The 144,179-nt window shown below is 37.3% G+C and overlaps 5 protein-coding genes, 1 long non-coding RNA gene and 1 pseudogene across 11 annotated transcripts; 3 read left to right on the top strand and 4 right to left on the bottom strand.

Moving 5' to 3' along the window:
• Positions 1–3,476: 3,476 nt before the first annotated feature.
• On the bottom strand, positions 3,477–55,540 carry LOC121325902 (annotated as a pseudogene).
• Positions 55,541–61,924: 6,384 nt separating this feature from the next.
• On the top strand, positions 61,925–76,426 carry LOC121326073 (lysosomal acid lipase/cholesteryl ester hydrolase-like). Its single transcript, XM_041269225.1, has 10 exons — positions 61,925–62,032; positions 62,419–62,527; positions 64,986–65,103; positions 69,129–69,327; positions 69,646–69,755; positions 70,092–70,228; positions 70,799–70,945; positions 71,101–71,172; positions 73,177–73,245; positions 73,858–76,426. Exons 2-10 carry the CDS (start codon positions 62,426–62,428, stop codon positions 74,089–74,091), a joined length of 1,188 nt encoding a protein of 395 aa, XP_041125159.1. The 5' UTR covers positions 61,925–62,032; positions 62,419–62,425; the 3' UTR covers positions 74,092–76,426.
• On the bottom strand, positions 75,486–83,687 carry ankrd22 (ankyrin repeat domain 22). The gene is made up of 6 exons (XM_041269226.1): positions 83,485–83,687; positions 80,785–80,976; positions 79,212–79,319; positions 78,568–78,645; positions 77,790–77,888; positions 75,486–77,188 (listed from the first exon to the last, which is right to left on the bottom strand). Exons 1-6 carry the CDS (start codon positions 83,503–83,505, stop codon positions 77,111–77,113), a joined length of 576 nt encoding a protein of 191 aa, XP_041125160.1. The 5' UTR covers positions 83,506–83,687; the 3' UTR covers positions 75,486–77,110.
• A 1,697-nt stretch (positions 83,688–85,384) lies between these two features.
• On the top strand, positions 85,385–107,556 carry stambpl1 (STAM binding protein-like 1). Of its 6 annotated transcripts, none has more exons than XM_041267704.1 (12): positions 85,389–86,105; positions 97,530–97,588; positions 99,244–99,348; positions 99,524–99,741; positions 100,260–100,335; positions 101,681–101,776; positions 103,396–103,711; positions 104,071–104,195; positions 104,477–104,614; positions 105,192–105,304; positions 105,779–105,878; positions 106,371–107,556. In XM_041267704.1, exons 3-12 carry the CDS (start codon positions 99,265–99,267, stop codon positions 106,425–106,427), a joined length of 1,323 nt encoding a protein of 440 aa, XP_041123638.1. In that variant the 5' UTR covers positions 85,389–86,105; positions 97,530–97,588; positions 99,244–99,264; the 3' UTR covers positions 106,428–107,556. The 6 variants fall into 6 exon arrangements, with proteins under 6 accessions (XP_041123639.1, XP_041123638.1, XP_041123635.1 ...); XM_041267703.1 differs by lacking the exon at positions 85,389–86,105 and adding an exon at positions 94,986–95,075; XM_041267701.1 differs by lacking the exon at positions 97,530–97,588 and having other exon boundaries at positions 85,390–86,105.
• Positions 107,557–107,657: 101 nt separating this feature from the next.
• LOC121325276 (actin, aortic smooth muscle-like) lies at positions 107,658–114,004 on the bottom strand. Its single transcript, XM_041267707.1, has 9 exons — positions 113,911–114,004; positions 111,378–111,550; positions 110,968–111,096; positions 110,745–110,855; positions 110,239–110,323; positions 109,998–110,159; positions 109,291–109,482; positions 108,619–108,800; positions 107,658–107,977 (listed from the first exon to the last, which is right to left on the bottom strand). The coding sequence occupies exons 2-9, from the start codon at positions 111,504–111,506 to the stop codon at positions 107,834–107,836; spliced, it is 1,134 nt and encodes a 377-aa protein (XP_041123641.1). The 5' UTR covers positions 111,507–111,550; positions 113,911–114,004; the 3' UTR covers positions 107,658–107,833.
• A 12,390-nt stretch (positions 114,005–126,394) lies between these two features.
• fas (Fas cell surface death receptor) lies at positions 126,395–132,812 on the top strand. The gene is made up of 9 exons (XM_041267477.1): positions 126,395–126,550; positions 127,831–127,978; positions 129,136–129,270; positions 129,809–129,920; positions 130,014–130,087; positions 130,441–130,536; positions 130,629–130,663; positions 131,075–131,093; positions 131,774–132,812. Exons 1-9 carry the CDS (start codon positions 126,497–126,499, stop codon positions 132,088–132,090), a joined length of 990 nt encoding a protein of 329 aa, XP_041123411.1. The 5' UTR covers positions 126,395–126,496; the 3' UTR covers positions 132,091–132,812.
• Positions 131,100–137,460, bottom strand: LOC121325160. Its single transcript, XR_005951319.1, has 3 exons — positions 137,343–137,460; positions 135,969–136,061; positions 131,100–131,590 (listed from the first exon to the last, which is right to left on the bottom strand). It is a non-coding gene; the product is annotated as an uncharacterized LOC121325160 (long non-coding RNA).
• Between the last annotated feature and the right edge of the window lie 6,719 nt (positions 137,461–144,179).

The raw sequence follows: 144,179 nt of genomic DNA, 5'->3' as shown, positions 1-144,179 counted from the left end.
TGAACCCATCTCCACCACAGACCAACAGGGGTCTGGCATGGATAATCATCTGGGCTCTCTGATACACCTTGGGTCACCTTGTCAGAAAAAAAACAGGAGAAAGTTCAAGTTAAGCTAAAGTAAAGTTTTATATTTGTATATCTGCAAATATTGTTAACAATGGAGTTTATGTTCCCTAATGATGGTTTTAACTACAGACAAACAAGGTTCCACATGTCTCACGATCTGATGGCCTCATTTTCCGATCCAAAAACCCATGTCCCTACTGCTACTTGCAGCTCTTTTACAGTTTAGGGTGGAAACAGAAACTAAAATGTTTTTTTTTTCTGACTATTCTGTACATTTAAGTACTTCTCTATTCTCCAACACTATTCTCCAACATTTTCCAAGCTGTTTAAAAATCATCACTGTACAATGTAAGGGCCCAGGGGTCTGAATTATTTACTATAGAAACTATTTCCTGTAGACTTCAGTAGACATTCATGCTTGTATTTCTACCTGTTAGCATTACTTTAATATTAAGTCCTGGGTTTTATCAACTGTAACTGTTTTGGGTGATTTGTAGATAATTAGCTAGCACACACCAACTCCTCCTAATGTGACCATTAAGATCATATTAAGGCCATTCTGGAGCTCAGACTTTTTATTTATTTATTTATTAATATAAACATATCTGAGAATATGTTTTTTACTCAATGAAGCAACTTGAGGATTGAGTTATATGAATAACTACTGCTTTACAAACACTGGATTTACTTAAACTAAACGGTAATCATTTCAGACCCAAAACATAACTGACTGTCTGTGCTGTTTAGACAAAGAATCGGAAATCTAAATAAGGGGTCCAGTTCATTGGAGCAAACGGCCTTGACTGTTTACATGTTTATAAATGTGGATTCTGTCCAGTTCTTGAAGGCCAAAGAGCTGACAGATTACTGTCGGCATGGGCACTTGGCTGTCTACCACGGACAAACCCCAGAGTCACAGTCAAAGACATGACCCAAATAAAGATACATTTGAAATTAAAATAAAATTACTTTTAATTGGGTTAGGGTTCGGCCTGTGACTGAAGAGGCCAATCTCGGAATCAAACCCAGTATCTCATGGCCCTTTGCCTGCAATCATTAAACTGTCTTAGAGCAGTGCTGATAGGTATTAGCACCCTCATGAATGCTTTGTAAACTGGATGTGGACAAATAGACTTTTTAAATTAGGAACATGTTTTAGAAATGAGAAGTTCTGCACAATGAATAGGGGAACAAAGCAAATGGTATTGAAGCTAATAAATAGAAGGAAAATTAATCTGAAAATCAAAAATAATTCATGACTTCAGAAATGGAAATGGAATGGAAAAAGCCAATTTAGCAAAGTATGAGGTCTCGACACAATATCATGATACAAACAGACTCAGTGGGTGTTGAATTAAAAAGAAGTTTATGAGTATATATGACTGTAAGCACACTTGTGTAACAAAGACATTCAGCTAAATATAGAGTTCTGTTTTATAAATATAAGGATATTTTAACCTTTTGCAAATTAGTTAAACTTACAAGAATCTATAGTAATGTAATAATGCACATTCCACCCACACTGTATGTCATTACTGTAACACAGATGTTCTACATTTTCTGAAAGGAAATAAAGCATCTGTATTTATCAAGAAACAAATAGTTCCTTTCAACAAAAAAAGGGAAAAACATACATCACCATTCTGATGCACTGCAATGTTTGCTTATTCCTGCAAGCTTGTCAAAATAGGGGGAAAAATAGTTTTAGCATTAATACTGTAATATGTATTCAGAATAAACCCTAAAATCCATAAGGCTTGTGGTTGTTTTAGAAGCAGTGCATTGAATGTGGAGAGTAATTTGGCGAGATCAGTGCCCATGTACAGAGCAGGCCAACTTCATGACTTGGTCCTGTTCCATTTGAATATTAATAAGATACGCGGACAACAGTTTACGCTGATGTTTAAAAGACTCCAGTGCTGTAATGACTTATTTGAGTAAACAAATTCCATGTATGTTCATGCCCCATTTCATCAACATTATCTGACTTAAGAGGGTTCAGATAAACATCAAGGTACATTTCAGTGGTGTAAGGAAATAGTATCCATTTCCTGAAGCTTTTAAGACATAATTAAAGATGATCTGTTATCATTATTTCCCAAACTTCCTTTTTTTCTCTCTCTTTTAAAATGGTAAACTCTGTAAATCAATTGAATGTTTGGATTGCTGCAATAGTTTGTTAGTATTAAAGGTAGACTCCCTTTTAAAAGCTTAATTTATCAGTTGTGTTTCCTAATTCTGTGGCTCTGTGTCCTCTTGGCTTTTTTTTTTGGTGTACACTCCAATTTTACCAACCTCATTTTTTGACTTATGACTGTAATTATAAAATAATAAAACAAGCGCAGTCATCACAATCGGAAAAGCTGGTTCTGTCCCCAGATTCTTGCAATATTCTCAATAATTTCTGGTAAAGAATGTTTTGGTAAAGACATTTCCATTAGAACTGTATACCTCTATTGCAATAGCAGCCTTACTGAAATTCCATTTCTCATTCTTTTGTCCTAGTAATAACAATGTAATTACATGGTAACTACTTCACTGTTAACATGCACTAATAATTTGGTACATGTACATATTAAAAGCTCAGAACATGCGTTCATATGTACAGTAACTATTTTCAAAGCACAAAACAACTACATGCCTCACAACTCATATTTGGATTTGGCAACATTAAGGCCTATCTCCTCCACCTAGTGTCTAGGCACCATTACACGGGTGGGGCGCTAAATACTTGCATATCTGGCTCATCCAAGACAGTACTTCTCTTTTATTGTTCATTGAGGCACTGATTGTGGATTTGATTGGGTTGTTTCCTGCTTAACCCTTTGACAACAAAATATTTATTGTCTGCGCTCTTACAGTACATCTGCTTCTCTCCCCATCCTTTATTATGCTCCTCTAGGCCCAAGATTTGGAGACAGTTTTTCTACACCTTTCATCTGGTGCCAAACTGGCAACACGCACCATTGACATTGCTCTGCTCTGAGCAAATCCACCTGCCTTGAAAAAGTGGATCAGGGTTGTATTCATAAAGCACTGGATTGCATGTAAAATGCACAGGACTGGAATGCATTTTGCTGCACGCGATGCATGAAATAAAATGGTCAAGAAGACAAATGTATGGTTCTGAAGCTAATAACTAGTTAGTCACTCATAAACACGAATGAAGGCATTGGCAGAAACGTTCGTTTCTCACAGTATTACGACAGAATTTATGGAACATTTAATTAATTAACATGCTTTTTAAATACAGGCTAAATGGAAATTTAAAACAACACAAAAAGACATTAAAAAGGACAGAGTTGAAATACTTACAAAATGGTTTCCAACCTGTTGACTGCTTAATAACAATTACCACATTTTCTTATATATCATGTTAGCCAGCCCTTAAAGTAATTGTAGCTAACAAAGTAGTTCAATAACATTTCTCCTCCATGCAAATCCATTCATTATATAGGTCTCAATGTGCAGTTCTGAAATAAATACACGGAGAGTGAAATTGTCCCCTCCCCTTCAATGGCTTGAAATATACGAAATGTAATTTTCATTGTGTATTTTTTATTTTTTATTTTTTTTACAGTATTGCATTTTAAAGTGTTGAGGTCTTTTGTACTGGTTTGTGTTATTCATTTGCTGCCCAAGGTTTTGGTAGATACCTACAGTATCTCAAGGGAGCATGTGTTGAAAACAAACAGTGGAGGTATTTGTAAGTTTTGGATGGCATGGTAACCATTTTGTTTGTTAAACAAAGCCTTGTCCTTGATGGCACCTGTCTCACTTAACCTTTGTCCCATAATGCAGACTCTGGTGTGTAATCATTTTGTACTTTATTGGCAGTAAATTCTAAGAATACTTGAAGGGATTGATGAACAACCAAGCTGCATGTTTGTAAGTGGTCTTTATACTGAAGTCCTCTTTATATACGTGGCATTTTAAAAAGAAAAGCATATACATGTGATTCTTCAGACTGGACAGCACAGACAGTGGTCCTTCTGTACAAATAGACAGTTGACTGTCTGCTGTTCTGATGCACATATTCTACGAAGCACCTTGAGGAAATGCAGTAAAAATCTTTTAAAATGATATCAGACTCAAAGCCATTCCTAGATTTTCTTTTTTTTTTTTTTTGTAGGCAGTATTGTAAAAAGAAACGATTTTAGCCATTTTCTCCCAGTAAAAGACACAGTTTGGCTGAAACTGTGCCATTCCAGATGCAGTGTTCCATGTTGGCTTGTTAATTACCTGTGAATATCTCCATTTTTGGCATTCAGTGCTCACAAGTTTGGGCAGCCCAGGCAGAACTCATGCCAACTCCTCCAGTATTAACTGTTCCACTTTTTCTTTACCCTCCTCCAAGTGTTCTAATCTGCAAGGCATGCTTGTATGGATGACCACAGCAGGGCCTGCATCAGCGTACTCTGTTTGGGTCAAAGAATGGAAAGAATATGTTAGAGCTAATTAATGGCTCAGACTATTTCATTAACAATGACAATTTTATCAAAAGTCCTGAAATAATAATTATTAAACCATAATATATTTTTTTAGCTACTTACAACCTTATTTAAATTTGAACTAAATAAAACATACTGGTATCTATTAACTGAACAGTGAACAAATAGTAATATAATAACTAATAATACTACAATTTTCTGTTACTGGTCTGTGACACAGTATAATGAGCTACTTTCAATTTAAATGCTTAAATGCCAAATTTCTAGTGAACACATTCCACACGTGCTGCACTCTCTCCAGTAAACTTACTAAAACTAAGACAAGAGAATGTAAATAAATCCTGAAAATTTGCAAACATATATTTCTATTATGTCATCCTTCACCTCATTAAAATAAACCACAATATATTGATATACTGTTTATCCAAACCAAAACACAATCCAAACCTACACATATAATTATAAACAACTTTTTCCTCACAGAACACTAAATAATTTTACAGCATTACACAAATGTGCAGCATTAAGTAATGTTACACAATTTGATTATGAGGGTGTGGAAGGGGTGTGGGTAATTCACTGACAAGGAGACAGACAGGTGTATTTGGAAAACACCACACAGGTGCCCAGTTTTATTTTAGCCGGCTCTTTTTCTTTCCTTGTAGGTAGAGGGCACTGTTGACCGTGGGCTGCCTATCAACGATGATAGACAGCACCACGGAAATACCACAGCTGGTACACGACCACTCGCAGGTGCTCAAAGAAATAATAATGAAAACAGAAGGCGAAAAGAACAAGGGAAAATAAAACAGTAATAAAACTACAAATAAAAGGTGCTGCACTCGGCAGCGTTATCCCGGTCGCCGCTACCCGCACGACCCGGATCACCGTCCTACTCTCTCGGCTATCTAGCCTGCTCTTTCACAATACGCCGGGGTCTGCCCAAGGGTTCCCCGCTCTCTCTCTCTGTCTCGCTGATTCCCGGTCCTGAATCAAAGGGTCCGCACCCTTAGCGCGTCTAAGTGGGCAGACCTGAGGAAACAACAGAGCGTTATTATAGGACCGACAATCACCCAAGACCCGCCTCTCGGCCATTCAGAGAGGGGGAAAGTCCACACACACACTTTCCCACCTCCCCGTGTCACTGCCATGACTCACAGGCGGTTGTTGGGCGACTGCCGCCCTCTTCCTGCAGCCCGTGAACACGCCAGCAGAGTCAGCACAGATCTCTCCCTGTTACAGGGATGTCCCTCATTCTCTCTTAACTTGAACAGGATTTGTAAAACAGGGTTTTATTAGAAAATAGGATTTCCATCGTACACAAATAGAGCATTTCCAATATTTATTAAAAAAATAATTTCCCTTTCTCAGTAGAGCTACACATATTAAGTATAGAATGGCAGAAGACCCTTGTGCAGTCAATGCATGGATTTAGGACACTGCTGGCTTGATCTGTTAAGTAAATTTGAGTTCATAAGCTCATGTAACAATACAGTATATGCGTCTATTTGAACAATCAAAATGATCTGTTATGAGAGCCATTAAAATGTATTATAGGTTACAAAGTCCCTCGCAGCCAATCAAAATGTATTATCTTCACAGAAAACAATAAACTGGCAAAATTCAAAAAGGGTAGACAACAAAATTGATCAGAATTAAAGATGAACATTATATGTGTGTGTGTGTGTGTGTGTGTGTGTGTGTGTGTGCAGCCAATCTGATCTGTACAGTTAACTGTACAGACTATAGATCATTCTTACAACTGTTTTGCACTCCTAAGATTAAAGGGAAGTCACTTATAAATAGAGGTGGTTTAACAGCTATTTGCATTAACTGCCATTTACCTACTTCATTCCTCCCTATTTTAAAACCAGCCGTTGTTACTGTTGTTACTGGACCGGATGTATTCTGATCTTTTATTTTAAATGACATGTTATAATGTAGATCACAGCAGATTATGTACATGTTACAGCAAATAAGAGACTTTGACCCCATTATTTTATACATAAACAATAGGACTTGTACGTATTTCTGTCTTTGACATGATGTGCATAGAGCCGAGTAATAAGTGAAGAATTCCTTTGCACACATATATTTGGACATTCACATTCAAGATTTTCCCAATCAATCAGCTACTTCATGAATGCAATAAGCATGGTTACACTGTGTGCAGATCAAGTGCCGAGCACGCAGTGGCACTCTGGCATGAACCCAACAATAAGCAGGGGATTCCATGTGGGTGACAATCTGGTGCACTGCCTCCCCTTCATGTCATTAACAGTCACTTTGTAGATGGCTAAAGAGTGTTTGCTGTTAGCTTCTAAATTAAAGTTTTTCGCCTTTAAATAACGGCAGACGTAAGCATCCATAAGATTCATCCATGCAGTTTAAGCTGATTTGGCTATGCTTGTAGGTTTGATATCAAGGGGGTCTGGCACCCCAAGTTAAATGTATACATTTACCTCCTGTGCCAAATGAATAATAAAGTCTATTTCAAATGGGTTAGCATTTTAGCAGGACTTAGTAACTGCTGGCACTCTCAGATGCCCCCCACCCCCCTCTATCTTTCCCATGGAAAAGCAGCAGGATGAAAGAGGTGTTAAATGACAATTTTAATGAAAGTATTGTGTCATTTATTACACAGCAAATCTTCACATCAAATTTTGATCCCATGTGGCTTGCAGCTAAATGCTAATTATGTTTTCGAACAGCAACACTCCGTTAAACAGCATTTTCCATGATCTACACCCTCCATTGTTGCGGACCTAAATTGCGCTTTTTATTGTTGATGGAGATGAAGTGTATGCAGGGATTATTGGTGATGTACTTTGCTGCCCAGTGCCCATCAATCTCTGTGTGAGAGGAGTAGCTCACAGCTTCCAGCTTCTGCCACTGAGTCCTGTCAATTACTGTGGAAACAGCATAAAAAGATCAGTACTTTACCTGGCGCAACCCTGCCTGGAATGTAATGGGTACCGCCAGCAATGCAAGCCCATTCAAACTCAGCATGCAAATGCTGCCTCAGCCCCTTCAGCTGGAGTTCAGGATAAGAAGTGGAATAATCAGACAGATTCTGAAAAATGCACAAACTACTTCTGACCTTGAAAAGGGTCATGAGTTTAAAACTGGCTTTGGGTATTATAGTAACTTACTCCACCTACAATTACAAAACCCCAGATTTGTGTTGATTAATTGCTACAGTCTTAGAAGATCAGTACTTCAGCTGGACTAACCTTGACAGGAAAGTAATGGGTACTCCTATACTGTAGGTGCTATCCTTTTCTTGTGGTGTAAAAAAGTGCCCCTCTCTTATCCACATGCATAGTAAACTATCTATTATGCAGAGTAACAGGAAGTTTTTATTTATTTATTTGTTTTTTTAAATTTAGTCGTCTCCAATTTTTTACCCTAGTTTTCTCCCCAATTTAGTGTGCCCAATTATTATCTGTATCCTTGGCTCACAGCTCACAACCCCCCAGCCAACTCGAGGAACGGCGGTTGGAGCACATGTCCTCCGAAACGTGCTCCTACCAATCAGTCATTTTTCGCAATGCAGATCCACAGTGAGGCCACCAGACCTATAGAGCCGGAAGACAACACAGATCTGGAGGATCCACTGTAGAACCGTGTCACAAAGACGGCCAAGTGGGCGGCGTCAGAACCAGGAAGGAATGAAATATACAAAGACGATGATGTGAAATGAAATGATGAAGACGCCTGTTGGCGCCGGTTTATTACAAAATAAAAGGTTTAAACAAACACGAAAACACAGGACACGGCACTCTACGCCAAAATAAATAGACAAACAAAAACAGACTAAACTTAACAAAACGGTGCACGGACAGACACACTGACAAACACGGCGAGCTTTAAATAAACAAGTATTGTGCTGGTCCTACCAGCACGCAATAGCAATTGATATATTAAGTTACTCCTTCTCTCGCTCCCGTTCTCCACTCCCGAACACCCAACCACCAGTATGTGACAACGTGCATCTATATATACTATTGTGCTGGGATTCAATTACCAATTAATTATTCACTTGAATCCCAGCACGTGAATTAATAAAGTGCAATTCCCCATGCTCACATATTACTACATTTTACTTGCACGTGAAGTGCTGTGCAATCCTCGTGCCTAAATATACATATACATTTTTAAACACTCGTGTTACACAGACCCGTTTATATCCCGTGTACCAATGTCTATACACCAACATTTAAACACACCACATAACAGATAATATACACAGGGGCAGGCACTTTGTTACAAACCACAGACGCCCTATTGGCCACAGGGGTCACGGATACACGGTGAGCCGTGGATTCCCCTGCCAACCTAAGCCCTCCTCTATCCAGGCAGCGCTTGGCCAATTGTGTGCCACCCCCTAGGAACTCCCGGTCATGGTTGGCTGTGACATAGCCTGGACTCGAACCTGTGATCCCCAGGCTATAGGACACATCTGTGTGGAGCGCCTTTGCTGGATGTGCCACTCGGGAGTCCCCAGGAAGTTTTAAATTCCAATTGTGTTTTTAAACCTCCAGTTACTATGCATTACCTGGAGTAAATAATTGAGTACCCTGATACCTTTGAGTCTCAATGGGGCCAGTATAGCTTCCATGCACTTCTAAAAGGCACGAGGAGCTAGTGAGAGGCCAAATGGAAAAACTCGAAACTTGAATGCTGTTCCCTGAAAGGCGAACCACATGTACTTCCTGTATGCTGGTTTTATGGGGATGTGGAAATAGGCACTTTGCCAGCAGAGCTGCCACCTCCTGAGACACTGCTGCAGTGTCTTGAGGGTCCGTGACTGATGTTGGAGTCATGCCCTGAAAGGGAGGGGGTCCATGCCTAAACTGCAGAGTAGCTGGTTTGAATGGTAGTAAGCACCCAGATGACCATTGTGCACCGATGCCAATAATCCAGAAGGCTCCTGAGAAGGGGCCCTGTGGTAGCAAAAGGCCATTGCTCATCTTGTGGCTTGGTTTGAGGTTTTGCCTCTGCGCCGGCAATGCAACCTATTATAGCCTCCGTAGGGAACACCCGCGGGTCGGTTCTGAACACCACCTCTGGCAGCTGGCTGTGCCAGTCCTTGAGGCTACCAGGGTGCCAGTTTGCCGCTGGTTTGTGCACCAGGGGTGGTCGCTTTTTTGGAAGTAGGCGTACCAGCTCCTTCATGGATTCCCGCACGCAGTGAGAGCGCTGCAGCATCTCATCCGCCGCGGATTCAAAGGTATGCCCGGTGTAACAGGGGCATCCAACAGCAGCGCTTTGTCCCCATCAGACTTGCATGTCTGGGAAAGCCAAAGCTGCCTGTGTGAGGCTACCAGCACAGCCAGGTTTATACCCACCGTCTGCCCATTCGCCTGCCCATTCACTTTAGACACAGCAGGTTTTTATTAACCAGGCACAGCTCATCCAGCTGTAGTGGTGACGGCCTGTGGTTGACAAAGAGGGACCGCAGCAAATATGCCTGGTAGGGTACGGGTCAGTAGGCTATGGGTCGGTTCGGTACCCATACACGTGTGCTGCAACACGTAATGGAGACAAGCCTGCACAGTCTCCCGCAAAAACTAAAAAAATATAGTGAGAAAAGAAAAATATTTCTCTCCTACAATAATACAGTAATACAATTACTTAATTACACAAACTGTCTCATAATTTTGTCCGAAGCCAAAACGAGAATAAAATAACTCCAGCCTGAGCTACTGCAGTCTGGGGGGAGAGCACAAAGTCAGTCGACTTATGATGCTTGATCCCTGGGAAGCGAGCTGCTGCCTTCACTTGGGGCACAAGGCCACAGTGGGACCTAACAAACAACAGTGCACAGTAAAAAAAATACAGCTATTATTTTTAATATCACATGTAATTTGTGTAAAAATACAATAAATGCTAAAACCTGTCCCAGAAAAGTAACAAGTACTCTGAATAGACTCTGCTGTCAGGTCAGTTCTTGAAAGAAAAAATGGCACAGAGATCTGTGTGTGCAGTCCTTTATACCCTTGGGGGTGGGCATGACTGTGTCACAGGCTCAGCTAGTAGCTTTGATATATTTTATTCAGGTTTCGTGTCTTTAGGAGGTAAATACCCATTTGGTAATTGGTACATTTCGTACGTGAAAGGGAACAACTAGTTGTCAAAAAATGAAGTGTTGCATTTTTTTGGAGACTGATGTGATTTAAGGGGCTAAAAATCAGAGTAAATTAACCACCAGACCAATTCACATGTGGCCAAATGGAATTCTTCCAAAGACATTTTGTTGCTTTCAATGTTTCTGTGGCCCTAGGTCTTGGTACCAAGCCCACTGTGTTCCAACAGTGGCCCCGGAAGACCACCCTCTAAAAAAGATTTGGTTTGGCTGTGTTGTAAACTTAGACTCACACAGCACCTGGACTTCAATAGTCTTCACTTCATCCTCTTATTTGTCAGATTTTGGAGTGCTTTAAAAAAAAAAAACAGCAACCCTGGTTTCCTGTCAGTAACATCTGCTGTTTATTGGTCTCCACTGTTCCAAGCTGGCCCTGCTTTAGTGATTCTAGGCCCCTGAGTGTAAAGAGGTTGGAGTTCACCACTTTGGATTTAAACACATTTTTCAGCTTAAAGGTAAAGTCCCTTCCTAAAGTAAAATAAAGCTGAAACAAACAAATGCCCTAATAAAATAGTTCTCAAATCTGATCTGGGGACTTCCAACAGGAAAAGTTTTGTTTCAACAAGATCCAGAGAAACAACTTGTAGCCTACTCTCATATACAAGGAATACATTCTATAGAAGTTTCAATGTTTGCCAACTCTGTCACGTTTAATACACATTTAAAAGACGCCATGCCAAATGCTTGCAAAAAAAAGGCACTGCTTAACATCCAAAGCCCCTATCAGCTGGGCTGTTTGGTCAAACGATTTTCCCAAAGTTGCCCACTTTTGGTACAGTTAAGCAAACAGATGGCTAAGATTAAGAATGGCTGCTTCCATATATGCCCCAAATGGCTAAGCTTTATACATTTTATAGGAAAGATGGATAAGTAACAGGACATATTAACTACAATTATATTTAATTGGATGGTGCTCAGTGTTTATGATCCCCTCGTCATTTAAAGTATCATTTTTTTCTCACGGAAATACTTCAGATTTTTACCTTTTTGGTGGTTTTCCACTCCTTACTAACATATTTTAGCAATACTAATAATACAAACCATAATGTAAAATTAGAATGCTAACATAATTTTTTTTTATTTGAGAATTATTTTTGTCAACCTTTTTTTTTTCTTTTTCTGGGAAATATATAATTTACCAGTTATTGCATTCAAAAAACATAAAAAGGAAAATAATTAAAAGAAAATTATGGTCAATTTCTTGAAACGAGTAGCACTTGTGAGGAGGGTCTGTAAACATTAACAACGATATCTGAAAAAATAATTAAAATGATAATGGAATCAAAGCACACACAGAGAAATAAAATCCCCTATCATGCTGACATGAATCTGTATCGTGTTGATAAAACCCCTGTTTCCATTCAACGTTATTCAATACATACTGTCAGTTTTACATTGGAAGGTTTTACACAGTCGGCCCATTGCACTTCCTGCTTTCTGGGTCTTAGATTTTATGTCCTCAGACCAGACTTGTTTACTGGCAAATCGCAGTTCAAACAAATAACCAGAACAACTTGGGTCAGATGCTGTTGGGCACAGACATGAATTCAAAGGAATCTTTTTGCCGAGTTCAGTGTTGGGGAAGTTACTTTTAACAAATAACCCATGCGTTACAAGTTATCGACAAAGTTACTTCTCAGACACAGTTTACATTTTTCAGAGATTTTTTTTTTTTTTTTGCGGTTTGGTCAGGCTGCAGCTCGAAATATTCTTTGAAGATCCAGCTGTTGAACTCCCACGTTCCCTCCTCATGCAATATGTTCTAGCAAAGTTCATGTGATGGGATAAATTTGACTTGGACAGTTGAAGTACTTTCTGAATTCCATGTTATGCATTAGCTGTAGTCTTTTTTTATGTAACCAACAATAATTGTGTTATTTTTTTTCACATAAACTGTAATTCGTTACCACATTTAGTTACCCTTAGTTTTACAAGTTACTGAAACATGTAATCAATTTACAGTAATATGTTACTCTCCATCTGTGAATATATTAAGTTGTCATTCCACAAGTTTCTTATTGTTTTGCTGTTAATCTGTTAGTTTTCAAGACCTTATTTCCACACAGGTGAAACACATTACATCATATAGCTTTATTTTCCCAACAGTATAAGTCCACTTCCTGTATTAGTGGTAATAGGTCTCCAACTGCCTCTTGCACTAGCATTCTATTCTGCGCATAAGAATCAATGTTGGATCAAGTGGGGTGCAATTTCCTGTAGGACAGGAAGTGAACAGGAAGAGGAAACCAAATACTTCATCAGACTTGTGTTGTGGCAGCATAACCTGAGTCAAACAAAAAAAATAGATTTTTTTTCAAGAGCCTTATTCAAAAGGTAGATTTTTAACAGTATTTAGCAGGGTTTGCATAAATGATATTACTTACATGTTGCTATATGAACGTAGTGGTTGCAGCTGACTGTGCTCTTCTCTGAACGTTTCTGCCTAGCCACAGACCACACTTTTCTGTTTTTTGCAAGTCTGCAAGTAGACACTTAGAGTTGTCTTCATGCAACACTATGTTAACAAAATGCAACTGTGTTAAATGTCCATTCATTTACACTTAAAAACATTAAATACACCACACAAAGCACAAAATCAGAGCTGTGGGCTTGTTGCCTGACAGGAAGGGGGCAGTTTCCATATAACACAGGGTACAGTTGTCCATATACAAGTAACCTACCATAACCTTTATATATAGATTTGAATTGGAAACAAATTAGAAACACCTCAGGACTGACTGATTTGTTATTCAAAGAAATCCCTAATTTGTATTCTGACATGAAGCTGCAGCTACACTGTTGCAAGTCAATTTCAGTAGCTGTGTTCACAGACTTTGATAGAGGACTGATAGTGGAGGCTCGGTTGACAGGTGCTTCTGAATCAAAGCATGTAGAAACTGTGGTGTTCCACAATTTAAAAGCAGATTTCCATCCTCAACTTCCTTGTAGGTAGTGCAATTATTGAAGAATGGGCATGTTTCCATCCAGAACAATTTAATCACCTTGCCTTGCATAGACATGATGTATATCTGGCCACAAGTAAATTTAAATGAGTTTGATGGTAAATAGTAGACAACATACTGCAATAAAATCATATGAGCACAACTTTGAGTGGTGGGCATTGTGTTTTAAGCTTGCATAGTGTTTGTGGAAACGGTTGAGAACCAAAATGATGGAAGTAATGTTGCATTTACAGAGTGTTAAATACTATTGCTATTTTACTTATTAGGTCATTTCACCACTACAGCATATTTGTCGCTGGCTGTAAAAGCACGTCATTCAATAGTGTATGCATTGAGCGAGTAGTTAGGTGGGATGCATTTGAGTCTAGTGAATTAATAATAATTGTGCATAACATGTATAATACAACTTCATGTAAAGGGTCTTATGCAGCTGCCACAGAGACATTAAGTCGAAGATCAGTCCACCCTGTTGACTAAATGGCGCTGGAGGAGAACAGGTCTATTGACCTACTATAGGTGCAGTGGCCTTACTTATGCATGTTTATAATTTCAACACTCAAGAGAGAGTGATTCCTCAAAATAGAGCATCTACTACCCTGCTAAATATTGTCAAAACAATCAATGTGCCAAGTCATGCTAAAAGTCTGTACAGTAATCTGTCACATATCCGCCCTAATTGTTTATCCACCATGATCAATCTCTTTAGCAACATTAGTTTATTATTGAACAGAGATTGCAGATCCTACCAACGTTTTTGTACACCGAGTTGTATGTGCTGCCATTGCTGGTAGTGTCACGTGAGCAGTCCAGTGTGTTGATATGTAAATAAATCCTGTTCGCCTGTGGGGTGTGTCGGCTTCTACCTCCACCTGGATCTTACTCAGCAGTGAATACACGCACACACACGGCAGACGGCTACCCTGTCACAAGCATTAATACCCTGTATCTTTCTAAACAAGGGATTTAGGGGTACTCCTTAATAAAATAAAATCTCAAAACAATAATTGTGTGAATATATTAATTGTTACAGCTGTGTATAATGGTATTTAAAACAGGATTCATTTATGTGCCTTTTTATGTATCCACCCTTACTCTGGTCCCACCACAGTCAGATACACGACGAATTACAGTATTATTAAAGGTGCTACATTTTAGGAAGACTAAAGTCATAGTTTTCTCTACTTTCTTTTTCATAACTCATTTTTTTATTTCAAATATTAAACTGTAAGCATTTCATAGATACAAATTGACAAAGGGAATATGTACAGACAATGGTAGGCTATTTTCTCTTATAGGTCCAATATAGATAACTGCCACTATGCTTTTATCACACCTCATATCTCCTACTACAAAGTAAGCACACAGTCACACTGTGGTAAGCAAATTAGTTTTTTTTTATCTCATGACATTTTGGGCCCACATGTAAAATACAGATAAAAAGAATTGACACCTACAAAAAAAGCTTTTGGTTGTGGCACACTTGTAGATGCGAGAAGAGAAGGTTAACATTTTCCAGTCTTGTTTCTGGGGCCTTGCTGCAGCTCCCGCTGCAGTGCAGGCTCCAGAGCTATGAGTCTAGCGTCAGCCAAGTGTTTTGTGAAAAGTTGAAAGCACTGACAGAGATTGCTTTAATCATCAGAGGCAGTAACCTGCTTGATAAAATGTTGGCATTTATGGCCAATTTGCCATATGGTAAGAGCTGCTTAGTAGCAACACCTGCTGGAAGAACAGAAGCACATATGACCCAGTTCTGCCACATTCACCTTTCACCCTATCAAGTTCTGATCTGTCAAGGACTGGCCCATCATTTTAAAACATGTTCTTAAATAATAGTCAGCACTTTTTAGATAGATTAACACAGACAGAGCAATACAAGTAACAGTTCTTGATCAAGCTGTCCTTTTGCCTGTGTTATCCTGTTGAACAATATAACGCTGGTGCATATGGCAGTCAGCCTCATTTTGCTGCAGGCAGTAGCAGTAAAAAGGCTTTGTGAGGGGAGAGTTATTGTGAGTGCAGCTGAAACTACCTGCAGACAATATAAACAATCTGGAAAAACAACAGTCTGTAAGCAGGCTAAACTAAGGAAGAAGGTCTAATATTTTAGAATAAAACTAAACAGAATTATGGAAGTTTTAATACCAGCTCCTTGTGAAATGGAATGCAGTGTTTTAGGAAGCAGCTAAATTCATAGATGCTTCAGACCTGGGGACTGATTGCGCTGTTTAATGTGTCCCAGAGACTATAAATCAAAGAGCACACTAAATGCTGTATGTTGCAGGGTAATTACCAAAGCAACAATAGCTGCTCAGAATGTTATATATAGCAAGCCTGAATCTATGGTTCTTTTCTAAATTGAAATTTGTACGTTTGACGTGAATACATGGTAAGAAAAAATGGAAATGTGAAATCTGTAACACATTGATCACAAGTAAAAATACAGATCTTAATATATTTGGAATATCAACCAACAAAGACTTTCTGTCAAATTATTCCTCTGGAGTAACGTGAAACACAGGTCTTTTAGTAATAATTCACTTTAATTGTTAGTTACGTTTATTCAAATTCAAGCACAGTACAGAAGGAGTTTCACTTCCTAGTAATGCATTTTTAACAGAAAGTCTTTATCTTTTTGGTTGTTTCAATACATCTCCTTAGCTTCTCTTACTCCAGTAAAATTCTCTATAAACCCTTTATAATATTTGCTTCAAAGGCCTTGACAACTGTGTTGGTTGAAGAGGTAGCAGCATTGTTCCCCAAGGTTTGCAATACTACAGGAGAGTTTGAGGAGTAAGAGTGACACTGAATACAGGGTTCAAGACAGACCAAAAAAACAAACTCCCATCATTAAACTGTAAACAGCATTTTGGGCCACCATGAACTTCCAGGACAGTATTGATTCTACTTGATAAGGTGTCTAAATTGTTTTGCATGGTTACATGACCATTCCTCTATGTCTCAATGACTTAAAAGTGAAGACATCAATCATTTCAATGGTGCAATTTTTGATCAGGAAGCACCCGTCAACCAAGTGTATACAGTATTTATCCTACCAAAATTCTTCCCATAATATTATCTGAAGCTTTCCCAGTAAGAACAGTGTTCATACAAAAGAATAATAAAACATGCCAGGATCATTATCCAATATGTTTTATACAATATATAATTAGGGCTGGAATAACTGAGGTATATAGAGGTATCAAGAAGGAGAACTTCCAATTTTACAGCAGATTTCTATTGTCCATGCCTGTAACCCTGTTAATAGTCTACCTTATTAAAATTCTCGAAAGCATGCAGCCAATGTAAAGCCAAACTGGTGCTGTTATACAGCTAATATTCTAATGCCTTAAAAAAAGGGGCGTTCACTTTTATATTTACACAGTTAGTAAATCTCCATATCAAAAGCTCTAAGTCCTATTTACAAGAGCTCTGTATAAAGCGTTTTTCCAATTCAAGAATCCCTACCTGCTTCCCGGTGTAAGCCACACTTTCAAAGTAGCTCACATTTTTTTTGGTAGGAGTGTTAACAGGAAAAACATATTTTAGGTATAATAACAATAGAGAAAAATAACTCCAGTGCAGTATTGTTTTATTTAAATCAATAATGTGGATTATCACGGAGTCTTTTTTTTTTTTTTAACAAATAACTACTGAAACACTGTATATGTTTGTTTATTTTGTCTAAGGCAGTTATTTTCATGACAACATCACTTGATAAATAAGAGGCCAACCTCCTGCACCTGACTATTTTTGCCAACCAAATACCACACCTTGCACCTCATGTTTGGTAGATGGCAGATGTGGCTTTAAAAGTGGTAACAGCCATATAATCAGATAACATGCATTGTTCCTTTTACAGAAATCGCTATACATACCAACCATACATACACACATACTGCTGTGCAAAAGTCTTAGCTTTGTTGCTTTTTTCTACTCTGATCAACACAGCAGCTCTTGAGTGACTATTTAAAAGTTTTAGACAGGAAAAAGTAAACAAACCAGACTATGTGTGTGCACGCATAGAAAACACATTGTGCTGCTTTAGAGCGAGCCAGAATCTAACATCAGACGACAAAAAAGGTTTACACACTACGTTTCTTCTGCAACACACAGGTCTCTACACTGACAGCCTCTTTCCTGCTCTCAGACGGCCTCCAACAAAACTTTGGTTACTATTTTTATACCTGCCTGCTGATTATAGGCAGGTGGCATCAATTAATTAAATAAACTAATTACATCTATGGCTGTGCAAACACAACCACGCACACATTTATCTGGCAGGGACAGAAATTAACCCTATCCCTGCCAACCACCAACACATTTTCTTCAGGCTTGAATTTGCCTTGAATTTGCCCTTGATATAATATATATATATTATATATATATATATATATATATATATATATATATTATATATATATAGTATATAGGTTCATTTTTGACTACTTTATATTTCTGTCTGGGTAGAACCCAACCAAATGGTTATCTTTACCCAGCTAATTCTATGTTAGTCAAAAAGACATGCAGCAAATGGTATCCTGTGGAAGACAAACTCTCCATATTATTAGCTCAGCAGAACACTTAAATGGCTCACAGACACCCCCTTGATACTTCATTATCCTCAGTTTTGCCCTAAACACTGTGGTCTTTTAATTGATTGGGGTTAGCTTTGTGTACACACACACACACACACACACACACACACACACAAGAGGTAGCTTCCGGTTCTTTTTTTCTGAACGTCTGTGCTTGCCTGCTTTACAACACAACGCAGAATATGCAAGTTCTGTCTTAGTCTCTCACTTTTGCCTGCCTGCAGTCTTTAATGCTGAGGTCACTTCCTGCCACAAATTAATGGCTCCCAGGCCTTCCTGATCCAGACGTCAAGCAGGAACAGCTCCAGGGGGACTGTGAGTATTCCACAGAGCCTCCTACTTTTAATTCCTGTCCTTTCTCTTAACTTTAAAAACCTTCCAATCTTTAAGGGGGAGGGAATCTGGATGCTTGCCAGCAGTCCCCGGGTCCACATCTGCACCAAATATACACCTAGACCCAGATCTTACTGTGGATGGATTTGGCCTGCTATCCCAGCACTCATCATTTCCGTGCTCAGACCACAACCTGAAACAATCTTAAACATCCCTGCATACTCCGATGCTGCCAATCATTAATTATCCCCTGCTGGGAATGCTTTTCACCACAAAGGGTAACGTGGGAGGCGGGGGCTCTGTCTGTACGTCATGCATATATCTTGACAAATGATCCAATTGTGAAGAAACTTCAAATATGGAGGCACCTTGTCACACTAACTTTCACGTTACTGATAGCTCTAACAGTGATGTCAGCTACTGGCATGACAGTTACATTACAACAAAAACAAATTTAGCTTTAGTGTCAGCTAATACTTCCAGGATCAAAGGTAGCTTCAAATATTCCGTCTGCATGCAGCTTCATAAGTACAGACACATCTGGCTATTGTTTTAAATGGCCCTGCTCAGCAATTTAATTACTGGCGATTACATGGTATTCCCATAAACCCCTGGTCATCTTCTGGTTTTTTATTTTTTAATAATAAAATATTTATTCTGTTCTAAAACCAGGAATTGAATCATTCACAACACTGTCCTGGCAATAGCAAGCAGTACCCACAGATCATATAATAACGATTCCTACTTTAAAAACAATCATTTAAAAACAGTTACCCCATGATAACTCTCAAAGCATACTCCGTAAAATATATGTAATCCTAGTCTAGATTAAACTGAGGCATCTGTTTTTTTTTTTTCAACAATTTCTGGGATACTCTGTCCTAGACTTGTCCATGCCAAAAGCTGACTGTAACTGATTGCCAGTAACTGGCAATGATGGGTTTTATGGTGACATTTTAATGTGAATCTGGCAGTGCATTTAAGAACTCTGCACCCACTCACTGGTGTTGGACTGATTCACTGGATTCTTAAAGCCAGACTAAACATTTTACCATTGAACCATTTTACCATTGAAGTTCAATAGAACATCTGATTTTTGGAGCAGTTTTCTCCTCTTCAGTTAAGCACTGGTCTATTAGCACTGCTGTGGGGATTTTGCTACCAGTACGTTTAAAAAGCCCACCACATTTTCCCCTCTATATTTCTTCTTGGGCAACCTGCTCCCACCCCAAAACTAGAAGCTATCATTTTAGCAAGATGTTTTCAAGCTGCTTGTGGAATACCACTCCTTCGCCAGCCTGTTGCAGTGCAAAACCACTATGCTGTGGTCCAGAAGTGGTTTTCCACAGCCAGCTGTTCTGAAGGGGATTTCCAATGCTAGTCCTGTATTTTTAGAATGTTTTCTTTTAGCACCATTAATTCCACAAGGACACCATTTTCGGTTCCCACAACTAGATTGTTTTCCAATGTGCTACCAAATCTATTTTGACTGAGATTGTATTCCTGCTACTGTACTATAATGAAATGTCAATGGACAGTTGCCCTTGGAACTCCCTTCCAAGCAATATGAAGAATGCTGGCACAGTCAAACCTTTTAAATTACATTTAAAAACATATTTGTTTGAGTTGTTAGCTTATGGCTTTTTTGTTTTTATTGCAAAGCGCCCTGGGATGTTATGCATAAAAAGTGCTATAGAAAAGCAAATTGTATTGTATTGTATTGTAAAATAATAAAATAATATCACTGCTTATTAAATATTGCACTGGTATTGTTGCTAATGATGCAAACAACATTTTTAAATCAGGGGGGCAAAAAACCGATCTGTACAACATTGTTCCGCATGAGAAAAATGTAAGATTTTGCAGAGCATATAATAGGGCATGGTTTTGGAACAAGTGGAAAGACAAAGACACATTTTCAGAGATTTTAAAAATATTTTTTACAGTATGAAACATAGAAACGACTCAGGCCAACAATTAGGTTGTGTATGCAAGTTTTATACAGTACATTTTTTTGTCCTCCTCACCTTTGCGCTTAACAAATAGGGCTTTCATGTTTCTGGAATTGACAAAAGTTCTCTAAACATATACATCTATGACTATTATGTAGTATTGTTAACTTTTTCTGACAGGAGGGAGCATGAGCCTAATTTTATATACTGGTTGCAACTTTAACTAAAAAGATATGGGCTTCCACAGACCAGGACCAGAGTAAAAGAGCGACTAGAACTTGAACTCCCATTAAAGATGAATATCTCACCCTAATATATAAGTAGCAATAAATCTATGTCCTCTGAAGTGAATTCATTTTAAGAGTTATAATTTATCTAGCTGTGAAGCAAGGACTTTTGTACTATGGAGCTATATGAAGACACTCAATATATACTGTACAGTACCTAAACCGGTAAGTTGAGGATTCTTAACTAAAAAAAGAATCAGGGCATATTTATGATTCTGAAGTTCTAAACATACATAATTTTTAGAAACTCCTGTGTTCCCCTATGGGAACATTTGAAAGTTCATCTCTGTAACAGTGAGATGGGATCGAAACTCAGTAATAGTAATAGTAATTGCTATTACTAAAGTAATAATATGATGACAGCACGTTGATATAACTTTCTTATATTGCCTTCAGATAATTACTAGAAGATACAAACTTCCTGGTTACCAACGGTGTCCAATCCTGGTGATGTATAATAATAATAATAATAATAATAATAATAATAATAATAATAATAATAATAAACTATTTTATATAGTGCCCTTCAAATCAAATAAATTAACAAAAAACAACAACACGTAGAAACAAAAACAGAAACAAGGAAAAGGAATCATAAAAATGCCTTTCTAAAAAAGTAAGTTTTTCAGCTAGATTTAACCCTCTATGGTACACATTATGATATAGCACTTCAAAAAAAATCATTGATTAGAAATTCTGCTTCTATTTAACCCTAGAATCAATTCCATAAGTTAGATTTTTATGTTTGACCTTTGACCTTTTCTTTAGGCTAACGTCATTTATACATGACTTCGTACCATAAGGGGTAATTTTTTTCCCCTTAAAACACAATATTAAAAGGTATGTAAAAATGCATTTTTATAGCCAAGAAAGTGATCACAAAGACATTACATTTTTTTTTCGTTTTTAATTCTTTGTGAACAATTGATTTGATCAGTACAATTTCATTTGAACATTTCTATTTGTATTTTTTCATATTTTTATTCATTTCCACAATGAATCCCCTTTCATAGTCAATTCCATATATTTTTCAAGATTTATTATAATTTCCCATACATTATATTCAGGCATACTTATATATTCCCATATATTATATTCATCACCCACCCTCACCAAAGAACAATTTCAATTTTGGGGTTGGTCAAGGGCCTGGTAGTCTCTCCAGTACAGCGACCAGGCAGTGACAAATAGCATATCCATGAGATGAAAGAAGATGCGCAGGTATCATTTCTTTGATCTGAATTTGATGCGGTACAATGCAATCAAAGAGTCCATCAAGTCAACTCCCCCCACTGACTTGTTGTAAGTCAGGACAGAGGATGGGCATTGCACATTAATGATCTCCTTTTATTTCTTGTCCCCTCTTTGGACAGTGGATGTAGGGTATGCTCCAGAGAATGTGCTCAGCATTGTAACAGAGCGATTGTCTTGCCACTTGCTTGCAATGAGCTGCACACCTTCATATGAGGTCACTTTTTCATCAAATGAGCCTTGCCCCATTCTCTTCAGCTCTGCATCACTTTTCAGTGAACACCCCTGCAATCTGTTAGCTCTCACTGTGCCTAGGTAGTAGACCCCACTCGTTGCCATTTCAATTTCAAGGCCAACACTTGTGAACCAGTTGTCATCGTACAATTTGAAGTTTTGATCCCGAGGTATGATACTTGCCAGTTTCAGGACAATGTTGCTGCTGGCACCGAGGTCAGGCATTCTGTCCAAAGGAGAAATCTTCCCACTGTGAACCTCAAAGTTGTAAACAATGCCCTTCGAATCACAAAGCAGGTACAACTTATATCCTCATTTCTTGGGCTTTCTAGGATTGTACTGCTTCAGGTGACTGGCCCCTTTGAATGGGATGACTTGTTCATCCACGCAAAGGTGTTCATCCATTGGTATTTTTCACACATTATCAAGTGCAAAGTTGAGCAGTGGCCTCAACTTGAACAGTGGATCTCTGCTTGGGTAAGCTGTTTCCAGGGTGTTGTCATTGAAACGGAGGTTGGCTTTTATCTGTTCCCATCTTTTCATTGGCATGGCATCCGCTATCTTGTCAACTCGAGAGTCTGGCCGCCAGTACATGCGAGTTGCTGGAAGTCCACAAATGGACATGTAGAAGGAGGCTCCAATAAAGTGCTCTATTTCTTTCAAGGAGCAGTTCAAAGGTGCATTGATGTTCTTTTGTAGAGAATAGATATTGGACTACTCAACAATGTGCTGAACACACTCTGTGGTGAGCATCTGTCGAAAATAATAGCTGGGGGAATGCACTACTTCCACTGAGGGAAGTTTTGATTGCCGAACAGGGGCTGGGTAGTGAGCACGGACATTAGTCTTCCACAGTAACCTGCGACTTGCCCTCCCTGGCTGAACCTCTGTTTCCTCCTCACTTTCTGACTCACTTCCTTCACTTTCATTGTCACTGCTGTCATTTTGCTCCTGTGTCATGACTACATTTTCATCCTCTCTTCATCTGAACTGCTCTCATAAGCGTCACTCTCTTCACTATCCTCAGGTACTGAAATAGCATCACCTCTCCTACCATAAAACTTACTGACATCCACCTATAATACATAAAAACACACCATTCAACTGTATTTCCATTAGCCATAACAATGCCAACATCTGGTTAAACATTTATCCCCTTGTGGCACTTTGTCATGTATACATGACACACAGTTTTTCAGTCATTTAGAGTCTTTTTTTTTCCAAAATTACTTGTTAAATATATGAAGTCCCAAGAAAACAACTTAAGGAAGCACAACATGTTTTTCCTAACACATTTTGTGTGAATCATGTACTTCAAAATAAGCTTACCATGCTGCCCTTGAACCATGTGGCTCAAAGCAGGTCACAGTCTCTATAACTTCCCCTAGAGTAAAAGTAAAATTCAATTGGTGAGATGTTTCTGACTCCTAGAAAATTCTGTTTTTCTTTGTGTCATTTGTGCATGACAAAGTCCCATAGAGGGGTAAAAATAGTCAAGGTTGCTGAATCCCTGATCTCTAACGGAATAGTGTTCCACAGTTTTGTGGCATAGCAACAGAAGGCCCTGTCGCCCATAGAGCGTAGATGAGCAGAAGAGACACACAGCAGTCTAAGATCAGTGGAGCGGAGGTTGTGAGTGGGTTTGTAAAAGGTTAAAAGATCTGACAAATAAAGCAGAGCCAGCCCATGGAGAGTCTTGTAGGTCAGGAGAAGGATTTTAAAATCCACTCGAAACCTAAAAGGCAGCCAATGCAAGGCCTCCAAGACAGGTGTAATGTGATCCCTAGAGTGTGACCTAGACAAAATTCCAGCCACAGAATTTTGAACATATTGCAGTTTGCTGAAAATGCTGTTAGAGACACCAGCGAGCAGGGCATTACAATAATCAATTCTAGAGAAAACAAAAGCATGAGCCAATTTTTGAGTCACAGATACAGAGAGCATAGGTCAAAGTCCATATTAGCTGTATAGTCCAGTGGTTAAAGAAAAGGGCTTGTAACCAGGAGGTTCCCAGTTCAAATCCTGGCTCTCTGTGTGACCCTGAGCAATTCACTTAACCTCCTTGTACTCTATCTTTTGGGTGAGATGTTGTTGTAAGTGACTTGGCAGCTGATGCATAATTCACACATCGTAGTCTCTATAAGTTGCCTTGGATAAAGGTGCCTGCTAAATAAGCAAATAATAATAATAATATTCTGGAGCAGATCTAATTTACTCCTGTTTAAAGAGCAGATTTCATCAGTTATCAATAATGGAAAAGGCAGACACCTGGCTCCAGAAACCTGAATTTTGACTGCCTCCAGCCTTTCAGGGTCCTTCCAATGCATTCATGAATACTTTATGAGCTGTATAGGTGCTGAACTGCAGCAACCTAATTTGTTTCTTACAAAACAGCAGGCAATGTCATGTCATGGGCATCAGACACAAATGTACAAGAATCATCAACACACTTGGCTGGAAACGTAGAAATGATAGAAAATTATGACTCATTGTCATCTGTGTCCTGTTGAACTAGCACAAACTACGACCAAGGTTACAAAATGATTCGAGAATTTAGGGGAACTAAGCTGGAACCTATCTTCAAAACTCAGTCTTGTTTTTTGGAAGAATAAAAAAATCCTGTTAATTATAGAAAAAAAAAAAAACAATTATAAGAGTGCTTATGAGGCATTGATTTTTACTACTTACATTTAGTTGTTTGGTTCAGTAAAATAAACAGGTATTTTGCTCCTTAAAAAGAAATATGAGTACATGACAGACTGGAGTAAAACAATTTGAGAATATAGGCCTACCCTTAGAATCTGCTGAGAATCAAAATCAAGATGAGCAGGATATCTTCTTTGTGTGGGTAGGGAATAGCAGTAACAGACTCTCAGTGACTTTGGGGTTACCTGTAGCTGACCTTGTTCACTCCTCCAAGGTTTTACTTGTTACTGGGATATAAACTTGAATACTTCTAATATTAAAATTCATTTTATTAGCTCTTTCTTTTCTGCATTTTACCCCAAGAAATGCATTCCTGCAAAACTGTCAAGACATTTAATGCATTTATTAATCTGTATCTATACTTGCTGTCCCACAGTTATCCCCAGAGAACTCATTATAAAATAGCCTATTATCGCTAAGAAAAACTGAAAGGCAACTATTGTATGCTAACTATAAACCTGGGGGTGCAACCTTATGGGAACATGTTTGCTCCTTTTGTATCATTTATACAGTCAAGACAATCCATGAAAATGTTTGTTTAGTTGTGTATTAGGATGTGTATGTGCAAGTTAACTAGAGAATATGGATATACAAAAACTGAACTCACACACATTGGCTGAATTACATCAATGGTTGATTTAAAATGAAGAAGCATCTTTACTAAAAAACGTTTGATTCCAAATGGAGGGGCAGTTGCTACATGAAAATGAAATAAATAGATGAAAATGCAAATCGTAACTTTTTTATTTATGATGTAACCTTATTATGTATGTTAACGAAAGTGGCTTGTAACCTGACTCATTGTGTGACCCCCAAGCAAGTCACTTAACCTCCTTGTGCTCTGTCTTTCGGGTGAGACATTCTTGTAAGTGACTCTGCAGCTGATGCGTCGTTCACACACCCTAGTCTTGTATCTTGAAAAGCGCTTTGTGATGGTGATGAAAGGTACTATATAAAAATAAACATTATTACTATTATTATTATTTTTTTATTATTAGTATTATTATTATTATGGAAAAATGTCAATATTTTACAGTGGTTTCTTAATACACGGTGCATGATTGATCTATTTTAGCTTGAACATATTTATGTACTATGAGTTTTGAATATAATGTCATAGATAAATGTATGTATGACATGATTTCATGCCATCATTAATCTGGCAAGTATATTGCTACTAAAGCCACAGGGACCAATGTTCTTTTAAAAAGTCTCCCTTCAACAATGACAATTAACACAGTTTTACATGCTTGGCCCATGTTCTTGGAAACAGTACACTGATGCACGACAGAGCCTGTAAATGATTAATTCTTCATTGCTTTAAACACATTAGGAAGTTAAGACAACTTAACTCATTGCTGTGCTAATTGTTTGAAACAACTTTCCATCCTGCATTTCAAAAGGTCAGCAGATAACAGGCACTCTTGTGACTTTCTAGACTACCAATTCATAAAAAAAGAGCCAAAGCAGCAGAGCCCTGTGATCTTACTAGAAATCAAATCTGGCTCAGTTTTGTTGCTCTTGTCATTTAATTGTCAACACATACCTCTTTGGAGTATTTCTATAAGATGCATTGCCATGATCGTCATCATACTAACAGTCTTACTAACACAACCTGCTTTACATCAAGGCTTCCATGTTTAGTTCCTCCATGATTCTTTGATTTTAGAAGCCTGTCTCTGTAGTTTAGCAACTGCAATAAAAATGTCACCCTGTCCAGAAATATTTGAGATACTGAGAAAGAGCAGAGCAGAGCCCAAGCTTATACAAATCTAAATCAGGCGATTTCCAGACCATTGCAGTGGACATCCTTTTTTTATTTTCTATTTCCAACTGTTCCTTTCATGCATTATTTTAAGCATTCCACTGATAAGAGGGGATACTTGATGATCATTAACAAACATTAATGCAAAAAAAAAAAGAAAAAACCTGCTTCTGACTTTTCTTTTACAATGCTGGAGCCTGTAATCTTCCTGTGATCAGAAATGGCTATTATACAAATACATTTTCTTAATTGTTCCTGCGATTTTTAGAAGAAAAGAAAAAAAAAATCCATAAGCATGATTCAGACCACTGATGTGTAAGCTTCTTCACATTATTGTTAATATACTTTGCGTCTATCCCGGAAAGGACCACCTACAGGGGAATAAAATAATAATTTACCCATCGTTCATGTGAATTTCTATGGGAGACAGATGACCAACAGAGGTGCATACATTGGGAACAGTGTTTCTTGTAGCTATTCCGATACAGACATCTGTCTATTAGGAACTGGTACACAGGCTCCACCATTTCCCACAATTCACTGCCCTGTAAAGGTCGGAGCAGGTTTGGAGACATTCCCAAAACCTTTCGTTGCTTCCTAACCTTTTACAACTACAGCCAACAATAAGTAAAATATTTATTGGAGACAATAATTGCATCATTGAGTATGGATGGACTGAAGGCTGTGGAAGTCAAATCAGCAAGAGAAAGACAAGACAAGGACGCAAGCTAAGGCTTTCACCTTTTTTTGTTTGTTTGTTTTATCATTGGCAGAGCACAGGAATTTCATGGTGTCCTTTCAACTTCTCTGGCAGTGTGAATGAAATGCAAGGTAATACAGGTAAAGAATGTTAGTCAATTGGCAAATAAAGTCCTAACACCTTGTCCTTTACTCAAACTATTATATTATAACTAAAACATTTTATTTGGGACAAAACCCCCAACAACAAGGTACAGGCACAGAGTGTGGCAGTGGCCTAGAAAGTAGTTTCACTCCGTAAAAGCCATTCATGCATAACTCATCAAATGAAAAGTTGTGGAACATATTCCTACCTTAATAACAGCTGGTGTCCAATATAAACATCCTCTACTGCTGATTGACTTTCAGTATTTCAGAGTTGAAGGTGGAACACTGATAACAACACATACTTTATAGTAACACAAGAGCTTTTCAGATAATGCAAACTCACAAAGTAGGGCAATTTAAACTTTTATTTAACCTTCAGGTGGTTTATTTAAAACTTGGCAGTATTTAGTCATAATATCTAATCAGTACCATGATCATTATGTCCAAAAGTAGAACCCAGCAAGGCTACAAGTAGCTATGATTTTTGACTGTCTGTATAATATTAACCTATCTTTAGATATTACACGGATCACCAAAAAAAAAAAAATCATTTTTTTCTCTTCACCGCAGCAAGTCCCGCCACAGCACATACGTTCTGAGGGCGTGTGAGGATCCTCTGATCTCACAAGCCTAAAGCCAGAATCACTTCTATGCCGAGCCAACCAGAGCAGAGGTGGACGGGCTACCGATCCTGGAGAACAGAGACCAGCCCAGCTTTTTATCCATTCTGAATGTGCTCAGTGTCTGGCCAGTAGGGTTCACTGTTGCGCGATGAGGAGACACAATCCCTGCCGGTTTCCCATCCCTCACCCGAGGGGGGCGTCGCATTAGCTCTGACGCCCCCTTCGGGGTCCCCAGCAAAGTTCGACCTCTTTGCACAGCCTGGACACAAACTGCCGCCGTCCAAGCTGTGCGACTCATCCTGCGCTCCCAGTGGCAGCATTTTAACTTGATGAGCCCCATGGGGACCCCATGGCACGTGTCTATTATATCTGTGAGTCAGCCTCATCATCTACCCCTTCTATTGAGTGCTTCCTGTTTGCGCATATCTTTTTTTGCCACAGCAATGGGATCATTTTAAGTTGAGTGCTGGACACTGTTTTGTGTTGTATCAAAGTGCGTAATATTGGTAATGACTTGCAAAACCCTAAAAATCTATTGGATTCTAGATCATCACACCCCCTACCCACATGCAAAAATATGGCTCAACCTTGACAGACTAAACTTCTCAGTAAGCCCATCACATTTAATTTAACATGGAATGACCACAATTACTATTAAGTTATAGGCCTCTTCCAAATAGAGACTGCCAATTGTGATACATAGAGCCAAGCTGCATGGTGGTCTTGTGGTTAGTGTATTAGGCAACCGAGATAACTTTTCTGGGAATTCTTACAGCAGATGTAACCTGCAGTCCTTGAGCAACCCCAGGTGATCCTGGAAGAAACATCCCTAAGTTAGGTAACTGCATACCCATTCCCACAACACCAAGATGTTAAAACTCTTACACTACATCTTGCGCAGCACTTCTAACAACATCTGAATTGCATGAAAGATTCGGTGAGACAGTGAATTGAAAGGGGGCAGCTCTTTACAGACAACCTATATATATATATATATATATATATATATATATACACACACACACACACACTGCAGCTTCCCCCAAATGGTTAACAACTGTTTGTTTCTATTTTCTACAAATAATTCATAACCTTTTCTGGGCTGTATTCAAGTTTTAACAATGGAAACCACAACAGAAATGACTCCTTGTTAAATGTTTTATGAGTATTTCATTTTAATTGTCTGCACTGATTCTAAACCAGGAGTTTTGTTATGTTTTTTTTTTTTTTTTTTTTTTTTTCACCAGCGCCTCCATTTTTTGACAAGGGAGAGAATTATATAAAACTAGTAAAAATAACAGTAATCACTCATATTTTAATAAGTAACTCTTTGCACACCACTGTTTCACAAGTGACATTATTTATAATGTTCTACCCCTTTTCTTTGATATACTAGTGCTGGTAAAAGAAAAATAAGCTTTTCACAAAACAGTCAGTCAATAATATAAAATGTTGCCTTCAGATCCAAAACTAAACTCTGATTTTATTTAAATTATTTCCACCAATGTGGAGGTATTTGTTTTTTAGTAAGGTTCCCATAAAATGTATATATTCTATCAGAATAATGTTTAACAATATACATTTAGATAGTTGGTGAGACATATTTTCTTGTAAAGAAAAACATAAATTATAATGTCCAAAAATAACCACCATCAAAGTTCCCCTAAATTAGTCCTACTCTTTATACAAATATTTACAATTTAGAACATCCCTGAACACATAATGCATTATAAAATGGTTCCACATGTTTTTACTATTAAAATATGTTTTTTTTTGTTTCACCATTACAAACAGCCTTGTAAAGGATGTGAAAGAAGACACCAAGTGAATTTGAGCATGCTTAACTTTCATTGAAAACAGCAACAGTCTGCCACAAAAGAATCCTACATGGTCCTTCAGCGAAAGAAAATAGTTGCATACTTTACTTATTAAATGTTCAGCCTGTCTATTGTCATTACATCATTGTGAATAAAAAGTCATACTTACAGCAGACCCTGTCTAGACACTCAGAGCTCCTGAGTGGGGGCCCATTTAAAGTGCAGCACCCATGAACATAAAAGAGCAACACCCTCGGAAAGAAAGAAACGAGCAATAAATCTTTGGAAAGGAATCGGATGGTCAACGTAGAGTGAAGAATTACATCATGAATGACTCAATGAGGCTCAAAAACAGTGGTTCGTGGCATGACTTGAACAACATGGGAACACTGTAATCTTAATTTTGTTCTCAGAGGAAACAAAGTTTTCAAGAATGTTTGAAATTGTTCCTTAATAAACCTCAGTGATTATTGAAAAAGCACTAAATCAATGCTCCATTTAGTCTCAAAAGTGTACTTAAAATCCCAGTTATTCCTAATATTTTAGGAAGATTTTACAGATCAACCAGCAGTTCCCTTAGTTCTTCATTTGTAAGGTGGGAGGATGATTTGTTTGTAAACAGGCTACCCACTGTATAATTTCTTCAATTAATAAAAGATGCCGAACAAGGCAATGCACATGCCAAAGTAGACTTTGTAATTCTATTAAAACTGATGAATCACTCCTGGCAAAAACGAGGGAATGGAAAAAATAATTATGTGCAACACTGTTAACCATCACTCAGCTGCTGGAGGTAAGCAAGCCATCTAAAATCAAGGCTGGAGGTCTACAGAATGCAAGGTCCTTTCAAGAGTCCAGCTTTCACCTGACTGTTCTAATTAAGAAGTACGCTGAGGAATGAATACAAAAATTGTATTTCTACAGCTGTAGTTCCAAAACTTTTCCAAGATACTCTCACAAAAACATATGTATTCTCACTATAAAATACAAGCACAATTTGGAATAAAAAAATTATTTCACAGTAAAAAACAAAAAAAAACAAAAACAAAATATAAGCCCAAAAATGGAAGAGGGGGGCTGGGATATAACACAGTGGTACCTAAACATCTCAGATATAACACCTTGTACATGTAAATGTGTTAATTAATACAACAAATGGGTGCTTGTGAATTTAGTACTCAAGCAAAGTAAGGGACAATAATGAGTAAAACTGTCATATTTATGGTACCATTAGAGGTACTTCAAAATGTCAGTCTCATTCACACACTTCAGATTTTCAACCAAAATTCTACTTTTAAGCTTAGATTTACTCATGACCCCACAAACCCCCCCCCCCCCCTCCCCAAAGCATTACAGAAAAAGTGTTCACTCCTTTACCAAATGGGATCATAAACCACATGGCAATACACTGTTAGTTAGGAGAGGAGTTACAACTCTTACATAACAGTAACTGGAAAATCAGTCTTTACTCCATTCTAACCTGCAACTTCATCCCATGTTGCATAGGTTATGTGTCCAATTGCAACTTCTGACAAGTTTCCTGCCATCATAAATGACAGTCAAGTGAATCCCTATTCATGATTCACAGTTCAATGGAAGCTATAATTCCTCAACAGAAATAGTTTAGGGCAAACTACAGTATCTGAAGCTGGCAGGAAGTAAAGAGGATCTTTGATCTCAGGGATCTATCGTTAGTTTGTCTGACAGGCTATAAAATTGTTGAATAAAGAGTGGTGCGCAGCAGCCATTCAGTCAGAACGATAACCTTTAAAGATCTGCACCTATCTGGAAATTGGCTTCTAGTAAAATTACAAACATCTGTGCACTTCTAATGATTTCAATGTGTATTAATCTTCCTACTATATAATTTTCTATGAAATGTATACTCCAGAACTGAATGTGCTAGAAGAATTAAGTCAGATGGCAATTTTCCCTATAAAGTTTCTTGGGATAGCTGGAATATGATCTTTATCCTAGCATTTAACTATTTTAAAATGTTGCACACAATTTCGATTATGAAAACGAGGTTATTTTTCTGCTCAATAAAGAAGAATATAGGTATACTGGCCTTTTTTTGCCACCCACAGAAACAGAAATTGCTACTTCAATACTGTTAAACACATCTATTTTACCTGTAAATAAAGCAATGCAGCATAATTTGTCAATGTAAGCCCATTTGCTAGGCAATTCACTTCATGTGGAATGCTAAACCTACCGTATATCAAGAACTTTATTAAGCTTAATAACCTCTCGTCCTTCATATAAAAAATGCTAAGCTATGTCACCCTTTGCTTTCATATAAATTCCCAAATATGTTCCCTCACAGCTCTATGGGCACTCCTCAGTCCTGACCTGAACACTGCCTGAACTCGTACCAATAGGGGGCTCAGCTCACTTGGGTGGCCTGAGTAGTATAGATTCTAACCATGAAACATGCAAACCACCAGCCCCCTCCCGTCTGTTTTTATTTTTCTCTTTAAGTCATCTGCACCCAAAGCACACCAAGCATAGCACTATATGTTTTGAAGGGACGCTGTCCTCTGCAAGCAGCTGTTGCTTGCGTGCTAACAGGTTCAATAGCGTGCAGCCTGCAGACCTGTGAGACAGTGTTAAAGCCTTCATGGCTGGATCTGGTGCATCATCAGGCAATAACATGTGACCACTAGTTTGTCCATTTACCAATGAGTGGGGCTAATCAAGGGCTATGAAGGTGTGCATATAGTCTCCCCAACAATTCAGGCTCTTTGAACAGCTTAATGCATTGCTTCTTTCCTTGAAACATCCAAATAAGTCACTTCTATTTGTTTTTACTTTGACCTTATTTAAAATATTTATATCCGAAAGCAAACCTTACCTAAAATGTTTGGCCTACTAAACAAAGTAATAACTAAAACTGGGCCTAGTGTAATGTTTGTTTGCGTTTGAAATATTTATAATACGGAATCTGGGACATTGCCGGTCACTATAGTTCAAAGCAAGGCTGTTATTCTGTACTTTTCTAAAAAAACTTATCTTCCCTTTTTAAGCTCAGTAAGACAGCTTTAACAAACATGAACCGCTACAAGGCCCCCCAAAGTTGAAGGCCACTGAGATAGGAAGTGAGGTATAGCCCTGTTCAAGCTAGCCTGCACTTTTATTTGCCTCTTGTATTTAAAATACTTTCATCTGCGCACTTGCAGACGCACTATATCAGTCCCTTTTAATATTTTCATTCATAATCATTCTTGTTTATCATTGTTTTACATAGACAGAGTAAAAACAACTGTTAACTCAGTTCATGTTTGCTTCCAGTTCACAGTAAAGGTTCAGTTCGAATTGAATAAAAATGACCCAAACCCAATTTAAACTGTTAATGGCTCTACTAGTTAACAACATGCATAAGTAACAAAGCCACCAGTACAAAAAAAAATAAAAATAAAAAAAATCTACGATTTACAACGACAAAGCTTCTTGCCAAAATGTTTGTCTTATTCTATTACGCGTACCAAGCTTGTTTTTAGTACGACTGTATGTCTTGTGTCTTAAACGTTGAAAGTTATGAATAAACCGCTGCTGGTAAAGGTTAGGAGGCGTGATTTCACTGAGCCCCAGTCCCAGGACCAGTACTTTAGATCAAGACTGATATGGCATTGGCAGTTTCATTGAGTTTGCTTAACACACTGTTCCTGACCATAGTCAGTGGCATCAGCCCTTACCATTTGTGAATATTTAATTCACACAATTGTATTTAAAAAAATCACAGCTGAAGCCAAGTGCAACCATTAATGGCCTTTGCAAAAAACTAAAAACTAAAATAAACAAAAAAGAACATACTGTGCTGTCGAAAAAGTACTGTTCTATAATATCAGTCCACAGAGCACTAATTTGCCAGATAAACCCCAGTTAATCTGAATTTTGTTTGTAATTAGATGTACCCTGTTAATGTAACATGCATTAGACATTTGCCAGGTTTTTTTTAGCTGCTTCTAATTTGGCCAACACTCAAACAGCTCATTTTTATACAATCGTTTATGGGTCTGAACCACTGAGTTTGATTTAACAAATACACTTGGCAGCAAATGGTAGACAATTGGAACCAAGCGGATTACTGGAAATCATTTTTTTTCTCCTTTCGGACAGAAAGCTATTGGTGGATACTACTAAAATGCAATGCAGTGCCATGTTCCAATTCCATTTAGAAACAACATATAGGTTTTCATCTGTCAAAAAAAAAACTGATCTTCTTCCAGCTGCTTGAACTGCTTAAAACTCATTGGAGAACACCATCCTGACTTTTAGAATTGTTTCTCTACTTACTATTTTGCTACATTCTGTGTGCTTGCTATTGTTGCAAATTTCTCATTTATACATAAATAACTACAAATGTGTTAATTTAGTGACAATGCCACTGGCTACAGGTAGGCACAGTACCAACAAACACCACGAAAGACTGGGATTCTCTCAGGCAGAACTTGCTAACAGTGCCACAGTGGTGCAGAAGTCAAATTCATAGAAAGGACGTATACATGCCAAGTAAATGACTATTCATGGATAGAATAATCAGTTAACTATGGATTGAATAACTTATTTTTTCCCTTGGAGCACAGGTTATATAATCTGGACTTTGCTTCACTAACACAACACAATGTATCATGCGTGGGTGTGCAGCTGGACCTTGTGGACTTTCAGCTAAAACACTAAAAACAGGTATGTCTGCTGTGAACATTAAAAAAAAAAAAAAACGACAGAAGAGGTGATATTGTTGCATGCTGGCACTAATTTGTCAATCACAGAACAGAAAGAAGAGCAGAATTCTGAGAGGGGATCTATCATTGTGTGGCACTGCAATACAAACTGGATCTATAACGATTCAATTGTGATTTAGAGGGGAGGCCTATTACCCACTTTTTGCCATTTTTAGAAACACACACTCTACCCTTAACAACCAATATAAACACCACCACAATATTTATAACCCTATAAAATGTTTTCAAAGACATGCAGAACACGACCGTCAATACAGTTATTATAAGCAAAATGTCAGCTTCCTCTTTTGAATTTTTCTTTTTTTTTTTAAAGCAGAAATGGCTCCTTTTAGCTCTTTCTGTGCCTGCCAAACTGGAAGTGAATTTGTATCAGATTCTAATTTCAAATTGTACTTATTCAGCTCTTCTGCATTGTTGGAAGAACAGTCCAGCCACCTGTTTGCAATTAAGTGCTGTCATGTGGGAATAAAGATAGTGCCATTTCTTTTGGCATACACCCTGAAAACTAAAATGCATATATACTGTAGCTAGATTATTTTCAAAATTTGGCAGACATCCATGCTTCTTTATCTATTGCATTTCTCACATGGGTTAATATGTATAGGGATTCAACATATTGCATTTGCAAAATGACAGAACAATGTAACACCTCTGGAAAGTAAAATTCACTATGTTCAAAGGTGCCAGTGGGGGCCCTTGCTGAATGTTACTGGGTAAGAACAAGTACATGTTAGTATCAGCCAACAGAGTTACAGATATTACATTTTTCATTTTAACAGTAACACAAACACCAAAAGGAACTGGTTTCAGTTCAACAGAACTCATTATGCAAAAACCCATGGAAGCAATTATGTAGAGTTGGGATGCTTTTAGTGTATTAATAGTTAATTTCTATCACAGTAGATTTGTGCTAATCTGAACCAGCTGGGACCAGACCCTTTCAGATTAATGATTTTTACAGATGGCTAATAACCTGTACCATGCTTATTTACTGGTTCTTTTATGTTTTTGCTACTTTAATGCATTACTTGTTTTACATACTTGTCAGACTACAGATCAGTTAGGGGTTCAATTACCTAGTCTATAGTAGCTATTAACCATTACTTCAAAATACTAGTTTTATTATCGTATTAGCTGATAATTCATTATTTATGTAGCGGTATAGAACTGTGACAGATGTAGGATTACGTGAAATGCCCTGATATCCTGATGTGTGAACATAAAACAAAAATTTCCAGTCAATTGTCGCACAACACTGCCATCAGACATTTCAAGTAATAGAGAGCACCTTTCTGTAGTGGTCACTCTGATCAGTTCTTGTATGGTCATACTTCGTCATGACCTGTCTGACACTTTTAGATAGCCCATTGAGCAGGTTTAATTTGGTATAAGATTTTGCTCATGTGGAATTTCACACTTACAGGTCGGATTTCGTTCACTATTGTTCAGCCATTGTCAGCACCATGAACAACGTTTGACTGACATCTGTGTCATAACATAGCCATTTCTCCCAGAAAAACAGTAAACTTCCTGGGTCTCCTGTTGACTTTGGCAGCTAGCTGCAGTTGTCAATGAAAACAGACGTTTGGGCAGAGTTGAAAATGAAATTTTGCAATATGACAGAAAACATGCAAAAAGTCAGTAGACACTACGTTCCAAGTAATAGAAAAAAAGATTGGTCAGGCAATGGACTATTAAAAATGTGCTAATATTTTGGCATCGATGCTGGCAGCAGTGTGGTAAAGGGACACGTTTTCCTTGAACTAGCGCTCCAGGCAACCAATCAGATGATATAAACCCACCTGTATAACAAAGCAATAACAAAGCACTGCAATATGGTTGTGTAACCATAAATATGGGTGAATGGGTTGTTAGATTTGCCTACAGAATAGGATCACAAATAAGATATGGAATAGTATATGGCTCATAGTAAAACTAAAATGAAACTTTAAGAAAATATTAGACAAACATTTAATTTGTCTCTTTGTCAGTGAAGTTACTCAAAACATGGGTTTAATTCTTGTTAAAAAAAAAAAAAAAAGTCTGATTGGATCAAAACCTTTCTTTTTTGTACTACTGAATATTTTATGACTTAAAGTTATATGAGTGTTCGTCCAAAAAGAATACACTTTTGTTGTGTGTTGCTAGTAGTCATTTCTCCTGCATTTTAGTTATAGTTCCTTAACTCAGAAACCAAAATTTATTGTATCTCAGTTTGGAAAAATACACACAAAAATCTCAAATAGTGTACACACAACCGCAAGGTACAATGTACTACACCCATTGCACAGCAGCTTGAGCCATGCCAGTTTTTAGTGTGAGCTTAGACACAGCATTTCTCACAGGTATTCTATCATTAAGACTCAATGGAAAACCTGGAACGACTAGAACTGCTGTGCAATGGGTGTCTTATAACCTGCAACCTCAAAATAAATGTAGTCGTTAAACTCCAGAAGGGAAGGCTAATGGCTTCTTAGTCTTACTAAGAACTACCCCAAAAATGTACTTTAATTTTTGGAATGGCATGCTCAAGTCAGCCTTGGCTAGATATAAGCAATACATCCAAATGCAATTGGAAAAATAGATGATGTAAAGCAATACAATATAGCAGATTAAGAAAATAATAAGCAAATTATGTTTAGACAGGGATAAATGTAGTGTAACTTAGTGGCGTGCAGATGTTATACAAGTATTAAAAGGTGCTAAGATATTATAGTGAATACAACAATAACATTTATCAAGTTTTTTTTTGTGGTTTCTGAGAAATTTGTCTTAGAAACCTGTCTTTTTGTTGACATTGGCTGACACAGACACAAATTGAACTAACGATATATCTTAAAAGCAGATCTCCTTTAAAGCTCAACTTTTTTTTATTACTCTTTGGAATAAACATCCACTAGCTTGGACTAAAACAGCCTGAACTTTCCAATACAATCAAGCAACTGTGCAATCAACCGCAACACAAGGAAGTAAGTTATTCTATGTAATGAGACTTTGTTTCCTCGATTCCAGCGGGTTCCGGTCATGGAGAAAGAATAATTATTATAAATTAATGACGTGAAAACTTTGGATGAAATTTTCTGCAATTATGCTTTTATCATATTTAGCAAGAGGTATTTCACTTCTTCTCACTCAAAATATGTTTGCTGCTTTTAATATGAGTCCTGTTCATGAGGTGAGGAAGTGAAACTTTTAAAATCATAGTTCTAAAAAAAGGGCCTGATGCAATCATCTTATTTATTTATCCTCCTGAAACTGCGTGGCGAACCAACCTTTTTAAAATGGATTCTTATTCAAATGCGAAAGAGAGGGTGGTTTGTGAAACATCTTCAGAGAACAGTGGTCAGTAAGACTTTTTTTAAGGATGATACAGCAATATTTGTGAAGGAAAGTGAATAGGATGAACAGCATAACAAAGAATTTAAGGAAGTCTTGCAATTATAAACAATTAAAGAAGAGTCTTACAATGCAGCATTAGTGGCCGAGATGCAAAAAGCAGGGAAAGAAAATCCACCTGCAGTATGCAGCACGGAGTTTAATGTAAATGAGCTCACATGACACAGATTCCACTTGTGTAACAAATTAATCTGCCACATATTTGTTGTACACAATAGCTACACCTTTCAATGCCATGACCTGAAGAGCAGGAAGTGACAAGGCAAAAGGGATTTAAACTTATACATTTAAAGTGTGGTAACTGAAAAATCTGCAAATTAAAGTAAAAAAAAATACAGAAAGAACAAAAGGAACCTTCAGCACAATAAAGGGATCAGTGGTACTGAAGCTAATCCTAATATGGCTAGATTAGCACTCCTGTTTTACTACTATTGGGATCCAATTGTGTAGCTCTTCCTTCCCAGTCAGCGAGGGAAACTTTTCCCACTAGCCAAACTGAGATCTGAATCATTTCTGTATGCCAAGCATACCCCAGCAGGTGACTGGAACTCTAAGTATAGCACAGATGTTATTTTTTCGGTTACATCACTACAAAAAAAGGCATGCACGGACATTTCTAATGTAAAAGTTGACAGGTATGTATGTCCTCAATGCTACAAAGTTATGAAAACAGGCATGAAACAAAGTATATAAGCCTTATTTTACTACAAAGTGCTCGAAATTTATGATGCTTGTTAAAACATTCAAATCCTTGTGGAGGCTCTTTCAAAGAAGTTCTGAAGGTTTCAACACATGGAGGGGTTAGATACCACCAATTTCAACTTTTTACAGCATTGTCTTTCTTCCAAACTGAAGCATCAAACAGCAAAGGATGAAAAGATCTTCCAAGAGGAAAAGCAAACTGGACCACTTTTAAAACCTTCAGCTGCTGCATCCCTTTAAGCTCTTTACTAATCAAGAATGAGGAGGAAGCACTTAGCAATACAGTATTTTAAAATGGCTTAGGTGGTGCAGTGAAAAAGTACCACAGTATGTTTAATTATAGCCAGCCATTTTGCAACTTTCATTTTAGAAATGCCAGCTAATGTTTCTGCTGATGTTCAAACTGTTGAGAGCAAATGTACTCTAAAGAGCAACAGAAGCTATCCACAGAAAGCTTGTAGATTCCAAATCCTTCACAATCAGCCATTTTTTTGTAAATGGTAAGTCAGCAGTTTGGGGAACCGTTGCATAGCTGCATTTCTCCCCTAAGGCTGTGACCAGTGCCACACTAAGTAATCAACGACTTCCCTCTCTAGAATAACTGATTAGTCGCTATACTCTACGATATAGTGTGTCAGTGCGTGGAGACACCACTGAACATTGCTATATACCCTTTTACTGTAAATGTGAAACAGGCTTCACATTTACAGTAAAAGGGTATATAGCAATGTTCAGTGGTGTCTCCAGTCTAGGAAGAAAATTACTAAACAATCAAATAAATGGATTTCTTGTGACAGTTATTTCTGTGATGTCAGAATGACCTGCAACTGCAGACCACATGTTAAGAGTTATGCAGCCTATAACACAAAAAGCAAGTCATAGGGGACAGGGGAAGCTCATTTAAAGATGAACTGCCCCTTAAATGTTAATTTCCAAGTAACAATTTATACCTTTGTATTCCTTCTGAAATTTAACATGGTTTCCAAAGATTTCTTTTAAATCGTGTGATGAAAAGCTAATTTGTAAGTCAGAGAAACAAGGGGCACATTTTTTAAATGCCCCAGGAAGTCTTTACAACCTAAACAAGTTTTAAGTATGCATAAGCTGCAGGCTATTTTCAAAACTTGTTTAGCCGATTTGGAGTAAACTTTGGTGTTTAAATCTTTATTTCTTTTGAATTTTAACCTATAATCAAGTTCTATTCTGCATTCCTGAATTTTGTTGATTCAGAAACTATGCTCAAATTGTTATCCATCTGTAGTTGCGGATCTTTATCAACAGAGTTTTACTCAAGATAAAAAAAAAATAATAATTTAACTACCACCATTGGACTTTTTTTCAATACTGCATCTAAAAACAGTATCCGAACACCAGAAGCTAAATCATTTTAAGGCAGCAGCTGAAACATACTTAGGTCAATCCATTTGTTTACTCCAGAGTTCTTGGTTTGTATGCAAATAAGTAGTTTATCTGCCTGTCAATGTGGAAGCAAATGTATGCCTGAGGGTCACTGTGTCCTTTCCTGAATTTTTGAAGAACTCTGATCAAAGGGGAAGTAAGAAGCATGCAGTTCTTGCACAGTTTAATTAATTCTGTTTCAATTATTTCCAGACTGCAACCTCTTGCATGGGAAGCTTTCCTGAATAAAACATGAACGCTGCCATCTGCTGCCTCCACACAGTTACTGCAGATCTGCACCCTTCCAAGGGTCAATGTATATTTCACTTCCCTTGGATCCCATGTGCTTCCAGGGTGCCAGACTAATTAACTATTTAAAAGCCATATTTTGTGTAATAATTAAAACCTTTTTATAACAAGATTTTTCACGTTCAAGGCATAATACAGAAGGCAATGCCGTGCCATTTTCTTTACATAAACATTACAGGCCATGTTATACAATAAATTCCTCCTCTGCAAAATGATTAAGTTTAAATCAATACTGTTGGAGTTTACCAGCTTTTTTCGACTATAGTTTTTCTTAGGAGACAGAAGAGTTTGCATTGAGATAGGAGTCTAAAAACAAAAAAAAGAATATCTTACACTTTGTACAACAAAGTGTTCTTTTAAGAAATGAGACATTGCACCAGTAAATCTTTTTCTGAACAGTGAACAAAAAAGGACACAGGTCATCTTTCAAAATCTAGCAAGTAAACACAGGTTTCCTCCTTGCTTTAAATATTTCTTGCACAGAAAAATGCATTATGCTATGTACTTGTCAATATTTTACTAACAGAGCATTGGCAGTAAATTATATTGCATTAACATGGATGGAAATAAGATTCCAATTGCACAGCAGCTTGATCCATTCCTGGTTTTACTATGAGTTTAATAAGACACACATTAACTTGTTACATACATGTTGTGGCTAATTAAGCTTTTTTTAAAAACTTGAATGGGTAAACTGCAATGCAACATGAATCTTATTCCCATCCTGCTTAATCTGCCTCTACCCTATTCTACAAAGATACAGTCTTTGCTGGGGATTTATATGGTATTCATTATCATGTCAATTTAATGATATAGGTCTAGTACTTACATTTCAACTCATTTTAACAACTCTACTTGATTCTTGCTAAATTTTATTTTAAGGTAAAGCATACACCAAAAGCAGAAAATGTTTTTTTTTTTTTAATCACACTTTTGAAGTGACAGAACAAACACACCTGTATTGCTTTTTTAAATTACAAAATTAAAATTTCAATAAAAAAATTAAAAGGTTGACTACTTGCAGGTATTGCAGCAAGCCAACAAATAAGTGGCACTTTACTACAGGCACCAACACATTTTGGAATCTGCTGGAGTTGCCAAGGCATCTACAGTAAGAGGAGCAGTTTGGAATCTGTAAACGTGGTATTATTGTGCATCTGAATCAGACCCCATCCCAGGGGCATCAAGACATATATTCAGTTTCATCAGCTGGGTATTTAAAGCTACATCCGCCACACATTCAAGTTAAGTCTTACAAGGAAGTTTAATTCAGATTCTGTTCAATTCTTCTGTACACTGGCCTGTTTGTAAAGTTTCTTTATATTTAAGTAGATTCAGCTACAATGTAAACATTTCTTCCATTTAAAACAAACCATGAGCAAAACAGCCATGGGCGCAGCAGTGGGAGGTTATATATTTTCAAACTCTGTAACAGACCAGGAAACAGAACAGAAATACAAAAACTGGCAGTTTTCCAAATAATCAAACTTTACACAAAAGACCTTGTTAATTCTCCTTCTACCACAGTTTCAACAGTATCATTTAGTTTTTACCTCAAAATAACTGGATATAAACAAAAATTCCAGGAATAAATTGCACCTTTACAAGGAAAGAGTATATAACTGGAAGAAACTGGTTAATGTGAAGATGTCTGTTGCAAAGAGGCATCAGCAATACTACCATCTGTTAAAGGCAAAATACTCCCCCCCCCCCCCCCCCCCCCCGCCGGTTTTGATTCAGCATTGATATGGTAATTGAATGTGGTACTGATCTTTAAATACCGCCTAGACTTCAGAATAACCATGGTCTCCATGCTAACAGTGTTCCCTTCTTCCCCAAGAGGACTTATTATTTTCAGCTACTAACTCAGGTTTGTATGGCTTTTTTTATTATTCCTCTCTGAGATCTACCCTTTACAATTATATTATTCACAAGCAATAAGACCACAATTCTGTGCAACATTTTTGTACTTGTCAACAATATTTTTTGTCTTGGCACGGTGCCTGAGCCCACAACCTTCCATTCCAAACATTAACAACCAACCAATTTAGAGAGTGACTTTACAATTGCTATATCTGCATCCATAGAAAACATGCCTCCAAGCCCTTCAGTAATCTAAACCTACTGTATGTTAGGTAACGTATTTAGTTGTTAGATACATGCTGTAGTTCCCTTTCAATTTGAAGACAACCAACAACATACTTGTGGGATATGCCTGCCTATTGGTAGGTATTACTGAGCTCTTTATATCAGAGCTGCTGATAGGCCCCTTCCTGGGGTGACTTCCTCAATCCCGCCTACCGAGGGATCAAAACAGTCAACCTACGGAAGTTATTCCTCTTTTTGCTACTCAAGATGTCCCTTGTCCAGTTGCTGTGGTCGAGACGGTGGGAAACAGCTCTCTCTTGAGTTTTCTGGAGTTCCCCTGAAATTTCATTGCTGGAAGTCAGCTTGCCACTTCCCTGGGATCAGAAACTGCTTCTAGAACTCAGCTATAAATGCTGCACAACTGCGCTGTTTACTTTTTCTTTTCAACAGTCTACATTGCTTTGTGATTGTTGTCTGCTTTTCTAACCTTACAGTGCTCGCTGATTTGTGTTTTCCTCTGCTATTGCATCTGCCGGCTTGTTTCAACCCGGTTACGCGGCGGTCTGGTCCAAATTTTTTTTTTAATAAATCAGTTACCTGTGTTGCCGTGGTGATTGCTATTTTATCCTCACAGCTTACTGTTGTGTGTGTGTGTGTTTTTTCTTTACTGCCTTGCAATTAAAAAAAAGCTCTGCTGTGTCCCGCTGTTGAGTTAAATCAGCCTACTTGGCGTGCTTGATAATAACAATAATAATACAAATTTACAGCTCACCTGCTTGGTGTGGTGACTGTGTTTCTTCCATCGCTGAATTGCTGTATGTGCAAGCCTATATTACTATTACTGCCTTTATAGTTAAAAAAACAAAACAAAAGCAGTACACTTTTTCTTCCTGTCTAACACGCTGTAGCCCCTTGAGCTGTGTGCTCTGCTCCATTGTGTGATTGCACACAGTCCAGAACCAGGTTATCGCCATGCTGCACCCTAGTACAGCACCGTGCACTTCCCTGTACTGCTCTCCTGATTGCCTACCGGAGTCACTCGAGCCTGTGTATCCACCCCGATGTATGCTACACGCTTCCACGGGTTGTGTTGACATCACGAGATTAAGGCTAGGCGCTTCTCGGTGCTTCTGCGCCCTCGGTGCTTAGATGCTCCATGACTCGATGCTTAGCACCCCAGCATGTCAATAACACCTGCACTTGGTGCTTCCTATTCTTCGGTGCACCAGTACTGTATTCTATTTCACTTAGTGTCCTTGGTGCTTCTGCACTTTTGGTGCCTGAGTACTTCAATACACAGGTCTACACCCTCCGGAGTTTAAACAATGCCCTTGGGGCCATACAGACATCAGACATGGCTAAATATCACACTTGCACGTCTTGCACTTCCTTCAGAAGCAGCCCTACCTTCCCTGACCATTCTTTGGACCAGCGGTAGAGGAATTGCTGCAGTGCTCTCATCGAGACCGCAAGGCATCTCAGTAGGTAACCTTAATGCTCCTCTCCTGTACTCTGGTACTGGAGGAGATGAGATGCTGGCGTCTGCCATAGTCCTCAGTCTGTCCGGCCGTTCGTGCCTATTTGTCCAGCGCACAGGAAGTATCTCTGCTTCGCCTTTCAGGGGAGCGTCTTTGAGTTTCCTGTGCTGTCATTTGGCCTCTCCTTAGCCCCCTGCCCGTTTTCAAAGTGCATGAATGCCATTCTAGTTCCCTTGCAGCTGCTGATGAGCTACTTGGATAGCTGGTTTATAGAATAAAAAAATGTTCATTTTACCAAAACACATACCTATAAATAGTAAAACCAGAGAAACTGATAATTTTGCAGTGGTCTCTTAATGTTTTCCAGAGCTGTATATGTGTAACTTCAATGTGAGACAGAGACACTATGATAAGCTATTATCCAGGTATATGCAAAGTAAGTGTGACATACAGACAGATAGATGAATGGACGGACAGACACCTCCCTATAGCTCCAGACAAACTTAATAATAAACTACATAATGTTAATACCAAATATGTTCACTACTGTAGAGCTATTTAAACAGCTTCAGAATCATCCTGGCAACCCACAGTAACCTTAGACCCTATTTACAGTGCTATGGCAGGTGCTGCAATATATTTATTTTTTCAACCCTCACATGAATAAAAATAAAAGGCATATATTTTCCTTTTCTCATTCTCTTTCTCCAATTTCAATACCATATATTTGCCTTTAGTGAAAGACTCATCTCACATTCTGTATTATTTAAAACACCCCAGGGGTTTTTACTTTACACAAAAAATTTCCATATCACTCCTTCAGGACTACTAGTTTTCCATTTCAAGTTTTGTAGTTTTGTACAGAGAATACCATTAGGGCGCTCACTACAGAAAGTCAGAATTAACTAGACAGCTAGGGACCAATTTAGCTGGCTGCTGATTTCCTAAAAGGACACTGTATAGAAGGCTACTGCCTCTGTTCCTGGCCACATCAACAGTCCCCAGTAAGAGGTATGAGAGATAGCAGCTTAGGTTGTTTCCAATATCAATACTTTTTCAAACCCATTATGATTTATTTGTTTCAGACAAGTGCTTGCCTAACCAGAGAACTCATTTTAGATGTATTGACCATTGTTATAAAATAAAATATCCCTTGTTTAAAATTTGAAGTCAAGTTCTGAAAGCATTTTAAATCTCTTATGATCTCAGGATCAAAGAAGTCACATGACTGCAATATACAAAAACAGGTCAGAGGTTTAATGTAAAAGAGAATGTTACTAATGTCTACTTATTTTATTACAATTTGTTTATTTAATAACCATGTGTGGCAAAGTGCTCACCCCTTGCGTATTTATTGATGTTTGTTTTAATTTGTTGTTATTATTATTATTATTATTATTATTATTATTATTATTATTATTATTATTATTATAGTATTTTTATGTAGGCAGACAAATCCGTCCGTCTTATTGCTTACTGTGGGGGTGGGGTTAAAATCCCTTCCCTGGAACCCTCGTGGCAATCTGGCTGGAGCCTTAAGGTAATTATTGTATTAAATTAGGTAATTAAAGCTCCAGGCTTATTAGGGAGGAGAGTGGCAGAGGTGAGACGTGAGTCTAAATGAATAGAAAAACAATTGCTATATCGAAAATATACTTGTTTGAAAGTGTTTTACTTTGGCCAGAGTGCCCTTTGCTTTGTTCTGTGTGCTCTTTTTGTTTAAACTGTTTATTTTGTTAATTATAAATATGAGCGCAGCAGCACCGTTTTAACATACAAAATTTGTTGTTGTTTAATTTGCTGGTCCATGACGTTACCACACCTACGCACTGAATCCAGTCTGTCACACCATGTAATGGAATTATTTACTTTGCCGTAATATTTAAAAAGTGTATTATTACATATTTCAAAGAATGCAAGAAATTCTGGTTTTAATCTGATTCTCTGGTTACCATCAGCTGCTAAAAATTGGAACACACTGTAGATTTGCTTTATTTAGAGGTTATTGAACTGGACTTTATAAAAGGGTAATAGCAAACATTTTCCTTGCTCTCATTAGCTCGGTAACAAGGTAGGGTAGTTATCAGCACTGTATACTGTGAGTGTGCTTTGAGAAGTGTTTGCAACTCTTAAAGTAGTTGCTTCTTTTCAGTGCTGGCCATGTGTTTTCCATGCTGCTAGTTGGGAAGACATTTGTGTAACCTGCACATTGTGTTTCAGCCTTGTACCAGGGTTTTAGTGTACTGTTATGCTAACAAATATCACTGTGGCCTACTCACCCTTGTCAAGGTCCCCTTGCAGCTGGAGGATTTGTGGGCTGGGAATGGTAAGGACAACTGCATCAAACTGCTCTGGAGCTGCAGACTTCCCATTTCTTATACCTGAGGAGGAAATGGGTCACGTGGTAGTTGAAGGACACCTCTGCCCCTGCTTGAATAGGGGAAACATGGTTGGATATTTAGCATTGAAAAGAAGAGAGAGAAGAGAGACAGAGTGCGGCCAAGGTCATACAGAGGTCATAAATGTTATGCCTTGTGCCACACAGCTGCAGTTCTAGATAGGGCTGAATGATAACCTTAGTCTAACTGGCAACACCCATTTCCTCTGCGGCAGAGGAGATGTTTTTATTTATAACCATACAGATAGAGGACGATAGCCTGCATATAACTACATATATAATACAATTTGGCATCTACTTCATATAGCCCATTCGTAGTTAGCCAATTAATTTTATTTTATTTTTTTTGTTTGTTTACTTATTAACGACCTTTATACGTTTTCTAAATTCCAATTATTTAAGAAAAAAATATTTTGCACAGCAATAAGAGCACTAGTGATAATTAGATTGAAGGTTTTGAGAACCACATATTCCTTTTGTGTTTTTGATTCAAGTTCATTTGATACCATAGGCTCTAAGAGTATCAGACTCTCCTTTTTTTGTCAGTAAATCTGTTATTGTTAGCCTAACTAAAACATTTTAGGTATCATTAATATGAATCCTCAACAGTCTGGTGCTTTCATTAGACCAGCATGTATGTCAAACAAAAAGGATTCATATCACACATGTTCCTGGTTATCTGAAAGCATTTAAAAAAAACTATTTTCAGCTTTCTTTTAATAAAGAGACTTGAGTGGTCTTCAGCCCAGCATACAGCAGGGGCCACATTTCCTCATATTTTTGTGGTACCACATCAACCCATACAGTCTGAAAATTGCAGGAACTGGTAACACGTTAGACATACATAGTACATCCTGTATCAATAAAACGGATACTTTTAGCAACTGTCAAAAGCACCTGTAATGCTAACTTGCATAGTCCAAAGAACCCCATGCCCACATGACTTCCATTATATGAGAGTAGATGTTAAAACTTCATGCTGATTTGAACTCGGCTCTTGCCAAGGTAAGCACCAACTAACACGTAGCTTTACAGTAAACTAATGTGATCCATCTGTGTCTCCATCCATTTGCGTTTCTTTCCATCTGATGATGTAGATATCCTTCTGCCTGGTTTTGATGGCTGAAATGTAATGCTGGCTCCAGAGATTAGTTTATTTTGCCTCCCCAGTGCATCAGCACACACAATGGCTGCGATGTTGGCTCCAGGGCATGACAACTGTCTAGATTGAGCTAAGTAGAGTACATCTCTGGGGTCTTCAAGTGCTCACCTTCTGTCTTCTGTGATTCGTCGACTAGCCCATGACACCTCAAGAGGGCTCGACAGTGATTCTGGTGTCCCAGCATCACCCCCTCCATTTCACACTCAACTCAGCCCAGCTTACTGACCCATACATTAGCGTTGCTTTCTTTCTACTGTGCTTGAGATCCCCAGCCAGAATCTTTCCGTCTCAACCACAGCCAGTTGCTTTTTTGTGTAATGCCAGTCTTTTTTGTGTAATGCTTTGATGGAACTAGTGGCGACTTATTTGTCATGTTATACTTGTCTTCCAATGCTAAGGCCAAACATCGCAGCACCTGGGGAAGTAAACCATCCATGGCTAAGACCCAACTTACATCTTGTCAAAATGTTCCTTAATGTTGCAGGTGATGAACACAAGGGGCATGAGGGATCCTCACCTACCCCAAGGTTTAGGTTCTGTGGTGATGGGAGAACATCATATGTTGATCTGATGAGAAAGCTGATCCTGCTCTGTTCCATTGTCCATAGGTCTTGCCAGCCGATCTTGTGTTGTTCCACACTCTCCCATCTCATCCACTCTCCCTGCTTGACCTGGGAAACGGCCTTTACACACCTCATCCTCTCCTCCTGCTTTTTCACCTCGTTGACTACCAGCTTCCTCCATTGAGCTGGGGTTGCCTTGTGCCATGTAGGAGGAGGTGAACTGAGACCAAGACCCCCTCTTATGCTGAACTTGCCCCATAATATGACCAATTCAAAGGGCAGCCTTTGCATCTTCCACGGCTTTCTTTGCCGCCCACTTTCTTCCAGTTTTTCACACAGGTGCTCTGGTTTTTCACCAGAGTTTCAGTTTGCCCAGTAAAGCGCTGCTGTCTATGCTCTTCAACCCTTCCACTGCTTGTTGTCTAATTTCTCCCACTCAAACTGTGTCCTTTAGATCCCCATCGTACCATCTCCCAAGACTTCACTGGCTTCTCGGACACTGTTGGTATTGCTTCAACATTAATGTAGAGCCTTTTATCTACTACTTTAAATTTTAGTTATAGAGATGCTCTATTAGTGGGCTTGAATTGCATTTGTGCCCATTCAATATTATTGGTTAATTTGTCCAAAATAAATGATTAATGCAGGCTACTGTTGTAGTCATGGTTGTCAAGTCATTCTTGTATGCTTGAATTGGTGGCATTCCAGAAGCCAAACGCTCTCTTCCCACTACCCATTTTGCTGCCCTAATAATTACATCCATTGCCATAGTAAAAGCCAGTGGAGAAATGGTGCTGAATTCTGAAACAAATCTGCAAATCTCCAAAGTAGGCTTACACTAATGATACACTGAAGAAATCAAATGCTGACCAAAGAAGTTAATGTGGCACTGAATCATATGCATTAGCCAAATCCAGGAATGTCACATGGAGTTCCTTCTCCTTTTTAGCTGATTGAATTTGTCAGATCACGCTAATGTGCTCTAAGCATCCTGGGAAACTTGGAATGTCCGCTTTTTGTACTGAAGTGCCAATGAAGCAGTTCTTTAATAGGTAAGTTGACAATCTCTGAACAATAATGCTGAAGAAAACTTTGCCTTCTACGTTTAATAGAGAAATAGGGCAAAACTGACTGATGCTTGTAGAATCTTTTTCTTTTGGTATAAAGATTCCACCTGCTTGGTGTCATGCTCTTGGTACAACCTGTTTTTCCCATGTCACTTTCATCAATTTCCACAGGATTAGTAGAACTCCAAAAGCGCTCTTGTACACTCTGTACGGAACTCCATTAGGCCTTAGAGATGATGATGCCCTTGCTTTTTTCACAGCTTACTCTACTTCTTTCCACTTTGGTGCACAGTCCTCCATTTGGTATTCTGGTGGATTAATAGGTGAAATGTCTGAATGAATTGATATAGGCTCCTGCCTTTTTGAGTCTGTATGTGTTTCCTGCATATAGCTCTCCAGCTCAAACCTAGATGATTTTAGTGTGCCATTTTTCTCACTGGTGAATAACTTCTTTACAAATTTGAATGAATCTTAATAAAAGTTAGTTCTCACACGCTCCTTTTTGTAGCATTTCCTTAGACGCTCAGCTCTGTGCAATGTTGCAAGCTTATCTTTTATGACCCTTTGTAACAGATTGAGTCCCTCCTTCTGACTTTGTTCTGCTCTTCTCTATTGATTCCTTAGCTGCCTCCTGTCTCTAACTAAGCATTCAATCGCTTGCTGCCGTCTAGACTTTCCAGCAATAGTTTGTACTTTTTTCAACTCCATACCTCTCGCTTCCATATGCATAGATGATGTTCCCAAATTTATCCAGCTTCTTTTCAACTGTCCCACTTAACCTTTCCAATGCAAAACAGAGATCTGTGTTTACTGTGTCCCACACAGTTTTCTCACAAGCTCTTGGCCATTTAACTCCAGGCTTGTGCCCATTGAGGTTCTTTTCTCTCTTACGCTGGTTCCTCTGACCAGGTTCTCAAGGATCATTAGGTTTATCATTAGTTGTATCCATGCAAGTCCTCCTCAAGTCTATAACAGGGGTACTGATATTCTGTGAACTGTAGTTTGCTTCCTGTCACTGGATTTCATTCGACTGACTTGACTGACTTCGTAAGAAGTATTGATCAATGCGAGGCCCTTGTCTCTTCTCCCTCAAGCATTTCATTCTCCTTTGATGAATCTTCAAATCCCCTGACTGTTGTTGCCTGGTTCCAGCCAAAGACACAAACCTGGAGTTTCATGTCTTTGCTAACTTCAGATCTTGATCTAGTCATTTGTGAAGTACTCTCCATTCTCATATCCATTTCCGTTCCTAAGTTGTTAACTGTGTTGTCCAATGTTGAGTCATCTTCTGCCCCCACTCTTGCAGACTCTAAGGGTATTTTTCTCTTTAATTTAATCACAGAATTTCTCCTGATTGGTTCTGGAAACATTTCCCAAAGCATAAGCCAGGCTTACTCTGGGAAATACATCAACAACCAGCATGCACTCATAATAATTATGCAAATATCTGACAATCTGTCACAGGTGTAGTGCATCCCAATTTTAAAAAGAAATAAAACCTGAAACACAAGACAATTAAATTTGTCGTAGTAATTTAGTGGCAGGATATGGGCTAATTAAATAAAATCAATACACTGCTAAAACGGGATGCAATAGTAAATTGCCTAATTTGATTGGTGGCCTTTCACGTCAGATGACAATACATTTAAAAACACAGCAAACAGAACAAATGTGGTGTTCTAACTATTCCATAGTAAATTGGCTTAGATTCAATTTACAGTAGATATCCCTTGTAATGCAATGGAGTACAATGTTCTGTTGAGGGCAATCACAAAAGTTATGTCACATGCTTTCTTTTATTTAAAAGGACTCAACCTTCCCAAAAGCCTTTTGAATTCTAATTACAATTTATAAATTGGGTTCATTAAAGTCGCCTTATGATTTTAATAAAGGCTCAGTTATCAGCCCTAATCATTATCAGCCAAATTTATCTGATGCCAATGAAAACCAGTTATAGTTTCCCTGCTACATACTGCTCTTCTTAACAAGTATCAAGGGACATTGGGTTGTTTTTGTTTAGGCTATTGCTTTTTGAATCACTCTTACTGTTTGGGTCCAAAATCCAACCACTGTCTCTTTATAAAATGTTGAAAATAGACCTCTTTAGAGCAGTTTGTGTTAACAGCAGACCAGAAGATGTCATCGCCAGCTATGAATTTTAAGCTGGATTCGTAGAATTTGAAAGCCATTCTTGGCAAGTTCTATGCAAAAATGCCTGAAACTGAGAAAAGTACAGAAGGGGCTGGCACCGTAGCTCAACCCACTTAAGCCACTAAAGTTGCAACCCCAGGCACAACTAGTGCTGGAATGACCGATGTAAACAACTAGAAAGCTTAACCCAGGGAGTTTCTGGATCTCAACTGAACTGGCATAGGGCTTGTTTTTGTAGTTAATGAGCCAGATAGTTGTCTACTGGGAAAATAAATTTAAAAAAAAGAATTAGGGGAATTCCCACAACTAGTGCGCAGAGCAGAACATGAAAAGTATATGTAATGGACCACAGGAGGCCAGTGGAGTCATTAGTACATGATAGTAGGGTCAAAAAGCCCGATCCACCCGTGTTGCAGATGCTACTGTGCCTTTAATAATTAGGATTGATTGCGCGAAGAGCAGACTAGATCAGTTGTGCGTTGCTGGTTGAAAAAAAAAAAATCTTGGAACCACATGACAGCTGTGTTATATCTTAACACAACATTTAACCAATCAGAGAATTGAAAGGGTTTTCTGTGTTAATCACTTTGAGTTGCTAAAACGATTAAAATGACTGAATTGTCCTTCACTTTCCTTATTGGCCAGAAAGTTCCTGTACAACTTTGAGGTGTGTTTCGGGTCATTATCTTGCTGAAGAATGAAGGACTGCCCAACTAGCCGTAATCCTGATGGAATGGCATGCCTCTGAAGTATGCTATGTTAGCCATGCTGGTTGAGCTTGCCATGGACCTGGTAAAGATCACCAACTCTGTCACCAACAAAGCAACCCAGACCATGACACTGCCTCCTCCATGCTTGACAGTGGGAACCACACATGCAGAACTCATGTGCTCACCCTCTCTGTGTCTTACAAATACTCGGCGGTTGGACCAAAATATTTCAAATTTTGACTCAACCGCCCATATGACTGACTTCCACTCCTCAAATGTCCGGTTTCTGTGTTTTTTAGCCCAGGCAAGTCTCTTCCTCTTATTCTGCACTCTTAACAATGGTTTGTTTGCAGCAATTCTTCCAGTTAGGCCAACTTCACGCAATCTCCTCTGAACAGTTGATGTTGAAACATTTGTACTTCTAGTAGCATTTAGCCATACTTGTATTTCAGGGGCAGTTAATGGCCGGTTTCGCAGACTTGTGACTCGAATGAACTTGTTCTCTGATTCTGAGGTCACCGTTGGCCAGTTTCTTCAAATCATTTGATGGTCTTGGCCACAGCAGTTACAGACACTTGCAAAGTTCTTACGATTTGTCTTAAAGATTGACCTTCATTTCTTAAAGTAATTAGTCCTTTTTCTTTGCTTAACTGAGCGTATTTTGTCATTTTCTGCTCCCTTACATTCAGGAATGACAAACCTGTGCCTATGCTACCTATATTTATAGTAATCATGGACCCTCACCTGTTAACAATAATTGGCGACAAAAAGTTAATTAGGTAACATGCTAGTTAACTCAGAGAATGTCTAACAAAGAAACTTTTACACTTAGGCCAGTGTTCTAACACCCTGTTATACACATTTCAGACTTTTAACTGACTTGGGCTTCAGACTGAAATCTTCTTGCTTTGGGTGACCATTTCATAGAAATTGATTAATAGATTTACATTTTCATTTAAAAATAAGTTTTTGAATGCAATTCACTTATGATTATTAGCTTATATAAGTACATGTATCATATAATGAAATATTAAATGTTTATAGACAAGTTTATACAGTTAAAAACATAAATAATCATGAAAAACCTGAAAAAAAAAAACAAAAACTAAAACAAACAAAAAAAAAAAAACAAAAAAAAAAAAAAAAAAAAAAAAAAAAAAAAAAAACAAAATCAAACAGGTGTACTCAAACCTGTACTCAAACTTTTGACTGGTACTGTATATATATATTTTTGGGTATTATCATTCAGTCCATTTTTGTTGTATTATTGTATTGTAATGTGAGATATAGTACATAATTGCTATACATATGCACATATCATAACAATATGTACCCAGGTGCTTGTGAGAGATATTGGGGGTTCATTTATAGAGGCTGTACACCTTTTAAGGTGCTGGATTATTACACTCCGATTTCACGCAACTGTTATGATTGTGACCAAACATGTGAGAGTACTGTTGTGTCAGAAAAAAAAAAAAGTTAAAATTAACAGTTGTATTAAAAAAAAAATGTAGACTAGCGAAAAACAAAAATAGACGTGCATTAACAAAATGCCCTGAAAACTTAACATAAAGAAAACCATTTAAATGAAGCAATAAACTCAATAATTAAGCTAAAAAGTAAGTGAAAAACATACCTTTTTTTGTTAACTACAACAATCTTTCCCAGTCAAATCACAGCGTGCTTAATGTAGGGCAATTTACCATAATAAAAAACAGTAATGAAAAAGAAAATGTAGAACATAAAAAAGCGCAACCAGGTATAGGCAACGAAAGACAACACATTATTCAAATTATTTGTCTTATTATATATTTAAGGTAAGGCAAGTTTATTTTTCCGTTAAAAGTGCTCCCGGATATAATGTTCTGCCGCCTCACTACAGTTGTCCTGTGGAGAACCCTAAGTCAAATGATGCTGGTTCTAATAAACATAGATCTTTAGATTGAAAATGACATACACAATATTTTCTCTGGCACCCTTATGTTATTGTTCTTCAAAAGATCATTTCTTTATTAATTGTATCAGTTTTTCAACACAATTTGAATGCTGATTCTTCACTGCTTCAATGATGCAACCTACTGGACTGAAGATAAAGGAGCAACCTGCAAAATTGAGCCAACTATCGCTTTCCACTAGCCAAACCTACTAACAGTTCTCACTGGAAAGTCTGTATGTGGGCTGGACAGGTAGCCGGCCAGTAGGGGTCACTGAAGAGTGATGAGGTGAACTATACCTGGGGCTTCTTGTTTTTGGTTTTTATTTTCCATCTCTCTCCATCCCTTTAAACTTTAATTAATAGTTGTTGAGCCTTAACTGAATACCAGATTGTTTCAATTAGCGTGGCACTACTACTGAAAACTAACGTAGTAGAAATGAATAAGCTCAATTTGGCGATTTGAGCTAGATCGAAATGCAGGTTCAAATAGGATCAGGTGAGATCAATACACGTTGTTTGTTAACTCAGTCAAGATATGAGGGTAAAAAGAAACAACTTCCTTTGGTAATTAGAGTTTGATTAAGAAACACATCAGGACATCATGTGATCAAAAACATAACCCCAAAACTAGAAGCCCTAACTATACCTAACCATTTTTCATCTTGAACCTTACAGGAGTGGAAAGACCAATGCAGAACACCCTGCTGGGTCCCCAGCCAAGATTGGTAATTTGACAAGAGCAGTATTCTAGCCTTAAAGTGGACCATTTCAGATTGTTTTGTTTTACTTAAATTTCTAACCAAACTGTAATTTTAGAAAGTTTAAACTCGTGTTTCCTGTTACCCAATCACCTCCTGTACTGAAGTTCAGCTCCATGGTCTGGCCTCACTCAATAATTAAAGTAGTCCTAGCCCCAATCTGGCTGGTAATGTTGCTAACACTAATAGAAGTTAAGAGAATAGATTTTAAAGCTTAGACTGTTAATTACAAGTTTTTGGATCAAAGCAGATTCTGATGACATTACAGACCACAAGAGACAAAGGCTAACCTTATACTCTAGATGATATATCACTAATAGAGCAAGGTGCCCAAACATAAGAAAAGGGGACAACAGTAAACTGCCTTTTTTCACACTTTAACAGCCAATGGCGCTGGCAACCAGTTTTCACAACTGCTTTAAATATTAATAAGGAAGTCTGCATGTTGATTAGTGACATAATAGGAAGCATGTAGCACATTAAAAATCACTCTTCTCATGATTCCTGCATTATGGAACAAGCAGCTGAGAAAAAACAAGATTAAAGTATGCCCTGTCGCTAACACCACATCAAAGTGAACTGCTTGCAGACTACCTGACACTCCGAGGAAATGCTTGACAATATTCCTATAAAATATCATCGTACAATGTGAAGATAAATTTGCAATTTCTTGCTTAATGCTAAAACTAGCATGAACACTATAATGTATTTGTATTTGACTTGCACAATGACAAGTGTAGCAAGCAGCAGATTTCAAGGAGGGGAGGCAGCTACAGTTAAGTCCAAACACAGGTATACAAACTACTAAAGGAAATCCCTTTTTGTTGTTGTGTAAAACTGAATATGATTGTGTAACAGTTTCGTTTAAAACCTATTGTATAATAGGGTTAAATGCTTCACAAATTTAAAATGCATATGTTAAAATCTCAAACCCATTCCCATGTTACAGCAGATTTTTATTTTTGGAAACTATGGAGCATGTTTACTTACTTAACAGTTGTGTAATTACTCAGTTTCAATTGGGGGAAAAAGGTTGCCTATCAAATTAAACCATAAAATTTAAACCATTTTTCGGTAGTGTTGTAAAGTGATATGCTTATCAACCCAACTATACGTCATCAGTTTAAAACAAAAACAGTTAAACCAATTCTGCAAAACTAGCCTGCACCTCTGGCTTTATCCCACACTACATGTGTACTGGGCATTTCTCTTCGCAGGAGAGAAGCACACAGGCTGCCTGTGAGCCCTGCACCGACTAACAACACTCGGGACATCACAAAAATATTGGTTCAGTAAATAAAAAAAAAAAAAAAAAAAAAAAACAGACACCGGTGCAAATGACTTTCAGCCAACACTACAGTTCTTTCATAATGCTAAACTCAATTTTGACCTTTCTTTCCGACACTGCATGTTCTCTGTTGGCCAACCGAAATTGTTCCCTGTTGTTCAGCATGCAAATCATTGAAATCGATGTAGGCTTACTCGGTTTAAACCCAATGTGAGGTATTTGTGTGAGTAATTATTAATCAATTGTGAAAAAACTTGGTCTGGAAATTTAACATAGTAAAATTGTTAGACGGTAGGCCTACCTATCATTTTTGTCGTGTGATGCTTGTCACACATTTGGTTGGACAACCAACTGAGGTAGAGCTTCCAACACGTTCGTCAGAGTTTGTCTATTGGTTAAAACGATAATGTATGTTTCCCATTTTCCCATGAGAGTTACTATATTCATAATCACCTCTATACTGTCAGTGACACAACACTCCTGTTACAGCTGTACATTCAAAATGAGAGCTATCAATTACCTCAGTTACAAAGTCAATCTAAATGACCTACTGTAAAAATGTGAATTTAACACAAATATGGACAGATTTCTACCCAAATATTCGGATACCCTCGATTTATCTGTCGTTGAGTCAGAAAGGGGTGTGTGAGAAAGAGACCCTCATTTTATGAAAAATTTAAACACGTGACCTTGTCTACTTTCCCATGGAAATGAAAAGGGAACCGTTGTTTAGAATGGTTATTGACCAGTTAGCCAATGTGTGCTATTAATTGCATGTGTATCTATTCCAGTGTCTACAGGTTTGACATATTCTTTTAATGTCTGAAATGTCCAGGCTTCGGTGGCTAATACTTTGAAATAAAGCTATCTATACAGCACAACAATGTAGATTAATGCTACCATAAACTATATGGCACTAAACAGCACATCTCTGAAGAACTCATATGTTCCTATTATGATCCACCTTAGTGTAAAACAGAGTTTTATAATTAGGGGTCCATAATATGGTATGTATTGTTCTATTAAAACATTGGGGCCTCAGGGCAATATGAATCACATTTATTCAACATTAAACTTTGCACAGTTTCTTGTCAAAAAGGTCGCTGTATCCTGACTCACGCAAATACTTCAGCCAATTTATATAATTTCTACACCACGGGTTCACAAACAATGCAGTATATTAGCTTGTCATACGAATGTACATATTTCCCTGTAAACCTATTGTATCCTAATCTGGAATTACTGTATAAGCAGTAGGACTATAGACGCTTTATGTGTTATGAATGTACCTACAACCTCCATATTTTCAATGTAACACGTTACAGAATGATTTTCTTTATCATTTCCAAAACCAAAGTTTACTTACAGTGACTGTTTTATTAATGATACGATATGAATACAACCCTTTAATAGAGTATGCCCATCATTTTTCTCATCTACTTTATAATTGCTCAGTTGCTCTATCTGACATATGCAGTGGAAAGTAAATGCACTGCATGTTTTTAGGATAAACCTGGTGTTACCTTTACCTCAACACCCAAACTTATCCGTGTTGCTTCAGCAAAATTATTATTATTATTATTATTATTATTATTATTATTATTATTATTATTATTTGTACATTGTTGATCTAAATTAGTTGATTTTCACCTGAATCACAATTGTGCAAAACCGCTCTTTTCACACAGACATGAAGGGGCGTAACCGTGGCCACCTTCGACTTCCCTAATTTTTGAGTATCTCGTGACAATAAAAAATAATTTAGACTCGCTATAGCAGCACTATATAAATAATATAAACAAAGTATATAGGCTATAATATACAATACCATTTGAATTGTTATGTTTCCACCAATAAGGACAGAACTTGTGCATACACCACCTGTTTCGTGTTATTACGTAAATCTTCCGATTTCTTGAAGACAACTCGCCTTCGGACTTTATCTTTTGAAGTGTGTTTTTATTTTTTTTGCTATGAGTGAATTAAAGTAACATACCGTTTTTCAATATGAACGGCGTTCGGCAGTTTAAATGTCAGTTTAATAAATTATACAATATTGTGCTTAAAATACCTAAATGTATTGCAATGTCAGTGATCTCGTGACTTGATGTGCTCTTAGCAAGTAGGTTAACTAAAGTGTATCTAATTTGCAAATGATACAAATGTTACAGGATAATCAGCGAAAAGGTTCAGTTGTCATTGGCGACTGATATTTTCTATTGATCATTTATCTTAGTAATCAAACTGATAGGTCAGGTGGAAAGGTTGAAAGGTTGAAAGGTTGACAGTTGGCACGTATTGTCCAATATTGCAGGAAACGGTCACTGTTGTAAATACATACAGTGCGTGTATATTGTATGTCAGTGTTTTGTAAAAAGTATCGACACGTTACGGTTTATACAAGAACAAAATGTGACCCGTCACTTCCACATGTTGTCAGATACATTTTACAAAAACAATAACGAAACTGCTGCAATTTATGTTTCCGACAACCAGCAAAAACGGAGTTTAATAGCGTGTTCATTGCTATAATAAGCTTATTTCGCCATCGACAATGGGGGGGAGGATGAGGGGGTGTAGACTACAGGCATGTATATATTTGTAAAGCCCTGCCTTGTGAAGCGGAGTAATTGTTATCAGCTGACAGACTGCTGTACAAACAACTACGTGTTTCTTCTGTAAACTATTATTCATGCTAGATGTTGTTATAATTTGTCATTAAAAATATATTCTAGTCTTTAATCCAACTACCAGTGTTTAAAATAAATACAGTATCCTTTGGTTTGTAGGATACTATTATGTCTACTAATTCATAAGGCTATATAGTAAAACAGTACTGTAAAGCCTTCTGCTGGGAAGAAGATTTATTTTTTATTTTTTTTATTTTAAACCGTTCCAGCATTTTAAAGATTGTATAATATGTAGTTTTGCTATAGTCTCTAAAGTTTCTGCATAGCGTCATTATCTGTGCCCACGTATGAGGTACTGTTAGTACAAGTGTTTGCCATTATCGTTACAAACACCGTTTATAAACATTGATGTTTACCGTTAGGACCGGCCTGTTTGCATTTGATAAGCAGCTTCTGGATGTTGACGTTTTCTGGGAACCCTTCATTACTCCCAAGAAATATTTTCATAGCGAAATAATGGTTCTGACCAACACATAAGGGAGGTGGGCACTATTTAAACACTGGGTCATTTATCTGAGACGTCTTGTTGACGTTTTTTGCTTTCAGGTAGCAGTCCAGCATAGTACCAAAAGCATATTTAGACCATTCCCTACTTTTAAAGGGTAAAAGTTTATTGTAAACACTGCAGCAGTCAGCTCAGTAAGCAGTCAGCGGTTCATTTGAGCATGTGAAATATTTAACCATTATTGGGGGAAAAAAAAGAATAAATATAAAGATGTTGAGATGCTGTGTTACAGCAGATTGCCTTTTTGGTGTTGTGGGAAGGGATAGATGCAGTAGCCTCTAATTCTAGCAATTTTGTTTTGGAGAGTGGATTTTAAAGAGTGTTACTGGTTGTGCTGTAATTACAAACAGGTGTACACACTCCATAAAGAAAACTAGATCTACTGCCAAAATATATATTTTTTAATGCTTTGATATTTCTTTCTTTGAAGACCAAAGATGGCATGGCTACTCCTTGGTGTGGTGTTGTTAATTCTTGACAATGTTAGTAATGCTTGACAATATTCCTTTGAAATATCATGGTATAGTGTGAAGATAAATTTGCAATTTCTTGCTTAATGCTAAAACTAGCATGAACACTATAATGTATTTGTATTTGACTTGCACAATGACAAGTGTAGCAAGCAGCAGATTTCAAGGAGGGGAGGCAGCTACAGCTAAGTCCAAACACAGGTATACAAACTACTGAAGGAAATCCCTTTTTGTTGTTGTGTAAAACTGAATACGATTGTGTAACAGTTCCGTTTAAAACCTAAAACCTATTGTATAATAGGGTTAAATGCTTCACAAATTTAAAATGCATATGTTAAAATCTCAAACCCATTCCCATGTTACAGTAGATTTTTATTTTTGGAAACTATGGAGCATGTTTATTTACTTAACAGTAGTGTAATTACTCAGTTTCAATTGGGGGAAAAAGGTTGCCTATCAAATTAAACCATAAAGCACCATTTTTCGGTAGTGTTGTAAAGTGATATGCTTATCATCAGTTTAAAACAAAAACAGCTAAACCAATTCTGCAAAACTAGCCTGCACCTCTGGCTTTATCCCACACTATGTGTGTACTGGGCATTTCTCTTCGCAGGAGAGAAGCACACAGGCTGCCTGTGAGCCCTGCACCGACTAACAACACTCGGGACATCACAAAAATATTGGTTCAGTAAAAAGAAAAAAAAAAAAAAAAAAAAAAAAACAGATACCAGTGTAAATGACTTTCAGCCAACACTACAGTTCTTTCATAATGCTAAACTCAATTTTGACCTTTCTTTCCGACACTGCATGTTCTCTGTTGGCCAACCGAAATTGTTCCCTGTTGTTGAGCATGCAAATCATTGAAATCGATGTAGGCTTACTCGGTTTAAACCCAATGTGAGGTATTTGTGTTTCCCATTTTCCCATGAGAGTTACTATATTCATAATCACCTCTATACTGTCAGTGACACGACACCCCTGTTACAGCTGTACATTCAAAATGAGAGCTATCAGTTACCTCAGTTACAAAGTCAATCTCAATGACCTACTGTATACACATGTAAAAATGTGAATTTAACACAAATATGGACAGATTTCTACCCAAATATTCGGATACCCTCGATTTATCTGTCGTTGAGTCAGAAAGCGGTGTGTGAGAAAGAGACCCTCATTTTATGAAAAATTTAAACACGTGACCTTGTCTACTTTCCCATGGAAATGAAAAGGGAACCATTGTTTAGAATGGTTATTGACCAATTAGCCAATGTGTGCTATTAATTGCATGTGTATCTATTCCAGTGTCTAAAAGTTTGACATATTCTTTTAATGTCTGAAATGTCCAGGCTTCGGTGGCTAATACTTTGAAATAAAGCTATCTATACAGCACAACAATGTAGATTAATGCTACCATAAACTATATGGCACTAAACAGCACATCTCTCAAGAACTCATATGTTCCTATTACGATCCACCTTAGTGTAAAACAGAGTTTTATAATTAGGGGTCCATAATATAGTATGTATTGTTCTATTAAAACATTGGGGCCTCAGGGCAATATGAATCACATTTATTCAACATTAAACTGCACAGTTTCTTGTCAAAAAGGTCGCTGTATCCTGACTCACGCAAATACTTCAGCCAATTTATATAATTTTTAATCCAACTACCAGTGTTTAAAATAAATACAGTATCCTTTGGTTTGTAGGATACTATTATGTCTACTAATTCATAAGGCTATATAGTAAAACAGTACTGTAAAGCCTTCTGCTGGGAAGAAGATTTTTTCTTTTTTTTTCTTTTAAACCGTTCCAGCGTTTTAAAGATTGTGTAATAAGTAGTTTTGCTATAGTCTCTAAAGTTTCTGCATAGCGTCATTATCTGTGCCCACGTATGAGGTACTGTTAGTACAAGTGTTTGCCATTATCGTTACAAACACCGTTTATAAACATTGATGTTTACCGTTAGGAACCGGTCTGTTTGCATTTGATAAGCAGCTTCTGGATGTTGACGTTTTCTGGGAACCCTTCATTACTCCCAAGAAATATTTTCATAGCAAGATAATGGTTCTGACCAACACGTAAGGGAGGTGGGCACTATTTAAACACTGGGTCATTTATCTGAGCCGGAGAAGCAGCACACCCTTGGAGCTGGGACTCTTGTTGACGCTTGTTACTTTCAGGTAGCAGTCCAGCATAGTACCAAAAGCATATTTAGACCATTCTCTGCTTTTAAAGGGTAAAAGTGTATTGTAAACACTGCAGCAGCTAGCTCAGTAAGCAGTCAGCGGTTCATTTGAGCATGTGAAATATTTAACCATTATTGGGAAAAAAAGGAATAAATATAAAGATGTTGAGATGCTGTGTTACAGCAGATTGCTTTTTTGGTGTTGTGGGAAGGGGTAGATGCAGTAGCCTCTAATTCTAGCAATTTTGTTTTGGAGAGGGGATTTTAAAGAGTGTTACTGGTTGTGCTGTAATTACAAACAGGTGTACACACTCCATAAAGAAAATAGACCTACTGCCAAAATATATATTTTTTAATGCTTTGATATTTCTTTCTTTGAAGACCAAAGATGGCGTGGCTACTCCTTGGTGTGGTGTTGTTAATTCACGGGGCTGTGCAGTGTGAAGAAGCCTTCGATAAACATCTGGATCCAGAAGTTAACATGAACATTGTAAGTCACATCATGCTTTGTTCACTGACATACATTTTCTGTAGCCTGTAGGAAGCATTGTGTTGTCAGAGTTAAAACCCAAGGTTGATTATAACACATATAATGCAATGAGCTGGAAAATCTTTCTTACAACGAAAAACTATTGGCATTGAAACACTACACAAACATTTCAATTCGTATTTTAGCTGAATACTACAAAAAGGAGTATACAGGGTGAATATAAAGTTAGTTGCCCAGTGTGCAATGCTGCTGTGGAAAACAAAATATTAGAGACTGTATGGAATACAAATGATGCAAACATATATAATAAACAAATAGAGCCCATATATGCTTTTATAGGATTCAGCCACTGGGCTTTTTATGACCCATGATTATATTCTTGGGAAAGTAAGTAGAGTGGCCAACTGATTTTACATCTGTTTAATACTAGTATTTAATATTTAATAAATGTTGAAATCTCTATTGAGGCCATGACCTTTATCCCTGTCAAAAGAAGAGGAAGTCCGATATATTTTGGGTGTGTGAATAAAGAATGTTGATTCTCACGACTGCAATCATCATTGCCGCAAGACCAGATCCATAACATAGACTGTTGCAATAAAAGGAACTTAAATGTTCATTTTGGACTTGAACGTGCTGTGACATAATGTAGCCCTATAAGTTTATGTTTGTTTATTTTTTGAAGTCCACTGTTCTGAAATGCAATTTCAACTGTCAGCAATTGGTGAGGTATTTTCTGGCATGTTTATACTTTTTTTCAATCATGTTTAATCATGTTAAAACTGGTGTTTTGATTGAATAATTTCAGTTTTCTGTTAATCACATGGCACATTGATATGTGCAGAAAATATGATTTGTATTATCTGCACAGTGCATTTCCTATTGTGCAGGCTTCCTGCGTTCAATCCAGATCGATCACAACAACATATAATAACTCTTTGGCAACATCCCGGAATAGATGGTGAGAAAGTTTTTAGAACGGTGGTCATCTTTCTTCTGGGATTCAAACCATCACTTCTTGTCTGTGTTTGTATGAATTGTTTCTCAATATCCTCTTTTTTAAATAAGAACATTTTGATCTGGCTCTGACCTCCAGAACCTATTTTAGACCTGCTACTCTTTTTCCTTGGGAGTTATTTGTTGACCCCTTTATTAAAAGTGGAAAGAGGTATTAACATAGAAACTAGATATGTGTCATACTATTCGTATTTGTCTGCATTACAGTGTATATTTATAGATTACATTTTTTTTTAAACCAGATGCTTAATGGCACATTTTACAGGCTTAATGCATCAAATGTGTTTGTATTGTCAGGAGCTGCAGTAATTTCTTGTTACATTTTTTATAACCCTTCCTTTACTAACAATCTGTATAGGCTCGCTTTTTTTTTTCTTCAGTTAAGTCTGTTTGGCCAGTTACTGTAACACATTTTCACAAGATTTTCAAAGCAGTCAGCTTTTTAAGTTGTAAAGTGCATATTTAGTAAGTAGTAAGTAAATCCAAGCACATTTTATCACACAACCGTTCACTGTGATGTAGCCTGTCAAAGGAGGTACTTCAGCAACTGATTGAAATTACAGTAGAACCGGATTTTTCCCTAAGTGGAACAGCCACACTGATGCCCCAAAGGGACTGAGAAATTGCAATGAATTTAATAATTTACGGACAAACTGCACACCACTTGTCTATCTTGTGGGATTTATAGTTTTGGGATTGGATACTTTACAACAAGAACATTTTTACCTCTGGGGTTAAGAAAGCCAGGATTTGAAGTGACTGTTAATGCATTTGGGACTATGGTGATGTAAAAAGTCATGTAGAATATAATCTAGACTTCATTATTTCACTTGGGCTCCAGTATTGTACAAGTACAGTAACAGTATGAGTTTTTTTATTGTAAATTGTATATCCTTGGAGGGATATTCAAAATCTAGGGGTATTTGTTGACAAAGTACTAGCGTACAATTAATATTTTCAGACAAATATCACAATGCAGTAGGGTCATTACACAAGTTTAAGGGAGCTATCTTGACCCTCAAACATCAATAATTTATTTTTTTTTTGTTGGAAAGTATTGAAACAGGCTTTAAAATTACACTTATTTGTCTAGACCCGACACAAAGGAAAATTAGATCAAAGTTCATCAAAGCAGGCATTTTTACCACGATCACAAATGTACAGCATGTGAGGTATAAGTTACACACCATGTCTCTTGCAAGCACACTCCAACACTGGAACCCTTTTTCCAGCATACATTGTTTACAGTATGTATCCTCAACCACAAATGTAGAAAATGCCTGCCCTGAATTTGGTCCACCAGAGCTGGAATGACCCAGTATCTGTGGTCTAAAGATAATAGAATTTAATGGCTAAGAATATTCCATTCTGAATCAGCCTGTTAAATTTTTGTCCTTTCCTCTTCAAATGGTAATGAATTATTTCTCTTTGCGTCCTGCAGAGTCAGATTATTTCCTACTGGGGGTATCCGGCTGAGGAACATGAAGTAGTCACTAAGGATGGCTATATCCTGAGCGTTAACAGAATCCCATATGGAATAAAAAACAAGGGATCCAAAGGTACGAGTAAGACACTCAGCCTGTATTGCAGCTGGTTTCACAGGTAAGGTAAAGTAGGTAGTCTGAGATTAGTGCTAGTCGGGATCTGTGAAACCAGCTGTTAATATATATTGTCCGGTTCAGTGAATGGGGAATCGGTGTTTGTGATTTACTGTATTGTATTTTTATGACAAATGACAATGGAATACAGTTCGTAATTTATACACTAGCAGGTCATGTTACATACTACCAAAAATGTATTGCTAATGATGGGCTACTTTGTATAAAGTGCAATAAGATCACATGATCGTTAATAGATTAAAAGGCAAAACAATAAGATAGGGGGAGCATGTCTTCATACAACTATATATCATTATTGAAGAACCATTTAGTGGATTTCATGTAGGCACTATATGTAGTGTGTGTATATAGATTGCAAGAAAAATGAACTGTAAAGACATAAATAGGGGGAAAAAAAACTGCTGTGTATTTTACTGAATTCAATTACATTATCATGTATGCCCTGAGACTGTGTGCTGTAGCAAGGGATATCTCAATACCCTGTCAACGAATATGACCCTGTGTCAATGAGAGCCAGCAACTCTGATCATTCTCATTGTGATTTGAAATCGCTGTAGGGAATTGAAATTACATTGTTAGACTTCTGAAGGCCATCTTGATTCCTTGAGCCTCATTCCTTGAAACACCAAACTGACATTGACCTTGTGCCTGTTTAAAATGTACAGTTGGAGCAGGGAGCTGACACACCAGGTATTGCCTCTGAAAAATTACACTATCACTCAGTTTATAATCAATTTATAATCACTGAAAATATATCACTGAAAATCTATAGCAGAGTACAGTAACAAATCCAACTTTATTGCAGGTCTAGCTTACAAACCTGATCTTGGTAAAATACTAAAAATAGTGTATGTACATTTAAGTGTACTACAGTTTATGTACTGTTTACTGTTCTTTTCCCATGTCTATACTATGAATTTCCTGTGCTTTAGTATGGACACTTTTGTTGACACACTATGTTGCCGTATAAGACAATCTTTAGAAAGTCCAAATCAGTCACAGTGTGTGTATTTAGTTTACCCTTGCATTGAAGCCTTAAGTGTACTCCTACACTTTGATTAAGCAAAGCTGTTGATTTATGTAATTCTTATCTCGGCCCCCTCACAAATATCACCAATGACATTAGTCAGCTCCTGCTGTGATAAAATGAATCACTGTAGAGCTGTAACACCGTGAGGCTGGAGTAGATAGTATGCAGATAATCAGGTAGTTGACCCGGGTAGAGCTTTGCATTGAATTAATTAGGACATTTACAGTCAACTTGTACCTAGGTTTGGGAACCTAGTTAAAAGCAGACACAGAGACGTTGAAGTCTGTTGAGCTTTATGTTACTGATTTACTGTCTGTTTCAGTTCTAACACAGGTGAAACTCGTGTTTGGGGGTTGTCAGTGTGTACTCTCCTGGGCCCCCTTCTATTTGCATAGGCATGACAACCACCAGAACTAGTGTGATTGAGATTTGGAACCAAGTCACTTTCTTATCGTCAGATTAGGTCACCTGCCAGCCCTCAAAAGCAGACCCCTATGGGCTATGATGGCAAATGGAACTGAGTGATTTTGACCTCTGTAGGGTGATGACAAATTGCTTTAGCAAAGAGGAAGTAGCTTCAAAATTCATTCTAATTCTTTTTTTACATAGCCCTTACTATTTTATTGTGTTGGACTCTTGCTTCAGTGCTGAGTTGTTATGTGTATATATATATATATATATATATATATATATATATATATATATATATATATATATAGCTCAAAGAGCCAGCTGCCCAACGTTTTGATATGTTCTACATATCTTTCTCAAGGGAGCCTGTGTTTGAATCAAAACATTGGTGGTATTTCTAGGTGTTTGACAGCATGACAATGCTATATATTTATTGTAATGAATTAGTTCATTATTTTCGGTTGAGTCCCGCTGGCATAATTGTGTTCGGTCTATTTATCCATTTACTTTCTTTTATTCTTCTATATGTTGCATTGTCTAATTTTAGCTGTTCTAATACTACAAACTTTACATCATTTATGTCATGTCCTTGACTGGTGAAGTGCTGTACTATTGGTTCATTCATTTTTTTTATTTCTAATTAATGAAAGGTGGTTCTGAATTCTTATATATATAAAGATAGATAGATAGATATATTTTCTGTATCTGACTTTACCTTTCGAATTTGATTTGAGATTGTTTGGATAATCCTAAGTGTTGGGTCTAAACAGCTTTCCTCATTCAATTCAAATCATGTTACAATGTAACCTTTCGTGTCTGCCAGCCCAACCTGTTCTGTAATTTTAAATAGAGCCAGGTAAAGGCAGATTTTGAGAAATGGTAATGATGCTGTATTGGAGCAATATAACCCATAACCACAATAAAATCGCAAAAGAACTATAACATAAGAAATGAGCATTAACATGCACTGGTATGTTTTATAATTACTGATCCATATTACTCTGTGTAATCTGATCCACACTGGGCTGCCTTGTTTTGCTTCTGTTACTGATGTAATGAAAAAAACACATTTCTAATCTTACTTGGGAAACAGATCAAATAAAAACTAATTCCAGGGCAGATTACCAGCTTCCGTCGCCCATTCTACTCAATTACAATGAACTCTAGTAAATCTGAATATGAATAACTGCACTGTGCTTAAATCCTGGAGGTGTATCCCTGTACCGCTGGGTAATGTTAGCTTTATCATTTCATTTTGCTCTCCTCCTTTAACACAATAATAATAATAATAATAATAATAATAATAATAATAATAAAAACTCTTTAAATCTTTCCATGCACTTTAGCTGAACCTTCCTAGTAAAATCTAATCAGGATAATTTGCTGTGTTTATCTTCACCATTAAAAATGTAGGCAGACGATGTGTTTTTGTTTGTTTATCAGGCTTCCTAGGGCTAACTTGAGTTTGGTAATCTCCAGTTATTTGTGGTTCATTCAGTTTCTTTAATTCAGTTCAGAGGGTGAGAACGGGTACAGTTTGCTCAGGCAATATACATTTGAACATAAACTGCACAAACTGCTCCCTGCATTCCTCTCCTATCCAGTCTTTACCAAACTCCCTTTTTTAAAACTGGATTTTTTGAAGGCATATGTGATACAAGGATATATAGTATACTGGAGGTGCCAATGCGTGTAAGTAACTAGGTCAAACAATTGTACTATATATATATTATATATATATATATTATATATCTATATATATATATATATATATATATATATATATATATATATATATATATATATATATATATATATATATATATATATATATATATATACAGTCATGCTGATTTACTTTATCATGGTACCTCATTATATTGCAAAACATGTGTCATACAATGTTTGCAGGTTTGTTTTTTTTTCATTTTATTTTATTTTTAGTAAAATCTTAGTGTTATTTCAAATTCCAACACATGTAGAGGTACAATACACACATTAGGTTTCTGATTGTAATGATGAAGGCTTCAAAAAAAAAAAAAAAAAAATGAAATATTAAGCTCCCTTGAGAACTGTCTTGTGTGTGTGTGTGTGTGTGTGTGTGTGTGTGGTTCTGAAGCAGATGTTTTCATCCCTGCTTCAGACGGATTTAAGATTGAAACTAGATGGTCAGTTAGCTCCCTCTACTGGTAGGAAGTAGACATTTGTATTGTTTGATGTTCTGAATTTTAAAGGTGTTCCATGTGTTTGTAAATGGTTTAACAAGGTTCATTTTTTAAATTGATTTATTAAATGTGTACTTCAGAATGAATGCATCCATAATTGACCTGCTATCAAGCCCTTGATGAAAATATTAGCTCTCTAGGTGTTTCTGATAAAATGTTCTCAATTTAACAAAATTAAAAAATTAAAAAAAACACTGGCTTTTTAAACCTGTTTTGTTTCCCGAGCAAAAACAGAGAACATTATAACACAAATTGTAGCAAATGTGTTTAGTATTTTATTTTCTATGTTTTGTTTGTAGAGCTGAGGCCTGTGGCATTTCTCCAGCATGGTCTTCTGGCAGATGGGAGCAACTGGATCACCAACCTGCCCACCTCCAGCCTGGCTTTCATTCTGGCCGACGCCGGCTATGATGTGTGGCTTGGCAACAGCCGGGGAAACACCTGGTCCAGGAAACATGTGACGCTGAGCCCCGACGAGGATGCATACTGGGCTTTCAGGTAATGAGGCAAGCACACTGCTATCCAGGACCCCTGCAGCTGCAATTACCTCTGCAGATTCTTTTGGGTTTTTTTTTAGTAAGCAACTCTGTGTAAAAGTGGACTATCCAACACAAAGGCATCAATAATGACAGTGGTGTAAGTTTAAAGCATTGAAGGTCTAGTACAAATAACTACCACAGAAGCCTGATATTTAACAGTAAGTAATGTGTAATGAATGTGAGTAAGCTATACATAGACTGGGCAATTATTAGTGTATATTTCCAAATTTTGGACTAAAAATAAATTAATGGCCATACCTTTCTTTTTTGTATGTAGCTTTGATGAAATGGCTAAGAAGGACCTCCCTGCAGTGATAAACTTCATTACCAAGAGTACAGGGCAGGAGCAGATCTATTATGTGGGGCACTCCCAAGGCACTACCATAGGTAAATGGAACCGTGGAACTGGTGTTGAACAAAACATTCTGAAGATACCATGCTTGTCATCTGATAGTGACTTTCACAGGTAGATAAGTTACAACCTTGACATATGTTACAATGAAACATGAATTAACTGAGGATAACAGTGAAGAACAGCACATTAGTAACTTTAAATGATCTAGAAAGCAATTTGTAAATTTGTCACATGACCAATATATTACTATATATTATTGGGAAAAATCAAATGGGGTTTTTGTAAAGTAGAAAAAAGTGTGAAAATAATAATAATAATAAATGATGCTTTACTTGTGTACAAACTTTTTTTTTTTAAACACATCATAGCTTTTATAGCCTTCTCTACCATGCCAGAGCTGGCAAGCAAGATCAAGATGTTTTTTGCCCTGGCTCCTGTGGCTACAATTTCCTTTTCTACAAGCCCCATGAAAAAACTGTCCACTGTTCAAGAGTTCCTGGTCTGGGTAAGTCTTCACCCATCATGGATACAAATTACTAGCAAGACTTTGTGGGCCATATTTTCAAAACATTTCCTCCAATTTAATTTACTCCTATTTTTTGGAAAGGAAAAATCACGTTTTAATGTTCCAATTTGAAAAACAAAACACCTTAAGAACACTTAAAATAATGACTTGGTTGTTTTGGTTCTGGTGTTTTACCACTTTGAAAAAGTTAATGAAATTCTTGAGCTTTACTGGTGTTAATAATTTATCTTTGAGACCATATTGTTGCAGGTGTTTCTAATTTTGTTCAACCTGTCTGTCAGTAAGGTGAAGGGCATTGTTTGAGGCAGTTCTTAAAAGATCAGTAATGCCAACCAAACCTATGCTGCTAAGTTTTATTTAAATCTGCTGTCTTGCATGTCCTGAAAATGACTTGTAACATAACTGCATTATGAATTAAGCAATCATGTGAATGTCAGCCCATTTACAATTCGTTTTTTGTCTATTACTCTTGCTATGCAAGCTCTGTAGATGTTAAATGCGCTACCCTCAAGGCAGTTTTGCATGCGTTCTGTTCTTCTCAATCCATAGGAGCTTTTTGGAAGGAAGGACTTTTTCCCCCAGAGTGCCTTGATAAAGTGGTTTGCTACTGAAATCTGTAGTCATGAGCCACTAGATGTCCTGTGTGGGAACGTTTTCTTTGTCCTGTGTGGTTTTGACAAGAACAATCTAAACATGGTAAGTGCAGACTTGTGAGGTTACAGCTGAACTTTGCTTTTCCAAAAATATTAGTTAGATCATGCATACTGTTTTAGGTCCACTAACTAGTGTCTCATAGATGTGGGTCATGCATTTCTAATGTTAGGGTCATGCATTTCTTTTTTGTTTTCTAGTCTCGTACCCCAGTGTACATAACACACTGTCCTGCTGGTACGTCTGTACAGAACATACTTCACTGGAGACAGGTACACCTTCCTTTAAATTCGTAGGATTCTTACAGCACTTGCAGTCTAAGTTTCTGTTGAATGCATTTCCAGTGTACTGTGAATTTACTTCTTTAAATATTTGTATGGCTAATCTTAAAGGAGTAGTTTTATATTATAAACAATTTAGTAAAATATAATTTCTAACCTGTTTTATATCCTGGTTGTGTTTGTTTCTGCTTCGATAATTATTTTTGATGCATTATATTCTATTCTAGCATAAAATTGCCTTGGAAAGATTCTTCAAGACTGAGGAAGGGAAGCATATTAGTGTTGCACTGTGTACCTAAGCCCACAGGAGAAGTATTGTGTATTGAAGCTTGTGCCCCACTGCAGCGCAATTTTTGGTCTCAGTCAATGGTCTCTAATGGTCGGAATGACATCATCCGTACTGCCGCGAGTTGAGTCTTTTCTTGTGTGTCTGCAATCGCAAAATGCACAGGATTGGATGATATTGAAAAAATCCAACATTTGTCACATGGTCGCAAGCCAGTAAAGCATGATAGAGCAAGTTTTTGAGGAACTCTCAATAGAAGAAGTTCATAAACATGAACAACAGAACAGGATTTTAAACTTGCACCTAAACTGAATGAAATTAAAGCATAAATGACCCTTTGCTAAAATTAATATTGGTGCTTATATACCATGCGCAGCAAACACTTGTATAATAATAACAATAATAATGAATGTAGTGTATTTTTATTTTGAATATATACAGTGCCTTGCAAAAGTATTCAGACCCCAGACCAATTCTCTCATATTACTAAATTACAAATGGTACATTGAAATTTCATTCCATTCGATATTTTATTTTAAAACACTTAAACTCAAAATCAATTATTGTAAGTTGACACTGGTTTTATGTTGGTTTTATATATTTTTTAAGAAAAATAAAAAAACTGAAGTATCTTGCTTGCATAAGTATTCAACCCCCACACATTAATATTTGGTAGAGCCACCTTTCGCTGCAATAACAGCTTTAAGGCTTTTGGGGTAAGTATGTACCAGCTTTGCACACAGTGTCAGAGTGATTTTGACCCATTCTTCTTGGCAGATTTGCTCCAGGTTGTTCAGGTTGGTTGGACTACGCTTGTGGACCACAATTTTCAAATAGTGCCACAGATTCTCAATGGGATTGAGATCAAAACTTTGAGTGGGCCACTGTAGGACATTCACCTTTTTCTTGAGCCACTCCAATGTTGCTTTGGCCTTGTGCTTGGGATCATTGTCTTGCTGAAAGGTGAATTTCCTCCCAAGCTTCAGTTTTTTAGCAGACTGAAGCAGATTCTCTCGCACTATTTTCCTGTATTTTGCTCATCCCCACAGCATGATGCTGCCGCCACCATACTTCACTGTAGGGATGGTGTGTTGAGGCATGGGCAGTGTTAGGTTTGTGCCACACATAGCGCTTTGAGTTTTGGCCAAAAAGCTCTATCTTGGCCTCATCTGACCACAAAACCCTTTCCCACATCACAGCTAGGTCACTCTCATGCTTTCTGGCAAACTCCAGATGCGCTTTCAGATGGTACATTTTGAGTAATGGCTTCTTTCTTGCCACCCTCCCATACAGGCCAGTGTTATGCAGAGCTCTTGGTGTGGTTGACTGGTGCACCATTACTCTACTCCTAGCCACTGAACTCTGTAGCTCCTTCAAAGTGATTGTTGGCCTCTCTGTGGCTTCTCTCACAAGTCTCCTTCTTGTTTGAGCGTTGAAGAAAAAAGTTTGTGAACTCAGGGGTGCTTCAATCCTTCTGGTGCACCCGTAGATGTGTCTGTAGCTTACATACGGTGTACTGCGAGAGAAGTATAAACCAGTCTTTTAGTTAGTAGAATTATTTGGAACTAGCCATTATTTTCAGTAATGCCATAATACTAAAAAAAAAAAAATCACAAAAACTTCATAATTGTGGGGTGGTCGTTCAATCCTCCAGACTCGCCCTGACTATGTCATGACAGCATATGTGATTTATTTATTTTATTTTTAAGGTGGCCAATTCTAAGAAACTTCGTGCTTTTGACTATGGCTGTACCGGAAACATGGCACATTATAATCAGGTAAACCAAATTAAAGCTACATCTTAGGGTGGAGTTGTATTCTCTGCTGAAGAGGTTGAATAGTATAAGATTACCACATTGTAAATTAAAGAGGGATGTTTAGTCCCTTAATTCCTTTGGTTCAGATGTGTGAAGTCTAAAGTGTACAATTTATTTAACTGCTACTAAACGTTTAGCCATTCATTAAATGTTTAAACTAAACTGAATAGGTAGCTTTCTTCTAAAAAAAATAATTTTGGTACACTCTATATTGCTTATTAAATTGGGAACTCTGTTTTGGCAACTTAGTGCCTAAACTTCTTTGAGACTTGGAGTAAATGTTAAACTTTAGTTGACTGCATTCATCAAAATATTTACATATATTTGTATATGTGGAATTCTACTCCTTGGTCTTTCTGGGAGATGGACAACAAAGCTCTTAGGATGATGGAAACACCCTAATTACCTCATAAGTGCATGATAAAAAAAAGGCTGCATTATTGTTAGTTTGAATTTGCAGGTGCAGTAGAGAATACATTATTTTTCAATTGTTTGTACCAAACTGATGGAACAGAACTCATCATAGGCTTCATAGATCATGAATTGCCTTTTATCTCATCTTTTGCTTTCCAGTTGACTCCCCCGCTGTACTATGTAAGGGACATGAAGGTCCCGACAGCCCTGTGGTCTGGTGGGCATGACACGCTGGCAGACCCCAAAGATGTGACTGTGCTCCTCACCCAGATCCCCAACCTGGTCTACCATGAGGACATCCCTCAATGGAATCACCTGGACTTCATCTGGGGCATGGACGCGCCAGAGCGCATGTACAACCAAATTGTTAAACTCATGAATCAGCATGCTTAGAGGCCTCTGGGAGCAGAAACTAGGCCTTTTTGAAATGTTTCATGGGGTACATTTTTATCAGTCAAATGTTTCCAAATACGTTGAGCCAAATCTAACAAAAAGGAGAGATCTTTCTGATGTTCAAATTGAGGTGAAATTGAAGGGTAAAAAAATGTGGTTGCATAAAACTGTTGAGAAAAGGCTTTTGCCGATGACTTTCTATGCAGTGATGTAATTTTGTTAATTATTACAGAATCAACATACATTTAATAATATAATGCGGATCAGTAACATTTAAAATATTAAGAAAAGTTTGCCTTATGCTTAAACTACTTTTTTAAAGACATCCATACCATACCTGTTCAAGCAGAGATAAATGGAAAATATATTTTTAACTAATTTCAGACAAGGTACAGATTTATCTCATCATATTTTTTTAATAGAATAAAATAATAGTAATGGTATAACACCATCAAGAAACAAAGTAGTTGAAGGTAGGCGCATTAAACTTTTGTTTTCAGTAGTTTCTTGCTAGCTTTTAATCCAGTGAAATTATGTTCATTTTCTAAAATGTGTATTACACCATGCACTTGTTACTGCAAATTTTCTATTTTTTAATTTTAAAAAGAGTAATGCAGTCTTATCTATGTTAGTTTAAGCTATGCAAAATTTCCGTTTTACCAGGCTGCAATTTGCGCTATTTTTTGTGAGTGGAAAATAGTAATGTCACAGAACTAGTATAAAAACAACTTCAGTAGATTTCTGAGACACTTACCTTTCTAAACTGTCTTGTTAGAACTATAACATTGCTTTATACTTCCTCCTAGGCCGTCCTACACTTGGTCTTCCATATGCCCCCTTATATAGACTAGAAGATATATATGTATGGTATAAACCACAACCATGATATATACTGGGCCTGCGCGTTAGAGGACTGAGTCTTAGACTTTTAACTTTTTGGGAGAGAGAGCTAATAAAAAAGTGGATTTCATAAACATGCCAGGTGTCAGTGTTTGGTATTTGAGTTGAGTTAGAATTGCCAAAATGAATTGATTAAGAATCTTTAACTAGCCATTCAAAAAGACATGATTTTAATTAATGCAGGAACAACAAAAGATAATGAAGCTTGAGTAATGAAGATCGCCTGGTTGTTGTGGCATGATTGAAGGCGACCTGTCTGTGAGAGATGTTACCCAGAGAATAAATTAGGGGTTTTAGGGCCGTGGTGAGTGGTTGCTGGAGGTTGGGAGTCAAAATGGAGGCCAGTTTCCAAACAATTGAACACAAATGCAGTTGATATCACATGGTATAAAGGAAGGAAATGTTTGTGTGGGGTTATTGGGTGGGTTTAGATTTAGGTTTACAGAGAATATGTGTGTTAGCCTGGGGCTCTTTCACCTCTTTTGTGTGGGTGAGCCAAGAAAGTCTGAGAGTCCATATTTATATTTTAGCACAGATTGCACACTTTTATTATCTACAGATATTTTTTCCCCACTGGAACAAAATCAGAACAAACAAACAAAATCCTGGCTCCCTTGGAGCACTAACTAACACATTTTCTTTGTAAATCTAAACCAGGGAAGGATAACTCCTTTTACCCTGTAAAATCAAACCCTATATCTTAAAGAATACATTTCTTTGCTTAAGTTTCTCTTTCTCCAGGAACCACACCAGACCTCCTTTACCCAACAACCCCAAACATGTGGTATCATCTTAATCAGCTGCACCTGTGTTGAATCATTTGGAAACTGGCCTCCATTTTGACTCCCAACCTCCCATGTGGGTCCCAAAATGACTGTCAGCAACCACTCACCAAGGTCCTAAAACCCCATAGGGGCACCTGAGAGGAAGTGACATCCAACACACCAGCAAATGCCAACCATAAGAAAAATAGTTTTCCAAAGCTGTACAATTGCTTTCTTCCAGTAAGCCCATGTATTTTTGGGAAAGACTTTTTGATTAGTTTTTTTAAATGTATTTATTTATCCATCCCCATGAGGTCACATGAAAAGGTTAATAAAATATAGAAAATTGCATACTTACGCATTGTTACTAGAAGACAAACTGCTCATCAAATTAATAAATCTTCTTTTAAAAACACTCCAAAACAGCAGCCTCTGTACTTCCCAATGATTCTATTAAATGTAGTGGTGTTTGTTTGCTGTGTGTAAAATTAATCTGTAATTTGAAAGCTTGACTTAATTTTTTTCAAATTACAGGTTCAATTCAATTCAAAGTTCAGGTTGTGTACAATACATGCTGTATGTTTTTAATTGAACTACTGTATGCTGTTGTAATTGGACAAACCTTAATTCTGATGTACAATACTGGACTTGAATAAAAACCCTTGAATTAATAGGCATTTGTAATTATGTTTGATGTTTGTAAACACTGTGACACACTGTACAATAACTGGAGTACAGTAGTTGCAGTGCAGTACATACATAGTGTTTTTTGGTATCCTCTACACAATATATATATATATATATATATATATATATATATATATATATATATATATATATATATATATATATATACACAGACAGCTGTTCACCTGGACATCACTAAAAACAATACTACTGACACGACACTTGCAGTACTGAAACCTTTACCCCTAGTACTGAATCATTTGCTCAGGTTATATTTCTATGATATGCAATTGTAACAATGCTGTCCAGTGGTGTGCTGTACAATATTTATTTTTACAACCGCATCATGGTACAGTCCATGCAAGCCTCATTATATTTCAGCCTCTTACAGTGCTTGTATTATTAAATAAACACCTTGGCACTTAAAGTACATTTTACTTGTATATTTTATTATTATCTTTTAACAGTAAAAACATCCCTGAAGATATAAACATTTTGAAATGTAATATACTGTAAAGGCTACTGTTTTCATGTCAACAATTTAGATGCAGTACTGCATAATGTAACGAATTCAGGAAGACTGCACGGTTTGTATTTAATTTATTTAAAATGTGATTATATTTACAATAGACTAAGTGTTCAGTGTTGGTAACCATTATAGATCCAAATCAAGATGATTTCTTCAACATTTGGACAATCTTTGTAAATTTTAACCGCTCTGCAATTTCCAGTGGAGTCTCCCCATCCTGCAAGAAAAAGAATAAGATATAACCAGAGTCAAGAACCTGTCTATCCTGCTGAGATTATCTGTAACCCCAGCATACACATGGGAACATGTTTCCAGAAACTTGTTTCTACAAAAAGTCAGAAAACATTGTTGGGAAACTTTAAGCAGCATGTTATCATTCCTGCTGCATGCTCCAAAAAAGGAGGAAAGCCTTACTGCACTAAGTGGTGCTGCACTTATAATTCCACTAAAACTTTGTGAAGTTGTGTGGACAAGGGAGTGCAACTTACATTGGCTGATTGGCTAAAGGCTAAATATTTCTTGAACCCTGGTCTACTCCAGGAAACATGTGTCCTCGTGTATGCAGAGCTTCATGGCAAGGAAAAGGCTGTACCGCCCAGTTTAAAAATAAATAAATAAATCCCCAGATAGACAACTTTCAAACAAATTAAGAAAGCCTTTTGCTATTTTGTTTGATAGGCAATATTTTAATTGATAAAATTAGCCCAAAGTATATTGTGAAGTGTCCTATAAACCATGTAATATACCAGTATTGTCAAGTTCAAAGTTTATAATTACAGTCAGTCGTTAATAAAATAACATTGCATGCAAAACATTACCTGGTTCTTTATTGTAAGATCTGCATTTTTTTCCATGAGAAGAGGTACAATTTGTGTACTTTTCATTTTGCAGGCATAGTGAAGGGCTGTGTTTCCTTTCTGCAAAGACATTTGTTTCTGTTCAGTAGAAGGTCATATTTCAATTTATAGCAGCTGACTTTTATGCATCCATTAATTCCACTGTTGCATTCAGTATTAGCTTCCCCATTTTGAATTAACTAATGGATTAAATACAACATACTGTATACAGAGTATAATAATATAAAATATATACAGCCATAAAGCCCCAGACTCCAGACAGAGACACTTTGAACATTTCTTTCGGAGACTTCGCTCGAGATTAAAACGCTGTGTGTTTTACAGCAATAAGGAATTCCCCTGGATTGCATCAACTATATCTTACTGCTTGATCTGTGCTTATTCAAATAGAGTATAGTGACCAAATCCACCCTTTGGTTTCTTATAATGGAATAACCATAATTCAATAAATACATGACAACTTTCAGTGTATAGCTTGCAGCATCAAGACCAGCTGTTCAAGCCTACCTATCGGAAGCTTTGATTGTCTGCATGTTACATACAGTGATATTTAGATGTCCCAGGCAGACGGGTTGAGCCAGTATTCAGACTCATTTTCCTGTAATTCAGTATTCTAAACATGCAGGGCCTAGAGCCACATATTATGTTTTAAATAGGACAAAGCTTATTTCATTACAAAAGATTTGCCTTGGGTGTCGAGTAAAACATATAATAAATGAACAATAGTGGTTCTGCTTACATAGTCCACAGCATCGACATCCACTCCTGTGTTCAGGATCAATGACACCAGCGTTGCAGTCCTTCTCTTCTTCTGTTCCTGTTACAGAAAATGAGAGGTTCTAATATTGATGTTCTGTTTTAGTTTGGAATATAACTGTACAACAGACAGTGCCACAGTAGGGACAACAGTTCATTACAAAATTTACCACCAAGTAATAAGGACGATATATAATTATTTGGTACATTATATTTGCTGGTGAGTGTCTTGAATAATTATTTTCTTCTAGAACAATATGTTTTATCCTAAAATAAGCCTTTTCAGTGCATCTTATCTGTAATGGTACACTCAGGACTGATATTCAACAAATAAACATACAGTTATGCCTTTTTTTTTTAAGAGGTTATGCAGAATATGTAATATTGTTATCCAATTTAAATTAATTGGTTAGTTTCCAACCATACGTAGTTTTGAGTGAATGTTATTCCAGCTATGACATTCTTTCGAGAATCACAGAAATTAGAATGTATTTACCACGTTAATAACATGAGATGCCTAAAACGCACAGCAACATAAATGGTTGTGGGACCAGCTTTGGTTGTTTAGTAATGGCTTCATCTGGGTTTACAGCAGTTAAAATATTTACAGGAATAAATCAGACGTACCATTATAAAGAAGCCTATTAATAAAACAGGCATGAGGATGATTATTATCAGATAGTCCACATAAGAATATGTGTTCCGGATGACGTAATGCAAACAAGTCCTCTTTTTCTGTCAACAGAGAAATGAACAGTTAGTACAACATACACATTTTAGAAATTAGCCACCCTGTACTGCAGACATAAGGTACAGTACGGTACGTATAACATGACAATGAAACTTCAGCACAAGCACCAAACAATGGGCTGCAAGGGAGGTGTTACAGATGGTGCTGCAACTGACATTTAGAAGTGTTTATGAATTAATTGGTTTGAGGAGCGCGTCCATTGACAAGTTCACAGTTTAAAAGAGCAGAATGCTGCTTTCTCACCAAGACAGACCAAACTTTGACAGATGACAGCCTTCTGTTCAGTTAGAAATGGGTTTGCACCGCCCTGGTGCAAAGTTGTCAAGTGACTTTATAATCACAGATTGGAATGCAGGATAAATAAATCTGTGTTACAAAGATTGAAGGAGCAATATAATGTGCAGTACTACAACTAAATCAACTAGAAGGAGGTCTGTATTATACCTGCATTGTTTGAAGTTGTTAACATTCTGTAGGCATGCACCTGTGCTGGTGTTAATGAACAAATAATACAACTTCATCATTAAATGGAAACTGCATGGTCCATAAATAATTTAATCAAATTTGTCAAAGAACAGGGGCTTCATAAAATAAGCTTTTTGTGGCTGCAAGAAGCAACACTCTTGCATTTTCTTTTGTGACTGAAATCACATCTAAGTACATCTAATTGACACATTGATCTAAGTAGCAGTGCATCAATCTACTGACAATAGGGTCCTTTGCTTACAAATCAGTAAGAAAAAAATTAAATGCCAGTAGTCCTACTTTTAATTATTTAAAACAACAGCCTTTTCACTAAAGATGCACAGTGAGGTGTTTGATTTGTCCAACCTCTGTACACAAATTCTAATTATCCCTGTGGCTGTACAGTATTTAGAACTGACACTTTAGTGGCAATGCCAATGTAAAAGTTCTGTACAAAGTGGTTCTGGTAGCACAAGAGCAGCTACAATGGTATCAGCCATCAGAAAAAATACTGTATATCAGAGGCAACCTGTTTCATAGTTTGACATTCTATCACACAGTATGAACTAATACACACTGGTAATTCCAGTACCATGATACCACATCAGTAGCCAATATTTGTTTTAAATTCATTTCTGGTTAATGCTGTGGTCTGCTGATGGTTTACATTGGTTTCCCTAAAGTTAATGTGCTGCTATTATAATTGCACAACAATGGTACAGTGCTCTCCCTTCATAAGGCCGCCCTTCATACTGCAGAACAGGTTATAAGGCAGTACGGCCAAGGCTCCCGTTTGCCCCATAATGGCACGACACTAACACTGGTATTCTCATTGTAAGGCAGAACACGAACAGCATGGCCTCTTAACTCCTGACTACGATTTTATAAAGGGGGAGCACTGTGTTCTGCTGTCTAATGTAATTTTCAACCAGAACAGGGAACAACACATCCCCAGAAAAAAAATAAAAATCTTTTATGTATTACCTCATTTTTGATATTTGTATCTGCTTTTTGGTGCAAAAGGTACTTGACAGTCCTGAGGTGGCCCTGTCTGCAAGCAGCTATAAGGGCTGTATCTCCGTAGCTGCTGTCCTGGATGTTTAAATTCTTGCTGCTTTCCTGCAGCAGATTGTGCACTTCATGTACATTATTTTCATAAGCTGCTTGGCAGATGGGCTAAAAAAACAAACAAAACACGAGAAATGTGATCCATTAAAGACGTGAAGGTAATTGTCTTCTATTTTTTCGACCCATCCCAACGTACATTCAAGGAATGTGGGTGTTGTTTCAAATTTCCTGGAATCACAAATGGTGACTACCTTATTTAAAACTGTTTTTAAAAGGATTATTAAAATGGTGCACCTTTTGCTTTCGCCTGACACAATAAGAACTGTTAACTTACCGGTATTCAACCTGCACAACATTTAAAGCCACTCGGCAAACACTATTGGCATTACTTCAAAATGGACAGAAAAGAGGAATTTGAAAGCAATTGGACCAGTGTCACGCTGAAGTGTGCAATGCTGGCAGTAAAACATTGCTACATCTTCCTTAACAGGAATCAATTGGGAAGCTTGGTAATTTTATTCTCGATCACTGCCTGTAAATTTTTTCATCATGTGCTAAAGTGTTAGTTTTGAAAGTACATCAGTTACAAAACTCCCTTAAAGTTGTTCAAAAAGAAGTGTTTTTTTTGTTTGTTTTTTTAAGGGAAGTTCCACAAACTCTCAATAATTATGTCATCCCACTTGTTTGTGAAATGTCCAAATTCTGCATTACTTTGTATATTTAAAGTGTCATACTTAATTTGTGTCGGTGATAGAATGTTCTCCAGTGTCTCACCGCTACACACAGACAGTGTGACCACGGCAAAACATATTCCTACAGTTGCCCCAATTTGTAATTTCCACACTATCAGCTGATCCTACTAATAATCAGTTAACATGTAGTTTTCTTTAAGCTAACATGGTATGCTGTACATTTGTTAAACTGTTCATTTCAGACCTGTATACAGTATACAAATGTAAGTGGACAACAGCTGCGATTTTTTTAAATGATGTAATTTTCCATTAAAAAGATATACTTTTATATAAATTATTTTTAAAACTTTATTTTTATTTTATTTTTTTTAACCATTGAATGTGTCACCTTTGAATGAACTATAGATCCTGACATGTGTTGCCAGGAATGGCCATGTTTTCATTCTCTTGAAATCTGGCTGAACCAGAGTATCAAGAACAAGTGTGCAACTGTGCTATAGGAACATTTTGACATTGTTAACACGCTTCTCTCAGTTTATAACTTCAAGCCACTGTTTTGCTCTGTTTTCCAAACCTCTGTATTCACTGTGGAACGTATGTTATTGAGGTATAGTATGAATCTGGTAAGACTGCTTAGTTTTTAAATAAATTTTCTGAATCAGACACCCTAACACTAACACTGTCATTCACTTAAATTATATTCTCCAAATAATTAGAACATTACTACAATCACCACAAATTAATAATTTTTTTTAACCTACAAAAATTAAATAGACCTTTGTATCTCAAATTGTAATCAAGGTGCTGAAAGTGCGGTGGATTTAAACTATAAAAGTTGCTGATATTGTAAGTTATGCAATATACTAAGACCAAGATGGTTTATATAAAATATCATACATTTGTACATTCATAAGCTTTTTTTTATCCCCTCTGGAGTTTCTGCTTAAGCAGCAGTTACCTTTCAACTAAACCTCAGCCAAACAGCGTCTGGTACGGTAGGGGTTTGCTAAAAACAAAAGCATTTTTGCGGACAAAGGTTCCTTGTAAAACTGACCCTAGGTTTTCTCCATAGTTCAAACTGATGTATCAAATGCAAATTTTCGGGTTGGGGTTAAGATTGTTGTAGTCCTGTCTGGCATTAACATAAATACTTATATAAACACATCGACACAGTTAATATTAAATAGAGTAATAGGAATTGCACGTGTGTGTGTGTGTGTGTGTGTGTGTGTGTGTGTGTGTGTGTGTGTTTGTGTGTGTGTTTTAAAGCATTGAAGACTTATGTTTACTGATTATTTTTTTACCCCCCCCCCCCCCCCCCCCCCCCCCAAAAAAAAAAAAAAAAAAAAAAAAAATCCTAACAAAAAAAAAAAGTGTTGTTGGCGATCGAGCTGTAAATACCTGGATATTAATGTGCGTTGGGCAACAGAATCCAGAATCAACTGCTGTACTTCTTACCTGAAAAATGTTATGCTAAATTCATAGGTGGTCTGTTACAGTACTATTACCGAATATAAGAAAATCAATTATTGTCAACTGAATGCCATGACACTTGTGCAAAGAGCTATAGCATGTTAAAAACTCTTATTAAAAATGTTTGACATTTGAGCAAAGCTTTGCATCAATAGTGCACATGGTCACAGTTTTCATACAGTTTGCCCTGGTCGCTATATGAATGCATCTTATTATTTTTCTACATCGTTATTTTACACCAAAAGCACATCACCGTTGTCAATGAGGGAGTTCAGACAGGGTGTGATGGCTTCACTTTAGGAATGTGGCTAAACCGGAGGATCCAAAATCTGTGTGTAACTGACTGTTCCGTCAGAAATCTTTAACTTGATTATATTTAAAAAACAATAAAGAAGCAACTTATCATTCGGCAGCTTTATGTTTCAATAAATGTAATGTCCAAGTACTGTACCTCTGAATATAATATCCCCATGGCTCTTCTTATATCACGTGGCAAATCTGCAAGCTCCACTTGGTATTGTGCGGCAGGTCAATCCGTTGTTAGTAAATTATATTCCTCGCCCTTTATGACTGAAGAACTTTGAAACTTCCAAGTTACGGGGGACGGCGTTTATTAAACAACTGCTGTTACAATTTGTCATCGCAGTGATGCAAGCCCAGCCTCGCCTGGAGGGTGTGGTTTTGTTTCAAGGTATATAGCGTCAGGAAGTGAGCAAAGAGTTTCCCGTCACGTCCTAACTAGAGCTGGTTCTACCGAGGTCAAACTTAGGTTTCAGGTTATAGCTGGCAGAATTAATGTGACTGCTTAGTAGTTACTATTCGACTTCCAAATCTTATGTTACACGGCAAACCGACAGAGAAAATTAAGGAGTCTTGTACTTAACCAGAATTTATACATGAGCATCGATGATGCAAACCCCCCCGCCACCAGAAACAAAACAAAAAAAAAACGAGGACAGAATCGAGATGTCCTCATATCTAGTTACAGCCATGCCTGCTTTTAGTTTTGGTAAGACAGGTGTCTTCCCACCCGCGGAAGCATCCTGATAGGTCTGTATCTAGGGGCTGAGTTAGAACGGAACTTCAGTTTAATATTACCGCAAGGGGGCTGTCATGGTGTCATGACCCGTATGACCTTAACATATTTCTTGCGAGTAAGTAGAAAATGTAGATTGTGCTGATACATTTATACCTCACTACTGGAATCCTCATATGACAGACAATAACGTAGACTAACATAAAACACAATTAAAATGTAGCACTTTTTTTCTTTTAATGCTTCGTTGAGTTATGACAAATCCAATGAGAAATTGCACTTTAATACATAGACGTGACTCACTTACTGACGCAAAAGTTGCACACATTTTTTGTTTTAAATGCTTCATTGATTTATGACAAATTTAATGGGGGGGGGGAGCACTTTCGTTCTGCGATCAGCTTTAGAACACCAGGTGTGAAAGGCAGGTCGGTGATACGTGGGCAGTCCTCCAAAGATTCTTGTGTCAGACTGTTTCGTGCGTCTGTTTTTAATATTGTATTATATGTTGCAATAAGCCGTTTTGCATCTCTACGTAGATCCAAGCATGGTGTTGCAAGTCGCCAGCTCTGCGGTTGCCCGCCGTAAAATGTAATTGCCGGTCACCAGCTGCGCCATCTGCCGATAACCTGGTATTCCCAGGAATCAAGTCCGTGTGAAACATACCCGACTCTGCTGAGAATGTGCACCACCCAGCGTACATATCCTTCTCACTAGGGTAATGTTTCCGACTGACAAAGGACTGCTAACTGCATAGCATGAATGCCTCTATCTGCTCGACAGTGTGCCACACAAGCGTAATATCGCTTACCCCATGTGGTACTCGTTGTATTTAAACTATAGTTCCTCATAAAGGAAACGCAAAGCACTAGTATAATAACGTGCCATTGAAGGTGCAGAAATTAAATACGAATTAATTCAAATTTGCTTCCGGTGGCAAAAAAAGACCAAAACATCTGCAAACTACACTAATCTCATTATCTTGAGCAGATGCTAGTGTGTAACTAAAAAAAAAAAAAAGATTAAGACCCTTTCCGTGAATTACGTACACCAATCTGATATAGAAAACAGTGGGTTTGTAACAGACGATACAGTGCTAAACATAAAAGGAAGTTACAGTACATTAACTAATACAAACATAAAACATGAAGATGTTACAATTAAAATAATATAAAATATATACGTTTACCTACGTATTTTTAAACAATTGTGTTACCATGTTACAATAAATAATACGCAACACATTATTCATATTTAATTTAACGTATGCACGGTACACATAGTGTAGTTTGCACACCTTTTGCACAGGATGACGAATTGTATCCTACCTCCATTCAAGATGATGGATAGCAGATACAGCGCATGCGTTTCTATATTACAAATCATCTGAGCGCCGTCGGGGTTTTCTTAATTATCATTTTATGCATTCATTTACTACCGCATAAGTTAACGTATAATCAAAATTGTCCATACGTACAGTAGTTGCCATTGTATATGCTTCAAAATGTTGAAGTCACAGTTCCGTGTCATGCATAACTAAAACTCGGGTTTGTTGTGCGTGGGCACTCCACGCTGTTACAGTACTCGAATAATTGACACTTATTACATTGTCATCTAGCACGCCGCACGCAGCAAGAAAGACAAATCAGATCTGGTACTGTATTACACTGTAACCTTCTTTTGTCGCTGACACATCAGTGCATTGAAACCGCTGCGCTGTTCCTATGGGGATTTGAGTAGGAGGCTGGGAAAGCACGGCTCGCTTCCTTATGCAGTGCGGGATAGTCGGCGTGAGAGCCAGCTTTCAGCCATTTTACAAACGAGAAAGTGTGACTGTCTGCATGTGCTGTTCATTATAAACAATGCTTATAAAAGACAAAAGCTAAAAACACGAGGTTTGGGATTTGAAAACAGTCATTGTCGCTGCCCTTAAAATCAATGACGCGGGCAGCTGTATTTGTAGCAAATTCTAGCATGTGCTCAATGTAATCCAAAGGGATACGCACCAGGGGAAGAAGAGGCACAGATTATAACCGGTAAGCCTTTTTTTATTTTATTTTTGACATATTATGATACTATTTATTTATTTCAAGGGTTTATTTTTTATTTTTGCATGTACACTAGCAACAGCTATACACGGACAAAATGCGACACCGTTTTCTTTACTGCCAACTGTATTGGTTGTGTTCAAAATTGTGAATTGGGTTTTTAAGAAGTATCTCTTTAGCTTGCTTTACCTATTTTATTGTTATGCTTCTTTTAAAACAATAGCTTAACGTATTTAGTTAACTATCTACTTTAAACAATTATATTTTGCTTAATAAAAAAATATATAAGTCTACAATTCTACATATGTTCCTTGATAAATGCTCATAGGTCACGGTTGTAGTCCACGGGGGTTAAATCGGCGATGTACATTTATGTATATATAATATATATATATATATATATATATATATATATATATATATATATATATATATATATTATATGTGTGTGTGTGTGTATACACACACACACACACACACATACATACACACACACATTTTTTCAAAGGCACGTGCAAGATCAGTTTGTAAAACATTTTGTTTAAATACGTTATTTTTCATGACGTGCATGTACAATACTGTAAAATTTTTAATGTTGAACTTGATTCTATAAATTAATAATATAACACAACAACCATTTATTTACTATATATTAATTATTATTATATTATATACTTTAATAATAATAATGAATTCGGTGTTACAGATTTATTTACAGTACTGTCAAGATTATTGTACTCACGACGATGGTTCTAGTTACATGCAAGAACAATCTAGATGTTTAGACAGGAATAGAAAAAAAAAAAAAAAAAAAAAAAAAACAGTCATTGTGAGCGGTTACTAGTGCTCCCTCGGTAGGTGCCTCTTTTTTCTGAATATAGACCGCTGTTCATGCTTCATTTGCCTAGCAAGTAGGAAGTGAAACGCACTTTTACCCACAATGCTGTAAACAGGTATGTGGTGCATATCACAGGTGTTTACAATGTTCTGTCCACCTCCTGAATATGTTCAGCTCAGTCTTAAATTCACAACAACATACTTGCCAATTATACACCGTCTGTAATTTACCATTCCTTCCTTAATTTTGTAAAAGCAGTGTTTTTCAATTACATATATTTTACTATTGGATTGTATGTATTTATATTAATTGAATAACAAAATGCACTCCAGAATCCAGAACAAACAGTTAAAAACAAATGTTCTCAAAACTAATCCAAACACTATGGAATGCCTCTGCTGCCGTCTGCATTCGGCTGTGTTTTTTTTACATGTTTCTTACACCACCTCAGCACAAACCATTCGTTCCATATAAAAAAAAAGTTATACTGTATGAGCAACTAAACCAAGGACGAGGAAATAATTGGCAAATGTATGTAAAAAAATGTATGAGATATGGCGTCAAACAAAATGAAGAGTATAATATATAGTATTAATGGCATTACCTGTTCAGGCTTCCTAAAAAATGCTGCAGTGTTCCATATTGATTTTGTGTTTACCACATTCTTTGACAGTCTAGCTCATTTTATTACATTATTTAGATATTCCAGAAGAAAATTTTAGCTGTAAAGATAGAAAGCTTCCCCCTCTCTGGTTTAAGGTCTCCTTTTTGTCCTTTTATTACATTAAGATGGAAAACAGACTTTGAGATAAGGCATTACTGCACAGTTTGGATTATTAAAATATAATGCATGCAGCATAGCTTGAATTAGTTTATTTTCTATCTCGAAATACAGTTTATTATTTTTCAGTGATACCGTGATAGTACAGAGGGAAGGAAATGAATGCCTCCGTTACAACACAGCTTATCTCAGAATCTATGGTGGAGCATTAGAAACCCATATTGATTTGTAATGTGGACTCAAGTATGGCAACAGGACTCCTTGGTGGTGGTGGGGGGGGGGGGGGGGGGGGGGGGGGGGGGGAGAAGGTGGAGCCTTGTGAAAGTACAATATGACCACTGCTTTCCACTGTGGTTGGAGGCATTTTGTTAAAAGATGTGTCTCACAAGGAAACCTAGATACAAGTTAGTAGTGAGACCAACAACATGTCTTTTTTATTGGTGGTATCAGGGGTGAATTTTGCCAGTACTCACTGGTACTCTTTACCGGGACTTATTTTGATGCTGGTACTGTGCACTGGGACTTATTTAATCTGATTTTCATGAACGCAGACGCATTCCATCCACTCACACAGTCCACTAGCGCAACGTTTCTCAAATGCGCTTTCATTCAGCACAGTTCATGCTGCTTACATTCTGTTTCCTCATACTGCTGCTGTTTCTGTTAGCTGCTGTCAGAGATGGGGTTAAATTTTTTCAATTCCAATTCCTATTCTATTTTACGGCAGTCTTTACTGATGTTTATACCGTTCGTTTTATCAGTATACAGTATTTGTTTGCGCAATAAAGCCTTTGTTGTAAAATGATTGGAGTAGGAATTTGAATTGAATTGAATTAGAAGGGAATTGCCATTAGAAATGGAACTGGAATTGAAAAAAATGGAATTGACCCCAACCCTGGTTGCTATTGGCCACCATTAACATCAGTATAATCACTGAATGTTGATTGGCCGAACTTTCATTCTGATCAGATTTCATTTTGGCATGAGTCACAAATCTCTGCTGATTTTGCTTTGTGTCAGTGCTCCTTTAGTGATCAACTGGAGAAGACTTTAGCAGTGCAATGTGAAACAGCGGTATGGAGTATCATTATTATGAAGTAATAATTATTTTCTTTCATGTGGCAAATGTTCAAAACGAACATTTCTGCTCATGAATTTGAAGGCAAAAATCCATGTTTGCCATAAATTACATAGTTGATAAATATTAGAAATAGTTATCATATTGCATTTTGCCTTGCACCCACAGATTTACCAGAATTTGCACAAAATTGTCTAAAATGGCAAGTGATACGTGGGACAGTAAGGATTAGCAATAACATAAAAAAACAGCATCAAAGTGCAGCTTCAGAATTGAGAGTAAGAATTGGGATACAGACAGAGGTGTGCTTCATGCTTTGCAAACACTGGCCCAACTTGCAAGAGGCATGTTAAGCATAGTGATCAACATTGTGTTTTGTTGTGATCCTAGTATGTTCTGTTAATAGGACTGTTATAAAAGAAAAACAAAACAGTGAGGTGTTTTTTTTTCTTTGTACAATGCCCCCTTTTCTAAAACATTCGACAAGTTTAAGTTAAATGTGAATTTTCACTTGCATGCACAGCTAAAAAAAAAAAAAAAAGTAAAAAGTCAGAAGTAAACCACAGTAATGATATTACTTTATAAAGTGTGTCTTTTGACACTTTGTTTCTTGTGCAGAAACCACAATATCAGTGAAAATCTACTTTTATACTGTTTCTGCGTGAAAGTAGTAGATCATGGTAGTTAATCTATACAGAGACACAACAGAGAAGCACACAGAACATATTATTGTAAGAGAACTAATAAGTACAAAATAAATAAAAGAAACAGGGATATATATCATAGTCCAAGGCTAATCCAATATCTTGAAACAAAACTCCCTCTCTACAGCAGTTACTGCATTGTATAATATTTATTAATGCTTGTCATTTAAGGTTTAACTTAAGTGTTCTGTTACAGTGCATGACTGAGTGATACAAGCAGAGAGTACAAAGCTTTCGGTATTTTCAGCTTCTGTTTATAGTGAGTTGGTTATAATTGAGCAGTTATTTTTTAATGCTTATTTTGTATTTATAAATATACTGTGTACCAATATGTATACATTTTTAAGTATTTATTCATTGGCACTCAGATTGTCTCCATTTTTAAAATGTTTATACCCGGCTATGCATATGAGTACCTGCACTTTTGTGTTGAGAATTTCACCCCTGTTTGGGATTGTTCAAAAACTATGGTGACCCTTACATACTTTTGCAATTTAGAAGTTACACATATATGACACCACCTGCAAAGATTCATTCAGCATATTTATTTTGACACTGGTGTCAGTGCAGAGAATATTTATAGAATTGACTGCCTTAAGAAGTAATGCAACTTTTACTTGATACAAGACACCAGGAAAGACAAAAAATCTCTCCTTTGGCAGTTTGAAAAGACCCTGTTGCATAAAAATCCCCCAAAACCATTATTTTCATTAATGCTTGGCATTGCGGGTCATTCAGATAAGTAAATGCAGTAAATCTTCTTCTTCTTCTTCTTCTTTTTCACAGCCTTAGTCCCAGACTGTCCTGGGGTCAGCTGCTTTGGTTGCTGTTCTCCACTTGTCTCTGTCGAGCACATCTTCCTCACTCACTTCACATACCTCCATATCTTTTCTCACACAATCTATCCATCTCTTTCTAGGCCTGCCTCTTCCCCTGTTACCTTCCACCTCAAATTCCATTACCCTCTTTGTTACTTCCTCAACGTCCCTCCTCATGATATGTCCATACCACCGTAACCTCGCCTCTCGCATCTTCTCAACCACATCCACCACCCTACATCGTCTACGGATTTCTTCATTTCTGATCTTATCCTTCATTGAAATCTGCAGAATCCATCTCAACATCCTCATTTCAGTTCTTCTCATCAGGTTCTCTTCCCTCTTTCCAACTGCCCAGCATTCAGCTCCATATAGTAGTACAGGTCTAATCACAGTCTTGTACATTTTGCACTTTAACTTTCTGGGAATTTTCCTGTCACAGATTATTCCAGTTATTTCTCTCCACTTGTTCCATCCAGCTTTCACTCTTTGTTTTACTGCCTCCAGTGTTTCTCCTCCCTTTACCACTTTTGATCCAAGGTATTTAAAGCCATCAACCTGTTTCAGTTTTCCTCCATTTGTCTCCTCAACAGTGGTCATAGTATCTCCTCTTCTCTCCATTACCATTATTTCAGATTTTTCTGCATTCTTTTTCAGTCCACCCTTTTTCAGACTCCTCTGCCATTTGAACACTTTCTCCTGTAGTTCTACTTCTGAATCTGCCATCAGTGCCACATCATCAGCAAAGATGAGTTCCTAAGGCACTTCTGTTCTTGCCTCCTCTGTCAGTGTGTCAATAATGTTTATAAAAAGGAAAGGACTTAGTGCTGATCCTTGGTGTACTCCAACTGTGATTTCAAACTCTTTTGTCTCTCCCCGTTGTGTGATCACCTTTGTAGTTGCATCTCTATAGGTTGCTTGAACTAACTTCACCATGCTTTCTGGTACTCCTTTCTTTCTCAAGCACCAATACACCACCCCTCTGGGCACACAGTCATATGCCTTCTCCAAGTCCAGAAAGGCCACATACATCTTTTTCCCCTTTCTCTAGTGTCTTCTCCTGTAACTGTCTCATCACAAAAATGGCATCTGTTGTGCTTTTCCCTGCTGAGAATCCAAATTGTGAGTTGTGGATCCTGACTATCTTCCTGAGTCTCTTGTCCAGAATTTTTTCCAGGATTTTCAGTCCATGTTCCAGAAGTTTTATTCCTCTATAGTTTTTACACTCCATTGGGTCTCCTTTCTCCTTGTAGATGGTAACCATACTGCTTTTTGTCCATTCTTCTGGAATTCTCTCTTCCTTTGCAATATTGTTTAGCAATCTCGTCAGCCACTGAATCCCCTCTTCATTGAGGTTTTTAAAGTGTTCTGCTGCTATTCCTGATGGTCCAGTTGCTTTTCTGCTGCTATTCCCGATGGTCCAGTTGCCCACTTTCATCTCTTTGATAGCTTCTGTCACTTCCTTTACTGAGATTTCTTGGATTGGTCCACACACTACTTCTGCCTCCATTAGGTTCTCCCTCTCATTTTCTACATTTAACAGGTTTTTGAAGTACTCCAGCCATCTTTGCTTGGTCTGCTCTTCTTTAATCAAGACTCTGCCTTCTCCATCCTTGAGTACTGCCACCCGGATAATATCTTTTTTCTGTCTCGCTCTATGTTTAGCAATCTTGTAGATTTGGTCCTTTCCTTCCTTTGTTTCAAGTTTCTCATACCATTCTTTCCTTTGCTCTTGCTACACTTCTTTTTGCTACCTTCTTTAGTCTCTTATTCTTGTAGTTCTCCAGTGCCATCTTTCAGTGCTTTGTATGCTTTTTTCTCCTTCAGTGTTTCCTGAACTTCCAAATCCCACCACCACTCTTCATTTTCCCTCGGTCTGCCTCCTCTTGTCTTTCCACAAACCCTGGTAGCAGCCTCTTCTAGGATGTGGCTCATCTCAGTCCACTCTTCTTCAACTGAAGGCTCCTCTGTTTCCTCTGTGTTGTTTTTCATTTCTCTCACCAGCCTGTTGAAATCTACTTTGTTTTCTCTCAGTTTCCACACTTTTGTTCGTGCTGGGCATTTTCTCTGCTTTATTCTTCGCTCCTTCAATATTGTGATGTCCATCACTAGTAGCCTGTGTTGTCTGGTAACAGCCTCATAGGGCAGGACTTTAGCATCTTGGACTTTCGCCTTTCAGTTCTTCTCACTAATATGTAGTCTATTTGGGTATCATGGCCTCCACTCCTGTATGTCACCTTTTGCTCATAATTCTTCGTGAACCCTGTATTCACTGCAAACAATTCAAGAGCTTGGAGTGTTTCAAGTAGCCTTCCGCCTTCTTCATTTCTCTCTCCTAGCCCCCTCTGACCATGTTCATCTGGATAATCTGGGCATTTCTCTCCTAAATGTGCATTGAAGTCTCCTCCAATTACCACCATTTCATTTCCTGGGATTCTGCTAACCACTTCTTTGAGATCTTCCAAGAAGCTATCCTTTTCCTCCTGTGGTCTTCCTACCTGTGGTGCATATACAGAGATGATATTCCACAACCCGCTCTCAAAGGCCACCTGTACAATGATAATCCTGTCTGAGTGTCTAACCACCCTCACTATCTTGTCTGCTAGGTCTTTGCATACTATCACACCCACTCCATTCATTTTTGTACTCTTTCCAGCATATAGAATCTTGTATCCCTCTCCTAGGTGTCTTAAGCTGTTTCCTTTCCACTTGGTTTCTTGCACACACAAGATCTCCACTTTTCTCCTTGCCATAGTTTCAACCAATTCTCTCCCTCTCCCTGTCATGGTACCAACATTCCAACTCCCCACTCTTATTGACTTAACATTCCTTTCAGGCCCCTTCACCTTGTTTCTTTTCTGCAGACCTCACTCTACAGTTATCCCCACAGTAGCATAATTTCCATTAGTACCCTGTTGGGACACAGCACTAATGGCAGCCGTTGTTAACCCGGGCCCCGACTGATCCGGTATGTGATTTGTGTTCTTTGCAGCCATGGTTTTGGCGAGATGGTTTTACGTCGGATGCCCTTCCTGACACAACCCTTTTAATCGCCTCTTACGACAGGCAGGGATACCCAGGAGGTATTCTGATCCCCCTCCCGAGGGACTAAATGCAGTAAATAAGTACAAATAAAAATGCCGTGTACGTTGCTTGGCCCTTTGATAACAGCAAAAGTGGCAGCATTACCCATATACCTACAACTCGAGCGCACAAGGGCACCGATACTTTTTTACAGGGACAAAATACTATTTGCTATGGAAATACCAGTTGCTATGGAGAACGCTTGGGTAATATGCTTTTAGGGCACCCCGAACCTGTATACTTAAACAGCAGGCCTACTAAAACTTTTGTGTATCACTTTGAACTCACACATGACCAGCACATGAGGAGATTAAAAAAAAAAAACTGTCAATTTTCTCAATCGTCGGTATTGTGAAAACCTGCGGTATTTTTTCCCTTAATGGGAATGTGGGAAGGAGTGTTTTGAGTAACGCAAATATTCTTTAAACTTGCCTTAAACGTTCCTTATTAAGGCATTTTTGTACCCACACTTGAGCATAGAGCCCACGTTTGATCCGGAATTCACTGACTAAATTACTATGAGCTGTCTGACTTTAATTATTGGTGCTGCTATGAATAAATAAATAAAATAGTACGCAGACTACACACTACAGTTTTATATGTAATTTAAATGTAGTTGATGCTTGTCGGGTTTTCAAACCATCAGGCAAGGAATTCACTTTTCTTTCGGCGAGACATAAATCCTTCCCCAGGATCGATTTCATGTTTGGATCGAAATCGCACTTTTCCAAAGTGCATAACGTTGCTATTGTGGCATGCACGGGGGGAGGCAGCAGTAGGGTTGTAGGTGACCTAATCGGACACGAAGACATAAGCCCGATTTACACGCCTTGCAAAGGATCCGACTCTCGTACACTGATATCGGCGCTATGCTTCGGTGCGAGAGATCCCGGGTTCTCACCAGCCCCCCGCCCCGCCTGTATGTGGATTGCCTTGCCCTGTGTGTTGCGCCTGCCTGCGTTAACAGAGAATGCTACACTATTCCACCAGTGATTTCTGATCACAGCGCAATGTACTGTAACCGAGTACACCATGGCGCTTCAGTACGACTTTATTAAAGAACGAATCCTTACGTATTTCATACCAATCTAAACTTGATTCTTCCTGATTTTGAATCGTGATTCAGTGAATGAAACTGGGACGCAGTTAAAGGGCTTCAATAGATACTCTGCTTCATGTTTGCCTGTAATCTCAATACATACAGTTTGAGCAAAATTAAAGAGCTGGAAACCAAATTATCTCGTTTGGAACATACTCTACAGAGCTCTTTTTCTGAAAGAACTTGAATTGGACATTACTAGGAAAGATCTCAATCTGTTACTCAGACGGCGTCCCGAGTTTCTCTTTCATAGAGCTAGGCAGAATTATCATTATTTTCATGGTAGCATTGCGAGTAACCCTTCGGCGCCGAGCCATTCTAATTTCGGTGCTTAAACAACATTGAATGTTTCTGCGCCTTGCCATTGAATAAGCCGAGGTACTAGGGATAAAAAAAACTGCATCAGTGCATGCCAATTTGCATGAAATACGTCACTGAAGTGACGCACGGGAAACGCGTCTGTCAGCGTATTATTTTGAAGTTATTCTTAAGTCACACGAGTCGCACAACTCCGGTCACAACAGAACAGATGCCTTATCTACGGCTATTGTTGAAGGTAATTCTCTCTGAAATTAAAATTCAATATCTGTTTAGATTCAATATCTAAAATAAGAACTTGAGTAGTATTTAATTTTTTTTTCTTCAGATGCTTGAAAAGGACAAATGGCTTGTGCTGTTGACAGTACGAACACATCTTTATTAGTTTTTTTTTTATTTGCATTTGCTAAGTAAAAGTAGCTGCCACATTCATTGGATTTTTAGGTTTGCTGCTTTATCACCATATATTTTTTTCTGCTGCTGTTGACTTCTATAACTTTTCCATACAAATGTCGTTTTCTTCATGATACCAAATTACTGAAAATCCTGTAGTATAGTACATATATTTGTCAAATTGAATTATTGCCTTATTTTTCCTTTTTTGTTTGTTTGTTTCTTTTGACTTGCTATACGTGGTTGAATTCTATAACTCTTGTATATAAATATTATTTTCTCCATGATACCAAATTATTGAAAAAAAAAAAAAAAAAAAATATATATATATATATATATATATATATATATATATATATATATATATATAATATAATATATATATATATATATATATATATATATACATATATTATATTACAATTTTAATGTTTTTAAAAACGGTAATGGTTTTGGACCCATTACCAAGATGTAAAACAATTATCAGCATATGACAGATGCAAAATTATATGAGGATTTCAAGGCAGATTTCAAATATCTTCTATTTTCTGCATCTTTCAAAACCGTCTGTTCTCTCATTTTGATATTTGGAACAGGGACCTAACTTCTGCAAATGTAGACATTTGTTGGGATACTGTCTTGAGCTAGTCTATGCTGTGCTTCCAAAAGCCCTAATCACCAGCTGATCCATTTCAATTTTATTCACAGAATATATCTAACCCCTCGGAAACAAATGGCAATGTTCTGTTTTGAATTGCTGAATTGTATTTCTCATTTTTAAAAAAAAGAAAAAAAAAAAAAGAAAAAAGTCACATTACACTTTGAACTTCTGTTGTGGGGGGAAAAATAATTCCTGACCAATCTGAAAATTCTGTGCTATGTGGCTACTGTGTTGATACTGACTTGATAATTTAACCCTTCAATATTTTATGTGTATTAACTAGAGGGTGCGTGTACTGTACAAGGAGACAGAGTCTTGAAGTGAGTCAAATCTAAGAAAAAGCTGTCTTCAAGTTCTCTAGTTTTTACCTAGTTTTTGCTGTGCTGTCAATATGTTCTTGGATGTTTGTTCCTCCAAACTGTGAAGTAGTATTGTTTTATCACAGAATAACAGGGTCTGGAGGCCCAAAGTGAATAGCACTTATCATATAATATAATCAGTATTTGGAAAGTTCAAGAATGATTATGAAATAGACTTAATGTTTATCGCTTTTGGAAAGTTCTAGTAATAAATAGTCTTTAGGCTATGAAGGAATTGATTCTACCCAATAGAGTCGGTAGAGCTGCAGTCGAATCTAGGTAAGGAAATCGGGCTGCTGAAGAAGAGTATTTCTCTGTGAAGATTATAAAATACAAGGTCTCTCATTTAAAGATACAGAGGCCTTTTTTTAAATTCAATTAGTAAACAAAGCTTTTTTTAATTTTACTTTCAATGCTTGTCTGTCTATAATATCCTAAAAATAAATTACCCTGGTTGTCTCAGTCCTTGTGAATAGGTTGAAAGAAATCTAGTCAGTCTACATAAATGCATTACCTAATTCTCAAAGGGTTGAAGTGACCTCCAGATTAATGTATATATCACTGAGCCAGATGTCAATAAAGAGAGCATATTCTTTTGCAGACAGATGATGTACTAATCTAAATCCTGTCTGCACTATCGTCCACACAAGTGTTGTTTTTAAGCCATGGCAGTACTCTGAATGTTTTTTTTTTTGGGTGCATGATAAAGCCACTGTTTCATTGTCTTTGTGTATGTGTTTTAGGTTTGGCAATTAAATTATACATTAAAAGTGACCTTTTTTTCTTCAGTGCTAAAAATGCTTTCTGTGTGATTTGCAGATGGAAAACTCATGCTTTTAGCTCTTTTTTTGGCAGTTCATGAACAACTCTGTGTACCATTTGCATTGAAACAAGTGCAGCGATTTTAGATTAATTAGATGCATTATCTTGCTGATTCATCTTGTTACATTACGCCAGTTACATGTTTGCATACACCTATATCCAGAGACCGTCTTTTCAGTTGTAAAAAAACTTGGTTAGGACACTCTTTAGTACAAATTTGGGATTCACGGAATCTGGCGATATAAGGAGATGTCTGTATATCTTTACGTCTGTACATAAGTTACACATTTTTACATTTCTTATGGAGGACCACTTATCTAGTTGTGATGTACATTTTTTTTCCGTCTTTGAGAGTACTAGAATGTGGGTAAATAGAACACTTGCATTGTTACACATGGTGCTGTAGGCCAGTTCCACCTGTTATTTCATGATGTTGACAGTGTTTTTGTATTTACAGTGATGCACATTACAAGCATACCTGTTAGGCCTATGGCAGCACAATGTAGCATATCCGTGGTGAGTCCCATTACTGTCATTCTGTCATTACAAGCAGTACAATTACAAATAAGAAACCAATACAGTAGTTTTAAAAAATGAATTGTTTTTTGCTATGATATGGGATGGCACATCACAAATCTTTTTTTTTATATTTCGCTAATATTTATCCCACTAAATTTAACATTATAGGTGTTTGCCAGTGCTGTGTAGTATTTGTATAACATAGCTAATTGAATAGTTTACAATGAGCAAGGAAAATGAATGGCTTTGTTCTTTGTGTGCTGTTGGAGGGAAGGCAGCTGATTTCTGCAATTATAGAAAGTATCCATAAATAAACTCCTTGAGATTTTATACACAAAAAGATGCAGAAGGTTAGATGACCCACCAGGGACCAGCAGATACATATTTAAAACCTTATGATGCAGTTGCAGTTCAGATTCATGTTCAACTACAAATAGCCTTGGGTTTCTGCCTACTGTATGTCATCAGTGTTTCTAGAATGGGGAAATGGTTCAGAAATAACAGGTAACATGATAGCTCACTAGGCAGCTTATCTCACTCTAAGCCAAAATGTCAGATCTCAGGAGAATACTGGATCAGTCATTTCAGCTCCCAGCTGTGTTCACGAAAACGAGCCTGCTTTACCATAAAGTGAAATAAATGCACACTCAGATGGAGATTAACTATAATCAGTGGTCAAGATAACCTGCCATTTTTACACGTTAAAATACACAGCTGCACAGCTTGTCTGCCTCCCCTAAAACTTCCACTAACAACTACGTCTCCCAAAATACAATGTCTTCAGTTACTAGGAAACTGTACACAAGAAAAAACAACCCAACAAACATTATTCAATCTCTGGCTAGACCTGTTGTCTTTGCAGTTAATCACAGTAAGAATAAGAAATTTGAAGCTGCATAGGTTGAAGCGTAAACACTCCAGTCCAGCTACAAATCCAACTGGAACCATCGTCTGAGGCAATTCCAGTGCCTATTAAAGGTGCCTATAATATTAAACAAGCTGTTTTATAATGTATTAATGCATTTCCTTATTTTATTTATCTGTATGGCTGTATATTTAAGTTTTAACATGTTCACGGAGCTTATGAATGTAATGTTAAATATAAGTAACGTAATTAATTTGTAGTCAGCGTGATACCTTGAAAAAATGCGCTGAGCCAATAAAGAACCTTGTAGAACACATGCGTGGTTGTACACAAAGTAACATTGCAGTTAAAATAGAAGGCTCTTTTTAAATGGATGGCAATCACATCAACACCACTTGGACAGCAGATCCCAGAGCTTGCTATATATCTTATATTTTTATGTGTGTATGTGTTCACTTTCAAGGCCTAAGTGCCACTATGCAAGGCAGATTTAATGGCGTAGGCTTCTTGCTTCCAGGAAATGGAGTGATGGCATAAGCCTGGGGTTCTACTGTAGTTAAAGATACACAAGATCTGTTAAGAAGTAAAGACCATCATTATTAATGTACATTTATATAATATTGAGCTGGCTACTTAAGTTGCTGTAGTAGTTGAAGGAATGAATTGAAACCCAAGGAAAGATTATCAGGCAAATACCATAAAAAACAGTGTGCTAATTGCTCTTGCATTAGTGGAATTGTCTGGATTGATTTCTCTTTTCTCTTGCATACCCCCCCCCCCTTGGCAGTATTGGCACTGTAAATGACAGATGGATGCATTAGGCAAAAACAGAGGCCCTCCTACTTTGCAGTGTGCCGGCAGCATGGACCACACCTTCAGCTTCAGTACACTAGTGAGTATTAAGGGTTAACATTTTGGGTTGCGCCGAAACTGGGAAGATCCATTACTGATCAAAAGATGAACATTTCCCCAGTGTACATTAACAACATAATACTTTTCACACAGTGCCACTTGATTCACACAGCAGCATAGTTAGATAGTGATAGATTCTGTGATTCCACTGGCAGAAGAAGCTGGCCGCGGAGCCCGATCACACTGATGTGAGCCTGTCTGCAGAGGAGAGAGTGAGAGCTCTGAGTAAGATGGGCTGCAACATCGAAATCAACGAAGACATCACCCCCCGGCGCTACTTCCGCTCTGGGCTGGAGATGGAGCGCATGGCTGCTGTTTACCTGGAGGAAGGGAACCTGGAGAACGCCTTTGTCCTGTACAATAAATTCATCACGTAAGAGAAACATCCTTTTTAATCTTTATATTCCATTCAGATTGGCTTCGGGCAGGAGCAAACCAATCAAGGTACAACTGGAACAGTTATTAACTATACAAACTTTGATGCTGTCTCCATCTTGCTTTTTGAATGGCATGCACGAACAGTTCTTGCTGCAGGCTTATTTTGATTTAGCTGTATAGTAGCACCAGTTGAGAGTGTTGACATAATAATTTTAATAAAGTAAATTGTGTAAAAAAAAAAAAAAAAAAAAAAAAAATAATTTCCAGCTTAAAAAATAAATACGTCGAAGATTAAATGGTGTTAAAAGCACATTTATTAAAAGTAAAATTAAAATGTAAAAATTACAAAAATAGTATCACATTAAGGATTTATTTGCTTGTTACTTTTTGTAACAATAATAGTTATATTTTTCTTTCACAAAAAATGCAAAGAGTATTGTGGTGTTAAATCTGACCCATTGTGCTTATGTGAAATTGAGAGGTTATAATATTTATTATATACTTGCTTTTCAGATTATTTGTTGAAAAGCTGCCCAGCCATCGGGACTACCAACAGTGTGCAGTACCTGAAAAACAGGACATCATGAAGGTAAGTCTGGATGTAGAATTGATCTTCTTCTCACTCAGCAGTGATTTAGAAACTCGGTAGTATTTAAAAATAAACTTGATGATTTAAAAGGACATATAGCTACAAGTAATACCTTCTTAAGTTACCTTTTTACAATGTTTGCAGCCATTCTGAAAGGTTCCAATTTCTAACTGGTTGCCATATATTGCTTGCAGGCCTCTGGTGTTTTGCTTCCTCCTGCTTCAGAAATCATGTGATATTGTGACCTTTCAACCTGTATTGACTCCACCTGCTTCTACAGTATATTATACCATGAAGCAGGTGGAATTAAGAGTGAACGATTGCAAACAGCATACAAAGGTAAGGGAATGATAAAAACATTGTAGCCATATGTCCTTTAAGTTTTTAAAGTTCTGGATATATGTTGGTCGTGTGTTCTTGCTGGCTGCTTTTGTGTAAGAATGCTCCTAAGATGCATAACGATGGCTAAAGCCATGATTAGCATACTCAAAATACAATGTAAATGTCAGCAAGCGGCATTTGTAATTATATAGCAAGGGATTAACAATTCCTATCAACTTGGGCAAGATTGTTCAATTGACAGTTTCATTGGGTCCCCTGCAGGCTTCAAGGCTGCATTAAAAAGAAGTAATTCATCTCGAACTTCAAGTATATCATTTATTTAGAATAGTCTGTTCAGCAGAACTACAGTGACCTAATACAGGTTTTATTGCACAGTACCTGCTGTTTTTCTTTTTATCATTTCCAAAACCAAAGTTTACTTAGTGACTGTTTTATTAATGATACGATATGAATACAACCCTTTAATAGAGTATGCCCATCATTTTTCTTATCTACTTTATAATTGCTCAGTTGCTCTATCTGACATATGCAGTGGAAAGTAAATGCACTGCATGTTTTTAGGATAAACCTGGTGTCACCTTTACCTCAACACCCAAATTTATCTGTGTTGCTTCAGCAAAATTATTATTATTATTATTATTATTATTATTATTATTATTATTATTATTACTACATACATGTGTCTACAATTCATTTGAGGGTTTTTGGTGACCAGTGTTAAATACAGCCTTATACAGTTTTAGTTTCTCCAGTTGCTTTTTATTCATATTATATTCAGTTTTTGCAACATTTTCTTGCAATCCAATGTTTTTTTTCTTCATCCTCATATATCAAAATCATTTGAAATCTGGATCATTTTGATCTCATTTTGTTTGTACAGCTGTAGATGTTTGTATTAACTACAGGTGGCAGGCAGTCTTAGATCTCACTGCAGTCATGTAACAGCTGTAAACTCATGTTCATTATACACGTTGACTATTACTATTATTGTTGTTATTTTCAGAAATTACAAGATGTTGCTTTTCCAAGAATGGATCAGTTGAAGAAGTTACTTGTTGAGAAGTACAGCAAAGAACACATGGAGTATATGAAAAACCAAGTAAGGGTTTTCTGGGGATTACCTGGAGCTTCACATTGTTTTAGTCCTTTTAAACATAAATCCAAGAGTTAACATTTTAAGCAACAGTTTATACTGGAATGTAATCCATCTTAAAGATGCTAAACACTGTTGATGCAGGGGTAATAATCAGGCATCTGCAATAATAGTTTACTGTAGGTTAATAATCAATGTTACATGTTATATAAATAAACCCTGTGCCAAATTCAGTACAGAATTGGTTGTGTAATACAGAAAATGCAGTGCATAGTTGGCCAAATATAATATTGAATATAGTCATTTTCTCTGGTATCACATAGTATGGATACATAAAATGTGTTAATTTAAAAAAAAAAAAAAAAAAAAAACATGATTCTATAGAAATGAAAGCTTCAAATTCTTCAAAAACTTTAATCAAAAATGTGTTGCAGAATTGTCAGAATATTTAAATCTTTTTGCTTGTAGATTTAAAAAACTTTGTTGCAGATTTTAACAATAATATGCGTGACAGGTAACACAGCAATAACAGCCTGTGACAAAGTGGTAATTAGTGCACAGGTGTAGAGCAGGTGCACTAATCCAATAGTGAAAGACAGACAGCAAAGTATGGGTGAAATGGTTTCTGTTTTATTTTGTAATCCAAAAGAGTCTGATGATCAAACAGTAAACAAAAGGAGGGCTGGCACCGATGTGTACTACGGAGGAAATAACTATGGGTTGCAGTCCCGTAAATAATAAATAATAATCCAGTACACAAACACGGTCACAATCCAAAGTGAGTGCTGTAGCGCTCGTGGTGAAGTACAAGTTATCCGTGATACAAAGTGCAGTGTTGTCCGGGTTTTGTGCTAGCTTTAAGTGACAGCTCCGGATCGTGTTAGCCTTTTAATCTAATAACAAACACACAGTTATATTAAAGACAAGATAGACAAAACAAACAAAACACTAAGTCATTTCACAATGAGTCCTTCTGGTTTCAGCGTAACAATAATAAGGACCAGGTCACCTTGTTTTGTTCCCTTCTGTACCGTCAACCGGGACCCCTTGGTTAACGTGTGCAACTGCTCCTCCAATCCGCGGCTGCCACATCATTTCCCTTCCAGGTTGATGATTTAGTGTACCGTAGCTCCACCCCTTTCTAGATGGCTGACTTCTGTCTAACCTTGTGAATGAATTGTCGTGCCACCCAGTCCAGGGCACTCTTACACAATGCCCTCACAGGTCGGGAGGGAGATCTAACCCCAAGAGTCATCTCTGTCACTGCCACAGGAATTATTGCTCTTAGGACTGCACAAAATTAGTGCAAGTAGTATCAAGCCATAGAATTGATGATACTGAGTAAATCACATATAGCACAGTGTGCTGTAAAAGTCTAGAAACAATAGTTCTCAGAATGGCCATATGCCCTTTGTTATTGTATTGTATTTTTCACTTGATTTCCAAGTCAAATGTCATAACTGCCAGTCTTTCAAAACCTTCGGTGTCAACTTTATTTTCTTTGGCACATATTCCTACTCTAAATTCAGAGAAAAGGCAGAAAGGCAGAGGCTGTAGGGTATAATCTGTGTAAATTCTGAGTGTCTGCTCTCTGTAACCTGGGGGCTGTGTGTTTGAATGTGTAGAGTAAAGCTGTGGAGGAGTGCTATCAGAGCCTGAAGCAGATGCAGCTGATTGAGGAGGAGAAGCAGCGTGTGACCCAGCTAAGGAAGCTGCAGATCGAATCGGAGCAGTTCCGCTTCTTTGAGGACCAGCTTCGCCGACAGGATCTCGCCAACAGGAAAGAAGAGGCCGGGCCCAAGGTTTCAGAGCAGACTGATGGCAGAGCACTGTCCTGCTTATCCTGTCCTTCTAAAAACAACGCCACAGGCTCCTCCCGCCCAAATCTCGGAGGCTCCAGCCAGTCCCCTGCTGTAAATAGAGCTCTCGGTGTCATTCAAAGTGAGTACCTCTCAAGTCTATAAATACAGATAACCTGGGCAAGGGCAGCTAGCTTTGCATTTGGTTTCCCGTTTCACACAGCTTCTATGGAGGCATTGTTTTTTAATACAAAGATCGCACCGTGGCACTCAACTTCTACATTTACATACAAAATCGTGTCATATTATCACAAAGTGACAGTGTTCTTTATTTTCTGTTAATGTGATCTATGATCTGTTATTTTTCAGTTACATGTCAATTGTTGTCATCTTATAAATAAAAAAAAAGCATTACAAATACTGAAAATAAACATCTGAGATGAAGGTCAGAAGCTGAGTGTCTGTGACAGCATCTATTCCAGAGTGTCTCTTCTGTTGCAGATCAGAAGGTAGAGGGGCTGAGGAGCATTGTGGTCCCCAAGGAACTCTCCTACAAGTTTTTGGTTCTTGCTGACAGCAATACAGCAAGAGGAATAGAAACCTGCGGGATTCTTTGTGGAAAACTGGTAGGTTATGTGATTGTCAATAGCACTTTAAAACTATGTTCTTACCTAGATTTTATTAGATCTAGCAACATTATCTCCTGTCCACCATTTTTTGTGTTGCAGATCTTTGCTTGTTTTTATACTATAATTTGTGATGTGCAGGTCTGCTCCTCTAGCTTCCTATAGACTATATAAGCTGCAGCACAGGAAGTTTGCAGATCACAGTTATGGCATGAATAAAGAAGTCTGTTATGCTGCATTGTGCTGTATCTCGCTTACGTGCCATGCTAATTCTGTTTCAGACCCATAATGAGTTTACAATAACTCACGTGATAGTGCCCAAGCAGTCTGCTGGCCCAGACTCCTGCGACGTGGAGAATGTGGAGGAGCTATTCAGCTTTCAGGACCAGCACAATCTCCTCACTCTCGGGTGGATCCACGTGAGTTCACTTTGCCTCGATAATGGGTTAACACAGAAAGCTGGCCCTTGACATTTATCTTTTGCATTTTTGAGGGGAAATTATTCTTTTACTAAATCTTCATAAAAATAAAATAAAAATGACTTCTGGTTGAAATGTTTGCCCAATAATTTCACTGGCTTATTTTAGTATTGCTACATACATGTAAATTGTTCATTTACACATGCCTGTTTTCTAGTTTTATGTTCTAACGGATAAACACAGGTAAAACTGCCATGAAAAAATAAAGTAAACCACTGTTTAACATAACCACAGAAGGAACACCAACTGTAAAAGCTAGAACATTTCTAAAAATAAAAACTGTCAACATTGAAAAATCTTAAAAAAAAAAAAAAATCTAAACATCTGACTTTCTTATCATTAATTTCCTTTACACTTTGGTTCACCATCCCAAAAAACAATCGCTGCTTCATGTTTTCAGTGTCTGTGTTCTTTCATGCAACCTCTAGAATGAGAATGCAGAGTTGCGTGCAGTATTGTGTCAGTGTAATAAAGCTTACATCACTTGTGTGTCTTTAATGACGTTCACTGTTCACAGACGCACCCAACTCAAACAGCATTCCTATCCAGTGTGGATCTCCACACCCACTGTTCGTACCAACTGATGCTGCCGGAGGCAATTGCGATTGTATGTTCACCAAAACACAACGAGTGAGTATAAAGGTGTCTGTGCAAAGTGCATTTCCCAATGTGCCGATAAGCTCAATGTAAATAGCTATTGTGTTGTAAGAGGGAAGGGAAGGGCAGACTCATGTGGAAGTGGCTTGAATATCAAATGAGAACGGGGTCACTAATTTAATTGTAGTGATCTTTGTTTAAAAATGCTTGACTAGAAAACAACAACTGAAAGAAAAAAAATTGCTTTAGTGTTTTTTTTGGTGCACTGTGATCAAAATAAAATAAGGTGGACTAATTGATTCAGCAAAATTTGTTTTTTAATCATACTTTGCTTAAATGCAAAATCGCTGCAAGGTAAGCACGGGACATGCTTATAGAAAATAACCAGGTTTAAAAAAAAAAAAAAAAAGAAAAAGAAAAAAGAAACAAAAAAACAATACTTAGGAAAATGGATGGAAGAAGAAACTTCTGTTGCTCATTTTAAACCATGTTTCCAATGACTTTTAGCACTGGAGTTTTCAGGCTCACCAGTGCAGGGATGTTGGAGGTATCTGCCTGTAGAGCAAAGGGCTTCCATCCACACTCCAAGAACACAGCATTGTTTAGTGTAAGTATTAGTTATGCCTTTGCCATGAAGTCCCTAGAATACAATATATAGCAGCCCCTGATATAGATGTGATATTGCAATGTGAAATTTCTTTGTATCAGATAGTTTGTATTAGTTGAATATGGCACAGTAAGAATACTGTAGCTCTACTGTTTAATTCATTTTGAAAAAGACAAGTTGAAATTCACCCCTCTTGAAAGGCAGACATAGGTATTGCACATCACCTATCAACCTTCATTTCTGATTGTACTATCTAGAAATTAAGCTTTCTGGCATCCTAGATTCCATCAGTAGATGCCATCAGTAACCAGGACAGTATTCTTGGATTAACTCAAGTAACTGTCCTATTGGTGTGCTTTGAGGCTTATTGATTGTTTTTGGGGGTATAATGTCACACAGTGTACTGACATCATTGAATGTAGGTATGCTATGTATACATGGAATGTGTTCCCATAGCATGACACTGTCTTTTTATTGATCTTGTTTTTGCAGATATGTAAACATGTTGTTGTGAAAGACATGATAACGACAGTGCTGGACTTGAGGTGACGTACAAAGACGACGACTGGCTAGTGAAGACATTTTTAATGTAAAAGAAGGGGTCCCAAAAAGATTCTCACACTCAAGGGTCATAAGTTTTATATTTATATTTTTCTGTTTTTAAAAAAAATATTTATTTGTTCTTTTTTAATTTTATTTTACTGTGAACTGATGAGATAACCTTGCACTAGAAACATTGAAATTGTCTGCCTAAGAATGAAGTGAAGTTCGTGTGAAGCTTTTAAAATATACAGTATGCTACTTTTTGTTTATTTTGGTTTGTTTTTAGTGGATTGTGCTCCAAGGCCATAGTGTGAGACTGTGGTGGATTTAATACTAGACTTGCCTAAGATGTCTCTTTCTTCTAACCACTGTACAGCTTTGCCAAGAACCTTTGAACTAGCAACTAGTCAATATCCAGCTGTGTAATGTTTCCATTTAAAGGCAGAGATGCTGGTGAAGGGGTGGGCTTTTGTTCTGTGTCTCAGGGCTATATTACAAATGAGGCATCTTTTTTTTTTTTTTTTTTTTTCCCTAGCACTGTTGAAATTGCGATTTTCAAGCAATTGTTACTTTAACTTTGCATATTATATGAGGAATGTTGCCTACAAATGCTTGCTTAAACAGATGCCAGTCTGTTGGCTCGTATTTCCATTTAGTGTGAACTATGGACTCAAAAGTGTGGAGGACTGGAACAGCCAATACAAAGTTGGTTATGATTCTTTTCACACATTTTTTTTTTTTTTTTTTTTAACACATGCAAGTGTCATTGCTTAAGGAAAATAAACTCTGATGAAGGTATTTACTGAAGCAGTGGTCTACTTGATTTACTTACATATACTGGTAATTTATAATTTGTTTCCTTCTTTTTTTTTCATAAAACTGAAATATATCCTCTTTAGTGGTATTTATTTTATTTATTGCATGCTGCCATCCGATGGCAATATGTGATAACTGTCCCCGACTTTGATTAAAAGAGAATTTCATTGAAGTAGAAAGTCAAACCTGATGTTTTACACACCCTGACACACACCCATTGATTTTCACCTTGGTTTCTGTTTTTCTTTCTTTAAGAAATGGTTAGCATTTTTAGACTGAGCAACAAAGCTGCCGAGATACCCAAAGTGGACACAAGATGGAGCTTGTGAGCTGTTTCTCACAGTGTAGAAGCACGTGCGGTTGAATTTTTTTTTCCAAATGAAATGTGTTTGTTTTTTTGACAACAAGGGACTAGCTTTATAATGCCGACACATTCAAGCTTTATTCTTCAAATAAAATAAATTTTCACATTCATTCAGTAGAAGCTGTAGCAAAGACAAGTTGCTGGAATGAAAATGTAAGGAAAGAGTATTCACAGTTCACACAGTACGCAGAAGAAAGACGCACAAAAAGGAAGAAATGGGCTAAGAATGAGTTTAGAAACATTTGCGGTGGACGATGGATGGGCCGGCCTCGTCGTACTCCTGCTTGCTGATCCACATCTGCTGGAAGGTGGAGAGAGAGGCCAGGATGGAGCCACCGATCCAGACGGAGTACTTGCGTTCAGGGGGAGCAATGATCTGGTAACATAGGTCAAAATACATACATTACTTCAGAAGAAAATACTAATGACTGGCTTATATTATTCTGATTAATAAACTCATCCATGCTATTTTGAATTTCAGTAAGACATGAACTAACTCCATAAATAATGGCTAATTCTTTTTTTTTCATATTTGTCTTTCATTGTCTTGCCCACCCTGCTTCAGTATTTATATCCCAGGACTGCACTCAACACACATTAGCAGTTGCACAGACTGGCTCAATGAATGAATCCTTTCAAACACATCCGTATTAGTAATTAAATATCATGTTTTGTAGGGAAGGCAGTGCTTTGAAATCAAAGCAGTTTCTTTCAATTTAAATTATTACCAGTGTGTTGAAAACAATTTAAAGTGAATAAAAGCAAAGTGCTGGCACAACCTTAGTTGGTACCTTAAGGTAGCAGCCTACTGCTGAATGAGATGGATATAAAAGGGGCACACTGAATCGTGTGTCTACTTACTTTCTTATTAGTTTACGTTCCACATCTTTTGATCTCTAGTGGTCATTCAAATGTTTTTTCAGCTCAACCCATGACCCAAAAGGTCCGAAGGGAAATGGGTTGAAATTTATTGTTTTACACAGTGCCATTGTTGTGGCATGTTCTTTCAGTTCTCACCTTGATCTTCATGGTGCTGGGGGCCAGAGCAGTGATTTCCTTCTGCATACGGTCTGCAATACCGGGGTACATGGTGGTACCCCCAGACAGGACATTATTGGCGTACAAGTCTTTACGGATGTCAATGTCACACTTCATGATGCTGTTGTAGGTGGTTTCGTGAATACCGGCAGACTCCATACCTATTGATCACAACAGAGAAACACAACTTGAGTAAAATGAGATTAAAAGTAGGGAAACTTACATTAAAGGCAGTAGAATGCAATCTGGCAATAGATAATATAACTGGTCTTCACCCTCCCGTAACCTGGCTCACATCCAGATGGGAGATTAATTGAATTGAGCTCTAATAATTTAGGCCCAGAGTGGACAGCAGTCAGTGTGCAACTGCTTAGCATTATATTACTACTGCAGTGATAGTAGATGATTCATATTGTGTAAAGATTATTATAATTACACATACAAAAATGCAACTGAAAAATGATTTATTAGACTTGCAGATGCTGTAATAAGACTGCAAACATTCAGGTGTCTGAAGAAGGGTAAATAGAAAAAAAAAAACTTACAATGTATCTTTTTTAAAAAACTTTTACCCTACATTGAACAAGTAAAAAGCTGCATTGCCATCTAACTTGTCCCATATGGACAGGTGTTTTGAATGGTTTGACATACCAATGAAGGAAGGCTGGAAGACGGTCTCGGGGCAGCGGAATCGCTCGTTGCCAATGGTGATGACCTGCCCGTCGGGAAGCTCGTAGCTCTTCTCCAGCGAGGAGGAAGTGGCAGCGGTGGCCATTTCATTTTCAAAGTCCAGAGCAACGTAGCACAGCTTCTCCTTAATGTCGCGGACGATTTCTCGTTCAGCTGTGGACAAGAGCGAAACTCAGGTGAGAACGATTCCTTACTGGGTTCTGGCTCTCCTGAGGGTATGCTGGCAATATGCCATCCACAGTATGAACAATGTACTTTTTGGGCACCATGAACTGAAGTCAACATTCTACCTGAAAGTCTTTACTGGTTGTTTAAAAGATTACTGATTAATTACTGTAAACAGAACAGGTATGTCTTTTAAATGTATTACATAACTCGCAATTTATATGTTTTTTTTTGTTCCTGTTTGGAATATTTGTTTATTTTTTGGTGACAAATACATATCTAATGGTATCCTGTTCTCCGGAATACCTAAAATTTACATGATTAATTATTTTATATGCAATAAATACAGCTTATTATGTGAGTCTCTATCAGAGGTTGTGTGTGAAATCATCAGTAAAAATGTGAGTCCCAGCTTGAAAGTAATTGTCTGAACCGACTCTAGAGAGGACCACCCTGTTTTTCTAGCACTGCTGGTCGCTTTATCTCCTTCAGCAGATACCTACCAGTAGTCACAAAAGAGTAGCCACGTTCAGTCAGGATCTTCATGAGGTAGTCAGTGAGGTCCCGGCCAGCCAGATCCAGACGCATGATGGCATGGGGCAGGGCATAACCTTCATAAATGGGCACGTTGTGGGTGACACCATCCCCGGAATCCAGCACGATACCTATGGAACAGGCACAGAGGGAGTCACTGAGACACAGGCTCTCAATCAACAGACATGTCTACCTGTGGTTACTGCCTACCTGTGGTACGACCTGAAGCGTAAAGGGACAGCACGGCTTGGATGGCTACGTACATAGCCGGCACATTGAAGGTCTCAAACATAATCTGGAAAAGGAACAAAACGTTTTTCAATTTTACACTAAAGTATTACTCCTTGGGTGTATAAATATGACCATCCACATTTCAATCCTACCATAAATAAAAGATGCTTTTATAAGTGAATGATATGCAAAGTACACACGAATAGCCACTAAACAGATGCTAAAACTGATAATAGTTTCTCACAAATAGTATTATAAAGACATTGGCCACCTAATATTCTAGTATGAGAGTTAGAATATAAACTCAAGTTTTGCAAATAAAAAACAAAAAACAAATATGCATTTACATTTTCTGGTGTGTCAGTCTCTTAGAACATTTCGATACAGTATCTCACAGAATTTCGTCCAGGTTTATAAGGCGCTAGTGTTTTTAGTTGTATGTTCTGACCCATTTTCTTGCTGAGAGGCTGCTGCAGTGAACTCACCTGGGTCATCTTCTCACGGTTCGCCTTGGGGTTTAGGGGAGCCTCTGTCAGCAGTGTTGGGTGCTCTTCTGGGGCAACACGGAGCTCATTGTAGAAAGAGTGATGCCAGATCTGGAAAGATTAATAGAGACATATTATACTACATCTAGAGCACTTGGAATCTTATCTGAAGATCAGTAGACACAACTGAAGTTTGGACACCTTTGGTGAATAAAGTTCTTACCTTCTCCATGTCATCCCAGTTAGTGATGATGCCGTGTTCGATGGGGTATTTCAAGGTGAGGATACCTCTCTTGCTCTGTGCTTCATCACCTACATAGCTGTCTTTCTGACCCATACCCACCATCACACCCTAAAAGATGAAGGAAGAGGGGAAGCTGTTAGTGACCACATGGGATTCAATTGAGGTATTAGTCATGTATGTAAATAATTGCCGTTATCTAAATACTGGTTAAGTAACTGCCATTACAAGAAAGATTTAAAAGTATTGTTAGGATGTTGTTTGTCATAACCATTAGATTTGCCAGGTTTAATGCCAGGGGTTTCATTAGGCCAGTTAAATTACATTTAATGAATTAATGAATTAGGCAATCCAGAGTCTTGTTCTAACCAGATTCATTGCTGGTTGCTCACCTGGTGTCTGGGGCGGCCCACGATGGAGGGGAACACAGCTCTGGGGGCGTCATCCCCGGCGAAGCCTGCCTTGCAGAGGCCAGATCCATTGTCACAAACCAGGGCGGTGGTCTCTTCCTCGTCACACATAGTCACTTAGTTTAGCTTCCTTAACTCACTCAGGAAAACAATCACTGCAAGCAAAATACAAATGGGAATTAAAAAAAAAAAAAAGAATTGGATTCTACAGGCATGTCATTGGGTAATGTTAGCCTTGATTTCTGTTTCACTCTGACCTTGTGTTCAGTAATGATCAGGCTAGAGCCCTTTGGTTAATTGAGTTCCCTTAGGGTTTTTATCAGCCATATTTTATCTTGAAGAAACACAAGCAGAACTGTCCTTACCTTGGTGATAGTATTGGTGTGTGGAAATATGAAGATAATAAGACTGTGTATAATGATGTGGCTTAAACTCTAACATTAGCTGTGACTACTATTGAATTGTATCCAAGCTGGAGCTGATGTCACAAGGTGTGGTGTCCTGTTGGATTGGATTGCTTCCAGATAGCATCGTATTCTGGGCTGGCAAATCCATCCTCCTCTTTTAAATTGCCTTTAAATGGTAACAGTCTGAAGGAAGACTGCACATAGCAGTGCACGCAGACAGTCTAGTAGAAAACAACGGTAAAGCCACAAAGTACTACTGAAAAAACATAGTGCATAATATAGGGATTAAAACTGATTATACATTTTATTTTGTTATACTGCCATACATTCCAGTAATAACATAAAATGAGCTTTTCTGCCATAAACCAGTTTGTAATCCAGTTTAATACTGGGGAGTGATGCATTGTTTTAAAGTCCAAAACAACAATAATGTTACCCTTCCGATGTTGAAATGTGTGCTGTTAGAGAGCTTAATCTTAAAAAGGCAAATTAATGCAAAATAAGTGAAAGTCAATGGAATGGAAAATAATAATCTATTTTCCATTCTAAATAAAATATGAAAGCTGTGGTTACTTTTAGAAATGCAGACCATATCAATGCTTGCAAGAAAATGCTGCGCACTTTATCTGTCAAAAATATCTATCCACCAGGGAAACGACTCCAGGAATCTTAAAACAAAAAAAAGTCCTTCCCCTTACAAAACAGCTAACCACCCCCCTAAGAAAGATCCAAGTTTGTTTATAGAGATTGCAGGCATTCCCATAATGAATGAACTCTGCTGTATGGGAAACATGTCCTAATAAGGAAATGGTTTGGGAATTGTCTGTTTTTGGTATAGCATGACTGGCCAGAGTGTTGCTCACACTCTCTAACTTGGTCTTGCCTCAAAAAGCCAAAACATGAAGCTGTATGAGAAGAGAGAGAGATAGTTCTATGTAGCACCTGTAAGGAACCCCAAAGAAAACCATATTTAGTAATAAACTAATAAAAGTCCTAGCCAAAGCATGCGTGTGTTTTGCAGTCAGATCTGAAACTTTAAGCAACAGCTGCCAAAAAACAATTAGCATTCAAATCTGCAACCTTTTATTATTTGTTTATTTAGCAGATGCCTTTATCCAAAGCAGCTTACAGAGACTAGGGTGAGTGAACTATGCATCAGCTGGAGAGTCACTTATAACAATACATCACCCGAAAGACAGAGCACAAGGAGGTTAAGCGGCTTGCTCAGGGTCACACAGTGAGTCAATGAGTAAGCTGGGATTTGAATTGGGGACTTCCTGGTTACAAGTCCCTTTTATTTAACAACTGGACCACACAGCCTCCTCAAACGTTCAGTTTGCTTCAGTGCTGGATAACTCTATTACAACGCCATGACAAACATAATTAGAAAACATTTCACATGCAATATTCCTAGTGGAGCTCACCCTTTCTTAGTGTGAAGAGGTGCTATTTTACATGGTGTAGTTATTATTTAGTTATTCACATAAACTAAGGACACATGTATATAGCTACCTGGCATTTGTATTTTAAACTAACAGCATTGCTGGATTGTATTGTTGAATAGCCATTAACTATTAACTAGCACAAATGCATCATCACTAAATAAGGTATATCCAATAATCTATGCATAACACCCTTATTGTCTATCCATAATTTAAATACTGTCCCATTTGTCCTGCAATCAACAGCATGACACACTACTGATTCTTGAGCAGCCTATGATAAACCAGAAAAGGATGCAAAAACCAAATAAACCCAAAATCTAGATTGTAAGAGTGACCACTTTTCCTAAACCATTCCACCAGAAATGACCAACAAGCATATAAAACTACATTAAATAATACAGGATAAAATAGAAATGCCTTTTACAACAACAACTGAGCTTATTTTCATTCACTAAAAAAATATGTTTGTGTCAGACATGCTTAGGTATACATGACAGGTTTATTTGAATATATTTAACTTGACTATATATTACATTATTAAAACCCCAGCTTTGTAAGCTAACAAGTCCTATGCTGTGTGCTAAACTAATAGGACACAGTATACAATGGCTAAGCATCTATATCAGTGATGCATGCAACTGATTTATCTTGAAAGACACTTACCCTGACAGTGCTTAGCCGGGGTTAGCTGCTCTGGGATGGTGTACTGTCCATCTGTGAGAGGGGAGTCTATATAGTTCACTGTCCTACAACTCCCCCCCCCACTTTCCAAACAAGGAGCCCTGGCAGAAGCCAGCTCCATCCCTCACTCTAACACAGCCTTATAGGGACCACAGCATAAAAACCTCAAATCTGTGTGGCCAAGCAGGGCCTGAGTCCTGTGCACTGCATTCCACTCCACTGCTTCTGAGAGAGGCTTTACCATTCAGAAATATAAACACAAGATATTGAGGACTGCTGCTAAATTATACTTACATCCTATTGACAGATAGCAATTGGCAGTGGAATAGGCAGCATTCCAACAGCCAGGTCTTAATTGTAGCTTTCTCTTTATTGTACTTAATATAGTCAGTGAGAAACTGATACAATGGTTCTAGGAACACAAATGACTTATTTTCCATTACAACACTTATTACACAGTACATGCACAGTATATGTACTGTTTTTTAAAAAATCTATCTATCTATCTATCTATCTATCTATCTATCTATCTATCTATCTATCTATCTATCTATCTATCTATCTATCTATCTATATCTGTTAAGATAAATATTTTTAATTCAATGTTTTGCTAAAATATAAGTCTTTGGTGTCCATTTGCATAATTCCTCTAAAGTTTGGCCCTCTGTTCATACACTTTTGTTCAAATGCCCGCATTGTATATAAAGTTTCATTTATTGAAAATATGATACAATTTGTGGATTTAAATAAAAGCATACACTGGTATTTTTGAATTTACTGAAACATGAAATCAAATTCCACTTTAGTTGTCTGACCTTTATTCAATGAATCCCAACACTACTGCAAAGCCAAGTATCCTATTGTTGGCCAACTAGTATCTTGTTTCCAGTGGGAATCCAACAAGCGTAATTCAGAGTACAACCCAAGCATCTCATGTGGAGTATTTTCCAAGTTATGTTTAACGTGAGGCCCCTTGGTCCAATTTTTTTAATTGTAACCAGCTAATGTCAGCTGGAACAAAACGCACCGGACACACCTGCTGTAACCCGTTTCTTTCTCCATAAATAAATGGCCCCAGGGGTGTAGTCAAGAACAGATCCCAGTTTATCTGAATTAATTTCTGATAGATATTGCAAATTATAAGCATTCTATCACCCCTTTAAATGGAGATTCCCAATGCTAAGGCTAAAACTGTTTCCAATTTAAAAACGAAATGCTGTGAGATTAGCTTGGAACCTGTTCTATTTATTAGTTTTGTGTGCTTTGGCTCAGAATTCAAAGTTACAGTTTGTGCTGCCAGATAAAAACAAGTCAGGAATCACTAGTGAAAATAAAAAGTCATGGAAACCAGCAATGGAACTCAGACATCACAGACTGAAAATTAAACAAAGACCATCAAAAAAGTCAAACATCTTGAAGAGAAAAAGAAAAAGAAACATTCTTACATTCAGTACCATTTAGAAACTAGGCAGTTAAAGCTGTTTATGTATGACATGAGGCCCCACGTTCTTGAAAAATATGTTTTTCAAAAATATTTTACACTCATGGTGGAGTGTCTTTGTACAATGAGTTAACCTCATAATGTCTTTGCTTAGTGATGCTAGGAAGTAAAAAAAAAAAAAAAACTCACAAAGCTGCAGAGATGTACACATACATTGCAACACATTTTTGCATTAACAGGAACTGCAATATAAAAACAGAGATTGATTACACTAGGATGGTGTTACTATACACAGGGCTGCTAGGCCATTGTAACATTGTTTTACCCAAAAATTAAAAACCTGTTCTGGTTTATGATGGGTTACTGGGTTTGTTGGCTGCCAAGGTGACTGCAATGGAGACTGCTATGACTGGTACAACATTACATTTGATAATAATATTGGCAGGCATTATGGCAGAAGACGATTTTTTGGGGGTAATTTGCACTAACATTGGCCACAGATGGGTCTTGCTTGATATTAGACGTTTATCAGAACTACATCTTCTCTGAAACTTGTGGTTTATTTATGCAAATACTGACCAGTACAAGCGAGGCCTTGAACATTTAGAAAAAGGAAACCATCTTATTAAATGTATTTTACAAACATGGGAAAAGCATGATAAACTGCAACTTTAGAGATAACTTTCTGGCTGGCAGATGTACAAACAGGTTCTTATATAACAGTTAAATTCCAGTACTTGAAGGTGCTAATTCAATGCAGCTCCAGTATGACCTAATTCGGCTGGATAATTACTTAGGAGAGATAAAGATGAAGCATCCTATCACATACTAAATAGCTTACATTAAAGCTGTTATCCAAAATACTGAGGGCTAATTTAAGCAAAGCAAGGATGATAGTGCATCTAAAATAACAGTCATTTTAGTTGGCCATGTTGTGTATGAATAAAGATCAGTAGGACCCTCTACCAAAAGGTATTCAGTGGCAATACTGATTACAATGACAATGCAATTGCTTTGTCTTAAAAGGCATTAGTACAAAAAGGGCATCTACAATCATATGTCATTGGTAAACCATATTTTGACATACTTGTTATACAGTATAACTATTGTATGAACTAATAAACACTGGTATTTATTGCAATATCACTGTGCAATGTTTGTTTGAGATCCATTGTGTTGCCCTTGCTGAAAATACTACGTTCTGTTGCTCTGCTGGTGTTTCTACAGGGTAATACACAGGTATCCCACCTAATTGTATTCCTTCTGTAAAAGACAGGCCTTTTAGGACAGAGGAGGGCTTAATGGCCAAATGATCAAAATACAGTAACTAAACATAAACATTTCTCCAACCTCAAAATTCAATGATATGTTGTTTTCTAAATGTATTACACCAGCATTGTATTAAATAATATATGCAGTAAAACACATCTTATAGTAATACATTTTTCTCATGAATTTAAATGAAACATTGTGAAACAGAGTTGGTTGTAGTATAGAAATATGCTTGGAATGGAGTATGTTTTCAAAATCATAGTGTGGACACTTCCCTTCACTCTCAATCAACAGTTTGGGTAGAACAGAAATAATGTACAATAAATGTGCTTTAAACAGAATGGCGCACATACAAGTTATTTATCTCTGTAGCACAGAGGAAAGTGTCTGTACCAGGGGGTTAATGTGACCTGAAAGCCTTGCTGAGCAGTAGCTCTAGGAAGCAATTGGCTATTAATAACTTTTTACAGGAAACAACACATGGCCTTATATTGTAAGGACCTTATGAAATATTTAAAAACTATTATCTGGTACACCTTTTATTCAGCTTTCACCATAGGTGTCAGCGACATTCTGCCAAGTAAAGAACTTTGGTTCTACCTCATTGACAGGTGGCCTAGGGTATTCCTGACTGAGTGACAACTGGGCTGAATCAACTCTGGAAAGAGGGGCATTGAAGCTTTATTTAGGTGCAAATAGAGGGCACTATTATTATCTCAACGCACAAGGGAGAATACAAGATTCAGGTCTGTCTATGAAAAGAATAATGAGACTTTTAATCTTTCCAAATTTACTTCAAGGCTAATTTGAGGTCACATGGTGTAATATCTTTACAAAGAGATTACATTTTAAACCAGTGCAAAGTTTGCACACATATTTTGTAAAATGAAAAAAAAAAAAAAAAAAAAAAAAACACAATATTATTACTAGGAAAAACTAGTTTGAAATAACATAGAAGTCACAAGATTGACATAAAGTGGTCTAGTAAAAGTGGTCCCAAAGTGTTTGTATCAGTTGTGATAATGCTAAAACTAAAAGGATGATTCCATGTACTGTACAGTTGTAGTTCCCATTCAATTAGAAGATGACCAGCAGCCAAGATTTTTGGGATAAGCCTGCCACAGGTCAAGTATTTGTTGAGCATTTTGTGTCAGGCCCCTCCGGGGAGTGACGTCCTTAGTTCCGCCTATCGAGTGAATAAGCAGTCACTTCCTCTTTTGCGTCTCACATCAGGAAAGTGAAGGTATATATAACTAACCTGTCCAGTTGCTGTGATTGAGTCTGTTAAAAGAGCTCTCAAAAGAGTTTTTCTGGTTCTTGTAGAATTTATTGCCTGCAATTATTGCTGGAAGTCGGCTTGCCACATCCCCAGAATCAGAAACTCAGCTTCTGAAGACGGCGCTAAATGTCAATAACTGCACCACGTTTTATTTCTTTTTTCAACAGCTGCTTCACTTGCGATTGTAGTCTGCTTTTCTAATCTCACAGCACTTGCTATTTGTGTTTTTTCCTCTGCTATTTGCAGCTAAAAAAAATTAAAAAATTAAAAAAAAGAGACGTATGATTCCTCCACCGGGCCCTGGCACAGCCGCGCCCGCTGTTGAGTCACCAATTGTACTACTGTGTGTGATTTTCTTATTACTGCTTAAAATCTACGAGCTGCACTAGTTGATTGGTCCAGGCTAGACGTCCCTGACCTGTCAGGGACCTCGGTGACCTTTACGTCTCAGAGCCTTGACACCTCAGTGCTTTGGCTCCCTGGTGCTTAATGCTCCGTGCATTGGAGCCCTCGGTGCCCTCGTTGCCCGCGGTGCCCTCGTTGCCCGCAGTGCCTTTGTGCTGTTGATGCCTCAGGGCCTTAGGGTTTCAGCCCTCTGTGCTTAGACATGCTCTAGATCGGTGCCCTCGGTGCCTCAGAGCCTCTGTGCCTCGGTGCTTCAGCCAGTTGGTCTTGCAGCCGCTTAAAGTCTCCTTCAAGGAGCACTAAGAGGGTGAGACTCTCGAGGCAGACAAGGGACATTTCCGACCTGAAGAGTCAGAGGGCTCAGGTTCTGGAGTACCTAGTCAAACAGCAGGCGCTTCTCCCTTCTCTGACTGCAGCTCTGCCCCTGGCATCTCAGAGCAAGATGTGTTGATGAACGAGGAGGAACAGGATGTGATTTAAATTGCAGCATCTCGGGATGGTGACTCCTTCACACAGGAAGAGAGAGGTCCAAGAACGTACTCAGGAGATAGGCCCCAGCTCCGAGTTTACCTCAGAGGCTGATGTTAAACCTCTCTCAAGCTCAGTTCAGGCAATTACGAAGCGAGCCTCCAAATTCCTCCAAATTCCCTGAACGGCAGCGACCAAAAAGTGCTGCTCCATTTTTAGGCCACCCCCCAGCCCTTCCCAGGTTTCCCAGACTTTCTGCAAGAAGTACAATCCTCTTGGCACCGACAGGAGTGTCTAAAGACACGCAGCCCTTCTGGCTTCCTTGGAAGACGTGGAGGTGTTGGGCTTAGCTGGATTCTCACCAGTGGATTCTACCATTGCAGCCCTGGTGCAAGCTCCTCCTGTAGGAGGTCTTACTAAGGACCCTGCATGCACTAATAGCCAATGCAGGATAACAGAGACCCACGTTAAAAGGGAATATGCGGCTGATGAGCAGTTCACATGTCTGGTCAGCACAGAAGGTCTCCTCAGGCAAGAAGTAGATACCTTGCTTCTCAAACAAGCCATCCACCTCATATAACCCAACTCTCAAGAAGAGCGGTTCTACTCAAGGTATTTTCTAGTGCCAAAAAAGCATGTCCCATCCTAGACCTGAGACATCTCAACAGGTTCTTGAGGGAGAGGAAGTTTCAAATGCTCACGCACCATCACGTTCTCCAGTCTGTCCAGCCGGGCGACTGGTTTACCACCATGGATTTAAAGGAAGTGTATTTTCACGTCCCCATTCGACTTTTCCTCTCCTTAGTCCCACGCATGTTTTCAAAGGGCATGGATGCCATCCTACCCACTCTGCGGCTGCAGGGGATCAGGGTGTTGAATTACCTGGATGACTGGTTGATCTGTTCCCAGTCGCAGGAAGGAGCAGTGGCCAACATGGTAATAGTGGCAGAGCATCTGTCGAGGCTGGGTCTCACCCTCAATGATGCAAAAAGCCAATTAATAGTGGTCTACTTAGGTCTGAGCAGGCAGAGGAGTTCACGGGTCCTGGTGAGGTCGCTGGAATTCCCTGCACATTAATGCACTGGAACTGTGAGTGGTTCACCTTGCTCTCCAGCATTTCCTTCCAGTGCACCAGCGGAGACATGTCCTTGACCGCACGGACCTGAGCAAAGAGGAACTTGCTATCACTCTGACTGTTCATCTTCCTGGAGTGGTGAATTGGGCGGTGGACCGCTAAAGGGAGGGTGATCACCCATCAGAATGGCGACTCCACCCTAGAGCGCATTGGGGACATTTTGGAAGGGCCAGAGTCAATCAATTTACCACAGCAGAGGCCACTCGTTGCCCCTTATGGTTCTCCCTCCACCACTTCAGCAGTCCACTAAGCATTGACGCCTTATCCCACGAGTGGCCCAGGATGCTTCCAGCTTGCCTAGCAAAAGTCCGGAGAGAACAAGCGACAGTTATACTGGTGACCCCCAGAGAATCTCGTTTTCGAATCTTTGCCAGCTGCTGCAAGGGGCATCCTCTCACATCTCAGAACTGGGCAGACTCCAACTATGGTCTGTACCCTGAACAGGACCATCTGTCCGCCTGCCCAAGTCATAGAAACTATTTTACAGTTTCTGCAAGATCTGCTGGAGGGAGGCAGGTCCCCCTCTACGCTGAAAGTGTACCTAGAAACTATATCTGCATGCCATGTTCCCACTGACTCAGTTTCTCCGAGCGCTCATATTCTATCGACCCCTTGTCTATAGGGTGCTTGGTGGCTACGTCCTCCTAGAATGGACGCCCTCCCCGAGTGGTGTCTGCAAGTGGTATTGGAGGCTCTCACTAAGCCCCGTTTGAGCCTATACATTCCATAGAGTTAAAATACCTCTCTATAAAGACAGCCCTTTTATTAGCCATCACCTCCGCTAAGCGGGTCAGTGAGCTACAGGCTCTGTCAGTGCACAGTGCCTGCATGCATATTTGGAATGATGGAAACAGGGTATCATTACACCTTACTTCCCCCCGGCTTTCCACTTAAACCAGTCAGTGGAACTAAAGGCTTTTCATTCCCCTCCTTTTTCTTCAGAGGAAGATCTGAGAATAAATTCCCTCTGCTCGGTTTGGGCATTGAGAAGTTATGTGGATAGGACGAGAGTGCTGCATCATTCTGACCAGCTTTTTGTTTTTCATGGTGAAAGGACCTTGGGCCAAGCCCTCTCAAAGCAGTGCCTCAACTCGACTGCGTATACTAATGCCGGCTTACTCCCACCTGGACAGTGGCCGCGCACTCTACCAGAGGTGTGGCTACGTCATGGGCTCTCTTTAGAGCTGCCTCATTGACTGATATTTGTACTGCACTAGCTGGGCTGCTCCGCATACATTCAGCAGGTTCTACCGGCTTAATGTGGCAGATCCCTCTATACCTTCACAAGGCACAAGGGTCCTTCAGGTTGCACAATCGCACCACTAACTGTGGGTTGGCATTTATGAGTCGTCCCTCATCAGCTCTCGCTCCCTCATGAAGGCTTTGGTATACTTTCCCCAAAAGTATTGTTGTTGGTTGTCTTTGAATTGAAAGGGAACGTTAGGTTACAGATGTAACCCCGGTTCCCTAAAAGAGAAGATGACCAACAAACCTAGCGAGGTTGCATTACCCGCATTTGTGGGTTTGATGCAAAGGAGGAAGTGAGCTCTGTGGAGTGACTACTTATTCCCTTGGTATTCCTATCTGCAGTTCTGACATAAAATGCTCAGTAAATACCTGACCTGTGGCATGCATATTCTAAAAGTATTGGTTGGTGGTTATCTTCTTCTCTTTTTAGGGAACCAGAGTTACATCCATAACTTAACATTTCTTTGTTATGCGTGTGTGGTGAAGTGATCTGCCTAAATAGAGACTGTTAGTTAAAAGTTAATTAGTTAAAAAGTTTCTTTTGTGATTATTCTTTTAGCACTGGAGCCTCAATTCAAGTCTATTTTTATTACTCAGAGTAATAAAGAACGTGATTTTCCATTTTTTCACTCTTCTAGTGCTCTGACTCCAACACCAAAAAAGGAACTGTTCAGTAAACAGGGCGAGACTTGGCAGACACTCCTTTTTCAAGCAATTTGGTATGGCTATAAAATAACAAAGATATCAGAACTAATGTATCCTACTCGTTCTTTAGATTCACAAAGTACAATATAAGAATATATCAGTATAATATAATTATAATTTTCTGTTTCAGTCATCTCATCCTGGTAACTTTTTCATTCTTTAAAAATAAATAAAAGATTATCTATCTATTTATGTATCATCATCTTCATCATCATCATCATTATCATAATCTTCCACATTTTAATCCACTGCTGGATGAAGGCCTCCCCAAGATTCTTTCGCAAAAGCCTGTCTGCTGTGTCTCTCATCCACATTGCTCCGGCGCGTTTCGTAATTTTATCTTCCTGGAGGTCTTCTTCTTGGTCGCTTTCTATCTCTTGGGATCCAGTCTTCTTATCTTTATATCCTTGGGATCCAGTCTACTAGCCTTGGTCTAGTGATGTTCTTTCTTGCTACATGTCCGGCCCACTGCCATTTAAGTTTTGTCACTCTTATAATAACATCACATGCGCTCTTATCCATGCCTTCATTTTCCTGTCTCTTCTTGTTATTCCCAGCATTTATTCCATACTCCATTGAGTCGTTTGTAATTTTTGAGTCATTTTTGCAATGAGGGTCCAGGTTTCGCAACCCCCCCCCCCCCCCCCCCCCCCCCCCCCCCTTGCTACTTGGGAATTTTTAACTTTTGTTTTTTTCAGTTTATAGGTAGCCCAGACGTAAGGTGCAAGGGTGGGGAATTTCCTTTGATTAAGGGAAAGTTAATCTATTTATAATGCCTTCAGATGGTATTAGTTTTAAGATGGTACTGTATTTGCTCTTGCGTTCATTGTGGGGTTTCACTGATTTCATGTAATGATTGTAGTCTTTTGTAAGCTGGGAGACAAACTGATTTGAAATTGCTTTTACTGTTTCTATTCATTCAATGCTCTCAAAATATCAATCGTGTTGTTGCAATCCTGTTTTGTTTTTTTGTCTTTTTTAGTTAATTTCGTTTTCAGTTCTTTATCATGCAACTTAAGTTGTAACTACAAAGCAGATTCTTTTTCGATTTCCTTTTCAATAAGCAGAAGGTCCTTCTTCATTTTAGTCACAGTAGTGTATATAGTTTCCTGTTGTTCTTTCCTGTAACAGAATATTGCTTAAACAGTCAAAGGGGCTTGAATAAAAGTACACTAAATATGTACAGAACAGTTCCTATATTAAATCACAAGAATATAAAGACCACACACGTCCACTTTTAAACACGGTTGTAATAGGTTATAAACTGCATCTCATTTTCTTAAAGAGCAATAACAACATTATATGTGCATAGACAGTAACACAATTTAAGTCTGTCACTTCTTAACCAGTAATCTCTGTTTGCAAGAAATTATATTTTATTACCAAAAATTCATTATTGCCCTTGACAAGAGTGGTTCTGTTATTCACTGTACATTGGTTGGTGTGGCAGGCAGTGTGGTTCAGTACAGTACTTCATTAACAAATATAGAATCTCCCGTCACAGCTGAAATACAACATTTGTAAAATCTGTGTCATGACAGTAGATATACTGTAAGTGTACAAATATTTCCATATTCTGATAGTCTCCATACTTGCCAAATTTCCATCACAAGTGGATAGGCACTTCTCTTTATATATATATGCATGCCCCAAATGGAAAAAAGAAGACTTAATATGAACAGTAAATGATTAAATAAGCTAGCTATTGCAGTTAATTTTTTGATTTCCAAGTAGCTATTTTCAGGATACAGGGGGGGGGGGGGGTGATAGAAAGAGCTTGGCATCAAGCTGAGAACCCAAACATGAACGTCTTCGAGTTTTGTGGACGTTAGAGTCAAAACATTAAACATGTGCCATGACCTTAAATGGAAAAGCAGCTAGTCTCTCACGGGGCTCTTCCTGGTTCACTCTCATTGGTTTTCCTGGATAAACGTCATCTACTTAACATGTATCTGGATCTCTTTGGCTGTGGAATTTCTCTGTTGAGAACAGCAATGTGTTTTCACCCACCATCACCACCTCACACCCCCCCCCCCCCCCCATGGGGGGAGGTGGGTTGTGGATTGTTGTCACCAGAGGTTAAGCCTTTGAATTCATAGGCAGGGGGAGTTATCTGTAAATTCTGTTGTGTACAAATATTTCACTTCCTTCACATATTTCGGACACACTCTTACAGTACACTACGTGTTTTTATTTTTACAAATAATCTATTTTTAGGGTAAATATGATGGTATTTAAATTATACAAAACTGAAATTCCTGTTAAAAAAAACAATAGCATAAAAGTAAACAAGAACACCTTCACAGTTTCAATCTTTCTTTTTTTAATAGGTGAACAGTGTACAATACCATCATTATAGAGTATGAAAACCACTATGTAAATACATATTTAAGTACAGTACAGCATGGTAGATTACATATACTGTACATATTGTGAAACACAGTAAAACAATATCGAAATTACTGGCTAAATTAACTGTAGTAATCTTATATTAGGCAGTCATCATAGCAAACTGAAAGAGCTTACTGAATGGGAATTCTCCAGCCCAAGTCAGACATGGTACACATACATTTATGGTAATGTCACAGAAATTAGCTTTAAAGGTCATCAGGCTAGCTGCCAGCATCTCCAGAATTCTCTCCTTTTACATTACTATGAAATATTAAACAACCCTCTGTATTGGGCGTGTTCACAGTGTGGGAACAGGCAGCTGTATGCCACAGTATAAACACTGATGAACTGGACAAGTAAACTACAGCAAAGTAATAGGTGCTGGTTGAATAATGAAATGCTACAAATACATTTTTAGGAGTAGCAATTTTTAGGAGTAGTCACTTTTGTAGTTTCTAGACAGGCTGTGGCCTTGTACTACGCATTGGTATTTGCCATTAGCTAATAATAATTTTGGGGAAGGTACCTGCTGTGACCTCAAAAGTGTTTCCATCTGTACAAAAAATAACAACCCATTGATTGTACTGGTACTGAGCAGCTGGCTGTACTCTTCCATGAGACCAATAATATTTATTTTGGTAAATGCTGCATAAACCAATTTAAGGGCACCCCTCCCCTTTAAGAGACCAAGGACTACAATGACCAGAATGCTTTGTGAATAATAATAAAAAAAATGTCAGTGTATCAGCAGCCATAGGCCAACATACTCTTCTCCTTGAAGCCTAGTTGCAAGTGGAATACCATCACTATATTATGTGTGTGGGATTTATTTCGGTGTGAATTTTGTCATAGGTAGCATCACTGTTCATTTATATACCATGTGGAGCAATGAAAAGAAAAACAAAATAAGTTTAATTTACTCCATCCTGCAGAGATGTTAAATCAATGTGCTATTGTAAGTTCACAGCCTACCTCTGTAAAGATCTTTGTGGTGGTGGTCCACTGTAAAAAGGCGCTATATAAAAATAAATAAATACATTATTATTATGAATTTGAATGTTGCATTCTTTGTGGTATGGCGTACACCAATCAACTCCCCTACGGGAATTAAGGGAGATGATTAGTGAACAAGCTTATTGTTCAATAAACTTTTGTTACTTTCATACATTTGATTGTTCCTGGGATTTGTATACTGACTGATCCCGGGAAGCGTGTTTCTGCTACAGTTGGCTGTCATTCAATTGGACCCAATTCAGTGGAGGTGTTTTCTCCATTTGTGTTTGTACTGTCCAAAAAAACAAATGTGATGGAAAAAATGGTTCCAGCTGGTGTGTGCACTCAAAGTAAGAGCTGTGTAACTCAAGCCCCACATTGAGAGAATGTGTCTGAAGCTTTCAAAACTTCCCATTATGATAACCTTTGTCCTTCTCTTCTCCACGATGACGCAGACAGATCATGTTAGTATTAATTTAAAGCAAGTTTCAAGAGGATTCCACCACAAAACAACGAATAGAGGTAACATATAAATACAAGGGGCTGAAAAAACTCATGTTCAACTTGAGCTGGATTGACCCTCATAAATATTTTGTATCTTTTTTGTTTGCTTTTTTTATTTTTTAATGTTATTTTAATGAAAATAACCAATAACCCTTCCATTGTTAACGACGTGTTAAAATAAACAATACAATAGTTAATATCTAAAAATAGTTAATTAGGAGTATGCAAATAAATAAATAATACAGGACCCATGCGTTTTTAAGGGGTGGAATGGGTGGGGCTGGCCTTCTTTTACATCACGTGCAAACAATCCTTAACAACAACACATATGTTCACTATATGGATTACTATCACTTTACTGTACCTTGTAAGGTTATTTATTTAATTATTTTTTTTTGAAATGTACTTTAAGAGTTCCCCTTTTTATGCAGCATCTCTTCCTAACTTCAAGCTACCAGCAAAAACACTAATTTAAAACTCACATGGACACCTACAATAATATGTAGGGATGTAGACAGAATACAGACAGGCTAGGCTGTACCCAGAAAACACCGGGTAATCACTGTTTCTCTAGCTGTGTTATGTATGCCATACCATAATTTCTCTTATACAATTGTGACGGTGTGAGGGTGTATACGATATGAAGAAAACCGAAACCAGGAAATGTTCTTCCTTCAAATTGATAAACAAGTCAGGACATGACCTAGCTAGATAGAAAGAGTTGAAAATGCAGGTCTCAATCACCGATTCCAAGATTATATTAATATTTAGTTTTCTACAGGTAAGCACATTGCACGTTTCTATTTGTATTGGTGGGTTGAGCTGTGCTTTACACTGCGTCCCTGGTGTGAATTGCCATAAAATGATGTAAGTCACCGCGGTAGAAAATTTAGCTTGACGTTCTATATTCCAGGGTAACATACGCACTGCATAGCGCATACAAAAAAATGGCTTGTTTACCTTATTTACAGCTGCTAATAAGACTAATTGTTAATTATTTCACAACTATTGTTTTACCTCTGAACCCCAGGAATAATTTGTGAAAACCGATGGCATATCGCATAACTTTGCATATAGTACATGGCATGCTGAAAAAGATATGTTTACCTTCCAGCTGCTTCACAGCTTTAAATATAGTCTTCGGGAAAGTGGAATTGCAACTTCGAAAAGTATTCTTCCTCCTTAAAAGGTGACAAAATGCGTTTTTTTTAAAGTGTCGGTTACATGTTCCCATGTTTTGCTACCACTGTTTAAGTAAGTTGTAGTGTATAATCAACATCGCTGGTATGGTACAGAAATAAGACTCAGGTGTATGGGCAATATAACATTCTACTGTAGTTACAAACATGTTCAGGAACTATTCGATTTATTGACAGAAACATTTAAATCGTGCTTTATTTTGAAGATGATTTTCTTAAATATTTGTTTTTCCAAATACATACATACATACTTAAATCCTCTTTACAAACTGATAAATAAGGTTTAATGAACAGTGCACAAAGCATTAAAACAGTTACATTTTGTGAGCGGTCCTTATGAGCCCAGGGAAAAAAAATATAATTAACAGTAAGCAGATATAAGACCTAACAAGAAGTGAGCATTTTGCAGGTAGTAATTTGCCAACCCAATTCAATAGTATGTTTTTAGCTCAGTGTGATTTTGTGCTGCAGTTGATTCTTGTTTTGGTGAGCAGTTCCCTGAGACAAGGGTACCATATTTGAAAAACTCTCAAAACCAGTATTCAACACACTTTTCATGACAATTACATGATACAATGATGCAGGTTGTGTTTATGGAGGTACTAGCACATAGACAACTAAAATGATCATTTGTGGACTAGTGTGGTAACAGATTTTGGTTTGGTATCATTTTAGTACCAGTGCGCTACCGCTGTAACCCCAAGGTTCTTCAGTGTAATATGTGGGTGTTATAAAATTGCATCTCCATAGTATTTTTCAAACATTTCTGTGTGGACAGACATGTCTTCCATCACTGGATATGTCAAAGGCCTATTCTTTTCTAAATAACTGATGTCACAATCTCTGTGTGTCTGCTCTGCAGGTGGCTGTCTTATCTACTCCAGTAGCAAATACAACAAAAGACAGTTTTGCAAGTAGTTTTGATCACCATAACCTTGTGAAAAGAAGTACATGTCCTCAAGATGAACATGTTGGAAAGAATGAATTGTGCTGCAAGATGTGTGTAGCAGGTATATGAATATCTTTAGTTACACCTTTGGATAATAATAATAATAATAATAATAATAATAATAATAATAATAATATAATAATAATAATAATAATAATAAGTTAGACTCTGTTGATAATAGAGAAAGTCAAGGGACTTTTTGCTGAAGTTTATGCTTTTTGGGGGGAATTTACCAAAAGATAGATACAGTGAGTGAAGAAAGGAGGCGTTGTGGAGTTTAGTGGTTTGTTTTATGTGGGTCTGAAATGTTATTGGCGCACCGTTAATTTTTTTATATAATTTAAGTACTTTCTGTTTTATTGTTATTTTCTAATAGATTTTGTAGTTACATACAGATAACTTAAAACCATCAACCCAGATTCAAAATGTATTCAGTAAGAACACTATTGGAATGACAGCTGTTATAAAGTCAGATGAGTCGCTGGCATGCTGTGCATTTAGCAGTTTTTTCTGGTGGGTAATTCCAGTTTTCTGCAACTATGTGAGTCATATATTTCATGATTGCTCATACAGGAAAGTCGTTTTACCATCCTTTTCAGATACAAAGGTATCTCAAGTAAACAGTGTAGTGTTCTTGGTGCCTTTTTCGCCATCAAAACAGGGGAAGAACAACAAATTAGAATCACCTGCTGTGTCAAAGGGCGCCAAGATGATGGAGCATGCTCAGTGTGCAGTGTGGCTCCAGATACTGAAATATTCATTAAGATAACTTCTGAGTTATGTAAATACTGGGCTGCTTTCATAAAGCATGTGTGTCTCTAAATACATGTAAGTGTAATTGAAAATGTAGGCGAAGATGACAAAATACAGGATTGCGTAAATTTTGGTATGTTTTTTAAAGTTTGCGGTAAGAATCATGCTGTAGAGAGGGTGTAGGAAGTGATATTGTGGTTTTTACATCCTTCACCAACTGTAAATAATGCAGACATTTTGTTTTAACTGCTTGTTTGAAGTCATTCTGTTAACATATCTATCTTGACATTTTGCATTTATAAAATAAATTGGTAGCCAATGTAACGTTTTGTTATTTATCACATGAATGGGGAAAAGATTACAGATGTACTGTTAGTTGTGTTGTACTTAACAATTTTCACAACACTGAATGTTTCCCGTAATGTAAAAGATGTGCAATAATATATATTTTTTGTATTTTCATAGGCCAGAAATTGAATGAGGATTGTACAACTGAACATGGATATCCAACATGTGAGCAGTGTCCATTAGGAACATATACTTCCCACCCAAACTACTTAACGGCTTGTGAAGCTTGTAAAATATGTGACATTAATGATGGTGCGTATACAGTATTTCTGGGCAGATCTGTAGAATACTTTTATTTTAATAATAAAACAATAATAAAACTGTGAGCAACAATTTATCTGATCCCTACTTCAGAGTACAGATGTTGGCCACAATGCTGATTCAATCAAAAACTATTTCCCTGTTTTAAGGTGACATTATATATATATATATATATATATATATATATATATATATATATATATATATATATATATATATATATATAATGTATGTTAGTATACATATACGTTTTTTAAACTTGCACTGATGCTTTGTTGTGGTTGGGGGGGTTCTCCTGATGTCTACAGCTTTGGTTTTAACAGCCCCCACAGAACAGAAATAATACAACTGTAATGCATTACTGAACAGTACAGTATAACACCGTAAACAGGACCACAGCATAGCTGGAAATTAAGCAGAGATAGAATTAGGACAGAGGGCAGGAGTCTTGGTGGGCTGATTGGCTTCCTGATGTTCTTATGATATAACTTTTCCAAGCCCCTGACAGCTTTCATTTGTTTTCTTACAGGGCTTGTGGAAGAGTTACCATGCAGTAATATTAGTAACACAGAGTGCAGATGTGTGAAGGGCTTCTACTGTGGTGTCAAGACAGACTGTTCCCACTGTACACCCTGCCAAAAGTGGGTCTAAAGTTTTGAAATGCTCTTTCTTATTTGAAAGGAAAAAGGTGTTGCACATTTTGTTATCAATCAATTAACATTTTTATTATTTAGGTGCAGTAATTCTGAGATTGAAGAAAAGGAATGCACACCAACCAGCAACACGGTCTGCAAGCCCAGAGCAGAAAGTAAGATTATTATTATTATTATTATTATTATTATTATTATTATTATTATTATTATTATTATTATTATTATAATAGGCATTCCGATATATTTTATTCCCAGTTTATCACTGGGAAAATCAATATACAGCTATGGCCAAAAGTTTTGCATCACCCTATAGCAGGGATACGCAACCCGCGGCCCATGGGCTGCATGCAGCCAGTTTATTGTCTGACTGCGGCCCAGTGTATTAATTCCCCCTCCACTTAATATTTTTTGAATGCTAGAACCATTCTTTTTGTGTCCAGTCTTTCTGAATAAGCTTTGCCTTTAGGATATTAAAGCAAATCATAATAATGCAATATTTTTGTTACAGGTGACAGCAAATGGTGGATATATCTTATTGTTTTAGCTATATTGGCAATACTAATAGGATCAGTTTATTGTTGGCGCACCAAAAAACTCTGCTTTGGTAAGCTCAGTCAGACATTCACAATATTGAAGATACGTTGAAAGCTAAATAATCAAATAACTAATTTTCTTTTTTTTTTTTTTACCGAAAAGATAAACCTGCAATCAATGAAAACATAACTACTGAGGTATGCATGTTTTTTTTTTAATTATTATTTTGAATGTTTTTGCTCATCTCATTATAAATGTTTAATAAATAAGGATTAGTTTATTTTGTTCTTTTCCTTCTCGTGACTGCTTGTCCACGTTATTTTAATGAATGGGAATGTTCATCAGTGAGTGGATATCTTGTGCAAGGTTGTCTCATTTACCTTGTGTATGTACACAGGGTGCACCCAAAATAATAGAATACGTTGAATAAAACATGAATGCACTTGAATATAAAAAATACTGTAAATGCCTTTATATCTGCCAAGAATATTCAGAAAACCATAGCTGGAAAGAAAACAATGGCCTGAAGTCAATTGATATGCAGTCCAAGAGAAATATATCAAAAATAAACCTTTAAGTTTACATTTGAATTTTTTCTTTTTTAACAGACCAACCCTCTTCTTCCAGGTATGTACGCCTATGCTTTTTAACCGTTGATACTAAATGTTACACAGTGTTTTTACTTTATTGCATACATGTAACTAATTTGAATCCTGGGCATTTAGAATGATTTGTAACATTTCAGGAAACAAAGTCCCAGTCTTGACTGTTTACCACATTCTTCAATGATTTATTTTTTTTCCTTTTGTGAAATGTACGCTAACAGACCTTGTTTATATGCCCCAAATATATTTCAAATATAGTACTCCTCTAATACTTTCAGCAGTTGGAAGACAGTATTATAGCTCTTACGTAGTTTAGTATACAAAACAGATTATTATTTTTTTTTTACATTTTACCTCATAGCAACAACTGTAAAAATGACTGGTAATACATATCATGTAAAATGTACACTGCATGTTTGACATCAGCAGACCAAGGTGGTTTTGTAATGGAGGTAAGGGCAGACATCATCTCCTCCACATTGCATGATGCTCTTTCTGTTCATGGTGCTGTAACTCCCCCTAATGGATTATTGAGAAACTGTTCAGTATTTTACATAAACATTTTACACAAACAAGACACAGTTGGCTTACACTTTGTCCCTGAAAATTTATTTTGTTTCTTTATTTCCAGCAATATTATCAAAATAGTTTTCCCAATAATTGACCATTTAATGTAAATTCTTCTTATTTTTTTTGTTTCAGATATTGACCTTCAACCGCATCTGTACTTTATTGCGGACACAGTAGGCTTCAGTGAGACAAGGAAGTTTCTTTTAACAAACGGATTTTTCAAGGGAGAAGTTGAAAATATTATAGGGAATCATCCAAACAACGTTAGGGATCAGACTGTTGAATTGTGGACGGCATGGTACCAACGGCATGGAATTCCCAATGCCTACTCCACTTTGATCAAGAAGCTTCAGGAAATGAAACTAAATCGAAATGCTGAAGCAATTATCAGGAATGTCAAAAATAGTGTTCAAAATTCAAATAGAGATAGGGATTGTAAAGATGCATAGCCATTTCCAATGTGTTACAGCAACAAGAAGTGCCAAGGGTGCAGTGAGCATTTTGTCATCTAAAGAGCAATGAAGAGGCATCTAGCTGTCAGAGCGTCCTCGTTACAAATTATGTAACTATGTGAAGCTAAAGCCTTCCTTTCACAATTTAAAACATGTCTAATTCACAGAAAAGTGCAGTTTACACTACACAATGAAAAATTCTGAAATTGACCTCAAACTTTCAGTCAAATAGTGTAAATCTAGATCTGTGTATATTTTCCTAATTTTGAATTATGAATACAGAATCTTGGTCTGCTTAACCTTCTATAGATCAAATCAGTTCATTGCTGTTTGGCTCGCTCTTGTTGGTCACCCTGAGAAATTAAATAAATACAAAAAAATGTAGGATTCATTTTCCGTTACATAGCTGAATGGAGACCATCACAGTGGCTTGGCATGTAGCACGTTTTAGTTTTTCCGATGAGCCTGTGAAATCCTGGCCAGTGTTGAGTGTTAGTCCACACCACTGAAGTACAGGTCAGAACATGTCAGGTAAACCAAGAAATGTCAGATTGTTTACAGCTATTTTGAAGCCTGCATTTTCATAAAAATGATGTATAGTTTTTTTTTTTTTTTATTGTAACACTATTGTGTTCTAACAGTGCGTGAGGGTAATGCATATCTGAAATGTATTAATGTTTAATAAAATTTACAAGATTGCCAAAACCCACATGGGAATACTTTATGTGGTTTCATTGTTTAATCATAAATAAATTAATACAAAAATAAAAATGCATAAACACAGATTCATTTTACACTATTTTGCATAGCTTCCCATTGTATGGCTACATGTCTGTACAATGGCAACCTCAGAGAAGCTTTATCCAGGGGATTTGAGTAATCATTTCTATTGCTTTTTATTCATGAGAAGGTCCATCTAAAAATGAGTTCAAGCTTTTTGTTAATATAGGAACCGAATAGAAAAAAGTATCAATGTGATTCAGCAGTTTAGCTTTCTCACACTAGATGGCGGTATTTTTCTAAATATAAAAGTGTTATTGCTAGGTCCAGTGCAAGTGGTGGTCATGATATCAACTCTACCTAAACACAAGCCTGCCGAGAGCTGTCATGGACTGAGGGGAAGGATTGGTATGTGCCATAATGGGTTTGAAGGAAACCCAACAACTAAACTGTATAAATGATATATAGATTAGGCATCTTTATAACTTATACCTTGGCTCAGATTTATACAGTGTTTACTCTAATCATTTTATTTATTAATTTGTTGATTGATTTAATTTTATATTATACATTATTTAATTATATTTCTTTTGATTCGTAATTGTAAAAAAAACTCTCTCCATAAAAAATAGGCACACTTTATTTTTGTTGTTGCCAAAACTGCAACAATGTATAAGTTATAAATAATTAAGGAAAGCTGTTCTCACTTTTGAACAGGTCTTCTACCTTCTACCACTGTAAATATAATTAGCACTGTTTATTCTGACATTAACACATGTTAATGTTGCAAAACTAGATACAAACAACTTAAAGATAATGAAATATAACAATTATTTTATATGATGTGTTACTGTTGTTTACAATCACTTTGGTTATTATCATTAATGTTTTCAGTCATCACATCCTGGTGACTTTTTCAAACTCACAAATTAAAAGAACCCCTGTAGCCTCTACAGAGTGATCTGGTTTTCACTCCAAGTACAGCTGGTAGTGTAACCATTAACCTGCCCTCTGCAACACTGCACCCTGTGAGTGATCTATCCAAAAATACTTTTTTTCTGATGTATTTCTCACGGATGTATTTCTTACATCCACTAGGGGGGGCAGGAGGTTAATAGTTATGCTCTGATGTACCAGTTGTAACCTGTCTGAGAGCTCTATAGAGTATGAGGCACCGTTCAGGAAATACTAAATTGATTAATTTATAAACAGTATGGTTAATTTACAAACAGTATAGTTAATTTATGAACAGTATGGTTAATTTACGAACAGTATGGTTGGGACATTAAATGGCACTGTGAAGGACACCCATGGGTTCCTTACTGTCATATAGATGCATAAACGCATAGTCTACATGGAGTCTCCTCCTTTTACAAGAAAACGACTACTTTAGTATCTCACATTTGCCATTTGAGTATTAGTGCTCTCCAGTGAGGAAGTAGGCATACACTTTCCAGGAGAAGGAAAATGATGAGGCAGTATTTGTGTTTTACGAATTTGAAGGATAAGAAAGCTAACTGCTGTACATAATACCGGTAATAATAATAATAATAATAATAATAATAATAATAATAATAATAAATAATAATAATAATAAATATAGCTTGGCTTGTGGCAGCCATATTTTTTTTATGTAGTGACTTGATAAACAAACTTGCCAAAGCTATATATGCAAAGTTTCGCTTAAATCCGCATAACGGTTTTAGAGAAAAAGACGTTTGAATATTTGACAAATACAATATGGCCGCCAAACTATTTGACCAATCAACTTCTGTTGAACAAGTCTAAATATAGGGCCTAAGGGTAGTATGTGCCAGAAGTTTCACATCTCTACCATAAGCAGTTTCAGACAAGATTTTTTCAAATTGGCCAAAATTCTTGAAAAATCCAATATGGACTGCCAAACCATGTGACTTATGACCTTCGCTTTTGCTCGGACATAGTTTCCCATAGACCACTACCAGTGTACCAAGTTTCGTGACTTTTCACGCAACAGTGTTGATTTTACAGACATTTGAAAATTTTGGTGGAATAAAAAAAAAAATAATAATAATAATCCTAACAATTACAATAGGGTTCCAGCAACTTCATTGCTTGGACCCTTGATAATAATAATATAAAGCATATCTAATATTTTCATTATTTTTGCTCTAATACTCTAAGAGTCCCCTACACATTACAAGTCTGTCTGTTTTAACATACTGGAGCACTAGACTATACCTATAAACTTATATGTATAACTATAAAATAGCTTGAAATTAACCATACTGTTTGTTAATTAACCAATGAATTCCTGAACTGCGTCCTATAGCGGTTACCAGCGGTTATTAGGAAGTCGCCAGTATGTGATAACAGGACTGAACATGATAAAAGTGAGTCAAGACACAAAAACATATTAGCTAAGACAGCTGCGGAATTTCAAACCCTCTCAAAGTATAATACAAGAACCTTTTTTTTTTTTTTTTTTTTTTACAAACATTTTAGTATTGTAAATTCAATAGCTCTCCATTTTAACCCATCAAAAATGCTTTTTGACACTGGAGTAAATGCCTTAGTTAATTTCCCCCTCAGTGTCAAGGGCCATTGCATCACTTGTCAAGTTGGTTTAAACAGCCATTCTTTTTTAGGAAAGCAATAATGATATGAATCTGTGTCACAAACTGGGAAACTGGGAGGCTGATTGTAGGAGTAACATTTCTATCAGTTAAGGTGTCATTGGTGATGTATGTTGGGTAATATCCAGCAGTGATGCAATCCCTGGTCATAAAGTGCATTTAAATTGTATATCAGATAGAAAAAAAACCTGGTAATTTGTGCATTTAGCTTTGCACACAGTCCAACATATTTATTTACATTAGGAGAGTGGATCATTAAAATGGGCTATCCCTATAACCTTCAACCTTCATAATTTCTCTGACAGTCTTTTATATCTAAAAAAAATCCTGTAATGGGGTCATGGATCACACACTTGAAAAATAACTGAGTCTCTAAAACAAATTGTTAAAAAACAAGATATATATATATATATATATCTATATATATATATATATATATATATAATATATATATACACACATATATAATATATATATATATATACATACACACACACACACACACCAGCCTTATCACATAATATTGCAATAGCAAAATACCCATGGCAGATCTTCACACAATGGACACCATCTGTTGTCAAAAGGTGCAGTCATCAAAACAGGAAAACTGGAAATTCCACCTGGAAGGGGGGACTGGCAATAAAATATGGAAACATTAAGGCTTGTTTTTATAGAATAAAGGCTATGTTTGATGATCCCTATTTGAAGCTTCCACTGGCTGAGAGAAATAAAACTATTTATGTATTTATTATTATCATGTAAACTTCTGTTGTAAACTAAACAGCAATGTTTAAACAAAAGGAGGGACCTTTTCCAGAAAAAAAAAAATCTATATATATTGGTAAAAAAAAACAGTTTTGAAATTGAGGACTAAACAGTACTTCACATTTACTATTAACTAGTTCATAAAACAGTTCATGAGCTGTTCAATGTGGGGGGTATACAGCATTCAGAAAAACAAGGCTAATTAGCATTGAACATGATGTAGCATAAACCAGCTTTCATCTGACATTGTGCAAACCTGCAAGTAATTTACATAAGCAAATTAATACAAATAATGTCATACATATGCATACCGGTACCACACTAATTATTAAAAAAGGCATCCTTCATGAACAGTTATCCCTTTAGAAAGGTAGTCCTACAGACCTAGTGTTAAACAAAAGCCTGGTCAAAAAGATCCTGATAATACCCAAATAACCAGGCATTAGAAACCTAAAGCAAAACTAACTTTAATATGGGGAGAAGTTGTCAAGGACCAACAAGCAATAGCTCAGTTTTATCTGTATTTAATTTCAGAAGATTCTGGAAGAATCAGTGTTAGGCCTGAGAGACAAATTAAAATATACAACAAATGTTGAGTGCTAGAGTGTCCCCCCCCCAATCCAATGACACAATACGCACTGTTTTGTAAAGGAAATTCAGCTGATTAATTCATGTTCAAACAGAACTTTACCAAAATATAGCTTTATTTTAAATATATTATACTTGTTATGTAAACAGAATACTCATTGTGTATCTGCTGTGTATTATCTGCATAGCAATGAAAATTCATATTATAAATAACGGTAGAACAAAATGACAATATAGTGAACCTTTGTTTAGACGAGGAAAACATCAAAAACACCTAGAATGGCCACTAAACTATAAAGACTGGTCAAAAAAACAATGTATTATTGTCAGGATGGGAGGGGTATGGTGTGGATTTTGACATCAGATTTCAGGAAAGCAGTACACAAAAGACAGGAATGTGGGGCAAAACTATTAATCAAAATAAAGACTTCTTCAAAAGATAAATAAATGGGCACAAGGGCCAAAGCAACAAAACACTAATCAATACAGACAAGTACTTATTCGTACAATATTACAGGTAGCAATCATAACACACACAATTAATCAATAATTAACAATTACCTAATTAAGGCTCCAGTCACACTCTCACATGTATTTCTGGCAGGGAGGAATTTAACTTCTTCCCTGCCGATCCAAAACAAGCAGTAATAATGACGGGCGGCTTTCATCTGTCCATATAAAAAATACCACACATTTAATTCTTCACACCCACCCACCCCGTCACAGTCATGGACGGAATGTTTGAGCAAGAGGAAACTACGTGTGAAGAAAAACAGGCAAGCCCTGGCACAAATGAAGCACAGCCTGAGGGCGGGAAACATTTACTATGCCAGTCAAACCTATTCAGGATTAGGCAGTAAACATTCACAAAGGAACCACTTTCTCTACGGATCAAGAACAGCCACTGCACCATCCCATTGTAGGCACTACAACAGATCCAAAAGGTTCCTGTTGAATAATTTCAGTAGATTATCTGTAATACAATACATACTTGTATAAAGGCAAGCATACCCCGTGACACCAAGTCACAAATGTCACAACCTGGAGGAAGCTCGTATGATGGTCATGTGATTTAAGCTGTCGAATACCAGTAAGAATCTAATTCAAAGACAATGACCAAAGAAAGTAAGATTGGTTGGTGACAGATTGATAGTCCCGAGGCGTTCACTATGTCTAATGGGTGACTGTCAAAGACGGCCGGAGTGGGTGGCGTCAGACCAGAAGCAGGAAATAAACAGATAGATGGAGTTTGGTTGGGGGAATGCTTTCGCTCAGCATTTATAATAAATAAACAGAAAAGGCTCACATTTTAACTACTTTAAATGTACGTGAAGTGATGTACAATCCCGTGCCTAAATACAAATATACATTTTAAACACTCGTGTTAGACCCGTTTATATCCCGTGTACCAATGACTATACACCAACATTTAACAAACCACACGCAACATAACAGATAATATGCACAGGGGCGGGCACTTTGTCACATTAACCCTGTTTCATTTTTTTCTATATTTTTCAGGGTACTGTGTTCCTAGCCTCTTACTAAGCACCTTAGTTCCAATGTATTTGAAACTTTTCTTCCCTATTTCCCTCGTCATTTTTTGCTGTTTGCAATCATTATTTGTGGTTCTGGATTCTGCTGCTCTAATAGTGTTATTTCAAGTCTCATGGATTTGTTCTATAAAGTGAATAATCCTGTGTAATCCCCATACCATGCATTGCATGTCATTCACTTAGTAAAATGCCATTTTGTTTTTAAAGCGGGTAATTTGCTTAAAGCTTACACCATTCTGTAAGAAACATACCTACACTTGTGGGAAAGAACAGTGGTGCCGCTTCAGTTAAAAAAAAAAAAAAAAGCTCTCAAAAAACCAGGGGGTATTATTTAAAAAAGATACGAGAGAAGGGGCTACTAAATAGGGAGACAGTCTCAATGAAAAGAAGTCAAATCCTGATTTATGGTCATAATCGTTAATTGAAGGTGGCATTATCGACCAACAGTTGAGCCTTGAAACCCACCCTTTTAAAAGTTTGCCATGCTAAAACTAAACAAAATAGTGAAAGCATGGGTAATGCACAGAGAAGTATGGCACACTATGGTAAATGCATAGGGAAAAAACAAAAAAACAAACTGGAAAACAACACAATTGCTATGCAATTTTTTACATTAAACAAAAGGACCCCAATATACAGTTTTTGCGAAGTTTAGTATATATGATGAGAATTTACAAACTTAATTAGTGTTGGACATGCTGAACCTGTATGAGCTGGCCAGTTTCAAGACCGAAAACCTCAGAACTCTAATCCACCAATCAGCACTGCTTCTTTGTACAAGGACAGAACACCTTGGCAGCTGACCTTGTGTGAATGATACATTCTCACTTCCACTTGGGCTTTTACCATCATGACAAGGCCAACTACCAGTCTGTTATGCCCTCTGATCAGAGTGCTAGCCCCAAAGAGAACACTGAAAAACACAAACACATTTTTTTTATATTAGTGTTAATTAATTTGAATAATGTTGCAAGGTATCATTTGTAAGGAATTGAATGTTAATGTTCTTAAAAGTCATGATTGCATAGAACACATGACCTAACACAAACACTGTTTACTGCGCCCATTTCTAGTCTTTGTGTATAGATTTCCGCACGTCACTATGTTCATTGGAACAAGTTTCCACTTGTATACTTGTATGCTGAATGTGTGATCAGTAACTAGCTGAATGACAACTTTAGTTCTGTTCAGAAGGAAATATAAAATTCATGACATTGTTGAAATGATGCAAAGCCCTGTTTAAGCATGTTTAACTCTCACTGTGTTGGTTTGACAGGGAATAAAACACCACAGAATACGCATGGAGAATCAACAAAGATCACTACAAAGCCGAATTTAACTAACAGACCATTTTTCAAACTCTTACAATCCTCTTGATAGATGTTCACCTAAGAAATAAATGCAACTCTAAAATGATTATTCATGTGATTTTAATTTTGTGAAACAGATCCTAAACCTGTGAATTCCTACTGAACTATAACTGATGCAACCTCAGCTAAGGCTGACATATATTTAATATGTGATTGTTGATCCTTCATCCATTTGGTCCTAAAGTTCAATTGAGATTTTAAATTTCATCAGCGCAAAGAAGTGGGTGATAAATCACTGAAAAGCCTCTGAGTGGAACATTGAATATTTAATGAGCTGGATTATAAACAATGAGACACTAGCTGCTCATTATACACATTAGATTTCACTTCATCTCCTTTAATCTAATCTTGCTAGTTACTGGTAAAATATTTCTGTTCCTCAATTCACTATACTTGCGACATGTGTTGAACTATTACTCTTCTGTTGTTTGTATTTAGTATTTTTTTTAATGTAATAAACTTTCTAATTTGATCACTTTTTTAGTCTGGATACCGTGGCTACAGTATAAAAAACATCAAAAAAGATTTATTGGCAAAACTTCTGTTATATAGACAGAAAAATTACTGGTTTCACGCAGTTTTACTGCATACCCTCACTGGTATGGATGATGGATACCATATAGTTTGGTGTGATTCTTGCTGTATATATAAAGGCACCCTGCTCTATCTTAGACCAATTGTCCTTTTACAGTGACGTCAAAGGAGTGCTTTCCAAAGTTTTTAAATATTTGTCTTCCCTATTTTTAGCATTAGATATAGCGTATTATCACAGACCCCTTCTTTTCTGCTTGTATTTTTACTTCAATTTGGAATTTGCATACATTTCAGAGATAATGTATTTTTAGTAGTTGTCATAGTAATAAAATGGGATATCTTCTTGCCACAGGTGTGTAATTAAGGTCTGTCAAGTGTTATTCCTCATTTTAGTATTTAACCAGTGTGACTAGAGAACTACTGATAAACCTCCTATAGCATATTCTTTGAGCTTTTTACATGTTACATTTTCATGCACGCCAATAGGTCGTATGTGACTTACACAGATACAGATCACAAATAATTCAACAGACATTTATTTATGACCATTACATTTTTATAAAGTAAAAATGAAGTCTACACTTTCATATTAAACTTAGTGAGCATGAATTTATCATGACAGGGTGTCACAAAGATGGCTGCAGTGGGTGACGTCAGACCAGAAACCAGGAAACACGGCACATTCGCCAAAACAAAAGAGACAAACAAAACGGACTATACAGACTTCTATTATTATATCTATTACAATTACCTCTGCCTCCAATCACCGAACACACAACCCTGAGTGAGTGAAAACATGCTGCTTTTATGCAGCTGTACCGAGACTCGATTGCTAATCAATCATTCAATTGGAGTCGCGGTACTGCTGCTTGTGAATTAATAAAGTGCAATTCCTGTGCTCACATATTATTACATTTTACCTGCACGTGAAGTGCTGTGCAATCCTTGTGCCTAAATACAAATATAAATTTTAAACACTCGTGTTACACACAGCCGTTTATATCCTGTGTACCAGTGACTATACACCAACATTAATACACAACATATAACACAAAATACACACAGGGGCGGGGCACTTTGCCACACAGGGACAAGGCTGTTATGATAGAACACACGAACACATGCGGAACATATCTTGATCGTCAATGTTACATAATAGGAACTTTAAATATATCACACTCCCTTCCAAGTAACAATAGATTTATTCATTATATTATTAGAAGGCAGACATAGCTCTGTCTATTGTCACTTCATGTAACTGTAGTAATTTAACATTGTTTTTTTGTTTTGCTGGTGCTGAGCAGAACATCACGTTATGATTTTGTTGAGAACTGTACAATGTATACAATGTGATGTAATACATAGTATGCATTTAGTGAAACTTTTGTTTGTGAGCCATGTATATGTATTTTAGAACATACAAATTCAATTAAAGAAGCATGTATAAAATAATTTCTAATTGTGAAAGACAAGAAGATAGTGGGTATAGAATGTATGTATTGTCAATCTGCTCGACCAAAGTGCCACAAAGCCATGCATAGATTGTAACCACAAGCCAGCCGTTTACAACAACTCCAGGTAGGCAGTTTCTTGACTTTTTAGTTTTATGGGAAGTTGTTCACAATACCAAGTGGAAATGCATTGTAAGAAGCACTGATTTAATGTTTGGGTTGTACAAAAATATGACCTACTGATGACTATTCACAAAACGTAAAGGACTGTTTTAAGAAATGTTTAGTTAAGGACTGTTTTTAAAATAGTTGTTGATTGAATTTTTCATCACCAGAGGCTAAATAAGGGGAGGATTCATGTAAAAGAATTTAAGATAATAAGAGAATTGGAATACTGTAAATATATGTAAATACAGAAATGTTTTTTTTTTTTTTTGTCACACACCACAGATGCCAGATCTGGTTAAATGGCCAAATTAGTGAGCAGTGTGCATATTTACTAGGTTGTCTTATTAACTTGAAATTAACCAAGATGTACTGTACTGTATTGGTTTATGCAATTGGTACGGAATGGATGATACAAGGTGCATCTGATTATAAGTTAATAACTTACAAGCTGTTAATTAATAAGAAAAAAGTAACATCTATAGTTTGGATATATCGAACTAGTGTTATATAGAAAAAAGTGTATTAAAAAATATAGGTGAAAAAATACTTGTAGCCATTCTTTTCATGCAGATTTAAATTAATCGATCAGGCAAATCATTCGAAAACCAAGGCACTCCTACAAATTTATAGGTAAAAAAAACTTTATTAATGGGGCATAGTTTCAATTGGTAGCACAGCAAACCATAAGCAATCAAATCCACTCAATTAACACTCAATTATTGACAAGAATTACATTAATTGCACAAGTCAATTAATTAAACACAGCTTAATCAAACAATTACTGGAACAGCAATCAAAAGAATCAATATCAAAAAAGATTAAACCAAAAATTCAGAGTCAGTTCATAGGTAGGATCTATAATCTAACTCTTCACTCAGTCCTGGAAATTCAGTAGCTTTTAATTGAAATATATAAAATGTTTCATGTTGTAAAGAGATTTGAGTCTGTCACCTCTCCTTATTGATTTATTAACCATTCCAATGCCTAACACTGTAAGATTATCAGAGTTACTTCCATGAGCAACTTTACAGTGTTTGGCTGTGGGATATTCTAAGTTACCAGTTCTAGTCGTGTATTAGGGCATTAGATATATTAATTACATAGTTCCCTGAACTGGCTCCTGGTGCCCAGTCTTTGTGAGCGTTGTTCTTGCTGTTGCAGTCTTTTTTTCCTCCCTCTACATGTCTTTTTTGTTTTTGTTTCATGATGGATCTTGTCAATCCAGTCAACCTTCTAAAATTGCATTTTACACGTACACATTCTTCACAACTAATTATGGCACGTTTAAAGCTTATTCATGTTAATTAATTAAGAACAAACACTTATTTTAAAGTATAGCTAGATTAGTTATATTCAGACAATACAGTAAAAATCAAGAATCAAGGTATACTGTATGTTATTGATAGTCAATGCTGAACTAGTATTGGATTTAACCAACTATCTACGATTTAATTCAGTTATTCAGCTTAATTAAGCACAAACTTAGTTCACATAATGTATTTATTATTTAGGTTTTGAATCTTAAAGTGGGACTCCCTTCCAAAATGAACAAATCTTTTCAATGCCCCTTTTGGGGCAGTGGCTTTGCAATAATGCAATTATTAATCGTTTCAGTCTAACAAAGCATCCCATTGTCTAATGTAAACACAGACACATAACCTCAGTCAGGGTTAATAAAAAAAAAAATTCAAACGAGTCAGTGTATTCTCAGAATGAATTTATCTCTTTTCCTGCACAGTTTTTTTTTTTAGGTACTTATCAACACATGGTGGGAGCACAGTCTAGTTGTTTTAATGAAAGTATTGTTCTGGTATGTCCAGGCAAAGTTTCACCATAATGAGATAAGTGGCTCTCTATGTATATTATTTCACTTTGAATGCTCAAGGGGTGCATATAAATACCAATACTTACATTAACCTTGGCATCTGAGGCATAATTTGGAACAGTTTAATTCTCCTGATCATTCAGTTGCTGGATTTGAATGAATGCAAGATAGGTTCCAACATGAACTCCATTAAGAACTAGATTTACTGTGTATATGAAAGTTATTCCTCACATATTTTAACACCAAAATGATCTACTCAACTTATGTTAAACTACAGTGAGCGAACTTGAGCCTGTGATGCTAAATGCTGTAGTTTCAATTAACTAGCTTCCTTAAGATCTGTACCATTGGTCTGTAACCATGATTGTTTAAGTTTTAATTCATGGTATTTTACAACAAGAACAATAAGGTTGAAGTTATATACAGTAGTGCCTTTTATGGTGAATCACCTCAAGGCAGGAAAATACCTATTGTAATGGATAAAAGCATGTCTT

This window comes from Polyodon spathula, chromosome 13 (genome assembly GCF_017654505.1).
Source record: "Polyodon spathula isolate WHYD16114869_AA chromosome 13, ASM1765450v1, whole genome shotgun sequence".
In the NCBI taxonomy this organism is placed as follows: domain Eukaryota; kingdom Metazoa; phylum Chordata; class Actinopteri; order Acipenseriformes; family Polyodontidae; genus Polyodon; species Polyodon spathula.
Note: the sequence above shows the minus strand (reverse complement) of the source record. Positions and strands in the feature narration are given on the sequence as shown.

Coding starts and splice junctions, on each gene's coding strand:
- LOC121326073 (XM_041269225.1), top strand. CDS start 62,426: ATGGCGTGGCTACTCCTTGGTGTGGTGTTGTTAATTCACGGGGCTGTG. Junction 62,528..64,985: donor CAGAAGTTAACATGAACATT/GTAAGTCACATC, acceptor TGCGTCCTGCAG/AGTCAGATTATTTCCTACTG. Junction 69,328..69,645: donor GATGCATACTGGGCTTTCAG/GTAATGAGGCAA, acceptor TTTTGTATGTAG/CTTTGATGAAATGGCTAAGA.
- ankrd22 (XM_041269226.1), bottom strand. CDS start 83,505: ATGGGGATATTATATTCAGAG. Junction 80,977..83,484: donor TGGGGATATTATATTCAGAG/GTACAGTACTTG, acceptor TTGTTTTTTTAG/CCCATCTGCCAAGCAGCTTA. Junction 78,646..79,211: donor TAATAGGCTTCTTTATAATG/GTACGTCTGATT, acceptor TTTCTGTAACAG/GAACAGAAGAAGAGAAGGAC.
- stambpl1 (XM_041267704.1), top strand. CDS start 99,265: ATGGATGCATTAGGCAAAAACAGAGGCCCTCCTACTTTGCAGTGTGCC. Junction 99,349..99,523: donor CCTTCAGCTTCAGTACACTA/GTGAGTATTAAG, acceptor TTCCACTGGCAG/AAGAAGCTGGCCGCGGAGCC. Junction 105,879..106,370: donor AGAACACAGCATTGTTTAGT/GTAAGTATTAGT, acceptor TTGTTTTTGCAG/ATATGTAAACATGTTGTTGT.
- LOC121325276 (XM_041267707.1), bottom strand. CDS start 111,506: ATGTGTGACGAGGAAGAGACCACCGCCCTGGTTTGTGACAATGGATCT. Junction 110,324..110,744: donor ACCGTGAGAAGATGACCCAG/GTGAGTTCACTG, acceptor TTCCTTTTCCAG/ATTATGTTTGAGACCTTCAA. Junction 107,978..108,618: donor CCAGCACCATGAAGATCAAG/GTGAGAACTGAA, acceptor CTATGTTACCAG/ATCATTGCTCCCCCTGAACG.
- fas (XM_041267477.1), top strand. CDS start 126,497: ATGCAGGTCTCAATCACCGATTCCAAGATTATATTAATATTTAGTTTT. Junction 126,551..127,830: donor TAATATTTAGTTTTCTACAG/GTAAGCACATTG, acceptor TCTGCTCTGCAG/GTGGCTGTCTTATCTACTCC. Junction 129,271..129,808: donor AATATGTGACATTAATGATG/GTGCGTATACAG, acceptor GTTTTCTTACAG/GGCTTGTGGAAGAGTTACCA.